The sequence below is a fragment of the Haliotis asinina genome, chromosome 4 (genome assembly GCF_037392515.1).
Source record: "Haliotis asinina isolate JCU_RB_2024 chromosome 4, JCU_Hal_asi_v2, whole genome shotgun sequence".
Lineage (NCBI taxonomy): Eukaryota > Metazoa > Mollusca > Gastropoda > Lepetellida > Haliotidae > Haliotis > Haliotis asinina.
This window is the reverse complement of record NC_090283.1, coordinates 46,296,438-46,440,616: the sequence shown is the minus strand read 5'-3', so window position 1 is coordinate 46,440,616 and position 144,179 is coordinate 46,296,438. Positions and strand designations below refer to the sequence as shown.

Below are 144,179 nucleotides of genomic sequence, written 5' to 3'. Positions count from 1 at the left end.
ACTGTCAATAGGTGAAGTTCGGAATGACCCAAGGCAAAGTCTTAGACCTTGATGGTGGACAGAATCTAATAGTTGCAGGTTGCTTTTGCAGGCTCCACCATATACGATGGAGCCATAATCAAGTTTTGAACGGACCAGTGATCGATATAGTTGTAGGAGGGTAGCTTGATCCCCTCCCCACTTTGAGTTGGAAACAACTTTCAACAGATCGAGTGCTTTCAGGCATTTGGCTTTTAGGGATTTGATATGCGGCAAAAAGGTTAAATGGGAATCGAAAACTAGGCCCAAGAACTTGGCCTCCTTTACAACTTTAATGGGAGTGCCACTTAAATATAGTTCAGGGTCTTTATGCGGTTTATATTTCCTACAAAAGTGTAGACAGTTAGTTTTCGACTTTGAGAATTTGAAACCGTTTTCAAGACACCATTTATTTATTTTATTTAAACACAACTGTAATTGCCGTTCAATAGTATGCATATTTTTACCACAGCAGGAAATATTAAAATCATCCACAAAAAGCGATCCATCAATTGAATCATTTAAAACCTTGGATAAACTATTGATCTTAATGCTAAATAAGGTCACCGACAAAATACTGCCCTGGGGAACACCCTGGTCCTGATTATAATGATCAGACAGGGTTGAACCCACACGGACTTGAAATTGCCTGTCTTTTAAAAATTGTGATATAAAAAGAGGCAAACGGCCTCTCAAACCAAAATCATGCAGATCCTTCAAAATGCCATGCTTCCAGGTGGTATCATAAGCCTTTTCAAGATCAAAGAAAATTGATACAGCATGTTGTTTGTTGACTATAGCATTTTTAACGAAGGATTCTAAACGTACCAGATGATCAATGGTACTATGATTTTTTCTGAAACCACATTGAATATTTGTGATAAGGTTATTGGTTTCAAGATACCAAACAAGTCTATTATTCACCATACGTTCCATGGTTTTGCAAACACAGCTAGTTAACGATATTGGTCTATAATTCGACGGATCTGTATGATCCTTACCAGGTTTTGGTATTGGAACTACAATGGCATTTCTCCATGAAGGAGGAAATTTTCCAGACGTCCATATTTGGTCAAATAGATCCAAAAGTGTCATCAAACATGATTCAGGTAAGTGCTTCAGAAGCTGGTAATGTATATTGTCATCACCTGTTGCAGTGTCATGAGCTTGCTCAAGAGCCGTATGGAGCTCATGTAAAGAAAACACTTCATTGTAATCTTCGCCGTTATGTGAATCGAAATTAAGCTTTATCTTTTCCTGTTGTTTCTGATATCTCTGAAACTCAGGGACATAATTCGCCGACGATGAATTCTTGGCAAGAGTTTCGCCAATTTTATTTGCAATTTCAGATGTGCCAGTAATTAAATTATCCCCATCTTTAAGATGGTGAACAGCAGCTTTTGAACCTTTACCTTTAATTCTTTGAACCATGTTCCATACCTTTGATATTGGTGTACGTGAATTAAGTTTGGACACATAGTTCCTCCAAGATTGCCTTTTATTTTGTTTGAAGGTGCGACGTGCCTTCGCATTGAGTATTTTAAATTTATTCAAGTTGTGGACGGTTGGGTGACGACGGAAATAATTTTCTGCCTTTTTTCTCGCTTTTCTAGCTTGTCTACAATCTGTATTAAACCATGGCTTTTGTACATGTGGAGTCGTAGAGGACTTAGGTATACACTCATCAGCTATTTCATTTAAAATGTCAGCAAAGGTTTGAATGGGATCGGTTATATCACTGAAACAGCCAGGTCGCAGTTTCGATTTACAAATAGTTTGGAATAAAGGCCAGTCAGCCTTCGAAAAGTTCCATCTTGTATGTGATGGAGAAGCAGATGGAGTTAGTTCTGAGAGAATAGTCGGGAAGTGATCACTTCCACAAAGGTCATTATGAACAGACCAATCAAATTCATTCAGTAAAATAGAATCTGCAAGAGACAGATCCAGAGAAGAATAAGTACCACTTGCAGGATGCAGATATGTACTTGAGTCATTATTAAATATGCACAGATCATTACTGGAAATAAAATCTTCAAGTATTTTGCCTTTAGTGCTAGTGTTAGTGCTGCCCCAAAGTGGGTTGTGACCATTGAGATCACCCATAATAACGCATGGCTTCGGGAGTTGATCATAGAGTGATTGAAGATCAGTCTGTTGAAGTGCAGATGAAGGTGGAATATAGAGAGAGCATAATGTAAATGCAACACCGAGAGTAAGTCGTACTGCCACAGCTTGGAGCGAAGTTGTTAGTATAACGGGACTGTGAATAACATCCCTCCGTACAAGTATAGAAGATCCTCCAGTGGCCCTGTCACCTAGAGGGGAAAAACAATGATAGGCTGTAAACTGGCGCAAAGTAAAAATGTCCGTCTGTTTCAGATACGTTTCTTGTAGACAAAAAACCGATGGTGTTAGATCCTGGACTAATAGCTGTAATTCATTAAAATTAGTCCTAAGACCTCTACAATTCCACTGTACGATAGTAGCAGGTTGACTTATCTTTTAGGTGGAATGATGGGGGATCTGCCCCTCACTTTCTTCGAGGGCGACAAGCTATGTGTCCTGGGACAGGAGTTTTCGGACACTTCCATGTCCTCTAGTGAACCGTATTTGTTATATATCTTGATTGGATTTTCTGAACCCTTTTGAGGTCTGCCACTTTTTTTCAATGATTCTGTTCTTGGTTTATGAATACTTTGAACAGTGTTTTTAGAATTGACTTTAGTTCGAGTTGGTTGGACTGAGATAATGAATGTTCCCCGGATGAAGAATCTTGATTAGAAGACTGTGATGGAATGTCTGGCTGGATAACCACGTTATTGCCAGAGTTCTCAGTCTGAGTAGACTGTTCAGGTGTGAGTGGCTGAGGTGTGTTGGTTTTAACCCATGTCAAGTCGGTCTGACAATGTATTGAACAGGTGGGTACTGATAAGGTGTTTACCTTTAGGTTTGTGTCCGAAGATGTCCTGGCAACTGATGCATATGAACCACTTGGTGCTGTTGATTCAACGATCTTTTTGGCATCTACAAAGCTAATATTTTGGGTAAATTTGATTTTAGTAATTTCCATTTGTTTTTTCCAAACTGGGCAAACTTTTGAAAAGGAAGAATGATTTCCTGTACAGTTTGTGCACTTCTTTATGTTACTAGTACAGTCTTCTGTAACATGGCTAGTTTCACTGCAGTGGCCACATGTTATTGGTTTTGTACAGTTGTTAACACCGTGTCCATATTTTTGACATCTAAAACATCTCAAAGGATTTGGGATATAGATGTCAACGGACATATTGCTGTAACCAACCTTGACTGACTTTGGAGGATTCGGTGAAGAGAAAGCAAAGAGGTAGGTATTTGTCTGAATGGTTTCATTGTTTCTGCGGGTAGTAAAACGCTTGACAAATATTACTCCCTGATCTTTCATTTCAGAAGCAATGTCTAACTCAGACATAGCAGCCAACAGTCGATCCCTGTCTCTGATTATACCCTTGCTGGTATTTAGTGTTCTATGGGCAGAGACTATAACAGGAACTCCAACGAACATATCCGTAGATAAAAGGTTGATAGCCTGCTGTTTTCTGCTACATTCAATTAGAATGGATCCTGAACGCAAATGTTTGATGTTTTGTACCTCTCCAGCTATTCCGTTGATACCTTTAGAAACCGCAAAAGGATTAAGTTTTAAGGGAGTCTTATCCGGAGTTTCCATTATCAAAAATCGTGGCCAATGATCAGCAGAAGCACCTTGTCGCTGTTCTCCAACATCATCGAGTGGACGTTTTGTTTTTTTGGGGGGTGTTTGGTATTCCATGTTTAAGACATATTTGTTCATCACCCGAGCTCCCCACCCTCCACGGAGTATCACAAGGACAATGCTAAAAACAAGCGGATCTCCAGCTTGCAGCACCAAGGATACCCAGGTGATATACTCCAGCAGAAAAATTAAGAGATTAATGATTCTACCAGATTGGCCCATGAGCCATCGCCTTCTGGCATAGGACTCTAGGCAAAGTTCACGATAAACATATCAAAGTCAAGTCAAATATTGTTCCAAGAATAAGGGTGCCAAGACCATTAGTTCAACAATTCCAAATAAAAATTCTTTGCTTTTGTATATAATCCATGCACAGGGCTTGGCATGACCAGCCGATTGGTTGAATCGGGCCCATTCAACCACCCGTCTAGGTGAAGTAAGGGCCGAAGTGGTGTGTTGGGCAAATGAAACGCAGTTAAAAGCCCATCTGCCCTCAACCACCAGGATCCCGTCCTCCACCGACACGGGACGCAACCCACGGCAAACAGGTTGCCCAATTTAGTCGCCTCTTACGACAAGCAATGGGGTGCTGTGGACACATTCTGTCCCGGGTCCACACGGGAGAAGAGCACTTAGCGTTACCCAGCACCCACCACGAGGAGGTGGCTCTTCATGGGTGCCATATTCGTTGGAATCTCAAACTCCCCACAAACACGTTCATAAGCGCGTTTATCATAGGGGTTATTCGTCATACTCCACGCTTTATCTTGGGGAAGAGGAGCACTTATTTCCTTCAATATTCGTCTCGTTTGATAATAAATATGAAACAAAATAACCGCCTTACTCAGTTCGTCTATACCGTAGTCTGGTGTCACACCCGACCCTGTCGTCGCACACCACACAGCAAAGTTGAGTTGGTTCTGCCAAAACTGCATTGGGTTTTGATTCCAGTTTACCACCGCCTGCGCGTTATTAATGGACACGATATAGTTTTCAAAGATATTAATAAAGGTTGTTTTAAACCCCGTACCATCTGCATTCACCACGATTTTCAAGTGTGCTAAATCCATATTATAATATATAAATTATATATTATAATATGTACATAACACTTCCAGGAATAACGAGCGGTGAGGCCGTTCAGCTGACGCACGCGATCGATAACACGTCAGGTCAACTCGAAGTCGCACTCTGCGATATCACCTACCTACCGCAATGGACTAACATCAACGCCAGCAACAATAAGCTGTTCGTCAGTGGAACTCGCAGTCAGATAACTGACGGCTACTACAGCGTGTGCTCTCTAAACGACGAGGTCTTCAAACCCCTGGGAGCCGAACTCAAGATGAACGACTCAAACGGTACAGTGGTGTTACTCAACAACGGAAGAAACCCCTTGAGGCTCGGCCGACCATTAGCGAGGATACTCGGTATGTCTCCTGACGAGATAAAACCAACAACAACCGTCACAGGCACGAAGTTACCCGACCTAGTACCGTACCGAGAGCTGTACATTCATCTCGATCAGGTGAGCACAACGTATAACATTCAAGGAGGTCACCCTTCCACTATACTGAGAGCAGTGCCGGTGAAAACTGAGAAATACAACGACGGTAGAACCGAGTCGTTTTCACCACGGCAGTATAAGAGATTAACCCAGGGCAACATACCTGAGCTGACAATATCGGTGTTAGATATAAATCATAATCCTGTAAATATAGGATACCTCAGCTTAACGCTTCATGTAAAATGACCAGCGCACAAGGGCCCGGAGTGAAAAAATGCGTCAATATCGGGATCTCCGACCTTGGAGACACGCGCGGTTTCGACGCTCCCGGAGTAGATGGTAAATCGTACGCCTTGCAACTGAAAAACAACATTTACAAACGCGTTGAAATCCCCTCCGGTGGAACCCTAAGTGATATAGTAGATACCACAAGAGCAACAGTCAACACTAAGTACGCCCTTGTCAACACCGGTAATAATAATTGGATAATATACCCATCGTTCGGGGGTAAACTGTTCGACTTAGACGATGTTGAGAGCACTACCGTCGCCCGAAACAAGCCATATATACTCGTCTTCACCGAAGATGACAAGTGGGTGTTGTTACCCGATAACGACGACTGGTTTCTCAATATTAGACTCGTCTCTCCCTACGTGTTCACGGATAACAAAGACAACCACCTAAACAAAGTCGTGAACAATGGAACCCTGCTCGTGGCTTACGTCCCAACTCAGAGACGTAGCGTAGTCGTCAGCCCAGTCAACACTATAGCAGCCCACATGCTATCGAGTAAACCGGCCATACAAAACGTGAAATTGCAGTTGGTGTCTGAATTCGAAGGCGTGGTCACTATACTAGAGAGTCTACCGGCAAACTCAACACTGATCATCAAAGTCTACCTAGGGGAACCATCGGGGAATGATGTCGAGATCGTGAAGGGGATCAAACTCGGGTGGGGCAAACAACATCAGTATCAAGTTTGCAATGTTTACGTGCGGGTGGGTTCCAACTCCAACACCAGTCTGCAGGGGGTCAACGTGATCGTGGAAAACAAGATATCACTAACCAATATCTTCCTGCCTGCCAACATACACTTCATGGGTATGAAGTTCACCCCTGAACTATTATCAAAAAACCAGTTGGAAATTATATCGTAATAGTATAACAATGGCCAGTCATCGTCCCAACACTACGCTTAACGACCTAGGAGATACGGAGGGATTCGATCAACCTGGTGAGGAAGACGCCTTATATATCCTGCACTTCAAAGACAACGTGTACAGACTGGTGTCGTTATCAGATTTAAAAGAGCCCAAATGGCTGATCAACTTAACACTCACCTCACCTTATATCACATTAGAAGACGAGTGGGGGGCCATCTCTAAGATTAGGAATAACGGTATCTGGCCCGGGGATTTCATTTTTGAGGATAAAGCAACATCCTCGATAAGTCTTCGTGAAGAAAAAAATAGGTTAAGTTCTGGAATAAAAAATAAATTAACATTTAGCAGTAAGTTTTTATCCCAGTGGCATCTTGATAAAATATTCCCCCCCTACACACTCATCATAGAAGTCTTCTTTAACCAGGAAAACACCTCAATAGTACACCAAATTTTACCCGGGGTGTCAATACACTGGTATGACGAACACAGAAACAAATATTGTCGTATTGTTATACAACAGGATACCACGGGTCCTATAAACCACTTAATAAGCCTCAGTGGGTTTTTTATTACAACAGGAAAGTCTATTAGCCTCTCACCTATTACCCTGAGTAATCTAGAACTTGTAGACTTCAAATTCATTGATAGAATATTAACTGAAACCCAATTAAAATATCTTTCAAAATATATATTATAGGATGGGTCTGTACCCAGTCATAGAGGAAGTAGCGAAGACGCTGGAAACCATAGATGGGTTCCGCTTGAGGCAGTTATGTGATGTGAAACGTCAACTAGAACAAGACCGTGACACGCGGAAAGCACTATGTAAGAAGTACAATAGAGCTTTCAAAATCGTGGACGGGGCTGACACTACCCTTATGGCAACCAGCATGGGACTAGGGGCGGCAGGCGTTGGGTTGTTAGCTACCATCGTGGCCGCACCTATAGTGCTAGGTATTGAAATAACAGCTGGGGTGGCAGGGTTGGCAGGGTTGGCGCTTAAGTTAGTATCACGCAGACTTCATCGTAAGGCATTGAAACACGACGAGATCAGGGTTCTGGCTGAAGCAAAGCTGAACACAGTGAGTGAGCGTATTTCCACGGCACTCTCTGACAGTAAGATCTCAGAAGAGGAGTTTCGTTCAATCCTCTCTGAACTCAAAAAATATAACGGAATGAAACAAGATATTCGATCCAAGTCTCGTAAGTCTGCTATCAGCGAGGACGAGAAAAAAAAGTACATAGAACAGGGGATACAAAAAGCCCAGCAAGCCTTTATTATGAACACCAAACAGATCGTAGGCGGTTCACGTTAAACTGTTTCATCGATATAAACATGACATAGGCCGCCAACTTTTTATAGTGTGAGGTATCTATACCAGCCGGGGGAACACGAGGGTGATAACCGTAAGCGGGCCACCGATCCTATATGGTCAGTCAAAACTTACAACATAGATAAAGTGGATATGAAAGCCGACGAACCTAACTTATACTACTTGAGGGATGGGCCGGGTAGGGGTTTTGTAAGAGAAGAATTATTGATCGTACCGTACGGCACAGTGTTACCTCCAACACACGTTAAGTAGTAGGGGTAATAGTAGCAAGAGCTAATGGCCCAACCAAAGCCTTATTTAGTAAATAAGGCTTTGTAGAGACATTTCTTGAAAGTGGTCCAGAACTGTCATTCCCTATACTACTCCCCGACTCAACAAGTGGTAGAACAGGCGAAAGCAAAGTTGAAGAGAGAAAGGCAAAGGTTCATCCAGCCAGGGGAAACTACCACAGAAGCAGTGTCAAGAAAGAAAATGAAAATAGATTTTTAAATAGAGACAAAAGGGTAAATGTGTCATTTGTAATAGGACTGTCGCCATGTGAACATGTATTCCTGTCCCGTATGCTCCAAACAATATGTTTGGGCTCATGACTTGTCCCGCCATATTCGAACAAAACATTCTGGAGAGGATCTCAAGCAGCAGCAGCAGCAGCAGCAGCAGCAGCCAGCGCCGTCGCCGCAATTGCCACCACCACAATTACCACCACCACCACCACCACCGTCGCCGCAATTACCACCACCAGTGGACCCACATTCATCGGAAAGTAATACCCAGGAAGAATTTAGACTCTTACACCCGTTTACCATGATTGTTTCTGGTCCAACCTCCTGTGGAAAAACCTACTTGGTGAAGCAGCTTCTAGAAAGATTGAACATTAAACCTTATCCCGAACGTATTTTATGGCTCTACAAACGTTGGCAGCCCTTGTATAATATCATTCAAAGTCGTGTTTATCCCTACATTGAATTTCATCAAGGCATTCCTACTGACCTGGAAAGGGATGAGTTTCTGAACCCTCATGTTGTGAATGTCGTTGTGCTTGACGATTTAATGTCCACAGCGAGTAAAGATCCACGCATTACCGATCTGTTTACGGAAGGAAGTCATCATCGTAACCTCTCAGTCATTGCCTTGAACCAAAACTTGTATTACAGTAAGGATCCCACACAATGAAGAAATTGTCATTATCTGCTTCTGTTCAATAATCCTATTGATACACAACTCATCATGACTTTGGCGAGGCAAATGTATCCGGGTAACACCGGCCATTTCATGGACCAGTTTCAAAGGGCTACCCAGAAGCCTTATGGACACTTGCTGGTTGATCTAAAACCCCAAACACCTCCCCATTTGCGACTTTGTCCTAATGCGTTCAGTTTAAAAGGAAACCTCCAAGCTAGGACGATTCAGTCAGACTTCGACGTTCATCGTGAGCAGACGTGTGAAGAACCGCTCTCAGTCATGCCATCTTGTGATGACTGCGGACTCATGTTTCAAGATCCTTCTGATTTGCAAAAACACAGGCGAAACTGGTGTCCCAAAAAGTCCCAAGTCGGCCCTCCTGGAATACCCCAACTTAAAAGGAAATGGGAGGATGATGTGAAGAGACCACGTCCTCTGTCAGAATGTGACTATTGTGGTCAAGTGTTTAGCAGTAACCATAACTTACAACGACATTTACACGACAAGCAATGTCCTGAAATGGAACAGGATGATTATGATGATGATGAATCATTAAGCAATGTCAACAACAGGAAAAGTAAGATGGCTGATCTCGAAGAGCAAGGTATCCGGCAAATGTATTCACGTACGCGTGAGCTGAATAGAGATGTACTGGATGAGAAACGTCAGCTGTACATGAAGAGGGGTTTTAGTGAGGACGTGATCCAAACCAGACTGAAAAAAATAACCTGGATCGCGTTTAAGGAGACGTATGCTCGCTTTATTACTTATATGTATCATATGCAGTGGGGTCCAAAGACACAAGGATTATTAACAGAAGTAAAAGATAGCAATAATATGTATGATGATGTGTTTTCCAAATTGTACAAATACAAGGCTTGGGTGGAAGGGTTGACTGATGATGATGATGATGATACAGACACCCTGTCTGAGACAGAGAGCGAAGGACAGGGGGATGAGGAAGGACACTGACATGTACAGTAGACTATTGGGCGTGCTCCTATCCCATAGTTTTACTCATTTGAAAACGGAGCTAATAAACCATGAAATCTATATATCTTGTGTGTTTCTTAACGTATTGCTCTAATACAATATTATATTTGAAGGTTAGAATGAATGAATGAATCCATGCATGTTTGTCACAAGAGGCGATTCATGGGATTATTGACATGGCTGAGAGTTTCCAGTTCGATGCTCATACTGTTGGATTGTCTGTTTCAGACAAAAACTGCAATAAACTCACACACTTACACAATACCAATGTGAACCCTATGTTCTCAACCTCCTCATACAACCTCATCCTATAACCAGTCATAAAAGTTAAAACTTAACGTCATTACTGTTTCAGCTCATTTTTGCTCTGTCATGATCTATAAATATTATATTCATTCACTTAAAATATTGCATCATTTAGACATGTGAGCAACTGTTTGGGATAGGTAGCCGTTTTGGTTATGTGCCCGTTTGAAAGGGGCGTGTGCGCACGGGTTTGACACAGAACCGGTTTTTAGGCTGAGACACGTGTGTACCTAAAACCGCACGAAAATGTTTTTGTTTGACTGTTCTTTGTCTACCTACCCTGAGAGTGAGAGGGCAGAGACATGGGTTGTGTGATGGGTTACTCTGCGGCTTCATGGATTATACAAGTGTATGGAATTTGTGTGATATGCATTATTTGATGTGTTGGTTGTATTATGAGTCATGTTTATAAGGATTCAGACATGGTTAAAAATACTTATTTATTGTTTTCAACAACTATTTTAATGTAACTGGAATAACAAGAAATCTTAACATTCAATATGGCAGCCTGGGACACAATAGTGATATACATTCATCCAGATATTGTAAGCATGTTGTTGTCATTGTTTTGAATGCAAACGTTGAACATAGTACACAGAACGAATGTAAAAGTAATAGTAAAGAGCATAATTCTCGCATAAATAGTGTATATCATGTACATTTGTATGACGCACCGAAGTGTATTCACATCACTGTGTTGGATTGATATAACACATGTGGCTCATTCTACAAGGATTCTAATATTCTATATGCATAGCGATTCTACAGGGATTCCAATAAACAGTATTCTGTCGATCAGACTTACGGGTGGGTAAATGATTCATTCATTGTTGGAGTACAGTCATACCTAGTCTGTTTCTTCACATGAATGGGTTACTTGTCCCAACCCCTCCAAACATCTAGACATGCTGGATATATTCTCAATATTGGATCTATCCATTCATGGACATACCTGGATATTTCATGGAACTATTCTAAGTGACACTGTGCTGCTGGATACAATGCATATATGTATTCATGGAAACGTGTGGGTACAATGGATGTATGTGTGGATCTGTTCATGGACATATCTGTGTTGAGGAATTTCTTACGGATGCCACGAGGTAAGTTGTTCTTCCTTAGATGTTGTTTGCACCAATGTGTGGAGGAATATCATGTTCTAAATACAGGCACACCAAGCGGTGGCACTAAAGATCACAATGCAGGCCTGAGACAATAACTGAAGGTCTAAAAATAAACACACCGGGTGTTCACACAATAGATCTCCATATACAATAGAGAGGAGTGACTCATGGTCTAAAAATACACACACCAGGTGTTCACACAATAGATCTCCCTATACAATAGAGAGGAGTGACTCATTTTCTAAAAATACACACACCAGGTGTCCAGGTGTTGATGACGTCATGAATCCAATATGGCGAATAATTTCTTCAAGTAGCAGCCTTACAACACCTTTGCCTGTGTTAAGTGACCTATGAGGAGATACTGATACTGGAATGCCGACAAATGTGGGCAATGCACCTGAATGTAAACGTCAGATATTTCTAACGTCACCGGCAATTTCTTGTATGCCCTTCTGTATCGCGAAAGGGTTCAACTTTAGTCTGCTGTTATCTTGAGTCTCAGTCACGACAAAACGTGGCCAGTAATCAATGGAAGTGGACAGTTCTTGGTCGTTATCATCTGGATCATTGTCAAGCGGACGCTTTTTCTTTGTAATGGGGATGATTTGAGAAGCCATGGTTATGGTTGAATAGTTCATAATCCGAGCTCCCCGCCCGCCACCGAGTATCACAAGAACAATGCTAAAGACAAGCGGGTCTCCGACTTGCGGCACCAAGGATACTCAAATGATATACCCCAGCACAAAAATTAACAGATTAATGATTCCACCAGATTGGCCCATGAGCCAGCGCCTTCCGGCATGCGACTCTAGGAAATAATAAACAGTAACTTTTTCCAAATTCTGTTTCACAATTCGCCAAGGCTGAAAAATATCAACCTATAATTCCCAACTTTTTGTGCAACACTACAGAGTTGTAGCACAGGGCTTGGCGTGACCAGCCGATTGACAGAATCGAGCTGATTCTACCACCTGCCAAGGTGAAGGGCCGAAGTGGTGTGTTGAGCAAATGGAACATTGTTCAGACTCCCGTTGACCTCAACCACCAGACTACCGTCTTCCACGGACACGGGACGCAACCCACGGCAAACTGGTTGCCCAACTCGGTCGCCTCTTACGACCACCAATGGGGTGCTGTGGACACATACTGTCCAGGGTCAACACGGGATCAGTACGCAGAGACACACAGCAGTCCATAATCACATTTGGGAACCATTTGACAGTGAAATATTCTGTTTACAATTTCACAACTTCAATGGGATGAGCATATAAAATAATGGGCAAAAGAGAGTTATCACTGTTAAAGAAAGTGTGAAAGATTAATGCAACGACACAAGGCGATCGGTATAGCCAATATGGTGGGTTCCAAACGCCACTGGTATAATCCGTCGACTGTACGTAGTCAGGCCACCATCAGCAAATTCATAAACTGATTCCAGCAGATGGGCCAGACCCAAGACCGTCCATGATCAAGATCAAGAGATATTTTTTCAGCACGACAACCAAAGGACTCACACGGCTAGAATTGTTCAAGAATATGTGCATAACGAAGAATTGTCTTGGCCGGCGCGTGACATGAATGACAATGAACATCTCTGAGATCATCTTGACCATCACCTGAGACTGTGTGTACCCTCTCCAGTGAAACGACAGGAACTTAGACTGACACTCTTTGACTTATGGAACATCATCAGTTGACGACGTCAATGAGGAGACGTGTGTATTCCCTGACTTATTATGTGACTATTCATGTACTCTTTGAATGAACTGTGTAGGTTTTAATTTGGCAACGTTGTCTTTTTCTAAATGAATTGCGGCAAATGCAAGCCCAGCATTAAAATAAATATTCAGTCAAATTGTGGGGAAATAACAGCGCGATAAAATACTGGTAGATGCTGACATATTGAAATATATGAAACAAGCAGAAAAAGGAAAATAAACTATATGATACTTAGATTAAAGTACATACTAATCTCAAACTTTCGATTTGAGAATTAAGCTTGTCTGTAAGATTTGTATGCCTTTCAATGTGCTTCTCGTCTGAATCGATTTTCGTCTTTAGTTCTTCCATGTCCTGCAACATATGATATGACATACTGTATATTTCACTCATGTAATTTTATCATCTTGTTCATTCAAATATTCACATATGTGAAAAAAACGAAACGTCTAATGGGATGGATGATATTAGCCATGACCCTTGAGAAGCATTACTTCATGACGTCTCCAGTGCAGTAGACTGTTTGCCTGTTATCTAAGTCCAAACTTCGCACTCAAATACATGTATATTCCATCAGTATAGAGGCTGTTAGTAAATAATCGAGTGAGCATCTACATGTGTGATATGATAGCCTGTGTCCACCAATTTAGTGTGCGTGACCACTCGATCCCGTTAGTAGCCTCTTACGACAAGCATGGATAGCTGAAGACCTTCACGATCTTCACGGCTCTGATTATCGAACTATGCAAAGGTCAGCAGGCCTGAACACTTTAAGAGCAAGTTGTAAGCATGAGAATATTAATGATGTACAGCAACTTCCTTTACTTACCATTTTATGTTTCATTTCCACGTCTGCCATAAAGTCATCATCAGTCTGAATCCTCTGTCTGAAACAGCACAAAATGATTTAGAGGCTAGACAGTGGAACATTGTTTCTGTGCATGATAGAGATGCTACATGTTCAAGGGGCCTGATTTCTAATTATTGATTCATGATGAAAGGTCGTGACATTCTGCAACATAAGACACAAAACATTAAGAAATTTGAGACATGAAATAACTAAATTACCAGCAATGATATCCGATTTTCCGTCCATATCCACCGTCAAAATTGCACCGAATTCTGATACATATGCTTTCAGGTTTGACAAGCTATTGGTGTTGAAGACAGCTGTGTGTGCTACATATGTCTGAGTCATAGTAGTGTCCAGGCAGGTCTGAGTCATCTCTCCAGCATATCTCTCCACGCCCAGGATGTCTGACTTTGAGGCAAAGAGTAGGACATCGTTGATGTAGTCTAAAACCCTTGTGCAGGTCTTCTTGTCTTCTTCTCAGGCGGTGAAAAGAGCATGTTGTGCTGCCTTTGTCTCCTTCGTATGATTTTCTAGATCTATGATCAAGTTGAGATCTCAAAGATTGGAAAACGTGACTAATATTTTCTTTCAAAGAAACGTGCGTTTTGTCAGTGGCTTCGGTGCTTTATCTGATGCTCTGCATGTATGACTGGTGGCGAGTCTGTAACGTTGTTAGTTCATTCTTATGATATTCCAGTTGTTTTGTTACAGTGTCAGCAGCCACATCAACCTTCTCAACGTCGTGGTCAGCATGGTCTTCAATTCTGCATCTCGCACAGATTAATTTTTTGCAACATTTATCAAACAGATTAAGGGAGCCGTATTTATGGATACTGCAAAATTTCGGGACACTCAGTTTCAAGTCAGCAAAGTTTTGGGCTACATGGCTTCTGGTAACTTTGACGTTGCTGTGCATGTTCTGGCAGTTTTCACAGAGGAACTCTTCACAGTCCTGACACAAACACACGGCTTGGTTGCCGTCATCTTCGTGTGTACAGAGAAGTTCTGTGGGTTGATGTTTGACTGTCAAGTGGAATATTTCCATCTGTCTTACTGCATCCATCTGGAGGGGTGTGTCTGTGAGGTTGACCTCCCTCTGACATGTGGAGCATGATATCACACCGCCAGCTGCAGATGTCACACATGTCTCACACACGGCGTGTAGACAGGGCATTAGGTAGGGGGCGGAGGCCTTCAGGGTAAACCGCTCCTAGCAGACAGAGCACTTGGGGAAGTCGTTCATTCTGGTAGACAAGAAACATACAAAGTCCAACACATTGTAATGTGAACATTACCCACGGCAGTTCACGACCAAATAAGCACAAACCTCTCACAACTAACATTCTGACTGTCACGGAAATATATTGAAAGGTGAAAGAATAGTAAATGTAGAGATAGTATGAGGAAATCCGGTATATACAGTTTAATACGAGGTTTAATAGGAAGACTAACATCGGAAACCAGTGACTACACCATAATCAGGACTTCCGTGTCAGAATACAATGTTCAAAATATATTTTTGAAAAACGACTGTAAATCACTGAAATGCCATTAGAATAAGTTTAAGTGTAAGTCAATAATTGTTGTTTGATGTGACAAATAACTGTAATGTGTTGTTTAAGAGCATTTAGGTGGTGTCAGAATTCTGTACGACATATACATGTATACTGACGCTTTGCACTTATTTGTTACTGTAAGTCACCATGGTCCCTCGTATGGTGATCTACCTTCAGTTGTTGGCGATCCATAGCCTATTTTTATAATGTGTTGTCCATTATAGCTAAAATGTTTTAGATTTAATTACCAGTTTTACATGTATATCTGTGATAATCTGGTATTTTTACTGTCCTTCAGGCAGGATTTTACATTCTCAATTTATTAATTTTAATATTGATATAAATTAAATTGTTCTCATCACAATATGGCTGCAATATTGCCGATGTGACGCTGAATATTAACTCACTCACTCACCTACTAGCACTTATCTGTACACATTTTATAAGAATACTATGGGTAGGCTGTTCTAAACTGACAATCACTGCTAAGCTGGTGTCAGTTAAAGATATTATGTGTAATCAGTATCGGCGAATATGTCGTTGCACAAAACATACAAACCTATCGTAAACGAACGGGTAAAGTATTTGTCATTTTAATACTCTCTGTGAAATATCGACGTAGCGTTAAACAAGGCATTCCTTTCAAAGTCGCGCTGACATTATCCCCGACGACCAAGTGTCTCATATCCACACCATAACAGCAGCTAAAGGAGTCACGGCCATTGTGAATGAAACCCGTCCTATTTCTAAAGCGAAAGTAGGAATTGTGCAATGATTTAACTCGTATTTCAAGAATGAAAGTATAGCTGACATTTCGGGAATCCTGGTACTATAGTGACAAACACACGCAGTGTCTGACCCTTACTGTGGAACAGTTAACTCTGTACAGGTTGACAAAGTAAGAGACGAAACACAACACACCAACCTGGATTGGCAAATCCCTCCACTGTTGACACGTACGTCACTTCCGGAAGACGACGACCAAATCTGGTCTCATAAGTGATGACCTGATATGTGATATGTGTATTTATTTTAGCTGTAACAGCTCTTTTTCTTACCAACGAAGTATGCCTCAAACATATCAGTCACTGGTTCATCCTTTACACTATCGCTTGTTTATTTATGTAAGTTTGCAGGTAGCAAAATTCCAACGTTATGACGGCCGTCTGAACACCAGTCCAGACCGCACAGACCAGTGGTTTAAGTCATGAGCTTCAATCTGCGCCATTTTCATGACAATCGCACAAAATGCACACAACACAAGACAATATATACAGAATCCAAAACCCACATAATCAGGGGGTAACGGTGGTTTGTTTTCAGGGCATAGAGAAACCAATGGTTGACACATACTATCGTATGCCAGTTGCAGAGATAGATACGTATGTTGTTGATCACTTCATTGTCTGGTCGGAACTCAATTGTTTTCATACAGCCGCCATGACTGACTCACTCATGAAGAGAAGCAAAAATCAATGAAACATTTGTAGCATTTCCGTATTGTCTGATTAGCTCTAGGCAACTGAAATGTGTCTGACGTAAAAAGCTAGCTATTTTAACCAATATCATGGGAGACAATTCAATTTCTCGCTAACCTTCTATCAAACTGTTTACTGTACTGTTGTTCACAGACACTGACACTCGGACTCTCCCCCTCAGTGTATTGTTCACATACACATACTCTCTCTCTCTCTCTCTCACATACATACAATAGTCTTTAGTATTACACGTTGCAGCTGCTTTCAGAGGACTGTAGTACCTGCTTGAATGACTCTGATAAGGGTGTTCAGTGAAGCTTCACTATTGTTCACCAGACCTCCTCCATTCAGCTTTCTTATAATCTTGAATAATGATATGGACTCTTATATAACACAAACCTCAACAACGCAGGGACATGGAGCATTTGTTCTTTTAATGTTCGGCTAAATTCCCCAATGCTCGACAGGACGGATGCGGGCAGGCAGGCAGCAGAAGTACCGTAAATCCCTGTGGGTATGGTGATCTACCTTCAGTTGCTGGCCATCTGTAGCCTGATTTTATACTGTATCTTATTTTTCATAACATGCCGGTTTTAACCCAAACCAGTGATAGTATGGTGTATTATTTTTCTCTGACAGGTTTTTATGGTATGGTTTTATATAGTTCTCATGTATAGATTGTTCTCATCACGGCATTGAGTCAGGAAATACAACTTGAACATCTGGGATGTTACTGCCAAAAACACTCACAAAATAGAAACAAAGTGATTCTGAAAAAAAAACACACAAAAAAACAAAACAAAACAAAAACAAAACAAAACAAAACAAAACAGCCCCCCTGAAACAGCATGCTTAAAACAGGCACAATATTCTAAATAACAAACAGTCGAATAAGTGACATAAACAGATGTCCAGTATGTTCACAGGAAAGAGGCAATTCTAATTTTCTAAACATTATTTTTATCATTTGGGTGATTACATCTCCATTCCAGACAATCGGCAGTGTATCACCAAGTTGTGTTACACCTATGTATGTACTGCCTGTTGTTATCTCCCCGGCATGTAATGCGGGTGATATAGTCGACGTCTCGTTTGTCCGTCCGTCTGTAATCATTTTGTTTCCGGAGCATTACTCACAAACCGTTCCAATATCCTTAGACCAAAATTGATAGATATAGTAATCTGAAATTATATGACTGTGCCTTTTGCTACTTACATATGTCTGGCATTTTTATTTTATTTTGTTTTTGTTCTTGTTTTTCCATGGAACGTTTTAGTCTTGGTCTAATGGCGGAAATGGGCTTCGTTTAAAGGTCACATGCAACGTAAAGCACAACTTTGCAGATTCTGGTACCTTTCGGTATGCACTTACCGAAACAAATCATAAAAAATGCCAATTCAACCTATAAAGTTGAAAAAAACGCGATGAAAAAAAAGCCCGCGAAATCGGAGTTCAAACGTTTCACTAAATTCCCCCCAGCGCTGGGGGGAAAACTGGTTTCAACAGCTGTGCTGCGCTGCGTCCATAACGCATGCGCAGTGAATAGGTTCGCGGGACTTGAAACAGTATGCATGCCCAGCGTCAGAGGTCGTGAGCAGTAGTAGTATAGGGAATGGGGGTTTTAAAACACTTTCAAGAAAAGTCTCTACAAAGCCTTATTTACTAAATAAGGCTTTGGTTGGGCCCTTAGCTCTTGCTACTATTACCCCTACTACTTAACGTGTGTTGGAGGTAACACTGTGCCGTACGGTACAATCAATAATTCTTCTCTTACAAACCCCCTACCCGGCCCATCCCTCAAGTAGTACAAGTTAGGTTCGTCGGCTTTCATATCCACTTTATCTATGTTGTAAGTTTTGACTGACCATATAGGATCGGTGGCCCGCTTACGGCTATCACCCTCGTGTTCCCCCGGCTGGTATAGATACCTCACTAGAGCCCTATCTGGTATCTGTTTCTCCTTCCCACGCAATGGAGCGGCCGACTCTGCAACTATTGATTTTAGTTTGATAGCGTCTGCCGGTTTCTTACCGGTGAGACGGGTGACTTCATGGTTGATTGCCGACACCACCTTGGGTAACCTCGTGACCCATTCAGTCGATCGTTTTCCAGCGGTGACCATCTCCCTAGCATACTGATGGCCGAACAAGCGCTCAGCCAAAGTCCTATTAAATCTCTCAACTATGGCTTGGCTGCGATGGGCTCCGGCCGTGCCACGCCTGACCTTTGTATCGTGTTTGGCTAGCAGTTGTGACACGGCACCCATGAACTCCCGTCCGGGGTCAACTTGCAGCTCTGTTGGCCACGTCAGCGGACTGCGTTTGTATATGCGTTCGAATCCTCTGGCTACCTGGGCCGAATCTTTCGTGGTCAAGGGTTCGGCTTCCTTGTAACGACTGGCTACGTCCACTACGGTTAAGGTATACTTGTACCTCTTGTCGTGGGGTAGGAACAGTAGGTCTGCCTGGTGAACGCTATTAGGTATGTTAATACCGAACTCCTTCTAGGCACGTAGCGTGGTGCCGGCAAATAGATCTGCCACAGGGCTTGTTTTTCAAGCCACGCTTTGGCTTCCTCCTCAGCTATTTTAGCTAGCTTATCTACTGCGCTAGCTCCTTTCCAGTACCCACGCGGGCTGTAGTAAATAGCCTCAAATTTTTTCATGTCCATACGCGTATGTGTTTATCCCATCAATAGCTATCCAACGTTTCGTGTCCATAGGCGACAGGGACGTCTTGTTTATAGTCAGTCCGTATATCTTATGTCCATCACTTCTAAGTGTGTTCATTTTATGCCTAAAGGTACGGGTCTTGAACAGGGCTTCCTTGAATCTGGCGTGTTTGATGTGTTGTTTCACCACATACTTCTTAACCCCCTTAGCCTTCCGGATCTCACTATTGTCGGCTTTCAGTATGGAGTACATCTTAGGTCTCAAACCTATGTACTCGGCTATGGGCGTGCCAGCACACTCGTCCTTCATCTTACCTAGGACCTTTTTATTTACCGTACTGTGTATGGCATGGGTCTTAGGGTAGTCGCTGGTGTCGTATAAATCGAGGTGTTTTTTCATGTCCTCGTACACGTCCTCGGTTCGAATCTCCATCAGCAGGGAATCCGTGTCAGTGTACAGCACTTCACACCTGTCGCCGTACTGTTTCTTGAGCTCGTTGTAGTAAAAGTCGTACATCAGGTGTTTGGATAAATCGAGGATGCTCATCCCCACGTAAACAGGCCGGTTGAATTTTATATGGCTTTTCTTCATGTGTAGGGCAACCAGGTTGTCTGTGAATATCTTACTACGGTTGAATGCCGGACTGGCTATCAATCTCCTGAGCTTGTCTTCCTCACTCGACCGAACCAGCTTCACGGTCACGCGTTTCCTCAGGTTCTCCATAGTCTTACCAAACACCGAGTTGTTCATGAGCTTGTAGAGATTTTTCTCAAAATCACTGGTGGCTTTTTTTCGTAGGTCTGTGTTCATTCTGATGTAGGGCTCCATCCATGGGCTCTGGTCGAACATGAGCACCCTGTGTATTTTGGTCAGCCTCATATCCAACGACAGGTACAGCTGTAGGTTGCGATAGTGAACGATGTACTTGGTCTTATTCATTAAGTTAGGCACGAGTTTTTCAACGTCTGTCACACGCCCACCTAACAAGTTATGTTGGTACTCAGACATCCAGTCTGGGTTAACCCTCATACGTTCGGGGGCCAGGGGGTAGCTGTTGTGCGATGTGTGTAATTCCTTGGTATACTCTAAGTCAACCTCGAGGATATACCCTTTGTTCGAATCTGGTGCAACCCCCATAACATCAACGTGGGGTACCCATTCGAATCCCCCTGTAGGTAGATACTGGCTCATGGCCCAGCCGTACAGGTTGTTTGCGTCGAGGTAGAGAATGTGATTGGTTGGCTTGTTAGGATCGTAACCTTTCACGTATTGATTATTTGCTTTCGCGTATCGTTTGGATGCCATGGAAATCCCACCTCGCAAGCCTTTCTCAATGAATAGGTGCATGTCGTAATCTGTGAGCAATTCCAAATTAACTCCGGTCTTTTTAAGCAAGGCGTCCCACGACAGACCTGGGCTGGTGTAATACCATGCGGGGTCGAGTTTATACTGCTTGAAACACGTCCGCCTAAACGTCTCAAACACGTCGGCTAACAGCAGTACATCTGTCCTCAAGTACAGGTCGTGATAATCACCCAGGTTCTTACAACCCAGTTTATTCCATACGTTAGTCGCGTGCGAGTAATCATCTCGTGAGACGGACGCCTCATTCAGCTTGCTATAAAAGCAGTCAATAGGGGGTAGTCTGGTCTCGGTGAACTTGACCCAACTGTCCATGTACTCATAGGGGTACACACCCTTCCTCATAAGCAGGGGTCTAGTCTCGGCGTCTGTGTATCGATCGGTGATAGGGAAGGTATTGTTGGCCTTAACCAGACTGTCGAGTGACGACAGGAGGAACTGAAACGAGTCAATGAACCTAAGTCCGTTTAAGCTGAAGGAGATGTATCTCTCCATGTTGTTGGGGATGCACGTTATATTACCATCGATTTTCGCGATGGCCTGCATGATCAAGTGTGAGTCGTACCCTCTCAAGTTGTGAAAGACAACGGGGATGTTTATTGTCTTAGGGTTGATTTTAAGCTTGAGGTTGCAACACGCTGTGAGCGGCGCCTCTATACTTACCAGTTATGTGGCAGTGATCTCTCACCGAATCACCGTTAAGTGGTGAGTCACACACGTGACAGTTAGTGCTACTAGCGTGAGCTAGCCTGTCGACTCGGGTCATACGCATGGGAGCGATTCTATACAATGTATTCCTAATAATTTTTTCTTCCTCCTGCAAACACATTAGAAACCTTTCAGCCGCGTCAGGGCCCCTATACACTACCGGAGCTTTCGTTTCCCCGTCACAACGGACGACAATGTATCCAAACCCACAGGCTTTATGCTCTTGTGTTTTGTGGGTAAAGCTACCACTGGGAACCTCGCCGGCGGCACCACTGGGGGATTCCCCCACCACCAAGGCTTTGAAGTCGGCGTATATGATATAAGGCACAGACATTGGGTTCTTGTGGTTACCGAATTTTAGGATATTATCACCTTACTTAGGCATGTCGACTCGTATGGCCGTCTGCCCCACACCTTGGCAATCCTCCCGGTGGGATTCTAATAAATCAGCTCGTGTGAAGCCATGTAGGCATCGTTCACAGAAGTGGGTCTTTTCTCTGTGTGCCGATTGGTCATACAACAGCCTGCTAAAGTGTTTTATCCATGTGTAGTGATACTTGTCACCTCGCTGGATCATGAATATATTGATAACTTGGCGATCCTTCACCGGGCTGACCCTGTGTACTATTGTTGTGTTACCTTCGTGCCCAAAGACATTTATAGCCAGATTATTCTGTTTTTCTACTTTAGTGATCTGGGATATGGGGGTGGGTTCATCTATACCATCCCAGTTGAGCCCATCATCCTGAGGATAATTAGAAGACCTGTTCGGATTAGTGTCAGCTGGAAATAAGGCTGACCTGATAGCTAACCTCAGGCAATCGTTTCCTCTATTCTTAACGTTTACTATGGCATGTTTGTTCCTATAGTAGGGGGGCAAGGCTAGGTATGATCCACCTCTGAACGGCACGTAGTTAGCTATGTATAGATAGACATTATCGATTTTATCTACAGCCCACCCGGACCCCAAGTGTGTGTAGCGTTCTAGGTATTCTCGTATCTGCTGAAAACTGGTATCGATTGATGCGTCAATGGTCTCTGTATGTGTGACGACCTCTTGTTTACCTCGGAAGTAAGGCTGAACATACTCATCCTGCTTATCGAGCGACATTTTCACTGTGATCTGAAACTTGATACTTCCTAGATTATTTAGTTCCTGGTTGACCTTATCAGCTATCAGAGGCTTGATATCTGTAATGTCTATGTTTCTATCAACATGCATGCGCCAACCTCTCCAATAGTTGCCTACAGCGCGCTCAGTGCGCACGAACTGTAGGTCAATAGCTCTATTATGTCGTAATAATTCTACAAGCTGTGGTTTTCTCATACGGGAATACCCGCCTAAACCCAAATCGTGTGCCTCGGCTTTCAGTTGTTTTACAGTGGGAGGTTTTGCTACGGGGGTATGTGATAACAATTCGACTAACCCGGCTCTTCCCAGGTTTGAATAACCCGTGTATCCAAGCTGTTTTGCTTGAGCTTTTAATTGTTTTACCGTAGGAGGGGCTTCTAAACCTAGTAATCTCAACAATGCTGACTTCCGCATTCGAGAATACCCGATCACACCTCTCTGTTTTGCGACCCGCTTAAGCTCGCGTACAGTAGTCATAGTGTTTATACCTAACATAATCAATGTCTAATTGGAGTCTATCTTGAGCAGTCGCCTACGTTCTTTTATGTAGCCCTTTTTATTCTCGTAGATGAGTTGATGTCTGACTACGTTCGCTCCGTGAGCTTTACATAGACAGTAGTGCCCTTTAACCCCGATACCACACACAGAACACGTGTAGTTAGGACTTCCCATATGGAAACAACAGAACCTAGTCCTGCATTTCCTACCACAGGCCTCGGTCTTCCCCATAAGTATGTATTCGCATCGGTATGGAGCGGGTCTCATGTTTACTTATATGGGTATTTAATTTAATTGCTTCGCAACCAACGCAGTAGCTGCTATACCCAACACTATGAAGCCCAGTTCACGATTCATTTGTCCCTTGGATGGTGTGTAGTACTGAGCGAGTGTGGGTTTATTGAGCGGTTCCAATCGTTTACCAGTTAGTAGGTAGTATTCTTTCATTGCTTCATCGACATCGTTGAATGTTTGAACGGCATGGTTTTCACGCTGGAGTTGTTCGTTAATAAAATCGATCCTCTGGAGGCGTTTTTTAGCGTACTCGGCCTGTGCCTTTTGTAAGTTCTCAGTAGCGAGATCGTGCCGCTTCCTTTCTTCCTGTATTTCAGCCGCGTGGTCATCTCGTAGTTTCGAGAAGAGGAAATTACTCCCGGAAAATGCCAGGGCATTCACTAACGCCCCACCGACCATCATAGCTATCGTGGCCATCCTACATTTATTTCATTATATTTTCAGGTATTATCCCTTGTTTTACTAGGATGTCTTTTGTGGCCATTGCCATACCAAGGTTCATTATGAGCATACCCATATCCTGCAGGTTGAAATCTAGCTTGATAGTTGGTTGTTTAAGCACCATTTTAGTCAACCGAGCGTACCCTACGGCTAGACTGGCGACCACTGTGGCGTGGTATGCGTCGTTGACGAACGTTTTCCCCTCAGACATTATGTATATATAAAAATATTTAAATTATAACATGATATGCGGGTCGACAGTGGGGGTTACCTCACTGTGGGAGGGTACCCCCACGTAAAACCATGTTATAACCACGGCAGTGCCTACAGCCAACAACAGTCGGGGGTTGATAATTTTATGTTGGTTACACCACCGTTTTTTACCGGCAGCTACCCTCTTAGGATTCTTCTGCCTGGTTACTGTTTCCCTGGTCTCCACCGTCACCTCGGGAGGGGTTTCCCTCACTGGTTCCTGTGAAGGGGTCACTTCCGTCACCTCGGGAGCAGCATCCATCTATACTATTATTATTATTTTTTCTCTCAAATTGACAATGATTTGCCGTGATAATCGCCGCCGTCACTGGAGCCAACAAGATGCCATATTTGTGGTACAGCTCGCAGCTGATAGAGCTCACGGCTGTTCGATAAAAGGGTCTTTCTCGAGGTCCTCCCACAGGTAAAGTCGGCGCTCTGGTGGAATGGGAAGGAAGTATGACACAATACCGGTGTATATCTGGGTCATAGCCGATCCTATTGTCTTTGTCATTTCTGCTCCGAGCCGGGACTCGTATCTAGCGTACAGCTTATCGATTTCTTCGGCTGACATTTTGTGAATTTTATCCGGAGTGTAGTCTCCAAAGTAATGTTTGGCTTTGCCACCAACAGCCAACGCCACCAGTTTCTCTCGCTTATCATCAGTGGGGGAACCCTCCACCAACAATTGTTCGAGCAATTCCTCACACTCCATCTTATAATATAACAAGTAAGATTTAGTTTTAACTATATAATACCCGATGCAGACAAAACACAGAGAAATGAAGGTTAAGTTGCACACAACAAACACTTCAAATATCATAGCTATACTTAGCATTTGCTTAGCTTTAGCTTAGCTTTGCTTAGCTTTGCTTAGCTTTGCTTAGCTTTAGCACACCCTATATGCTACTGGTTGGTCGGTCTTGAGCACGAGCTTAGCGTGTTTAGTTTCAGCGAGCTGTTTCTTCACCCGTTCCCGTTCTAATTTGCTCATCACATCGTTCTCTCTCAAACACTCCTCGAACGAATCCCTGTCCTTGCAGTGAAATAAGGCCCCCCATCGCGTCTGCTCCCTGAGGTCTTTCAACACCGAGTTGAACTTCTGCGTTAGCACCCAGACGCTGTGATTTGCATGCCGGCCGGAGAAGGCCAGGTACGATAGCATGTCTCTCTTTTTTGTTATCTCGCGATTAGCGCTGCAGTCGTCCAGTATAAACAGCGTCGGTTCCCCTTTAAATTTCTCGTGAAGAGCTTTCAACCAGTCCTGCAGGCGTGTTCCAGGGTCGATTTTGTGTACGTCCGGGTCCGTCATCACCCAAGGTCGCGCGTACGTTTTATTCATGCTCAGAGTAGGGCACATGATAACGATGTTATCGAACACATCCTTGTAGTAACCCTCCAACATATCCAACACAAAAACGGTCTTCCCACAGCCAGTCTGCCCGCACACTATGGCGCAGTGTGGGTCAGTGGGGAGGTGGGGCAGTGGGGGGTACCCCCCATCAGTAGATGGCTTGCACGAATCTCCCATTGTCTATATTAAGTTGCGCGTCCATAATAACGTACAGATATAATTTCAACTTACCAGCGGGTTGAGCCTTCTTAGTAATCTGGATGGTTATCCCTTCGCTGCCGTTATCTATACGGCGCCCGCTACCGTGCAGTTTATCATCATCCGTGGATCGCATGTCCAACCATAGGGCGTACTTGGTGGTCAGGTATTCACCGATCTGCACGGAGCCGAGGTCCAGGTCCTTTGTTATATAATGTGTGGTCCCCCCCCACTGCCCTGGTAGCTTTTTTATCTCATCCCACTGCTGGTGTGGTCTCATACCATGACTGAACAGCTGGTTGGGCACGCCCTCGATGGTCACTTCCACCTTTTCAATCTCGGGGTTGAAAAACTTCTCGCTGTCCCTCCGGAATGGCTCGTAATCCTCCACGGGGACGACCAGGATACCTTTCATCGATCGCGCCGGCACGTTCAGGTTGATATTCCACACAGTGTCGCTCTTATCTCGCACGACTGATCTATGCCTCAGTACGTGATCGTACAGGATAGCCATCTTCCCAGAGTACTGGCTTCGAACCTGCCTGGCCAGCTCCGGGCTAGTGACCATGTCGAACTCCAGAGAGATGTTGTCTATGGCATAACTGGCCTCATCACCGTTCGGCGTACGCACTACTTTGCTATAGTCGTTAAACGTGAGCTCGTATTCGAGCCTATCACCCAGCGCGGCCTGGTAAAACGGCGCGTGTCCCGTGAGCAACTCGAAGTCGAGCGGCACGCAGAATCGATTCCCGTATGCTCGAGCGATGACCTTTTCACCGTCCGATAGCTTGTCTAGCTGGTCTGGCGTGAAGGCATACCCTATGCGCGACCGGGTTGATTTGCTGATACCCTGGTACACATCATTGACTCGTTCTCCCTCGCTTTTCCAGAGATCCCCGTAGCAGTGAAACACGTCGCTGTCGTCGATGCTCAGCACCTCATTACCGCTGATCTTGACGGTCGTTTTCTTGATGATAGCTCGACCCACGTTCCGCACTAGCTCGCGTTTGTCGTTGTCGGAGGTCAACGTGATATCGAACGCCAGTCAAACAGTGCCTGGTACAATGAGGTCATTCTCACCAAGGTTTGGAAATCTAACCAGCAGAGTTTGATTCTGGTCTATCTTGCTGGGATTGTTGGTGATGGTCACCGACTGGCGCACGGCTCTGGCTCCTAATGGCTCTCTCAATCTTCTGAAAGGATCTAATTTTCTGCCGTACATTGTTATATATAAATGAAATATATTTTTAATACTAAATAATGGCTGAAGACATACCTATGGATGATATGTGGTGCGATAGTGCCCAGGAATTCGATGATGACCAGGAGACCTCATTCTCGCACGGTGACTCACTCATGGAGGGCGCCGTCGACGATTATTACAACGCAGTTGAAAATAAATCCAAACTCAAGCCGTTGGGAAGGGAATATTCCAGGTTTACCCTCGATAGCAATGGCACACTGCGTTTGAAGACTCACCCGGAGATCGATCTCGTGAATAAACGCACGAGAGAACCGCTTGCCTTATCAACATTGGGCAGTAAACATGGGAGTAACTTTGTCCGCAATGAACTAGGCTTCATAGATTACGGTGGCGCGCGACCTAAGCAGTATCCTCCGAAGGTCCGTCAAGGTCTGGAAGACATCAGGGACGCCAAATCAGTTCAAAACATGACTTATGATATTGAAAAGGTGTTGGACGACTACAAGAACAAGCCCTTCCCGGGTTTCGAACTTACCTTTCGGGAACTGAAGGGGTTGGACCTGTTGATGCAAACCATTCGTGGACAGATCGCGAAAAGCACGGCCAAAATGAGTGAGATAGACGACCACATCGCCTATGAAAAGGCCAAACTCGGTGAAACTGAGGACGAGTCTATGAAAGCCACCATCGAGGAACGAATACGTAATTTGGAAGATGAAAGGCAGGTCTGGTTGGAGACAGCGTCCGGCCACAAAGAAAAGCTTCGATCCCAGGTCAACCGTGTGCGGGAAACCATCAATCAAGTCCTCTACCGAGACACCACGTTAGCAGACAGGATTCGGATATTGTTCCGGGAGCAAGGGATCACCATCGCCAGCATTCTGACTGCATTGGGTTTCATCATATCAACCTTGGTGGTGTCACTGACAGGGGGTACCCCTGTGGGACCTGCCGGCGGCGGAACCCCAAGTGGCGGTGGTGTTAAAGACTGGATAAAAAAACTCGGGGAAGGCCTAGCTAAACTGGCTGGTAAAGCCGCCGAAGCCCTTCCCGGCATCCTGGGTAGCATCGTCTCGTGGTTGTTGGGCGCTCTGGCTAAAACTGCCATGTGGCTCAGTCAAAACCTGTGGGCAGCCATCGTCGCCGTGGCGGGTCTGGTGTACGTAGCGGCTAAGAAATTTTTAACCAAATAAGTCCCAAAGCTACCCCACCAACCACCAGGGCCGTTTTACTATCAATATGATTGGAGGCCTGAATATGGGGGGCCACCTCCTGTGGTGTAGGTTGAACTTTAGACTCCGGGGGTGGCGCCACTATACCCGTTTCACGTGGTGGGATGTGTGGGATATAGGGGGTGTTAATATCGGGGTTGATACCCAACTTTTGATCCGCCGTGGCTATGACTATTTTGTTGTTATAACCCACCACTTTTTTTACTCTCAGTTGCATATCACTCGGAGCCATGTACAGCCCCACGGCGAACACGTAGTTGACTTTCGATCTGGCGTATTCTAACACGTTTTGGTAGCGTTCGATGGCCCGCGGGAGATCAACTGGAGAATTGATAGCATCCTCAACGTTGACAACGAACTGTTTCTGAGCGTCGTAAGCAGTTCCCTTACCGAGGATGTTGGAACGCGTCATCGACTGCGCACCCAACAGCGCCCACACGTACATTCGAATCGAGTCGTTCAACCTGACTACCCCGGCATTAGTAAACCCTTTCGACGTGTCCAGCATGAACATTTTCCACCCGTCTGCGGTTGACTGCTCCACTTTCTGGACTGTGAAAGCAACACCACCTTTAAAGTTCATACGATCATCCCTCCATTCATTACTCGACAAAGCAAAGTCCTGGCGTAGTATATCTCGTTTCAGTAAATCATCACTGACTTCTTTCACTGGTCGCCCCCCATCATAAGGAATACCCAACCCATGGTTCTGGCCCAGCAAACGCCAATCCGTCTTCGGGTTTATTTCGAATTCATTGCAAATACGTTCGTAGGCCCGTCTATCGTACGGGTTGTTTGTTGCGTCCCACGCTTTGTCCTGTGGGAGGGGGGCGCTGATCTCTTTAAGGATACGTCTGACCTGGTAGTACACGTGGAACTTGAACACAGACTGACTCAGCGGTCCACGCCGAGTGTCGGTCAATGTCACACCACACCCCGTTGTAGCGCACCACACGGCAAAGTTGAATTGATTCTGCCAGAACTGCATAGGGTTGTTGAACCAAGCGTGGACTGCCTTGACGTTAGTCACCGAAAGCTTATACTTATCGAACACATCTAAAAGCTGGGCATTGAAATACAACCCAGGAGCAACCACGATCTTCATGGGGGAGAAATCTACGTCCAGTTTAGGGTAAAACATTTGAAACTCTTATATAATGAGTATATATACTCTAACATGTACATAACACTTCCAGGAATAACGAGCGGTGAGGTCGTTCAGCTGACGCACGCGATCGATAACACGTCAGGCCAACTCGAAGTCGCACTCTGCGATATCACCTACCTACCGCAATGGACTAACATCAACGCCAGCAACAATAAGCTGTTCGTCAGTGGAACTCGCAGCCAGATAACTGACGGCTACTACAGCGTGTGCTCTCTAAACGACGAGGTCTTCAAACCCCTGGGAGCCGAACTCAAGATGAACGACTCAAACGGTACAGTGGTGTTAATCAACAACGGAAGAAACCCCTTGAGGCTCGGCCGACCATTAGCGAGGATACTCGGTATGTCTCCTGACGAGATAAAACCAACAACAACCGTCACAGGCACGAAGTTACCCGATCTAGTACCGTACCGAGAGCTGTACATTCATCTCGGTCAGGTGAGCACAACGTACAACATTCAAGGAGGTCACCCTTCCACTATACTGAGAGCAGTGCCGGTGAAAACTGAGAAATACAACGACGGTAGAACCGAGTCGTTTTCACCACGGCAGTATAAGAGATTAACCCAGGGCAACATACCTGAGCTGATAATATCGGTGTTAGATATAAATCATAATCCTGTAAATATAGGATACCTCAGCTTAACGCTTCATGTAAAATGACCAGCGCACAAGGACCCGGAGTGAAAAAATGCGTCAATATCGGGATCTCCGACCTCGGAGACATGCGCGGTTTCGACGCTCCCGGAGTAGATGGTAAATCGTACGCATTGCAACTGAAAAACAACATTTACAAACGCGTTGAAGTCCCCTCCGGTGGAACCCTAAGTGATATAGTAGATACCACAAGAGCAACAGTCAACACTAAGTACGCCCTTGTCAACACCGGTAATAACTGGATAATATACCCATCGTTCGGGGGTAAACTGTTCGACTTAGACGATGTTGAGAGCACTACCGTCGCCCGAAACAAGCCATATATGCTCATCTTCACCGAAGATGACAAGTGGGTGTTGTTACCCGATAACGACTGGTTTCTCAATATTAGGCTCGGCTCCCCCTACGTATTCACGGATAACAAAGACAAACACCTAAACAAAGTCGTGAACAATGGAACCCTGCTCGTGGCTTACGTCCCAACTCAGAGACGTAGCATAGTCGTCAGCCCACTCGACACTATGGCAGCCCACATGCTATCGAGTAAACCGGCCATACAAAACGTGACATTACAGTTGGTGTCTGAATTCGAAGGCGTGGCCAGTATACTAGAGAGTCTACCGGCAAACTCAACACTGATCATCAAAGTCTACCTAGGGGAACCATCGGGGAATAATATCGAGATCGTGAAGGGGATCAAACTCGGGTGGGGGAAACGACACCAGTATCAAGTTTGCAACGTTTACGTGCGGGTGGGTGTCGGCTCCAACACCAGTCTGCAGGGGGTCAACGTGATCGTGGAAAACAAGATATCACTAACCAAGATCTTCCTGCCTGACAACATACACTTCATGGGTATGAAGTTCACCCCTGAATTATTATCAGAAAACCAGTTGGAAATTATATCGTAATAGTATAATAATGACCAGTCATCATCCCAACACTACGCTTAACGACCTAGGAGATACGGAGGGATTCGATCAGCCTGGTGAGGAAGACACCTTATATATCCTGCACTTCAAAGACAACGTGTACAGACGGGTGTCGTTATCAGATTTTAAAGAGCCCAAATGGCTGATCAACTTAACACTCGCCTCACCTTATATCACAATAGACGTAGATACGGGGGGATATATCTCTAAGATTAGGAACAACGGTATCTTGGTCGTGGATTTCATTCCGGAGAAGGAATTAGTATACATAGAATCTATTGGTCACGAAAAAAAGGGGTTAAGGGCTTGGCCAAACAATAAATTAATATTTAGCAATAATACTTATGGCATAGGTTTTGATATATTCCCCCCTTTCACACTCATCATAGAAGTCTTCTTTTATTTAAACAATGAAAACACCTCAAGAGTACACCAAATTTTACCCGGGGTGTCAATACACTGGTATGACGAACACATAGACCAATATTGTCGCATTGTTATACAACGGGATACCATGGGTCCTATAAACCGCTTAATAAGCCTCAGTGGGGTTTTTATTACAACAGGAAATTCTATTAGACTCTCACCTATTGCCCTGAGTAGTAATCTAGAACTTGTAGACTTCAAATACATTGATAGACTATTAACTGAAACCCAATTAAAATATCTTTCAAGATATATATTATAGGATGGGCCTGTACCCAGGCGTAGATGAAGTAGCGAAGACGCTGGAAACTGTAGATGGGTTCCGCTTGAGGCAGTTATGTGACGTGAAACGCCAACTAGAACAAGACCGTGACACGCGGAAAGCACTATATAAAAAGTACCATAGAGCTTTCAATATCTTGGACGGGGCTGACACTACCCTTATGACAACCAGCATGGGACTAGGGGCGGCAGGTGTTGGATTGTTAGCTACCATCGTGGCTACACCTATAGTGCTAGGTATTGAAATAACAGCTGGGGTGGCAGGGGTGTTAGGGTTGGCACTTAAGTTGATATCACGCAGACTGAATCGCAAGGCATTGAAACACGACGAGATCAGGGTTCTGGCCGAAGCAAAGCTGAACACAGTGAGTGGGCGTATTTCCACGGCACTCTCTGATAGTAAGATCTCAGAAGAGGAGTTTCGTTCAATCCTCTCTGAACTCACAAAATATAACGGAATGAAACAAGATATTCGGTCCAAGTCTCGTAAGTCTGCTATCAGCGAAGACGAGAAAAAAAAGTACATAGAACAAGGGATACAAAAAGCCCAGCAAGCCTTTATTACGAACACCAAAGAGATCATAGGCGGTTCACGTTAAACTGTTTCATCGATATAAACGTGACATAGGTCGGGTAAGAGAAGAATTATTGATCGTACCGTACGGCACAGTGTTACCTCCAACACACGTTAAGTAGTAGGGGTAATAGTAGCAAGAGCTAAGGACCCAACCAAAGCCTTATTTAGTAAATAAGGCTTTGTAGAGACTTTTCTTGAAAGTGTTTTAAAACCCCCATTCCCTATACTACTGCAGTAGTCTAATCTTGGTTGTGTACACAAACAAGTAAATAGTCTACTCGTTACGTAAAAAAACTTGTTGATTGTGGTAAGCACAGAGAAAGCTCAGTGTCTGGTTTATTCACACCTCTATGTCTGCCTGCCTGTCTGCTAAAGACAACATGCAGTACACAGCTTCAATCATTGACCACGACACCAGTATCAAGTTTGCAACGTTTACGTGCGGGTGGGTGTCGGCTCCAACACCAGTCTGCAGGGGGTCAACGTGATCGTGGAAAACAAGATATCACTAACCAAGATCTTCCTGCCTGACAACATACACTTCATGGGTATGAAGTTCACCCCTGAATTATTATCAGAAAACCAGTTGGAAATTATATCGTAATAGTATAATAATGACCAGTCATCATCCCAACACTACGCTTAACGACCTAGGAGATACGGAGGGATTCGATCAGCCTGGTGAGGAAGACACCTTATATATCCTGCACTTCAAAGACAACGTGTACAGACGGGTGTCGTTATCAGATTTTAAAGAGCCCAAATGGCTGATCAACTTAACACTCGCCTCACCTTATATCACAATAGACGTAGATACGGGGGGATATATCTCTAAGATTAGGAACAACGGTATCTTGGTCGTGGATTTCATTCTGGAGAAGGAATTAGTATACATAGAATCTATTGGTCACGAAAAAAAGGGGTTAAGGGCTTGGCCAAACAATAAATTAATATTTAGCAATAATACTTATGGCATAGGTTTTGATATATTCCCCCCTTTCACACTCATCATAGAAGTCTTCTTTTATTTAAACAATGAAAACACCTCAAGAGTACACCAAATTTTACCCGGGGTGTCAATACACTGGTATGACGAACACATAGACCAATATTGTCGCATTGTTATACAACGGGATACCATGGGTCCTATAAACCGCTTAATAAGCCTCAGTGGGGTTTTTATTACAACAGGAAATTCTATTAGACTCTCACCTATTGCCCTGAGTAGTAATCTAGAACTTGTAGACTTCAAATACATTGATAGACTATTAACTGAAACCCAATTAAAATATCTTTCAAGATATATATTATAGGATGGGCCTGTACCCAGGCGTAGATGAAGTAGCGAAGACGCTGGAAACTGTAGATGGGTTCCGCTTGAGGCAGTTATGTGACGTGAAACGCCAACTAGAACAAGACCGTGACACGCGGAAAGCACTATATAAAAAATACCATAGAGCTTTCAATATCTTGGACGGGGCTGACACTACCCTTATGACAACCAGCATGGGACTAGGGGCGGCAGGTGTTGGATTGTTAGCTACCATCGTGGCTACACCTATAGTGCTAGGTATTGAAATAACAGCTGGGGTGGCAGGGGTGTTAGGGTTGGCACTTAAGTTGATATCACGCAGACTGCATCGTAAGGCATTGAAACACGACGAGATCAGGGTTCTGGCCGAAGCAAAGCTGAACACAGTGAGTGGGCGTATTTCCACGGCACTCTCTGATAGTAAGATCTCAGAAGAGGAGTTTCGTTCAATCCTCTCTGAACTCACAAAATATAACGGAATGAAACAAGATATTCGGTCCAAGTCTCGTAAGTCTGCTATCAGCGAAGACGAGAAAAAAAAGTACATAGAACAAGGGATACAAAAAGCCCAGCAAGCCTTTATTACGAACACCAAAGAGATCATAGGCGGTTCACGTTAAACTGTTTCATCGATATAAACGTGACATAGGTCGGGTAAGAGAAGAATTATTGATCGTACCGTACGGCACAGTGTTACCTCCAACACACGTTAAGTAGTAGGGGTAATAGTAGCAAGAGCTAAGGACCCAACCAAAGCCTTATTTAGTAAATAAGGCTTTGTAGAGACTTTTCTTGAAAGTGTTTTAAAACCCCCATTCCCTATACTACTGCAGTAGTCTAATCTTGGTTGTGTACACAAACAAGTAAATAGTCTACTCGTTACGTAAAAAAACTTGTTGATTGTGGTAAGCACAGAGAAAGCTCAGTGTCTGGTTTATTCACACCTCTATGTCTGCCTGCCTGTCTGCTAAAGACAACATGCAGTACACAGCTTCAATCATTGACCACGACACCAGTATCAAGTTTGCAACGTTTACGTGCGGGTGGGTGTCGGCTCCAACACCAGTCTGCAGGGGGTCAACGTGATCGTGGAAAACAAGATATCACTAACCAAGATCTTCCTGCCTGACAACATACACTTCATGGGTATGAAGTTCACCCCTGAATTATTATCAGAAAACCAGTTGGAAATTATATCGTAATAGTATAATAATGACCAGTCATCATCCCAACACTACGCTTAACGACCTAGGAGATACGGAGGGATTCGATCAGCCTGGTGAGGAAGACACCTTATATATCCTGCACTTCAAAGACAACGTGTACAGACGGGTGTCGTTATCAGATTTTAAAGAGCCCAAATGGCTGATCAACTTAACACTCGCCTCACCTTATATCACAATAGACGTAGATACGGGGGGATATATCTCTAAGATTAGGAACAACGGTATCTTGGTCGTGGATTTCATTCCGGAGAAGGAATTAGTATACATAGAATCTATTGGTCACGAAAAAAAGGGGTTAAGGGCTTGGCCAAACAATAAATTAATATTTAGCAATAATACTTATGGCATAGGTTTTGATATATTCCCCCCTTTCACACTCATCATAGAAGTCTTCTTTTATTTAAACAATGAAAACACCTCAAGAGTACACCAAATTTTACCCGGGGTGTCAATACACTGGTATGACGAACACATAGACCAATATTGTCGCATTGTTATACAACGGGATACCATGGGTCCTATAAACCGCTTAATAAGCCTCAGTGGGGTTTTTATTACAACAGGAAATTCTATTAGACTCTCACCTATTGCCCTGAGTAGTAATCTAGAACTTGTAGACTTCAAATACATTGATAGACTATTAACTGAAACCCAATTAAAATATCTTTCAAGATATATATTATAGGATGGGCCTGTACCCAGGCGTAGATGAAGTAGCGAAGACGCTGGAAACTGTAGATGGGTTCCGCTTGAGGCAGTTATGTGACGTGAAACGCCAACTAGAACAAGACCGTGACACGCGGAAAGCACTATATAAAAAATACCATAGAGCTTTCAATATCTTGGACGGGGCTGACACTACCCTTATGACAACCAGCATGGGACTAGGGGCGGCAGGTGTTGGATTGTTAGCTACCATCGTGGCTACACCTATAGTGCTAGGTATTGAAATAACAGCTGGGGTGGCAGGGGTGTTAGGGTTGGCACTTAAGTTGATATCACGCAGACTGCATCGTAAGGCATTGAAACACGACGAGATCAGGGTTCTGGCCGAAGCAAAGCTGAACACAGTGAGTGGGCGTATTTCCACGGCACTCTCTGATAGTAAGATCTCAGAAGAGGAGTTTCGTTCAATCCTCTCTGAACTCACAAAATATAACGGAATGAAACAAGATATTCGGTCCAAGTCTCGTAAGTCTGCTATCAGCGAAGACGAGAAAAAAAAGTACATAGAACAAGGGATACAAAAAGCCCAGCAAGCCTTTATTACGAACACCAAAGAGATCATAGGCGGTTCACGTTAAACTGTTTCATCGATATAAACGTGACATAGGTCGGGTAAGAGAAGAATTATTGATCGTACCGTACGGCACAGTGTTACCTCCAACACACGTTAAGTAGTAGGGGTAATAGTAGCAAGAGCTAAGGACCCAACCAAAGCCTTATTTAGTAAATAAGGCTTTGTAGAGACTTTTCTTGAAAGTGTTTTAAAACCCCCATTCCCTATACTACTGCAGTAGTCTAATCTTGGTTGTGTACACAAACAAGTAAATAGTCTACTCGTTACGTAAAAAAACTTGTTGATTGTGGTAAGCACAGAGAAAGCTCAGTGTCTGGTTTATTCACACCTCTATGTCTGCCTGCCTGTCTGCTAAAGACAACATGCAGTACACAGCTTCAATCATTGACCACGTGTAATTTGAACTTAACACCTATGAGAGTATACGACATAGAGAAAATAAGTTGATTTATGACTCGTGCACCCGAGTCCCGTCTCTGCCACATTATGTAATTAGGCACGTGTGATACACATGACATGTTTTCATGTCTGTGGGTTGCAAACAAACTACATTCACTTTTTTCGGATGACTGGATCTCACGGAAACTGGTGCAAACTCTTGTCAGTTTCAAGTCCTGCTTTGTACTTGGACGAATGACAGATTCCAGCCACGCAGTAGTTTACCATCTCTACTGTTTTGATTGGATCGAGCGCAAATTCGGAGAACATGTATTTTCCAAACCCAACATCTCTATATACATTCTTCATGGATAACGACTTGTTTTAGTGTGTATGATTTTGTTTGACAACAGCATATGAATCCATACTGAAACGACGCATCAAGTACACAAAAAGAAGTTGTTATCCATAAAGAATCTTACTTTCTTGTGACTCGCTATACTTCTAAAATGCCCATCAAACAGATCATCTGTCTGTACACACAATGAAAGCAGATCAGCAAATGAAACAGCCAATCAGAATCCGTCGTTACACTTGAGTGCACATCCAGGTGCTAAGACTGGGTTCGGTCTCCCGAGGGCTTCGTTTCGGGGGAAGTAAGCCCAAGTACAAAATATAACACTTTTGAATCGCGATTGTACGCTTATAATTTTGTTTATTTGTTTTTTTAAAAGCAGCAATGTATATTATGTGTCATGAATAAGTGATAAATGTGTTTTAATTATGTTTGATTTTTTGGTTGCATGTGACCTTTAAAGAGCAGAAGTCAAAATCCCTTCAATATTTTTCTATAAAACTTGGTAGATACACCAGTCAGAACCTAAAGTGGTTCCTGTGGTTAAAGTGGTTATTTTTTCCGGTTTCAATAAAAACAATTCGATCTTAGTCTTAAAAAGGAGGGATGGGCTTCGTTTCCGGAACACAACTCGTAAACAGATCTTTCAACCGATCTTGGCAGATATATGAGACAGATCTTGAAGTGGTGCCTCTAGCTGTTTACAGATGTATGGCAATATTTTTCATGACTCCCATGGGACGATTCAAACTTAAATTTAAAAAAAACCCAAAACATCAAGTAACTGTCAGATTATTTCTCCTTTCAAATAGGGGGGGGGGGGGAGGGTGAGGAAATATGCCATCTTTTGATGACTGTTGTTTGAGTGAGTGAGTGAGTGAGTTATCATTTAACGTCACGTCGGCAATATTGCAGCCATATTGTGACGAGAATATACGTGACATAAAAAGGAATATATAGGCATATTATGAAGAACCTGTCGACGAGAGACAGTAAAAAACCACTAGACTATCACAGTTAGTATTTAAAACTAGCGTAGAAACTTAAAAGCTAATATTATCACTATTTGGACAGTACAATATAAAACAGGCCATAGATCGCCAACAACCGAAGGTGAATCACCATACTAGGGACCATGGGGACTTACAGTACCTCAGCTACCTGCATGGTCCCTAGTTGGATTTACACCATCCCCTCAGCTGCTGGCGACTGTATGCAAGATTAGCCACAATTTAAAATTACACATATTCTACGACTAAAAAAGTGGAAGATTAAATCTGACTGTTTCTGTGGACTTACATACCCTCTCAGGAGGACAATAATTTTACGGTACTTCAACCCCCTTCGAGGATACAGCCGCTAACAATCGCAGTTGCTAATTCAACTTCCAATCATAAAATATTTATCTATTTACAAGTCATGTAACAGGTCTAATTCTTTTAAAAACGCAATGATAAAACGATAACTAACGTTACTAAAAAGATCCTTCATAGTTCTTGATTTAAAAAAGTTATCCCTTGTGATGGAATATTCCACACAGTCAAGCAAGACATGCTTGACTGTGATTCTTTCATCACAAGGGATACAAAACGGAAGATCTTCACCTTTAAGCAAATATTCATGTGTATATCGTGTGTGACCAATACGACATCGTCGCATGATGACCTCTTCAAATCTTGACTGACAACCCAAGTAGGTGTATCCAATATACGGCTTTATTTCATGTAATTTGTTGATACCTACTTGGGTGTCCCACGTCTTCTGCATCAGATCATGGATGTAAGACCTAATGATTGCTTTATAATCAGTGTATGGAATAAGAAGTGCTGTCACAGATTTGTTGAGTGCTGCTTTTGCAGCAAGGTCAGCCAGTGTGTTCCCAGAAATGCCAACGTGGTTGGGTAACCAACAGAAGACAATGTCGTACTGGCCAGTAGCAAGATCATTATACAATTCAATGATTTCAATTAAAAGTGGATGTTTACAAGAAATATTTTTAATCGCCTGAAGGCAAGAAAGAGAGTCTGAATAGATTATATATTGTTTATGTTTAGGGTGTCTTTGAATATATTTGACAGCCGTTAATATGGCTTTTGCTTCTGCAGTAAAAATAGAACTGTTATCTCGAATTCTAGAAGATATTGTTCTGGATCCAATGACAGTGGCACAAGCTACTGCACCACCGTCCTTGGAACCATATGTAAATAAGGGTTTGTAATGACTGTATTTACTTTTTAATTGATCATATTCTTGTTTATATTGTAGTTCATTAGTTTCGGATTTTTTAAAAGAAGTTAATGTTAGGTCTACTTGTGGTCTAACTAACTGCCAAGGAGGAGAAGAAAGTATACGGGAGGGAGCCGTAATCAAGTTTCGAACGGATCAATGATCAATAAAGTTGTAGGAGGGTAGCTTGGTCTCCTCCCCACTTACAGTTAGAAATGACTTTCAACAAGTCAAGTGCCTTCAGGCATTTAGTCTTAAGGGATTTGATATGGGGAAGAAACGTTAAATGTGAGTCAAAAATCAATCCCAAGAACTTGGTCTCAACAACTTTAATAGCAGTGCCATTTAGAAACAGTTCAGGGTCTTTATCTGGTTTATATCGTCTACAGAAGTGTATACAATTAGTTTTCGATTTAGAAAATTTGAAACCATTCTCAAGACACCATTTATTAATTTTATTTAAGCATAAGTGCAGTTGCCTCTCAATAGTACGCATATTTTTACCACGACAGGAAATATTAAAATCATCCACAAAAAGTGATCCGTCAATCGAATCATTTAAAACTTTGGATAAACTGTTGATTTTAATGCTAAATAAAGTAACAGACAAAACACTCCCTTGTGGAACACCCTGGTCCTGATTATAATGTTCAGACAGGGTAGAACCCACGCGGACTTGAAATTGCCGGTCTTGTAAAAACTGTGATATAAAAAGAGGTAAACGGCCTCTCAAACCAAAATCATGTAAATCCTGTAAAATACCATGCTTCCAGGTCGTATCATAAGCTTTCTCAAGATCAAAGAAAATTGATACAGCATGCTGTTTATTAACTATAGCATTTTTAGCAAAGGATTCTAAACGTACCAAGTGACCAATGGTACTACGATTTTTCCTGAAACCACATTGAATATTTGTTATAATGTTATTGGTTTCAAGATACCAAGTTAATCTATTATTCACCATACGTTCCATGGTTTTACAGACACAACTCGTTAGAGATATTGGTCTGTAATTAGACGGATCAGTATGATCCCGGCCAGGCTTTGAAATAGGGACAACAATGGCATTACGCCATGAAGTTGGGAAATTCCCCGACGTCCATATTTGATAAAAAATTCCTAAAAGGACTTCTAAACATGATTCGGGCAAATGCTTTAGGAGCTGATAGTGAATATTATCGGTTCCTGTAGCTGTATCATGAGCTTGCTCAAGGGCAGTATGGAGCTCATGCAACGAAAATGATTCGTTATAGTCTTCACCATTGTCTGAGTTAAAATTGATTCTTTTCTTTTCCTCTTGTTTCTGATACTTTTGGAACTCAGGGACATAATTTGATGAAGATGAATGTTTGGCTAAAGTTGCGCCAAGTTTATTTGCTATGTCAGTTTTATCAGTTAATATGGTATCCCCGTCCTTCAGATGATGCACAGTAGATTTGGAACCCTTGCCCTTTATTCTTTGGACCATATTCCACACCTTTGACATTGGTGTGCGTGAATTTATTTTGGAAACATAATTTCGCCAAGACTGACGTTTACCTTGTTTAAAAGCACGTCTAGCCTTTGCGTTAGTAATTTTGACTTTGTCTAGATTATGAACGGTAGGATGTTTGCGAAAATATTTTTCGGCTTTCTTCCTACATTTTCTGGCCTGTTTACACTCGTCAGTAAACCAGGGATGATAGGAATTGATTTCCTATTTAATTTTTTCCTTTCTGTTTTTGACTGTCAGTCTGTTTATCATACGATTGTGATTTGGGCTCAGGCTGTCTCTCAGTCTGTGATCCAGATGTAGATTGAGTTACTGGGGAAGATGGTTTTGCAACTGAGGATAAGGTAATGGGTTTTGCAGACTTAACCCATGTCAAGTCTGTCTGACAACTTACAGGAGATGTCATAACAGCGTGAGTGACGGCAGCAGAGTAGGTCTTATTTAATGGAGGTGTGGTTTCAGCTGTCAACAGTTTTTTTTGCGTCAAAGTATGAAATATTCCTTTCACATTTAAGTTTCATTATTTTGGACTCCTTTTGCCAAACAGGACAAGATTTTGATGTAGCAGCATGAGATCCAGAACAGTTTGCGCATTTGAACTCATTGTTGCAGTCTGTATTATCTTTGTTCACCACAACGATATGATGACATACAGCCGAACCACGACAAGAACTAACCCCATGACCGAACTTCTGTCATTTAAAGCAGCGAAGTGGGCTGGGGTGGGGACATACATGTCCACTCCAATATTGAAATACCCTGCTTTGATTGAAGGTGGTAAGGATGCACAAGCAAACGTCAAGAGATATGTATTGGTATTGACACTGATTCCTTCTTTCTTGACGGTGAACCGTTTTACAGCTGTGACTCCCTGATCATGAAGTTCAGTTACTGTGTCTTGTTCTGACATGTCAGACAGGCAGCAAGCCTTGTCCAGAACAATGCCCCGGCAGGAATTTAATGTTCTGTGCACGGACACAGCAACCTCAATATTGGCAAATGTTTTGATAGATAAAAGATTTAGAGATTGCTGTCTCCATGCACGTTCCACCAGAAGTGAACCACTACGAAGACGGGTGACATTGCGAACCTCTCCACAAATACCTGAAACAGCCTTAGAAATGGCAAAGGGGTTTAATTTAATAGGAAGATTGTCTGTTGCCTCAATCACTAAGAAACGTGTCCAGTAATCAGCATTGGAAGAAACACTTCTTGTTGATTCATCAATATTTTCAATTCGTTGCTTTTTTTCATTTCGCCAAGAACCAGATGATTGGGGATCCATGATTGAAGGAAACAATTCAGCATCCCTACTCCCCACCCACCATGGAGTGTCAACAAGGACGATGTCAAATAGCATCGGATCTCCAAGATGCCGACACCAGGGATACAGGGGTGCTATACTCCGGCAACTAAGACACAAATAGCAACATTTGTATACAAAATAAATTGCCAGGGTGGTTCTGCCCGTGACAAATGATTGGACACATATTGAACTTGGAGGTCAACATTGCCAGATTGGCCCATGAGCCACCGCCTTCTGGCATAGGACACTAGGCATTAAATGTGTTAATAGTTTGGAAATGAAAACTCGAAATGGCCAAGACCCAATAAGTAGTTGAGTGTCGGCGAGCTCTTGGCGTTACCCAGCACCCACCACGAGGAGGTGGCTCGCCACGGGTGCCGACTGTTGTTTGAAGTAAGCTTCTGCAAATAAACGTAAATACATTGAACCATACCAAAGTGAACAGCCACTGACATGCTGGACGTGCTTTTAGGGTATATAATATCGACACAGCTCTTCTCAATAGACACAAACAAGGTGTTTACGCCTGAAACAATGGGAATGGACAAAACCACTCGGTCAGAAGGTTGTGACCAGGCTCCTAAGGTATTCAGTGGCCACAGCAGACTCCTTGAGTCATAGAACGCCTCAGTTCTAAGTCCTGTCTAGACTGGTTGTAGCTAGGTAGGCCTTGTATATAGTTATGCCTATGTAATTGTACTTATGATGTCTTGGACCTGTTGATTAAAATCTTCGTCATTGGAACAAGATTGTGACTCCTGTTGTGCCGGCCTGAATATGGGACTCTTGCGAACACTCAAGGTTGCTCTGTTATAAGAAGGGGTGCTTGCTTGCGTGTTTGGTTCCGTGACCCAATTGATTCAATTCTGACGTGGCAAACACAGGAACGATACTGGATTGACACCCTTCAGTGTTTGTGGAACGTCCGGAAGTGATTGGTTAGTAACCCGCATAATGTATTTACTTGAGTCTGGACAAAATGGTGGAAAGTTTTGCAAGGTGTAGCGTTATAGAAAACAGGACAGTTAGCCAACGTAAGGCAACAGGGATGCAAGGCATAACCAACACTATTCAACCATTCGAGGGGGAACAACGAAAATTTAAGGAATGGATAAGTTCAATTGAAAAATATGCAGTTTGGCAGGAACGGAGCAAAATGATATAAAGCTAGTAGCATACAAAGCCAGCAAAGGGACAGTAAGCAATTTTATCCATAGATATATCAGTGATCACCCACGAGTCACATGGGATGAATTGAAATTGGAATTAACAAACTGATTCCCGAAATTACGGATCCACAACATGCCTTTATGTTGTTACAGACTTTAAAACAAAAGTCAGGCAAAAGCGTCCAAATGTTTGGAGAGAGGCTCTTAAATTTGGCAGAGGATGCATATGCTGGCCTGGGGAGGGATGGACATCAGGGTCCAGCCATCGAAAGGCAACTTGTAGGATTTTTTATAGATGAGCTCACCCATGATTATCTAAAAATGAAGGTATTACGGGATTCGCAGTCTGGCCAATGCTGTGGCAGCAGTCAAACAGGAACAAAACATTAGGGCTAGGTTTGATTTAAGATCAAAGAAATCAGTAGACACGCCCCAAGAGAGAAACATTGAACCCATGGAAATAGACCACTTTAGGCCCCGCAGCAAGTGTTATATATGCAAAAAGGAGGGGCATGCGGCATGTAACTGTCAGTCGCGACATGTTTCAGGACAAATTTCTCCCAGGGAATCATCCCAAATTAAGAATCTGTTGGTTTTGCAATAAACAAGGCCATTTAAAGAGAAACGTGTGTCATCTTCCACACTGTGAGGCTAATGAGGGAAATGCAGATTGTTCAGGATGACCCAATTCATGTACAGTTAAAATAGGAAAACACAAATTTAGGTGTCTAGTGGATTCTGGTGCAGAAGTGTCTATTATACATAGGAGAGTCTATGATTTAATTAAGGATAAATACAAAATGGACAGAAAGAAAATAGCCTTAGAGGGTGTAAATGGAAATTCTTTTGAAGTAGCAGGTAAAGTTAATATTGATTTTTCTCTCAGAGGTACTACTTTAAAGCACACCTTCATAGTAGTTAATAATGTTAACAGAAATATGATGCTGGGACATGACTGGCTGACTGAAGCAGGGGTGCGTGTATACTTTGACCTGGGAAGTATAAGAGTTGGACGGACGTACATACCATTAGAGGAAGACATTCACGTGCCGTCTGTTGTTCGATTGGCGGCCAGTCAGGATTACTAGTAAGCAATTCAGTTATCAGGTTGGGTAAACAGAGAGATTTACCTATCATGGTGGTAAATACTACGAACCGTTCCTATCGATTACGAAGAGGTTGTATCTTAGGAGGATTCTCAGATAGCCCATTTACCAACCTTGTGACAGTCCCTGAGGCACGGGATGCAGTCAAGATGACATCAGATTAACCAAATCAGCCTGGAGAGCTGAGGGAGGATATTAGCAACATAATTGCAGCAAGTGACACAGATCTTGGACACACAGATACGGTGACCATGAAGATAGACACAGGTAATCACACCTCCATCAAGCAAAGACCTTATCGGACTCCTTTGAATAAATGCAAGGCTGTTAACAAGGCAATTGATGAAATGCTGGACACCAAGATTATTCAGCATTATTCAAGATCGCCTTGGAATTTTCCAATAGTAGTTGTATACAAAAAAGATGGTTCCAAAAGATTTTGTGTTGATTTTAGAGCATTAAATAAGATTACCCGTCCCATCTTGACGCCTCTGCAGCTTATCAATGATATCCTTACGCAACTGGGACATGCGCAATATTTTACGACCTTGGATTTGAAGTCAGGATATTGGCAGGTTGGTATGGATAAAGATGAAAAAGAGAAAACAGCTTTTGTTTGTTACAGAAGCCTTTTTGAATTTTCAGTAATGCCCTTTGCTTTATGTAATGCACCATCTGTGTTCATGGAATTGATGAACCAAGTATTGGAAGGTACAGATGCATTTGCGCTTTATTATCTTGACAACATTCTAATACTTTCAAGATCAAAGGATGACCATTTCAATCATATTCAGGCAGTATTTGAACGTTTAAGACATTGTGAAGTTGACAAAGAAATTTGTTCAGTTCCTCTGGACAAAGGAATGTCAACAAGCCTTTGAATTTCTCAAGGATAGTCTGACCAAGGTTGGAGATCCAGTATATTACAAAGTCACCAGCGGAAGAGCAAATTACAGAATAAGTGACATCCATACTACAGGGTCATTGATCAAATGTCATCTGTCACCTATATGATTTGTAATCAGTTGGATGGCATCACCACCAAGGCTCATGCAGAACATTTGCTAGTAGCAAACCTGGATCAGTGGGACATTGTAAAGGACAAAGATGGAAGACCAAAACGGAGAACCTATTATGCTGTTCCTCCTTCCTCCCAGTCAAGCAATGATGAAGAAGAAAGTGACATCAACGATGGCTCTGCATCCTGTATCATAAAGCGTTATCGACATGTCAGGCCTGACTCTGATAGTGAGGATGATATCCCCCTGGCTGAACTTGCCAAATGATTAAGACACAGATATGCTGACACAGATAGTGTCTCTGACAGCCCTGACTCTGACCAGATGGAGACATGGACTGCTAGTCCCCCTGTGGACATGGAGGTAGATACCGTATCTCAGATAAGCAAACCTAATGAAAGCACTGTTGGAAGCGGTGGCGAAATTACTGTAGGGCCTCACAATAATTTCTGAATAGGTGTAAATATGTAAATACCATTGATATATCAGTACAAACTTAATCTAATTTATGTGTACCATGAAGACTTAGTGTTGTTTGATAATGGTGTACCATGAAGTGTTGTTTGATAATGGTTATTTTAGTTATTTATATTTTTTATAGGGATAATGAGTGTGTGTTTCACGGTAGTCTTGTTGCTAGGTATAACCAGTGGCACTTTAGTTTCTGAAAATGTCTTATTTCAGAAGGTAAATGAAATCTCTACCATGTGGTCAAAGTGGCTCATGACTTTTATCATTGACCTCAGTCCATACACTTCATTCATAGATAAGTGTAGACAAGATATCAATCAGGTGGCACTGGTCGTTCAGACACTAGTTAACTCTTGTCATCAAAAGCATCGCATAGGTATCAAGAGTATGTTTACAAAACTAGATAAAGAAATAAAAAGATTAAACCATACTTTGGAAGATCTTGAAGATCAGTTTGTGCAATATCATCATCTAGTCAGAACCAAAAGATCTCTATTACCATTTATTAGTGATGCCTTAAGTTTCTTATTTGGGACTGTTTCTCGATCAGACTTAACGTCAATTAAAGCTACTATCAAGAATTTGGCAAAGGGACAATGAACTTTGGTCCATGTAGTACAGGAAGGTCTAAGTATCATTAATGTGTCCAGGGTGTCCAGGTTGTTCACGACGTGTCTCAGCAGTTAAATAACCGTATTGATAATCTTGAGTGGGCAACCACCTCCTATCTTAGAGTGGAGTTATCTATTGAAGAAATCAGACAGGCTCTGCAAATATTAATGGCTTATTGTGAACATATTCAGTTCTCACCTATCTCCAACAGTAATTAAGCCTGGAGAACTGATTAATCTTCTGAAAGATATCAAAATGCACATACCTCCTAAGTTTAATTTGGCAGAAGATCCTGTAAAGGATTTATGGAATTTCTATCAAACCTTGACATGTTCAACTGTGTTGCATGCTAACAAAACTTTGATAGTTACCTCACTGCCCCTTCTTGATTTGGATAGAAGCTTCGAAATTTATATAGTTCATAATTTACCATTGCCAGTTGTTTCGGACAAAATCTCGAAATGACATAGAAAACATGGTAGCACAATATCAGTTAGAATCAACCATGACTGATATTGATGTTAAGATCAGTTACGCTTGATAGCCCTGTTTATGAAAAATCCTGATAAGATTAGGGATCTGTGTAAATCGGAAGTATACTCACAAACCATATTACCCAGAGCCAATTATATCGAGAATGGGCGATGGTTTATAACCACAATGGATTATCTAGATTTCACTGTTGTCTGTAGTTCAAGTATAATCAGACCTCATACGATTACTATCAAGCCTCCACTAGGTTTCATTCGGCTAAATGCCACCTGTTCGGCATCCAGTTATTATCTTACCCTTCTCCCCTATTATCACAATGAAAGTAGATCTTATATCAGCGATCGTTGGTTAGAATTGCCTGATACTCCAAACATGTCGGACATTTTACTTTGGCAACCATTTCATGCAAAACTTCGAAGTGTAAGTAATCTCAAAATCCCTAAACATTTGAGTACAATGAAGTCTTTCCCTATGGCTCAGCTCGTTGATGAGTTATCTGAGATAGATCCTGGGAACGTGGATTTTGGAATGGGGAATTGGAAATTAATTTTGTCTCTTGTGGGTATAGTAATTGTGGTCATAATAATATCAGTAGTTATTGTTAGGTAATATAAGCCCTGGTTTTCCAGAAAGTTCAGACTCAAAAAACACTCTCAGGTTGCTTCGGGCCAAGAGAGTGTCACCCATGCGGATTCCGTGGAGAGAGAGCGGGTAGCCTTTGCACTACTCATGCATGGAGGAGGCACTGGAGAGACAGGAGGGAATGATACTCCCTCTACGATTAGGCTGCTGTATCCAAGCCTGGATGCTGCACAATCAAGACAGCATTCTGGAGATGTGACTGGCGCTAAGGCATTGGAGAGGACTGGATGCAGTGGACAAGCCATCGTGGGTCTCCCTACATTGACAAGCACAACGCAAAGTCGGAATGCATCGGAGCACACATTCATGCGTGGATCCTTCAATGTGACAATGAACACCCAAGAGATATTCTAGTGACAATAACATTTGTGTGTGTTGCTCATCACTGTGACACCACACTGGATTGCAGAACGGTTTTTAATGACATTAATAACTTTGTGTATTCATCTTTTCCCTACGCATTGATAATTTTGTGAATTTTTGTGATGCGATTATCCTATTTAGATTATTCTGTTGAATAATGTTGTCAAGAAAAGGGCGAATGTAACATAGTCATGTTTACGTTAGAAGTGTGATAGCTTGGCCACTGAATACATGGGTGATACGGTCTATCTGCTGGGCTGATAAGACCAACGGTCAACCAGCATCTACACAAATATCTGGTCATGATGCTGATACTGTTATACTGGTTATCTACATGTACGGCCGATAAGATCAAAAGGTCACGGGTGGCTGTCACAAACATCTTGTTGTGATACCCAGACGGCTACAACGGTGCCGATAAACTCCTCAACCCAGGGTTGAACCTGGCACGTGCTCAACTGTTAACTCGGTCCATCTAATAAGGTATCGACACAGCTCCTCTCAATAGACACAAACAAGGTGTTTACGTCTGAAACAGTACGAATGGACAAAACCACTCAGTCAGAAGGTTGTGACCAGGGTCCTAAGAAATGCAGCATAAATACACCAGGTATTCAGTGGCCAAAGCAGACTTGTCTCGGTGACTTCTTGAGTCATAGAACGCCTCAGTTCTAAGTCCTATCTAACTGGTTGTAGCTAGGTAGATCTTGTATAAAATTATGCCTTTGTAATTGTACTTATGATGTCTTGGTCCTGTTGATTAAAATCTTCGTCATTGGAACAAGCTTGTGACTCCTGTTGTGCCGGCCTGAATATGGGACTCTGGTTGCTCTGTTGCACTTGTTGTTGGATATGGCGTTGTTAGTGTCAGTAAAGCCGTTGGTGGAGCTGGTTCTGATTGTGTTTCTGGTGTTGTTGCGACTTTCAGTGGCAGTGGTAGTGAGCTTGTTGTAGCTTTAGTTGACGCTGATGGGGATGATCCCATCCTGGTGTTGGTATTTGTGAAAGCAGTAGCGTTCCTGTTAGAGGTAGTGTTGGTGTTGGTTCTGGCCACGATTTCTCGAAACAAACTTAATTGTGAGTTTTGAGTTAAGTTCTAGTTTTTACTCAAATCTGAGAAAACACATTTCACAGAATGATCTGAAATCGGTATAATAGTAGACAATTTGAGTTTGGTGGATAGAGATTACTTAAATTGTTTGGGCTTTTATATTTTACAAAATGCAGTTAGTTAAGCTCAATTTGAGTTTTGATTAAAAAGTTTGTTCCGAGAATTCAAAGCCTGGTTGTTTAGTCACTAACAGATCTTGCACCCTGAACAAACATGTTGTTAGGTGAACATTGGCACATCTCATTTCTAGGTCAATCGTCTTGTAGCTGGAGGTCTTATAGCAGAAATATCTCGAAATCACAAATTACAGTTCAACGGCGGTTTGGTCTTTTTATTTTTATTTTTATTTTATGAAAGTAGGCCTAGAAATGAATAATTCTTGGGTGAGATACATAGGTTTAACACTCAATCAACGGATCTCACGAAGCTTCTGAGGTACTGCTACCTTATTTCCATAGGAGTCCAACTTATTTCTTTGAGGACTATAAAGAAGCTGTCAACATTGCAAACAAGATATAATTAACAGATTATTACCCCACTACTAGTTAGTCCTTGGATATAAACAAATGGATCTTTTACAGTGGTTTTTATTTCCACAGGAGTCCAGATTATTGCTTTGATGTCTATAAAGAAGCTGTCAACATTATCCATTATTTTCTGCTGAAAAGAAAAATAGCATTGTGCTTCGAAGCATTTATAGTTTCAAATGGGTTCGACTCAATAAATGCAGAAGACCTTTTCTTGTATCTTCCACTGTGAAGTGGAACCAACGTTTTGAAACTTCAGTAGTGATTGATTCAGTAGTATCCGTAAAATATGTTCACAATTGACCGGTATATAACATAAGTATGCATGTGGTTTCACTTGTAGTTGCAAAACAATGCTGCAGTTTTTGCACTTTGTCACCCGCTACGTTTATAACTGGAGTGATGTACTTTCTCATGCATTAGTAACGGCATGATTCGAAAATATAATCACCCTTGCAATGTGTGATTGTCTCACTTTCAGTGTAGCGAGATTTTTATAGAAATATGGAATTTCAACAGGAAAGCGTCTTGACAATCATCGCTTTCTTCTCCTCCGTCATGCTGATGTCGCTGCCCACTACAAGTCGCATGCCGACAGTGAGGAGCTCTGTGTTATACACCCCGAAGGTGGGCCACTGTGGTTTACTACAGTTTACATTGTCCAACGTCGACACGACTACCTTCTCCTCCACGTCAATGAAGATAATCTTCCTCCTGGCGCCATCATAGACAACACCGTAATGTAGTGTGTGTGATAACCCTGCTGTGTTAGGGAGAGTGTCAGGCAGACACTGTACATACTTCCCCTCCTTCCATATCTCCCTGCATATCCCGCCGTGTGTAGAACAGTGGGAGACGTTCATACAGTAGGAGTAAGGACGTCTACCCATCACATGACTCACGTCCTTTTGCTCCTCCCTGCATACTCCAATCTCCAGGATAAGACAGTTGTCTGAAAGTGGTTTGTGGATATTGACTTTGTTCTCTACTTCCCAGTACTGGGGACAGCCGTCCTTGGGGAGGGGGTCAGTGCTGCGTGTGCCCTTGTACTTCTTCAGTCTTCCCTCTCCTGCAGGTCTGGTGTCCGACTTCTTGTTGACCAGATTTCCTTCTGTGTTGATGTGGACATAGTCGAGATTGGCTCTGTCTTCGTCATACTTTAGAGTTATACCTACAACATATGAGTGAGTGAGTGAGTGAGTTAATATTTAACGTCACGTCGGCAATATTGCAGCCATATCGTGACGAGAACGTATGTGACATTAAAAACCAAATATATGAGCATATTATGAAGAACCTGTCTACGAAGGACAGGAAAACCCCTAGATTATCACAGTTAGTATTCAAAACTAGCGTTGAAACTTAAAAAATAATAGTATCACTATTTGGACAGTACAATATTAAAACAGGCCATAAATCGCCAACAACCGAAGGTAGATCACCATACTAGGCACCATGGGGACTTACAGTGCCTTTGCTACCTGCATGGTCCCTAGCTGTATTTACACCATCCCCTCGGCTGATGGCGACTGTATGCAAAATTAGCGACAATTTAAAATGACACATATTCTACGACTAAAAAAATTGGAAGATTAAACATGAGTTCAACTGTTTTGGGACTTACGTACACTCTCAGGAGGACAATACTTTTACGGCACGGCCCCCTTCGAGGATACAGCCACTAACAATCTCAGTTGCTAATTCAACTTCCAATCATAAAATATTTATCTATTTACAAGTTATGTAACAGGTCTAATTCTTTTAAAAACGCAATGACTAAATGAGCACTAACATTACTAAAAAGATCATTCATAGTTCTTGATCTGAAATACTTATCCCTTGTGATGGAATATTCCATACAGTCAAGCAAGACATGCTTGACTGTGATTCTTTCATCGCAAGGGATACAAAAAGGAGGATCCTCACCTTTAAGCAAATATTCATATGTAAATCTAGTGTGGCCAATACGACATCGTCGCATAATGACCTCTTCAAATCTTGACTGACAACCCAAGTAGGTGTATCCAATATACGGCTTTATTTCATGTAATTTGTTGATACCTACTTGGGTGTCCCACCTCTTCTGCATCAGATCATGGATGTAAGACCTAATGATTGCTTTATAATCAGTGTATGGAATAAGAAGTGGTGTCACAGATTTGTTGAGTGCTGCTTTTGCAGCAAGGTCAGCCAGTGTGTTCCAAAATGCCAACGTGACTGGGTAACCAACAGAAGACGATATCGTATTGGCCAGTAGCAAGATCATTATACAATTCAATGATTTCAATTAAAAGTGGATGTTTACAAGAAATATTTTTAATCGCCTGAAGGCAAGAAAGAGAGTCTGAATAGATTATATATTGTTTATGTATAGGGTGTCTTTGAATATATTTGACAGCCGTTAATATGGCGTTTGCTTCTGCAGTAAAAATAGAACTGTTATCTCGAATTCTAGAAGATATTGTTCTGGATCCAATGACAGTGGCACAAGCTACTGCACCACCGCCCTTGGAACCATATGTAAATAAGGGTTTGTAATTGCTGTATTTACTTCTTAATTCATTATATTCTTGCTTATATTGTAATTCATTAGTTTCGGATTTTTTTAAAGAAGTTAACTGTCAAGGAGTTAAGTTAAGAACTAACTGCCAAGGAGGAGAAGAAAGAAGACGGGAGGGAGCTATGTTTTCCAGCTTAATGCCGGCCAAAGAAAGAAATGGTTTAATTCTGTGTCCGAGAGGTGGAACAAGAGAAGACTTCTTGTCGTACAAATCCTGATAAAGTGGATTGAACACACATTTATATGCAGGGTTAGATTCATTAGAGGATAATTTAGTAATGTACTGTAAGGATTATTTTATACGACGTTGTGTAAGAGATGCCTCAATGTAAAGGCTGTCAACGGGTAAAGTTCGGAAAGATCAAAGTCAAAGTCTTAAACCTTGGTGATGGACACAATCAAGAAGTTTAAGGTTGCTTTTACAGGCTCCACCGTATATGATGGAGCCGTAATCAAGTTTCGAACGGATCAATGATCGATAAAGTTGTAGGAGGGTAGCTTGGTCTCCTCCCCACTTACAATTAGAAATGATTTTCAACAAGTCAAGTGCCTTCAGTCATTTAGTCTTAAGGGATTTGATATGGGGAAGAAACGTTAAATGTGAGTCAAAAATCAATCCCAAGAACTTGGCCTCTTTAACAACTTTAATAGCAGTGCCATTTAGAAACAGTTCAGGGTCTTTAGGTGGTTTATATCGTCTACAGAAGTGTATACAATTAGTTTTTGATTTAGAAAATTTGAAACCGTTCTCAAGACACCATTTGTTAATTTTATGTAAGCATAAGTGCAGTTGCCTCTCAATAGTACGCATATTTTTACCACGACAGGAAATATTAAAATCATCTACAAAAAGTGATCCGCCAATCGAATCATTTAAAACTTTGGATAAACTGTTGATTTTAATGCTAAATAAAGTAACAGACAAAATACTCCTTTGTGGAACACCTTGGTCCTGATTATAATGTTCAGACAGGGTAGAACCCACGCGGACTTGAAATTGCCGGTCTTGTAAAAACTGTGATATAAAAAGAGGTAAACGGCCTCTCAAACCAAAATCATGTAAATCCTGTAAAATACCATGCTTCCAGGTCGTATCATAAGCTTTCTCAAGATCAAAGAAAATTGATACAGCATGCTGTGTATTAACTATAGCATTTTTAGCAAAGGATTCTAAACGTACAAAGTGATCAGTGGTACTACGATTTTTCCTGAAACCACATTGAATATTTGTTATAATGTTATTGGTTTCAAGATACCAAGTTAATCTATTATTCACCATACGTTCCATGGTTTTACAGACACAACTCGTTAGAGATATTGGTCTGTAATTAGATGGATCAGTATGATCCCGGCCAGGCTTTGAAATAGGGACAACAATGGCATTACGCCATGAAGTTGGGAAATTCCCCGACGTCCATATTTGATAAAAAATTCCTAAAAGGACTTCTAAACATGATTCGGGCAAATGCTTTAGGAGTTGATAGTGAATATTATCGGTTCCTGTAGCTGTATCATGAGCTTGCTCAAGGGCAGTATGGAGCTCATGCAACGAAAATAATTCGTTATAGTCTTCACCATTGTCTGAGTTAAAATTGATTCTTTTCTTTTCCTCTTGTTTCTGATACTTTTGGAACTCAGGGACATAATTTGATGAAGATGAATGTTTGGCTAAAGTTGCGCCAAGTTTATTTGCTATGTCAGTTTTATTAGTTAATATGGTATCCCCGTCCTTCAGATGATGCATAGTAGATTTGGACCATATGCCACACCTTTGACATTGGTGTGCGTGAATTTATTTTGGAAACATAATTTCGCCAAGACTGACGTTTACTTTGTTTAAAAGCACGTCTAGCCGTTGCGTTAGTAATTTTGACTTGAACGGTGTTGATTATGAACTGTAGGATGTTTGCGAAAATATTTTTCGGCTTTCTTCCTACATTTTCTGGCCTGTTTACACTCGTCAGTAAACCATGGTTTACGAATATGTGGAATTGCAGAGGACTTAGGAATTGTTTTGTCTGCAATGGCATTTAGTATATCTGAAAAAGACTGTATTGGATCTTCACTGTTCTTAAAAAGATCATGCTTCAAGTGTTCAGCACACAGTATCTGATATAATGACCAATCAGCCCTAGCAAAGTTCCGTCAAATTCATTGTATAAGTTGGAATCAGCTAGTGGTAAATCCAGGGAAGAGTATTTTCCCGTAGCTGGATGTAAATAAGTAGCTGAGTCATCATTGAAAATACACAAATTATTATCGGAAATGAATTCCTCAAGGATTTTGCCTTTATTATTAGTATGGTCACTTCCCCATAATGGATTGTGTCCGTTGAGGTCCCCAATAATAATAATACATGGTTTGGGGAGCTGATCATACAGACTTTGAAGATCTGATTGACAAATATTGGAAGATGGAGGGATATACAAACTGCACAAAGTCAAAGCAATGTGTAAAGTCAGGCGAACAGCAACTGCTTGAAGGTTTGTTTTTAGAGTAACAGGGCTATGTATTACGCTTTGATGAACGAGAATAGAAGCGCCTCCAGTAGCCCGATCTCGCGGAGGAGAAAAAGAATGATAAGCGCTGTACTGTCTCAAATTCAAAGTATCTGTATTTTTAAGATATGTCTCTTGGAGACATAGTGTAGATGGCTGAAAGTCCTGTATCAGCAATTGTACCTCGTTGAAATTAGTTTTTAGTCCTCTACAATTCCATTGCAATAGATTGGACTGGTCCATGGTGGCTCAATTGGTGATCTTCCACGCGAATGTGTGGAGGGTAAATTCCTCCTGCTGTCCTGTGAGGATAGAGTGATATCCATCTCCAGAGGCCCAAAAGAGTTTTCTACAGGAACTTCTGAAGATGAAGGGATGATGGGAATTGATTTTCTATTTAATTTTTTTCCTTTCTGTTTTTGACTGTCGGTCTGTTTGTCAGACGATTGTGATTTGGGCTCAGGCTGTCTCTCAGTCTGTGATCCAGATGTAGATTGAGTTACTGGGGAAGATGGTTTTGCAACTGAGGATAAGGTAATGGGTTTTGCAGACTTAACCCATGTCAAGTCTGTCTGACAACTTACAGGAGATGTCATAACAGCGTGAGTGACGGCAGCAGAGTAGGTCTTATTTAATGGAGGTGTGGTTTCAGCTGTCAACAGTCTTTTTGCGTCAAAGTATGAAATATTCCTTTTACATTTAAGTTTCATTATTTTGGACTCCTCATGCCAAACAGGACAAGATTTTGATGTAGCAGCATGAGATCCAGAACAGTTTGCGCATTTGAACTCATTGTTGCAGTCTGTATTATCATGTTGTTCACCACAACGATGACATACAGCCGAACCACGACAAGAACTAACCCCATGACCGAACTTCTGACATTTAAAGCAGCGAAGCGGGCTGGGGTGGGGACATACACGTCCACTCCAATATTGAAATACCCTGCTTTGATTGAAGGTGGTAAGGATGCACGAGCAAACGTCAAGAGATATGTATTGGTATTGACACTGATTCCTTCTTTCTTGACGGTGAACCGTTTTACAGCTGTGACTCCCTGATCATGAAGTTCAGTTACTATGTCTTGTTCTGACATGTCAGACAGGCAGCAAGCCCTGTCCCGAACAATGCCGCGGAATTTAATGTTCTGTGCACGGACACAGCAACCTCAATATTGGCAAATGTTTTGATAGATAAAAGATTTAGAGATCGGTGTCTCCGTGCACATTCCACCAGAGGTGAGCCACTACGAAGACGGGTGACATTGCGAACCTCTCCACAAATACCTGAAACAGCCTTAGAAATGGCAAAGGGGTTTAATTTAATAGGAAGATTGTCTGTTGCCTCAATCACTAAGAAACGTGCCCAGTAATCAGCATTGGAAGAATCACTTCTTGTTGATTCATCAATATTTTCAATTCGTCGCTTTTTTTCATTTCGCCAAGAACCAGATGATTGGGGATCCATGATTGAAGGAAAAAATTCAGCAACCCTACTCCCCACCCACCATAGAGAGTCAACAAGGACGATGTCAAATAGCATCGGATCTCCAAGATGCCGACACCAGGGATACAGGGATGCTATACTCCGGCAACTATGACACAAATAGCCAGGGTGGTTCTGCCCGTGACAAATGATTGGACACATATTGAACTTGGAGGTCAACATTGCCAGATTGGCCCATGAGCCACCGCCTTCTGGCATAGGACTCTAGGCATTAAATATGTTAATATTTTGGAAGTAGTGAAGTAGTTGAGTGTGCAAAAAACTTTTACTATACACAGGGCATGGCGTGACCAGCCGATTGATAGAACCGGACCAGTTCTACCACCCGTCTAGGTGAAGTCAGGGGCAAAGTGGTGTGTTAGGCAACAGGAACACGGCTTCAAGCTCCTATAGCCCTCAACCACCAGGATCCCTTCCTCCGCCGACACAGGGCTGCAACCCACGCCAAACGGGTTGGTGGACCAAATATCCCCCCGGGTCCACTACGGGAGTGTCGGCGAGCTCTTGGCGTTACCCAGCACCCACCACGAGGAAGTGGCTCGCCACAGGTGCCTACAACATATGAACGTGATTACCCATGAGTAAAATATGAATAGGTTCTCACTACAGTGGAATTTCATTGCTCGGGATTTACAGCTTAGTAAATTGTATTTGTATTCAAAAGGTGTAATACAATCACAATATAGCCATAAAATCCACAGAGTACGACTTTTTGATCTTTGTTTTGACTTACAGTGAATTACCTAACAAACCATTACTACGGGTATAGCGTGGAAGTCAACAGGAATATTCACACAACTTATATGGTTTTATTTACAATACACATTGTAAATTGATAGGTAAAATAAACACCGAGAGAGTGGATTTATGGACCCAGGTACAGTACATTAGTGTCTTATAACAGAAACGCAGACGGCGCGGTATAACGGGGATTGTGTAGATTGCATATCAATTTGAAGATAACTGAGATTTGAGTGAGCATAGCTGATTTAGGTACCCATATACACCGAACCCCAAAGCTGCGGGTGGTAACAATGCAGGAAATCGAACCGGGTCTGTGATGTGACGACAAGACTCCACCACCGTCCCTTGTCCATGCAGTTGTAAAATCATAAGACAATTCCCACTCCTGGTCACAGTGATACATCTTAAAACTATGTATGGCATGTTTCTGGTAAAAAGGGATTCTTATCAGATCGCCAAGATAAATATTTTTTTTATAACTTTTAAATATTATTGATTAAGTAGATGTTGATGAGGCACCCGTGGCGAGCCACCTCCTCGTGGTGGGTGCTGGGTAACGCCAAGAGATCGCCGGCACCCCCGTTGTGGACCCGGTGGGATATTTGGTCCACCAACCTGTTTGCCGTGGGTTGCGGCCCTGTGTCGGTGGAGGACGGGAGTGTGGGGGGTTGAGGGCACTGGGGGCCTGTGACCGCGTTCCCTTTGCTCAACACACCCCTTTGATCCTTACTTCACCTAGACGTGAGGTTGAATGGGCCCGGTTCAACCAACTGACTGGTCACGCTAAGCCCTGTACATGTAAATTTTGCTGCATAGATTTTTATAAACCATTTTGTCTTTTGTCAACTGTCATGGTTTTGTGATGATATGTCTATTTTGTGACTGAATAGCTCAAATTTCGTATCTTGCCTTGATTCCTATGTCCAGAAGGCAGTGGCTCATGGGCCAATCTGGTGGAATAATTACTTGCTGATTATTCTGCTTGAGTATATCATCCGAGTATCCTTGGTGCTGCAGGCTGGTAATCCGCCTGCTCTTAGCATTGTCCTTGTGATACTCCGTGGGGGGTGGGGAGCTCGGATGACGAATTCATATATACTTACCATGGAATACCTAACCCCAAACAAAAAAACGAAATGCCAACTCGATAATGATGACGATGAACAGCGACCCTCCAAATCTATTGATTACTGGCCTCTTTTTCTGATCCTTGAGACTCTTGATAATACCCCTTTAAAGCTGAATCCAGTTGCGATATCTAAGGGTATCCATGGAATAGCAGGAGACATTAAAGATGTGAAACACTTGCGTTTAGGATGTTTATTACTTGAATGTAATAGAAAACAGCAAGCAACTAACCTATTGAAACGTTTGATGGAGTTCCGGTTGAGGTCTCTGCACATAGAACACTAACACCAGTAAAGGTATTGTACGAGACCAAGATCGTCTATTTGCAGATATGACCGAGATTGACATTGCATCGGAAATGAAGGATCAAGGTGTGATGTATGTCAAAAGATTTTCCACTCGAAAAAACAATGAAAGTGTTTCACCTAACACATACCTGTTTTCTTTTTCTGAGCCAAATCCACCCAAATCAATCAGGGCAGGTTACTACAGCGTTAATGTTGATGTATGCATCCCCAATCCTCTGAGATATTTCAAATGCCAGAAGTTTGGACATGGTGTGAACACTTGCACATTGTCTGTTACATGTGCTCACTGTGCTGAGAATACTCAGTAACAGAAGATTGTGAAAGTAGCTCCAAAAATGTGCCAACTGCAATGGAAATCATTCAGCATTTTCTAAGGATTGTCACATGCTTGTCAAACAAACTTGACGTGGATAAACACAGACATTTCTAAAAACCTTTCTCCTGAGGAATCTACACAGACAGCAGATTGACTTCCTGATCACCAGAACTTTTCTCAGCAACAATCTCCCGTTTCTCAACTTCGATTACAACCAGGGAAAAATGAGAAACAGGCAGGTACAACAAAGATCAAATCAAGATCAGACACTTCAAGACCAAATCGAGCTCCTAAAGGGTCAGACAAGATCAAATTATTTAATAAGTTTGGGTCACTAGAAGATATGGATGTGTCTGATAACATCCATCCTCGGGCACATAGCTTGTCACCCTCTAAAAAGGTGCGGGGTAGATCCCCAATCAACCCACCATAGTTTCTTCCAAAAGTATAATACAGTGGAATTGTAGAGGAATAAGGACTAACTAAAAGTGATTCATGGTTCAACTTCTTTATTATACAAGGTCACAACGTTTCGAGACAGATTCTAGTCTCTTCTGTAGGTGAGGTGAGGATAAAACTAAAGGGTTGTGGTATATATACCATTCTTCTCCATCGACATCAACAATCCATAGCCACCAGTGTTTACCGTAACCCAACACATACGGATCAGTACATTCATCACCAGTCCAACCATCATCCCCAGATCAAGAAAGGCATAGTAGCTACCCTGGCACGAAGAGCAAAAGCATTCTGCAGTCCTGACCAGCCTCCACAGCGAATTAAAACACCTGAAATCAACCTTCCAAGACCTTAACGAGTACCCACCCCATCTAGTCAGCAACACCATCAGCAAGACCCTGAAAGAAACTCCCAAGTCAACTAAACCAGAACCTTCCCCCATCAGAATTAACATACCATACCATGGCCAGATAAGTCATCGCATCAGCCGTCTCATCAAGAAAACAACAGGAAAAGACGTCACCTTCCGTAGCGACACCAACCGCTACTATCAGCTAATGGACGCGGGCCAACAACACCTAAATGCAACAATCCAGCAGGATACATCTACCAGATCCAATGTAGTTGTAAAGAGACATATATTGGTGAAACTGGTCGACCAATGACTATCAGGTTAATAGAGCACAAAACATCAGTTCAAAATTTGGATCAGAAGTCTGCCGTATGTGAACACATCATGCACAACCCCAATCACAAGATTGTTTGGGACAACACCAGGACATTAGTTAGGAACGCCACTGACTTAAAAAAACGGAAGCTCCTAGAAGCCATTGCAATCAAGCGGAACAAGCCCTCAATCAACAGACACGGAGGTGTTCACTTAACCAATGTATGGAACCACCTTATCCTCAGTGACTAATCTTTATCCAAACATCTTTACCTGTAACTCGTTAACCTAATCAACACAAGCCTGCACACCAATCAGTTGAAGCCTGTACATAAGTTGAAGCCTGTACATCAGTCAATCGAAGCCTGAAGGTATTCTATAAATATAGCAAAATTCAAGCTATATCTATGAAGTTGAAGTTATTTGTGAAAGCCCTAATCAAGAGTGACCGAACTTCAGTGACTATGCTGGGACACATTAATATACAGTGTTGTGAGATCTTTAAACTGAATTGAAATATGTCTTGTCAATCCCACTGGCATTCGCCAAATGTACCTATCTAGTAGTTTTAAGTGTACCAACCCAGGTTAGCATGTTTCGTTTCAATAGTGTGGTCTCCATTTTTAGTAATTTGCCCGTCCCCGCTTTTCTTCGTCCGAGGTTTTATATGGTATTCTCCTATTTGTCAGACCAGAAATAATCTACAACAGGGATAGGTCACTCGCTTGTTTTCTTTACCATTTGTACTAATTAGTATGCGCCTCTTCATGCTCCAATGCACACAGTGATCTGGTTCGTGTCCATCGCAACTTCGGCTGCGTTTAACAGTACTTCAGCCACTTTACTGTATCAGTCGAAATCTTACAATGAATGAATGAATGAATGAATGAATGAAGAGCAAGAAGTATATGTAAATGAATGAAAGAAATAATAAAAGAAAGAAGTACATATGTGAATGAATGAAAGAATAAATGATACACCACGGCCATCCCTTCCAAGACATGTTAAAGAACGCAAAACTATCGTTAGATCACATGTGTTAACATCAGCATGTTATTGTCTCCCTGGTCAGACATAACAATTGTCAGACTGGTTAAAACGACAAACTATCTGGTTGACTGCACAGCTGCCTGTTGACGTAGTATACCCACACCACCTACTTTTCCTGCGTAAACTTCATCTACATCACCATCCTTTAAGTTTACATGCAACATAAAACAACTTTGCAGATTGTGATACCTTTAGGTATGCACTTACCGAAACAGATCATGAAAAGTGTCAATTTAGTCTATAAAGTTGAAAAAAACGCGATGAAAAAAAGCCCGCGAAATCGGAGTTCAAACGATTTACTAAACTCCCCCCAGCGCTGGGGGGGGGGGGGGGGGACTGGTTTCAACAGCTGTGTTGCGCTGCGCCCTTAAGGCATGCGCAGTGAATAGGTTGGCGGAGCTTGAAACAGTATGCATGCTCGGAGTATGAGGTCGTGAGCAGTAGTCTAGTCTTGGTTGTGTATACAAACAAGTATTACGTAAATAATCTACTCGTTACATAAAAAAAACTTGTTGATTGTAGTAAGCAGCCTCTGTCACAGAGAAAGCTCAATGTCTGGTTTATTGACACCTGTATGTCATTGACCACATGCAATTTGAACTTAACACCTATCAGACTATACAACATGAAGAAAATAAGTTGATTTATGACTCGTGCACCCGAGTCCAGTCTCTGCCACATTATGTAATTAGGCACGTGTGGTACTTTTATACATGACATGTTTTTATGTCTGTGGGTTGCAAACAAACTATAGCCATTTTTTCGGATGACTGGATTTGACGGAAACTGGTGCAAACTCTTTCAAGTCCTGCTTTGCACTTGGACGAATGACACTATCCAGTCACGCAGTAGTTCAACATCTCTGCTGAGATGATTTTTGATTTGATCGAACTCAGATTCAGAGAACGTGTATTTACACAACCCAACATCTCTATATACATTTTCTAGGGATAACAACTTATTCTTGTGTAAATGATTTTGTTTGACAACGGTTTATGAATCCATGCTGAAATGATGCATCAAGTACAATAAAAGAAGTTGTTATCCCTAAAGAATCTTACCTTCTTGTGACTAGCCATACCTATAAAAGGCCCATCAAACAGATCCTCTTTCTGTACACTCAATGAGCCCTCAGCGTATAAGCAAATGAATCAGCCAATCGGAAGTCGTCGTTACCCTTGAGTGCACAGCCACCCGCTATCACTGGGTTCGGTCTCCCGAGGGCTTCGTTTTGAGGGAAGTAAGCTCAAGTACAAAATAGTGCACTTTTGAATCGCGATTGTACGCTTATAATGTTGTTTATTTGTTTTTTTTAACAAGCAGCGATGTATATTAGATGTCATGAATAAGCGATAATTGTGTTTTAATTATGTTTGATTTTTTTATTGCATGTGACCTTTAATATATTGAGCAGAGAGCGCAGAAGGCCGTATAGCTGAAACCACTGAACCATGGCGTTTCTCTGCTCCCATGTTCCCAAGTCTGGGTGTTCTTTTCTACCTCTTCCATTAATCTGTGAAACATCAACGCTCAACGCATGCAACTTTTTACTAAAATGCGATGTTATACATATCATAAGAGTATTTTTACGTATTATTCAGTTGATAAATTATCATTTTATGATACACATATGTACAATATTTTGCTTTGATTCTGTAACTACCCACATTATGACATTGAGACCATTCTCATTTATCGAGTAAAATACGATTGTATAGTTTTGAGTTTGAATCTTGGCATATTTTACCGGTTTGCCACTTTAGCACTCTATCCTTTTTAATGGGGCATGCATATTTTGGTGGTTTTTAGTATTCCATCTATTTGTTTAGATTTATTGATTTATTTGTTTTTGTTTTGTTTTGTTTTTTACTGCTAGTGGCCCTGCTAGTCTGCATTGATAACTGTAAATTTATCCTGACGTTTGACGAGGGGAACATGAAGTGTTGTTATCATGTATGTTATAAAATTATATTATTGGTATGGAGTGGCATTGATATGCATGTTTATGCTTGCCAATCCAGTCACGATTACTTGAGGAGATTAGTTTAAACTATAGATTAAAGTATCCATACTATTAATGTGTAATCTTTATATTGGGCTATGAGGAATACGTAATATAATCAAGATTGATTTTGCGTTTACTTTTTTATTTTTTAAATAACTTTCACTACTTTTGCTGCGGTCGAAAAGATTTACTTTGGCATTAGTGATTGTGGTCTCTAAGTATTTTTTGAAATTATGTTGTTGAGACAGCTGGAACTGTTGATCTGCAGTCTTTCAAAATTCATTTTCACGAGACACATTCTCCCTTTTCACGATACTCAAAATGAACATATAACCGTTTACACAAAGGTGTCTTCCCGTAAAATAAGTAGGACGAAACGTGAAGTATAGCAGCGCATTTACCATAACTGAAGTTGTTAAAATGATAATGAAAACTGTCATTTCCAACATTCACCTTGCAAGCAATTTTATCAGGAAACTAAATAACTCATTACTAATGGAATGAGTGAACTGAAAGTCCATTTTATACACATTTTACCTTTTTTTTGAGAAAACCCGTGTCTAATCCCTTAAAACAACACCGTTGTCCCTACACCAAACGATTTTGACCTTGACCCAAAACAAAGATTTAACTTACAGGACTACCCCGTGGAGTGAGTGGATTTCCATTTTTTCATCATACTGACTTTTATCTCAGTTTGTTGAGTATCTCAGCATAACTCGCAAAGACAATGAAAACTGAGCGGAACGATGACGCTTTCTGTTTCTCCGCCTTCACTTAGGTAATTTCCGCAAAGCGCCTACGACAATTTGCGCCGAAAATGTCGTGTCTCGTCCGCTGGTCTTGTTTATTGGAATAAAACAGCTGCCACTTTCAAGTGTATTTTACTTGTCATATACACAATTCATCCATGGATCACATTAGGTCATTAGGTGACACCAGCTTTGAAATGAACAGGTGTTCGTGAGTGTGTATGGATGAAAAAGACTGATTGCGCAAGACGCGCAGCCAAATATCTCACATTCAAAGGAAATCTCGAATTGATTGTTTTAGAAGGCGTCGAGCTGACCAGTTGGTTTTGGTGTTATAAACCTCCTATGCAAGAATTTTGTCAAGCATACCTGCTTTGTCCTTTTGCAAGACTTGCACATATTAGTCTTTGAAAGACATAGACATTTATGTGCATGTGCTCTGGAAAACCTTGTCCGGCACTATATTCCTTCCAATTTAGTTATAGTGTGCATGCTGTATTTCAATTTTGCAAAGCACATTTGCATTCTCAAAGAATCTGGTTCGTTTAGCAAGCAAAATATTGCCTTGATTAACACTTCACCAGCTCTATACAATATCACAGAATACACAAAACCGGACAAATTATAGCATTGTGATTAGGGGTATATGGGGTTATAGGAGTCCCTTTTTATCCACCGAGCCAAGTCCTACACGCCATAGTGGGGTGTGGATTCGGGGGAGGGGGTAACGGAGGAGATGACCAAGCCAAGGAAAACACAAGTACTCAATACGCTATCATGGTTTTCCTTATTGCTTGAAGATGGACCTTGGAGGAGGAGGTCAAGGTCGAGTCACGACAAGTCAAGTGTTTAAGTGCTCCGACTAAAATTCCATTTTATCACAGAAAATTTAAAGCAAACCACATAGAACATAGTCGAAGTGGCCAAACTAGCATTGGAGGACCTCCAGAGAAAATGGGGATGCATTTGGAGCAGTGGCGGGTGAGAATTGGACTGTTTTTTTGCGACCAGGGCAGGGAAATCAGCTATGACAGACTGCAGCCATTATCGCAGGCCTGTCCCAGTCGGGTTGCTCATTAGGCTGACATTTCTGTGCTGCATATTGATTGTAATTTGTGGCTCAGTCGAACAAATCCCTGGCCCAGATCTTAGATCGTCTGACCAAACGACAAAGAAAGGTTCTACACAAAGTAAATTACCTTACAACAGCGAAAAGGGAGGTAACTCGACAGAACCTAGCTTAGCTGACATAATGGGAACTCTCCAACGACTGGAGTTAAAATTCGACAAATCGCTTGAAAACATCCGGCGTGAAGTCGGCATTGCTACGAGGAAACTCAGGATCTGAGGGCAGTGCGAAAGGAAAATATGGTACTTAAGGAAAAGGTGGCTAGAGTGCAGTTTACCGGGCGCGCGACCCGGGACTGCTGAGCGCTCGCTAATGAGCGCGCTATAGTGATAGCGCGCTGTAGAGCTACTGAACTGTCTCACTTTACCGCGCTGATGTATCCTTAGGGTTAGGGACCCCCCCCTTCTAGATCCTTAGGGTTAGGGACCCCACTTCTAGATCCTTAGGGTTAGGGACCCCCGCTTCTAGATCCTTAGGGTTAGGGACCCCCCCTTCTAGATCCTTAGGGTTAGGGACACCCCCCTTCTAGATCCTTAGGGTTAGGGACCCCCCTTCGAAAAGGTTAGCAAGCTTGCAGATTCATCTAAAAGAAATAATGTCATTATAATGGGACTAAAAGAAGACGAAAGGGAATTGTGGACAGATACGCAAGTCAAAGTAAGGAACTTCTTAGAGCAGGAGCTTAAGATAGAAAACGCCACAAGTGACGACGAACTGCCGATCGAAAGTGCACGCAGGTTGGGTAAAAAGAACAGTAGTGGTAAGCCCAGGCCAATATGTGTTGAGTTTTTGAGGTTCAAACATAAACAACAGGCGCTTAGTGAATACAGGAAGAAAAAGCGTGAGGATGGTGAACAAACAATCATCTTGAAGGAAGACTACAGTGAACTGGTACGGAATAAACGCAAACTGCTGTATCCCTATCTGGAGAATGCTCGCCTTCATTATGACGAATCAGTGAAAATGTTTATGCGTTATGACACCACAGTGATTGCCGACAGAATCTTCACGTATGACATGGAAACAGGAATATGTGCCAAAGATGGGAAAGCCCTACCTGAATGGATGGAAGAATAGGGGTGTGGTCAAGGCCAGAGTACATGTACTTTTAACTTTGGAAGTTTAAAGATATTCTCATGGAATGTTCGTGGTTTGAAAAAGTTTGTAAATAGTGACATTGTAGATATGTTGACGAAATATGACATCATTGGGCTGTATGAAACTTTTAGTAAGACAGACACTGAATTCTCAGATTTGTTACCTGGATATGTGCACCACGGTCTGGCGAGACTGTATTCAGGCTCAGGCAGAGTAGCTGGAGGCTTATGTGTCTACATTCGGAAGACCTTTGCACCCATGCTCAGGCGGTTATGCATAGGCTGCACAAATGGCATATTTTTATTGGTCGATGATCATTCACGCATATTTGACGTGAAAACAGTGCTGTGCTTTAACTATATTCCTCCAGAAAACTCGACTTTCTATAAAACTGTAGATGAGGTAAATGGGATTGAGATTCTGAGGAGCCAACTGGAGTCTATTAAGGCTGAATATGGTGACAATACTCAGATCGCTGTAATAGGTGATCTAAATGCTAGAGTTGGACATGAGCAGGACTTTATAATAGATGATGACATTACTTATATAGATGCTGAGTATGAAACTGACTGGTTTGATATTAGAAGGGTATCGAAGGACAATGTGGTGAACTCTTTTGGTAGGTCACTCACCATAGCCTCACAGGTGTCTTCATACAGCACTGGTCAACAACTCAGATCATGGAACAGACTCACCTGGAAACCTCACTTGAGCCAGTCCTACATTGACTCCATTGGTAGTGAATTAAGTAAAGTGCATGAGGCATTTGTGAATAATCTCGAAAATAATGACACTGATGCTGCTGTTAATAATTTGTGCAGTGTTATCTGTGAGTGCGCTATTACATGTGGTATGAAACCAGGCACAAGGGGTGAGAGAAAGTCACTTAGACAGCCCCCATGGTGGGATCAGGAATGTGAGATTCTCAAAAGTGGGAAAAATAAGTGTTTAGACAAGTTTAGAATATCTGGTTCTGACATTGATTTAGATAATTATACACTTTCTAGAAACATGTTTAAGAATGCATGCAAAGGAAAGAAGGATAGATATAACAATGTGGACAAAGCGGATGTGATGGAAGTGTTTAGAAAGGGAGGTGTGACTACACAGGACGTGTGGAAATACATTAAACGTTATAACAGACAAGGAAAGTCGGGCAGTGAATCAATCACACCTGATGAGTGGTATGAACATTTTTCAGCTTTACTCAACAGCAATAATTTTGAAACTGACACAGACTTTAGTGATTATGTACATAAATTTGTCAGTGATTATGAGCATGATGAGGAGCACTCAGACTTTAGTGCTAATACTGAAAGTGTTCGAGAGTTAGACAAAACTGTGACTGTTGAGGAAATCTGTTCAGTGATTTATAATCTGCCAAATGGAAAGGCCCCGGGTCCCGATGGAATTTTGAATGAACATTTGAAAGCTGTTTGTCATGTACTTATGCCATGTATCCACATGTTGTTTAATAAGATACTAGATGTTGGTGTGTACCCATCACAATGGGCAGAAGCAATAATATTCCCTATCCATAAGAAGGGAGAAAAAGCAGAACCGAATAATTATAGGGGAATCTCCTTGGTGTCGGTTATAGGAAAAGCCTTTACCAAAATATTGAATAACAGACTTGTTAACTGGTGTGAGAATGAAGCGAAGCTGTATGAGGAACAAGCTGGCTACAGACATGGTTATAGCACTGTTGACAATATATTTATTCTGCAATCACTCATTCAGAAATATTTGTCTAAGTCAAGAGGACGCTGCTATTGTTTATTCATAGACTTTTCAAAGGCTTTCGATAGCGTTCAGCATCACCTCATGAAATATGTTTTATTACAGCGAGGTGTGAAAGGTAAATGTTTCACAGTTATCTCATCTATGTACAGCCAGCTTAAGTCATGTGTGGTCGTTAATAAGTTTTCACTGTCTGAGTACTTTGATTGCACGGTGGGCACCAGGCAGGGGTGTATGATTAGCCCCCTTTTATTCACTCTTTTTATGAATGAGCTAGTAGATACTTATAGACTTGATGACTGCAAGGGTATATTTGTAAATGAGCAGGCAGATAACATCACTTTGTTAATGTTTGCAGATGACATTGCCAGTGTTGGAGACTCCGTTAGAAGACTGCAGCATCAAATAGACACCCTAAGTAGATTTTGTAGTCAATATGGGATGAAGGTAAATTTGGATAAGACCAAGGTTATGGTGTTTAGAAGGGGTGATGTAGTGACAACAAAGGAACAGTGGTACTATAATGGTTCGCCATTAAAACAGTGTCAGCTTATAAGTATCTTGGTGTGGTCTTTACCCCTAAACTCTCATGGGGCTTAGCAAGGAATACCCTAGCACAACAAGGAGAAAAGGCACTTTATGTCTTGTTTGGCTTTTTAAAAAGGGCAAGGATTAACATTAAAGAATCTCTGTTTTTATTTGACAGGATGGTTTCTCCAATCTGGGGTTTTGAAAGCATAAAGGCGATAGAAAATGTTCAATGTAAGTTTCTCAGGAAACTTCTCTATGTTAACTCTAACACTCCAGCAGCAGCCTTGTATGGGGAGCTGGGAAGGTATCCATTACATGTCACCACTATGTTCAACTCCATTAAATACTGGCTTAAGATCTTGTATATGCCCAGCAACAGATATCCTAAGGCTTGTTACTTGATGTTGCATCAGTTGGATGAGGCTGGAAGACCCACATGGGCCTCAAGAATTAAACATCTATTGAATATGTTAGGTTTTGGAGTTGTATGGTTGCAGCAAGGTGTTGGAGATTCCTATCTTTTCCTTAGAAATGTGAAAGAAAGGCTGCAGGATTGTTGGAGGCAAACATGGGCACTGTCTGTGAGTGAAACCAGTAAACTCACAAATTACTCTCTCATTAAATCGCTGTTAGAGCCTGAAAGGTATTTGTATGATATTAAAAGTAGAAGTTTACGAATTGCTCTTAGCAGATTTAGATGTGGTAATCACAAACTAGCAGTTGAGACAGGGCGATGGGGAGGAATTTCGAGAGAAGAGAGAGTTTGTAAATATTGTTATGATAATCTGAATGTTATGGTCGTTGAGGACGAAGTTCACTTTATAACTTCATGTCACTTGTATAATAATTTGAGAAATAAGTTTTTGCCAAGCATTAGCACAAGTAGCCTTTGCAGTGTTGACAAATTTGTAAAAGTAATGAAAGATAGCTCTGTGTGTGAACATTTATCCTTGTACATCATGAAATGTCTCCTGAAAAGACAAGCCTATCTCAGTGTGTAAAGACAAAATTATTTAAAGGGAATTTATGAGCGCTTCATTTACTATCATCAGATCTCAATGATCACTGTAAACTGTACTGCCAATATGGTTTGATCTGTATTACTTGATGCCATAACCATATACTAGGAGCACTCCACTCGCTTTCATTGTATATATTATTGTTAATGTTTGACTTGAATGTTTAATGATGGATATGTATTTTTGGAAAAAATGCTTAATGTTGTTGAGGATGAAGCTCACCTTATAATTCTATGTTACTTACATAAATAAATAAGTTTTTGCCAAGCATTAGCATAAGTAGTAATCTTCACAAATTTTGTGAAAGTAATGAGAGACAGCTCTGTGTGTGAACATTTTTTTTTGTATATTATGAAATGTCTCCTGAAAAGACAAGCTTATTGCAGTGTGTAAAGACAAAATTATTTAAAGGGAGTTTATGGGCGCTTTATTCACTATCATCACAATTTCTATGATCACTGTATACTGCACTGCCAATATGGTTTGATCTGTATTACTTGATGGCGTAACCATATACTATGAGCACTTCACTCGCTATCATTGTATATATTATTGATAATGTTCGACTTGACTATTTATTGATGGATATGTATTTTGGAAAAATGCTTATGTGTGAATCACATGTACTCTGGGCTGGAGGCCTATAATACTGTAATAAAAATCTTGAATCTTGAATCTTGAATCTTGAAGATGGACCTTTTCTCACTGTGGTTTATGATGACTTCGGTGAAGGGAAAAAAGACCTTATTCACTGTGAAAACCAGAAAATAGTTGAATCCGTCTACGATTTTATTATAAAACACAGAGCTTGATTTTTAATTTCTTAACAGGAAACTAATGAGCTTGTCAAAAACCTTCTTACAAATGTTCAGTATTTCTACAAAGAGCTAGTGAGACACAACAAACCGTCTCTCTATTTTTCATGTTTACGTATATGATAGTTGTATTTGATGTAATGATGTGTATGCATATGCTATTATATGATGTTCATATGGATGACGACACATGCTTCATTTACATTTTGTATTATATGTTGTATGGGTGAGGTACTGTAAAACTGTTCACCAGTCCCAATCACAGTTACAAAACATACAAAAATACAACAACGTGGAGATGTGTGGAGAAAATAGAGACATATTGAGAACAGCAATGTCATAACTGAACAGAAATCATTCCCTCTATTGGTGAAGGCCGTGTGGGATTAGTTAAACAAAGAAATCTAGTCGACCATGCCTCCTAATCCTCTTACTCCTTAAACAAACAACTTGCCTGGGCTGTTTAAAATTGAATTGAAAATTTTGTAAATTCGATGTTTCGGGCATTACGTAAGGAGGTAATCAGGCGTCAACACTATGGCGTTCGACGCTCCGGACATGAAGGAAAACAAAATACGTTATACAGTACAGTAATGTGGTCACTATGAGCTAGGTAGACAGTTTGATAAGCACAGCTCATTACGGAAATCTCCTGTCTTTGAAGCTTGTCGCTGAGACACTGAAGCCTTCTGTCAAGTTCTGTATTGTTACTGTGTTACAATATGCAGTTTACATTGCTCACAGACCCTCGATTCACGATGATGCCAACTTTCTCGACTACTGTTCGTGCGACGACTATCATTCAGGAATTGGTTCCACAGCTCATTCTTTCACCGATGTCTTTGTGTATGTGTTTTAGCTCGTAAATTAGAGTAGAGACGAGTCTTCTGCTATTCTCGGGCACAAGTTCTCCATGGCAGTCAAACGCCTTTTCGACAGTCCTGTTGTGTATTTGATCAGGGAGCCTATATAGAGAGGGGAGGTGAAACTCCTCGAAAAACCGCTGAACGTATGTCTCGCTTTGTCACGTGACCAGTGGAGACAATATGGCGGCAGCTTAGTATTTAAGATTGAGCTCGGTTCAACAGCTGATTACATTCGCTGAGTGTTGTGACAACTCGGAACCCACACGTAGAAGGTAAGTCACCTGTTCTGTTACTTCAGTTCTAGTCACATATTTGTAATTAGTGTCAGTATAAGAAAATATGTTTGTAGTAAAGTTTCAAGTCGGCATCTTGTAACTCTCTGGCTTCAATTATCGGTACACAGCGAAGACAGACTGAGTTTCGTCAATAAAAGCTTCTTTCACACATTCCTTTATGTTTTAGCAGGGAAATATACCTTTAGTTGAGAGGTGTCTGCAAGCAATAGTGATAGTTTTGTGACTTAAAAACATGTTGGGGTTTAATTGGGGTGTGTGAAAAATGTGGCAGATCGCCGATCTGATCTGATGCGCCATTGAAATACTATACGCCGTTGTTTGAAGTGTGTATAGATATTGCTCAAAACCGTCTTTCACATACACCTTTAATTTTTATGAGGGGAATTTACCATCAGGCGAAAGGTGTTTGCAGGTAATAGTGATAGTTTCATAATCTAAAATAAATTGTTAGGACGTACTTGAGGTGTGTGAAATATGTGCCATCTCGCCGATCTGATCCGACCCGCCATTGAAATATTCCACGGCGTTGTTTGAGTGCTTTTGTTTCAGCTTCAAAAACTTCATTCACATACACCTTTAATTTCCTTTAGGGGAACATACCATCTGGTGAAAGGTGTTTGGAAGTAATAGTGCTAATTTTATAATTTATAAAAAATCGGTAGGGTGTTTTTGAGGTGTTGAAAAATGTGCCATCTCGCGAATCTGTTCTGATCCGCCATTGAAATAGTATAACTTTGAGTGTTTCTAGTTATTGCTCCAAAACCTCTTTCACGTGCACCTTAAATGTTTATGAGGGGAATATACTATGACCCGAAATGTGTTTGCAGGTAATATTTATAATTTGATAATCTAAACATATTGTTAGGATGTATTTGAGGTGTGTGAAAAACGTGTCATCTCGCTGATCTGTTCTGATCCGCCATTGAAATACTACACACCATTTTTTGAGTGTTTCTAGTTATTGCTCAAAAAACTTCTTTCACACACACCTTTAATTTCTGTTAGGGAAACGTTCCATCTGGTGAGAGGTGTTTGGAAGTAATAGTGATGATTTTATAAATTAAAAAAATAATTGGAAGGGTGTATACATTCACAAGTATTTCATGTGTGTGAAAAATATTACATATCGTTGATCTGATCTGATCACTCATTACTACAAGCCAATGTTTGAATGTGTTAAGTCGTCCTAAAATTCATTTCTTTCAAATACACCTCTAAGTATTGAGGGGAATATTCTATCTGGTGAAAGTGTGAGGTATGACATATCTGATCTGTTCTAATCTGCCATGGATGCATTTGATGCTTGAATGTTTTAGTTCTGAAACTATTGTTGATATTTGACAAAACTGCAAAGGACTTTTTAACGCTTTGTGATGGTTTTAAACTTTCTGTTTTTCTAGGGGGAGTGACTGTGTCAGTTGACATTCTGTCAGTATCCATGCAATTGCGCACATGCAGGAAGACATCTGGTGATCTTCATTAACTGCCCTCTTAAAAAAAATAATTTCGAATTTGCCACGACCATCCATTTGTCCATTATAGACTGAGTGTCCTGTAAGAATGAGAGTGACTGAATCTACAACTCATTGACATGTGCTTAACTTTCCAAACTGTATTCCTGAAGGAAAAAGAAATAAAAATGTGTTCCTCCCTCGTCACATTTTTTCTATCAAAAATTAAAAATCAAAGTCTTACTCGTCACTTTTCAAGAGAATGTGCCTGAGAAACATATTTTTATGCAGCCTAAGCATTCCACACAAACAGAAAGCCACTGAAACATAATGAGACATTTTAATTGTGTAACAGATCATTTCAAATACATATAATAACAGTGTTTGCAGTTCTTTAGTTTGCCATTTGGCCATCAGGGCTTGCTGCCACTTGCAGTCTTTAAAGTCTGCATGCCCATTTTCTTGAAATCAAACCAATAAAAACAAAATAGTCTTATTGTAGAGAGTTTCACAGTCCCTACAAAATCCATTAGTGAAGTGTATGGAGCACAGAGAAGTATACATTAGTTATAGACTGCTGACATTCCTACGCGGGACTGAATATATAATACCATGAAGTGAAACTGGAAGGATCAGGGATAATTCCTGAACATTAATACAAATTATGGGCAAGATGCTAGTTGAAAAGAAATGAGATCTAATTGACAGAAGACCACAAGGGCATGCAGATAACTGAAACTGTTGGCCTGATACATTAACAACCGACGCGGGACCTCTGGGCTGGCGATCGTTTCGAACGCTGTATCAAAATTGTCACATAAACAGAGAGTCTTTGAACAAGGCAATGTGTAAATACATTCTCAAGTCCTCTCATTAATCCACACATGCATCATTCGGCGACAGGAAGTGTAACCAGCTTGTTGTGACAACATTCAGAGTAGCCTACTCTAAATTACCGAGTATTACTCCGGGAGATGCCGATAGTTTCCGACAATAAACTGGTTGAAATACTGTTAAGCGCAGCCGATTTGCGCTGAGAACAAACCAAGTCGACGTGTGCAGTGGAGCATGACGAGGCACACGTTAATTAGTACAAATGGTAAGGAAACCAAGCGAGTGACCAATCCCTGTTATAGAATATCCCTGATTTGATAAAACATTCAACAGTCCGGGTGTGGACCAAAAGAGGATACCACCATTCTCATCGGTGGATGAAATGGGATGAAGAAACCCCGCATACTCCTCATTACACTGGTACACCGCATTTACCATAACGAATGTTTAAATGTCACTTTATGTAAATAGAGCATCAAAACAAGCTGAAATCATGTGTTATATTAACATGGTACTAACTATAGTCGATTCGAACCGCTGCTTTACAGTTCACTGACTGCCGTGGATGCATGCTTTTCCCACGTGGCGGGGTAAAACTTAATGATCTATTCTCCCTCGCAAGGTCATGTGAACCAATCAGAAATGGACATTCTTAAATGGGGTAGGAGAAATGTACCCTGTACGTTCTTATGAACCTTGAACTTTCAGGTACATTTCATCAGTTGTGTACAAACACTTTAGACTTAAATATGTATTGATGCAGGGGCTCCATATATGTTCTTGTTTACGTCCCGCTCGTCAAACGTCAAAAGTAAATTTACAGGTATCAGAGCAGACTCACTCGCTGGGCCACTAGCAGTATAAAACCCAAACAAAGCAAACACAAATAAGCAATTGATTTAAACAAATAGATGGAATACCCAAAACCACCAAAATATGCACGCCCCATTTAAAAAGATATAGTGCTAAAGTGGCAAACCGGTAAAATATGCCAAGATTCAAACTCAAAACTATACAATCGTATTTTACTCGATAAATGAGAATGGTCTCAATGTCATAATGTGGTTAGTTACAGAATCAAAGCGAAATATTTTACATGTTTATGTACGATTTCTTTTAGCAAAGCCAGAAGAATCCCCGACAAACACGGCCGCTTCTCAATATGTGGGTTTGTGAGAGTTAGGGTGCTCCCTACAAGGCTCACTCCCATTAGTTAACAGGGTGTCCTCCCATTTTATGTATTTTTTACTCGATAGGTAGGGAACTGTCATGATACTCATAAACACACTTTCATTACAACCTCCAAGACATTAAAAAAAACTAAGAAAATGTAAGTGGAAGTCCAGATTCTTGTACTTGTTACAAATTAGCGGAATTAAGTCAAAATGAGTTGAATTTTGTGCCATGATACTTATAAATATATCCTCATTCATTTACAACTTTCAAAACACAGGAAAAGATGTATTTTAAGTAAAAGTATATATTCTGGCATATTTTGTAAAAATCGCCCTGAATTCGCAAATTAAGTCAAAATCAATTGAATTGTGTGCCATGATACTTATAATGACACATTCATTCATTTACATTCTGTGAAACATTAGAAAAGATATATTTGGAGTGAAAAGGAAATATTCTCGCTCATGGACCAAATGGTTTTCGCTCATGGGCGAGATGTTTTTGAAAATCGGTCTCAATTAGCAGAATTAAGTGAAAATGAGTTGGATTTTGTCCTCATTCATTTACAACCTCCAAAACACAGGAAAAGATGTATTTTGAGTGAAGGCAAATATTCTCGCTCATGGGCCAAAATGTCTTTCTGCCATGGGCGAGAGTTTTTAAAATTGCTCTCATTTAGAGGAATTAAGTCAAAATGAGTTGAAATTTCTGTCATGATACTCATAGATGTACTTTCATTGATTTACATCCTCCAAAACATTGGAAAAGATGTATTCAGGATAAAAGGAAATAATCTCGCCCATGGGCCAAAATGTTTTTCGCCCATGGGCGAGACTTTTTAAAAGATCACTCTAAATTAGCCGAATTAAGTCAAAATAAGCTTAATTTCGTGTCACGACACTAATAAATACACGTTCATTTATTTAAAAACCACAAAGCATGGAAAAAACATATATTTTCAATGAAAGTAATTATTCTCGTCCATGGGACAATATGTAAACCCATGAGCGAGATTTTTAAAAATCACTGTCAGCTAGCAGAGTCAAGTCACAACAAGCTGAAATTTGTGTCATGATACTTATTAACATTTTTTCATTCATTTACAACCTCCAAAACATGTATTATGGACGACATTAAACACTCTCGCCCATGGGCCTGCCCATTGGCCACTGTTCGCGAGCGAGTTTAAATTTTGAGTTTTCGAAAACATTTTTTATCATTTTTTTATCCTTAGCACATATACGTAACAGCTGCATGTTTAATTTTGTCCAATATCTTGTGAGAGAATGGCCACAGTGCTGAGAGTTTCTGGACTTTTGTGAGTCCAGAATTAAATTGTGACGTGTTCTTATGTTTATACAATGATGATTCAAGCACTTATCTGCACCCTGCAACCGGCACCTACTCTTCTCTGCATCTATCTCTTGCAGACTCTTCTCTACTTAATGAGTTTGATTGGTCAGTGCACAATGATCTCTGTGGAAGTGACCATTTCCCTACTATATTAAAATCTATAACTCCATCTGATGTGCCTCCATCATCAAGGCGGAATTTTAAAAGGCTAACTGGGCTTTATATGACACACTGTGTTCTGAAAAACTTAAACCTGAACGTTTTATTGACGTTCCTGGTGCTATTAAATCTTTTTCTGAGGAACTGAATTCCATAGCTGATGAGTGTATACCAAAATCCTCTGCAGTTCCACATATTCGAACCACGGTTCAGCGAAAAGCGCAAACAAACTAGGAAGGCGAGGAAAAAAGCAGAACATTATTTCCGTCGCCATGCTATGGTGCATAATTTAAATAAATTTAAAATTTTAAATGCTAAAGCACGGTGTACTTTTAAACAGAACAAACGCCAATCTTGGCAAAATTATCTATCCAAAATAAATTCTCGGACACCCATGCCCAAGTTCTGGAACATGGTCCAGAAAATTAAAGGTAAAGGTACTAAATCTACAGTCCATCATCTTAAACATGGAGATCAATTACTTACTGATAAATCAGATATTGCGAATAAACTGGGCGAAACTCTTGTTAAACATTCCTCCTCTTTTAATTATATACCTAAATTTCAGCAATATCAAAAACAACAAGAAAAGAAAACCATTAATTTCAATTTTGATAACGGGGAAGATTATAATGAAACGTTTTCTATACGTGAACTCCACACTGCCCTTGATGAAGCTCATGACACTGCTACAGGAGCTGATAACATACATTATCAATTCCTGAAGCATTTACCAGAATCCTGCTAAGAAACTCTCCTAAACAGTTTTGATGATATTTGGGCATCCGGTAACTTTCCGCCCTCATGGCGTGACGCCATAGTGGTACCAATACCTAAACCTGGACGTGATCATAAGGATCCATCTAATTATCGTCCGATTTCACTAACTAGCTGTGTTTGCAAGACCATGGAACGCATGATGAATAATCGACTTGTTTGGTACTTGGAAACAAATAACCTCATAACAGATATACAATGTAGTTTCCGTAATAAAAGAAGTACTGTTGATCACCTCTTGCGATTGGAATCATTTGTTAAGAACGCACTAATTAACAAACAACACGCTGTGTCTATCTTTTTTATCTTGAAAAAACATGTGACACTACTTGGAAATATGGCATTTTAAGAGATTTACATGACTTCGGGTTGCGAGGTCGTTTGCCTGAATTTATTGAAAAGTTTTTAAATAACAGACAATTCCAGGTCCGTGTGGGTTCTACCCTGTCTGATCATGACAATCAGGATCAGGGTGTTCCCCAAGGCAGTATTTTGTCTGTCACTCTTTTTACCATCAAGATCAACAGTTTATCTAAAGTTTTAATTGATTCAATTGATGGATCGTTATTTGTGGATGATTTTAATATTTCTTGTGGTAAAAATATGCATACCATTGAACGGCAATTGCAGTTGTGTTGAAACAAGATAAATAAATGGTGTCTTCGAAATGGCTTTAAATTTTCTGAATCAAAAAGTAACTGCATACATTTTTGTCGTAAATACAAACCACATAAAGACCCTGAACTGTCTCTAGATGGCACGCCAATTAAACTTGTGAAGGAGGCCAAGTTCTTGGGTCTAATCTTTGATTCACACTTAACGTTTTTACCACATATTAAATCACTTAAAACTAAATGTCTGAACGCACTTGACTTATTGAAAGTGGTGTCAAATTCAAAATGGGGAGGGGATCAAACTACCCTTCTCAATCTATATCGATCACTAGTACGTTCTAAACTTGATTATGGCTCTACCGTATATGGTGGAACCTGCAAAAGAAACCTAAAACATCTTGATTCTGTCCACCACCAAGGTTTAAGAGTTTGTCTTGGGTCTTTCCGAACTTCACCTAATGACGTAAATTTGAGGCCAAACCATCTCTTGCACAACGCCGTATCAAATTAACTTCACAATATATCACAAACTATACTCTAACGAATCTAACCCTGCATTTAACTGTGTCTTCAATCCTCTGTATGAGGATTTGTATAGCAAAAAGTCTTCTCTTGTTCCACCTCTTGGGCTCAGAATAAAGCCGTTTATTGCTGCTGCTGTTATTGAGTTGGAAAATATAGCTCCTTTCCGTCTTCTTTCCTCTCCCCCTTGGCAGTTGGTTAGACCACAGGTTGACCTAACATTAACGACATTTAAAAAATCAGAAATGAATGAATTACAGTATAAACAAGAATATAATCAATTAATACATAAATATAGCAATTATAAACCCTTATTTACAGATGGCTCCAAGGATGGTGGCGCAGTGGCCTGTGTCACTGTCATTGGATCCAGAACAATATCTTCTAGATTACCTGACAATAGTGCTATTTTTACAGCTGAAGCTAACGCCATATTAACAGCTCTTAAATATATTCAAAGACACCCTAAACGTAAACAATATATAATCTATTCCGACTCTCTTTCTTGCCTTCAGGCTATTAAAAATTTGTCTTGTAAACATCCACTTTTAATAGAAATTATTGAATAATGATCTTGCTACTGGCCAATACGACATCGTCTTCTGTTGGTTACCCAGCCACGTAGGCATTTCTGGTAACACACTGGCTGACCTTGCTGCTAAAGCAGCACTTAACAAATTATTGAACTGTATAATACTCTTGCTACTGGCCAGTACGACATCGTCTTTTGTTGGTTACCCAGTCACGTAGGCATTTCTGGCAATGTGATGGCCGATCTTGCTGCAAAAGCAGCACTCAACCAATCTGTGACGCCACTTCTTATTCCATATTCAGATTACAAAGCCTGCATTAGAACGTATATCCGGGATCTGATGCAGAAGAAGTGGGACACTCAAGTAGGTATCAATAAATTACATGAAATAAAACCGTATATTGATTACACCTACTTGGGTTGTCAGTCCAGATTTGAGGAGGTCATCATGCGACGATGCCGTATTGGCCACACAAGATATACACATAAATATTTGCTTAAAGGTGATGATCCTCCGTTTTGTATCCCTTGTGATGGAGGAATCACAGTCAAGCATATCCTGAGTGAGTGAGTTAGTATTTAACGTCACATCGGCAATATTGCAGCCATATCGTGACGAGAACGATTAAGTACAGAAATACAAATGAATCAATAACACACACGTTGTAAAAACCTGTCAACCGACAGTAAAACTAATTAGATATACATCAAATGTTTTGGGACTTAAGTACCCTCTCAGGAGGACAATTATTTTACAGTATTTCAACCCCCGTTGAGGGTACAGCAACTAACGATTTGAGTTACTAATTTGATCTACCAATCATAAAATATTTATGTATTTACAATTCATTCAACAAATCTAATTCCTTTAAAAATGCAATAATTAAACGAGGACTAACATTGCTAAAAAGATCCTTCATAGTTTGTGAATTAAAATACTCAGATGGAATACTCAACACAGTCAAGCAGAATATGCTTGACTGTGATTCTTTCATCACAAGGGATGCAGAACGGAGGATCCTCACCTTCATGATTATATCTCTTATGGCCAGTACGACGTTGCCGCAAAATGACCTCTTCAAATCTGGACTGACAACCTAAGTGGGTATGCCCAATATAAGGTTTTATTGCATGTAATTTATTTACACCCACTTGGGTGTCCCACTTCTTTTGCATCAGATCACGGATATACGATCTAATTGTAGCTTTATAATCAGAGTATGGAATAAGAAATGATGTCACAGACTTGTTGAGCGCTGCCTTGACAGCAAGATCAGCCATTGCGTTACCAGAAATGCCTACGTGGCTTGGTAACGAACAAACGATGTCGTATTGGCCAGTAGCAAGATTATTATACAATTCGATAATTTCTATTGAAAGTGGGTGTTTACAAGACATATTCTTAATAGCCTGAAGGCAAGAAAGGGAATCTGAAAATATCATATATTGTTTATATTAAGGTGTCTTTGAATATATTTAAGAGCTGTTAATATGGCGTTTGCTTCTGGAGTAAATATAGAGCTGTTATCTGGTATTCTAGTAGACATTGTTCTGGATCCAATGACAGTGGCACAAGCTACTGCGCCACCGTTCCTGGACCCATCTCTAAATAAGGATTTATAATTGCTGTATTTACGTTTTAAGTGACTATATTCTTGCTTATATTGTAAGTCATTAGTTTCTGATTTTTTAAACTTTGTTAGTGTTAGGTCAACTTGTGGCCGCACCAGTTGCCAAGGAGGAGAAGAGTGAGTGAGTGAGTTAATATTTAACGTCACATCTACAATATATCTCAGCCATATCGTGACGAGAACATTTAACAAAGAAAAGGACAGTATGTATATTATAGAATCTGTCGGCGAAGGACGGTAAAGCAACTAGGATATCACAATTCGAATTAAAACTAGCGTGGAAAGTTAAAACTAATATCACTATTCGGACTATACAACATAAAATCAGGCTATAGATTGCCAACACCTGAAGGTAGATCACCATACTAGGGACCATGGGGACTTACATTACCTTTGCTACCTGCATGGACCCTAGTTGGATTTTACATCGTCCCCTCAGCCGTTAGCAATTTAGTCCCATCTAGCCAAAAATTAAAAATACACATATGCTAAGACTGAAAACAGTGGAAGTCTAAACGTACATGAAATTGTTTTTACATTGAAATATTTATCCCTTATGATGGAGAATTCAACACAGTCAAGCAGTATATGCTTGACCGTGGTTCTCTCATCACGAGGGATGCAAAACGGAGGATCCTCACCTTTCAATAGGTATGAATGAGTGTATCTAGTATGGCCAATACGACATCACTGCATGATGACCTCTTCAAATCTGGACTGACAACCCAAGCATGAATAACCAATATATGGTTTTATTGCATGTAATTTATTGATGCCTACTTGGGTGTTCCACTTCTTCTGCATCAGATCACGGATATAAGATCTAATGTTAGATTTATAATCACTGTATGGAATAAGAAGTGGTGTCACAGATTTGGTGAGCGCTGCCTGAGCAGCAAGATCGGCCATTGTGTTACCAGAAATGCCTACATGGATTGGTACCCAACATAAGACGATGTCGCATTGGCCAGTAGCAAGATCATTATACAATTCAATAATATCAATTAAAAGTGGATGTTTACAAGAAATATGTTTAATAGCCTGAAGACAAGAAAGAGAGTCGGAAAATATTATATACTGTTTATGTTTAGGATGTCTTTGAATATATTTAAGAGCCGTTAGTATGGCATTAGCTTCAGCTGTAAAAATAGAGCTGTTGTCAGGTAGTCTAGAAGATATTGTTCTGGATCCAATGACAGTGGCACAAGCCAATGCACCACCGTCCTAGGAGCCATCTGTAAACAAAGATTTATAATTGCTATATTTATGTTTTAATTGATTATATTCTTGTTTGTATTGTAATTCATTCATTTCTGACTTTTTAAATGTCGTTAATGTTAGGTCAACTTGTGGCGTAACCAATTGCCAAGGAGCAGAAGAAAGAAGACGGGAAGGAGCTATATTTTCCAGCTCAATACTAGAAGCAGCAATAAATGGCTTAATTCTGAGCCCAAGAGGCGGAACAAGGGAAGACTTTTTGTTATACAAATCCTCATAAAGAGCATTGAAGAGACAATTAAATGCAGGATTAGACTCATTTAAAGCTAATTTTGTAATGTACTGTAAAGATAGTTTTATACGGCAATGGTTGAGAGAAGGCTCATCAGCCTCGACGTACAGACTGTCGATAGGAGAAGTTCTAAAACAACCGAGACAAAGTCTTAGGTCTTGGTGGTGCACAGGATCAAGTAGTTTTGGGTTGCTTTGACAAGCTCCACCATATACGATGGAGCCGTAATCAAGTTTCGATCGCACGAGTGATCTATATAAGTGAAGAAGGGTAGTTTGATCCCCTCCCCATTGTGAATTAGAAACAAACTTTAATAAATCTAGAGCCTTCAAGCATTTGGATTTTAGGGATTTAATATGCGTCAAAAAGGTCAAATGTGAATCAAAAATAAGTCCCAAGAACTTAGCCGCCTTGACAACTTTGATAGGGGTACCACTTAGAAATAGTTCTCGGTCTTTATGCGGTTTATATTTACGGCAGAAGTGTACACAATTGGTTTTTGATTTAGGAAATTTGAAGCCATTTTCAAGACACCATTTATCTATTTTGTTTAAACACACCTGCAGTTGCCGTTCAATGGTATGCATATTTTTACCACGGCAAGAAATATTAATATCATCCACAAATAACGATCCATCAAAAAAAAGAGTGACAGACAAAATACTGCCTTGAGGAACACCCTGATCCTGACTGTAATGATCAGACAGGGTAGAACGTACACGGACCTGGAATAGTCTGTCATTTAAAAAGTTGGCTATGAATTCAGGCAAACGACCTCGCAAACCGAAGTCATGTAAATCCCTTAAAATGCCATATTTCCATGTTGTATCATATGCCTTCTCAAGATAAAAAAAGACAGATACAGCGTGTTGTTTACTGATCAGTGCGTTTGTAACGAATGATTCTAAACGCACTAAGTGATCGACTGTACTTCTGTTTTTACGGAAACCACATTGTATATCTGTAATGAGGTTATTTGTTTCCAAGTACCAGACAAGTCGAGTATTTATCATGCGTCCCATGGTCTTGCAAACACAGCTAGTTAATGAAATCGGATGATAATTGGATGGTTCCGTATGATCACGTCCAGGTTTAGGTATTGGTACTACTATGGCGTCACGGCATGAAGAAGAAAATTTACCTGAAGTCCAAATATCATCAAAAATATATAAGAGCGTATCTAAACAGGATTCTGGTAAGGGCTTCAGGAGTTGATAATGTATATCAGCTCCTGTAGCAGTGTCATGAGCTTGATCAAGAGCAGTATGGAGTTCATGAATAGAAAACGTTTCATTATAATCTTCCCCATTATCTGAGCTGAAATTAATAGTTTTCTTTCCTTGTTGTTTTTGATACTGCTGGAATTTAGGTAAATAGTTAGAAGAACAAGAGTGTTTAGCAAGGGTTTCGCCCAGTTTATTTGCGATATCTGATTTATCAGTAAGTAACTGATCTCCATGTTTAAGATGATGGACAGTAGATTTAGTACCTTTACCTTTCAGTTTTTGGACCATGTTCCAGACCTTGGGCATGGGTGTCCGAGAATGTATTTTAGATACATAATTTTGCCAAGATTGGCGTTTGTTCTGTTTAAAAGTACACTGTGCTTTAGCATTTAAAATTTTAAATTTATTTAAATTATGCACCATAGGATAGCGACGGAAATAATGTTCTGCCTTTTTTCCTTGCCTTCCTAGCTTGTTTGCACTCATCGTTGAACCATGGTTTTCGAATATGTGGAGCTGCAGAGGAATTTGGTATACACTCATCAGCTATAGAGTTCAATTCATCAGAAAAGCATTTAACAGCATCAGGAACGTCAATAAAAAGTTTTTCAGCACACAGTTTTTCATATAAAGCCCACTTAGCCTTTTTAAAATTCCGCCTTGATGATGGAGGAACATCAGTTGGAGTTACAGATTCTGGTACAGTAGGAAAATGGTCACTTCCACAGAGGTCATCGTGGACTGACCATTCAAATTCATTTAGTAGTTCTGAATTTGTGAGTGACAAGCCAAGAGCAGAATAAGTCCCTGTACCAGGGTGTAAATATGTGTTGGGACCATCATTATAAATACATAAATCATTGTCAGAACAAAAGTCCTCCAACAATTTACCTTTAGTGTTTGTAGTTTCACTAGCCCAGAGTGGGTTGTGCCCATTTAAGTCTCCCATTATAATACAGGGCTTCGGGAGCTGATCATATAGAGCTTGAAGATCACTTTTGGCAAACGTCGAAGACGGTGAAATATAAAGAGAGCTTAGTGTAAACACTACATGTAAAGTAATTCTCACAGCAACAGCCTGCATGGTAGTATTAAGTGAAACAGGGCTTTGAATAACTTTTTGTCTGACTACAATGGATGATCCGCCAGTGGCCCTATCACCCGGAGGTGAAAAACAATGATATGCATTATAATGACGAAGGTCAAATGTATCTGTTTGTTTTAAATATGTCTCCTAGAGACATATCGCTGAAGGTGTAAAATCTTGGACTAATAGCTGTAATTCATGTAAGTTAGTCCTCACTCCTCTGCAGTTCCACTGTACAATATTATTGGAATAAACTTTCTTTTTGGGGGATTTATTGGGGATCTACCCCGCACTCTTTTGGAGGGCGACAAGCTATGTGCCCTTGTTTGGATGTTTTAGGAAACATCCATATCTTCTAAGGATCCGAACTTATTAAAAAGTTGGATTTTGTTACCAGACCCCTTTGAGGCTCTTCCACTTTTACCCTTTTGTGAAGATTCACATCTAGATTTAAGCTTGTTTTTTTCAGTTTCTTTCACATTGGATTGAGACGTCCGTTTTGCATTTGTCTGAGATAATTTCTCCTGTGTACAAGGTACATCCTGAACACCCATGGGCTCCGGAAGTACGTCAGCAGTTTGAGTGGATGATTCAGGTAGCAAAGTCTGAGGAGTGTCAGTATTAATCCATGTTAAGTTTGTTTGACAGCAAACAGAAGACTTGATTACATTCACAGTCGGCGAAGGTGATGTTCTGGTAACAGAAGCATAAGTTTCTGTTAAGTCTGATCTTTGGACAAGTTTTTGTGCATCTGCAAAGCTAATGTTTTGAGTATATTTGATTTTGTTGATTTCCATGTTCCGTTTCCAAACTGGACAGTCTTTTGAGAAAGGCGAGTGACTTCCGGCGCAGTTAACGCATTTCTTAAAGTTGTTGGTACAATGTTCTGTTGTATATGTCTGCTCACCACAGTGAGCACACGTGACAATGTACAACTGTTCACTCCATGTCCAAATTTTTGGCACTTAAAACACCTTAATGGGCTAGGAACATAGGTATCAACAGCGATGTTACAGTATCCAGCTTTCACAGATTTTGGAGCAGTTGGCGAGGAAAAAGACAAATATGTGTTTGTTGGAACAGTTTCTTTATTTTTCCGGGTTGTAAACCTTTTGACATGCATGACACCTTGATCTTTCATCTCTGTCCCAATATCTAATTCCGTCATGTCCGCGAACAAATGATCACGATCTCGAATTATGCCTTTGCTAGTGTTGAGCGTCCTGTGAGCTGAGACTGATACAGGAATTCCTACCAACATTTCAGTTGTCATCAGGTTTGTAGCTTGCTGTCGTTTACTACATTCAAAGAGAAGAGCTCCTGAACGCAAGCGTCTAACATTTTTTATATCACCCGCAATGCCTCGAATAGCCTTCGATACTGCAAACGGGTTCAACTTCAGTGGTGTCTTATCATGGGTCTCGATCACTATAAAGCGTGGCCAGTAGTCAATTGATTGGGTCGGTCTGTGTTCATTATCATCTTCATCAGGGTCTAGTGGACGTTTTGCTTTTTTAATGGGGGTTTCGTAAGCCATAGTTGGTTTTAAATGGTTCATCATCCGAGCTCCCAACCCACCAAGGAGTATCACAAGGACGATGCTAAAGCAAGCGGGCCTCCAGCTTGCAGCGCCAAGGATACTCGGATGATATACTCCAGTAGAAAAATCAAAAGATTAATATTTCCACCAGATTGGCCCATGAGCCACCGCCTTCTGGGCATACGACTCTAGGCAAAAACATATATAAAATGATGAATTTCAAATTACAATCTCCAAAGAGCCAAGCATGAAAAATGAAACTACCAGTTTCATAAATTTTGAGCATGAAATAGTTGTAGCTCAGGGCTTGGCGTGACCAGCCGATTTATAGAACTGGGCCAGTTCTACCACCCGTCTAGGTGAAGTAAGGGCCAAAGTGGTGTGTTGAGCAATAAGAACACTGGTCCTGCTCCCATTGCCCTCAACCACCAGGATCCCCTCCTCCACCGACACAGGGCCGCAACCCACGGCAAACGGGTTGGTGGACCAAATATCCCCCCGGGTCCACTACGGGGATGTCGGCGAGCTCTAAGCGTTACCCAGCACCCACCACGAGGAGGTGGCTCGCCACGGGTGCCAGGAGGAGAAGAAAAAAGCCGGGAAGGAGAAATATTCTCCAGCTGAATGCCGGCAGCAGAAATCAATTGTTGGATTCTTATCCCAAGAGGTGGAACAAGTGAACATTTTTTATTATACAAATCCTCATAAAGAGGATTACAAACGCAGTTATGGGCAGGGTTGGTTTCATTAGAATATAACTTTGTGATATATTGTAAAGACAATTTGATACGGCGAAGTTTTAAAGATGGCTCATCGGCCTCAACATGGAGACTGTCAATGGGAGATGTTCTGAAAGACCCAAGACAAAGTCTGAGGCCTTGGTGGCGTACAGAATCTAAAAGCTTTAGGCTGCTTTTGCAGGCTCCACCATACACGATGGAGCCATAATCAAGTTTCGACCGGATGAGTGATTTGTATAAATGAAAGAGGGTAATGTGATCCCTTCCCCACTTTGAACTGGACACGACTTTTAATAGATCTAATGCCTTCAGACATTTAGTCTTCAGATACTTAATATGTGGTAGAAAGGTCAAATTTTTGTCAAAAATCAGTCCCAGAAACTTGGCTTCCTTTACAACGTAAATTGGAAAGCCATACAAGAACAGTTCGGTATCTTTGTGAGGTTTACATTTCCGACTGAAATGTATACATTTGGTCTTTATCTGTGAAAATTCTGAAGTGACCGTTTATGAATTTTTTTAAACACATCTGTAATTGTCTCTCAATCGTATGCATATTTTTACCACGACATGAAACGTTAAAATCATCCACAAATAATGAGCCATCTATTGAGTGATTTAAAACTTTTGAGAAACTATTTATTTTTATACTGAATAAAGTAACATAAAATACTGCCTTGAGGAACCTCCTGATCCTGATTATAATAGTCAAACAAGGTTGATCCAACACGAACTTGAAACTGTCTGTCTCTTAAAAACTGGGATATAAAATGTGGTAAAGGGCCTCTCAAACCAAATTCATGTAAATCTCTTAAAATACCATGTTTCCATGTGGTATCATAGGCTTTCTCCAGGCCAAAAAATATTGAAACAGCATATTAGTTATTGACTATGGAATCTTTAAGAAACGATTCTAGTCGAACCAAATGGTCAATAGTGCTTCTATTTTTGCGAAAACCACATTGGGTGTTAGTAATAAGGTTATTAGATTCAAGAAACCATACTAATCTATTATTGACCATGCGTTCCATGGTCTTGCAAACGCAACTAGTTAGTGAAATAGGTCTATAGTTCGATGGATCTGTATGGTCACGACCAGGCTTAGGTATTGGTACAACAATGGCATGAGGCCACAAAGGAGGAAAGTGCCCTGTTGTCCAAATATGATAAAAAATGTTCACAAGTGTTTCAAGACATACAGTAGGTAAATGTTTCAGGAGCTGGTAGTGGATATTATCAGCGCCTATTGCGGTATCATGAGCCTGCACTAAGGCAGTTTTCAGCTCGTGTAGTGAAAATACTTCGTTATAGTCTCCGCCATTATCAGAACGAAAGTTCAGTTTTTACTTTTCTTGATGATTTTTATATTTGTGAAACGTTGGATTATAATTGCATGAAGACGAATGTGCAGCTAACGTTTTACCCAACTTGCTTGCAATGGCAATTTTATCAGTTAATACATTTGGTCCATCATTAAGATGATAAACACTAATATTTCTAACTTTGCCCTTGATTCTCTGTATCATATTCCGCACCTTTGTCATTTGTGTACGTGAATTAATCTTTCATACAAAGGTCTTCCAAGACTGACGTTTACTTTGTTTAATAGTACGTCGAGCCTTTGCAAAAGTATTTCTCTGCCTTCTTCCTACACTTTCTAGCTTGTTTAAATCGTCAGTAAACCATGGTTTACGAATATGTGGTTTAGCAGAAGCCTTAGGAATAGTTTCATCGGCGATATTCTTCATTTTTTCAGAGAACAACTGAATCGGATCTGGGGCATTGAGAAAAGAGTCAGATTGTAAGTTGTCAGCACACAGTGTCCGGAATAATGGCCAGTTAGCTTTATCAAAATTCCACCTTGTTGCAGGGGGATCATCATTCGGATTTATAGCTGAAAGTATTGTGGGAAAGTGGTCACTTCCACAAAGATCGTCGTGGACTGACCATTCGAATTCGCTATATATGTTTGGATCTGTTAGCGACATTGTCGATCGAGTGCAGAATAGGTTCCGAAACCAGGGTGTAAATATGTGACAGATCCATCATTAAATATGCACAAATTATTATTTGCAATGAAATCTTCAAGAATCTTTCCTTTATTGTTGGCATTGGCACTTCCCCACAAAGGGTTATGGCCATTAACATCACCCATGATTATGCATGGTTTAGGAAGCTGATCGAATAGATCCTGAAGATCGGACTGCTGAAGAGCCGAAGAAGGAGAGATGTAACAAAGGTTATCTGTAAAGTAAGCCAGACCGCAACAGCCTGAAGGTTACTTTGAAGGGGAACTGAGCTATGGATTACACCATGTCTCACAAGAATAGAAGCACCACCAGTGGCTTTATCACCTTCAGGTGAGAATGAATGAAATGAATTATACTGGCGCAATTCAAATCTATCAGTAGTTTTCAGATAAGTCTCTTGTAAACTAAACGCCGATGGTGTATAGTCTTGTAATAATAATTGTAGGTCGTTAAAATTGTTCCTAAGGCCTCTGCAATTCCATTGTACTAATGTCATAAAAATATCTAGGGAGGTTCAACTGGAGGCCGTGCGTGTTTGGTAGCGCCGCTCCTGCACCCTGTTTGTGAAGGAGTGATCTCCATGTCAAGCGCTTCAAACTGATTTTGAACCGTCAGTGATGGTGTCAAAGGTGAAGACTCTTCTAAATGTTGAAGAGCTCTGGTCTTTTTCCTCATTTGTTTCTTTTCTTTGCTAGAAATATGATCAACGCCTTTTGTTGCCTGTGTTGAATTCATGGCTTCTGGGTGAGATTCTGTCTGGGACGATGATATCACTCTTGTGATATTGGAGGATTGTCATCCAAGGTTATCTGAGTTGCATTCACCCAAGATATTACAGTCTGACAGGATGTTGAAACTGATTTCTTACCAGATGTTGGAGCAGACGAAGAAACAGTAGCTGAACATGTTTGACCAGTAGAAGACTTAGATGGAGTATTTACTATTTATTTTGCCTCAAAGTAAGAGATGTTATTTGTGTATGTGATATTTAGAACTTGGCTTTCATATTCAAACTTTGGGCAAGATTTAGACGAAGCAAGATGTTCACCACTACAGTTGGCGCACTTGATGGTATCAGTGCAGTCAGTACTCTCATGAGGCCCACTGCAACGTGAGCATACAGACTGGCGTGTGCAAGATCTTGCACCATGTCCAAACTTAAAGGCATTTGTAACAGCGGAGTGGATTCGGTACATAAACTTCACTCCGATATTACAGTATCCTGCTTTAATAGATTTAGGGAGTACTGTAATACAAAAAATCAAAAGGTAGGTGTTAGTTTGGATCACATTTGTTTCCTGATGAAACGCTTCACAGAAGTACTTGGTCTTTTAACTCGGCCACAATTCCTTCTTCCGACATGTCTGACAAACAATGAGACCTGACTCTAACAATGCCTCTACAAGTATTCAGTGTCTTATGAACGGAGACAACAACCTGTTTGTTAACAAAATGCTGCAAGCCCAGCAGTTTGACAGATTGTTGTCGTATACATTCTACCAAGAGGGAACCATTTCTGAGGCGAGTGACATTCTTTACCTCTCCGCAGACACCCTCGATGGCCTTGGAAACATCAAAAGGGTTTATATTAAGCGGACTCCCATCATCAGTGGCAATAACCAAAACCCTTGGCCAAGAATCATTCACTAAAGGGGATACCTATTCGGATGACGAAGAAAGATGTCTCCGCTTATACGTCTTTGATGAACCAGAATGCATATTTTGAGCCATGGTATTAGAATATTATTTGACAACCCTGCTCCCCACCCGGCATCGGGTGTCAACATGGACGATGCTGCAGCGGAAACCAGACTGCAACACCAGGGCTACAGGGATGTTATACTCCATAAATAAGGACATAAATAGCTAAGAAATCTAAAAGATCAAATGCCAGGCTGGTTCGCCCATAACATAAGTCCTCAGAAACTCAGAATTTAGAGGTCCATACCACCAGATTGGCCCATGAGCCACCGCCCTCTGGCATTAGACTCTAGGCAATTAAATGTAACAAAGATTTGTGTATTGAATTTGATAATCAGAAGAACCAATTCCCAATATGTTGAATGTGCAAAAAGTGTGCTATAAACAAGGATTGGCATGACCAGCCGATTGGTTGAACCAGGCCCATTCTACCACCCGTCTAGGTGAAGTTAGGGCCAAAGTGGTGTGTTGAGCAATAGGAACACGGTTGCAGGCCCCTATTGCTCTCAACCACCAGGATCCCTTCCTCCACCGACACAGGGCCGCAACCCACGGCAAACGGGTTGGTGGACAAAATATCCCCCCGGGTCCACAACGGGGGCGTCGGCGAGCTCTTGGCGTTACCCAGCACCCACCACGAGGAGGTGGCTCGCCACGGGTGCCCAAGCATATCCTGCTTGACTGTGTTGAGTATTTCATCACAAGGGATCAGTATTTTAATTCACGAGCTCTGAAGGATCTTTTTAATAGCACAAGCTCTCATTTAGTCATTGCATTTTTAAAAGAATTGTAAATAGATAAATATTTTATTATAGGAAGTTTAAATTCATAACTGGTTGTATCCTCAAACGGGGTTGAAGTACTGTAAAACTATTGTCCCCCTGAAAGGGTACGTAAGTCCACAAACATTCAAAGTAAATTCAAACTTTCCACGTTTTTAATCGTAGCATAAGTGTCTTGTTATTTGCATGGCTAGATATTCCAAATTGCTGACGGCTGAGGGGATGATGTAAATACAGCTAGGGTCAGTTAGCAATCTATAGCCCATTTTTATCTTGTATTGTCCTCTATAGAGAAATTGTTTTAGGCATAGCTACTAGTTTTATATTCTCATCCATGATATTCTAGTTGTTTTACTGTCCCCCGTTGACAGGTTTCATAATAGACATATATTTCATTTAAGTGTATCTCGTCACGATATGGCTGAGATATTGCCGATGTGACGTGAAATATTAACTCACTCACTCAGATGTTGATGAAATAAAAGATCACCCACTACATTGTCAAAACTCATTACAAGGGTGAAAACATTTTTCTTAATCATGGGTACAGCCTACTAATCAGGCATGTAACCAACCACAAAAGTGTTATTTTAACAGGTCTGCGTGTTGTGAGGATACCCTATGTACGTTCCGCCGGACCCTAAATATAAGCCATTGTCTAATTGGTTAAATCCGTTTGGATTTAGCACAGTTGCCGTGAGTGGTATTGTCTGTTTGCACCGAAAACCATAACAGGTGTTGTTTTAAAGTGTCTGCATTGTGGGAGGTATGCGTTATGGGAGGATACATGCCCAGGGAACCTCAGACTGCGGCTGGTGAGTGACGACGTTGTACTTTGTTTTCTTTATTGAGTTGATCATGTATAAAACTTCCAAATTAATTTATGATCCAAAACTGTGTTCCACAGGCGATATCGGTTGTGTGACATCAAGTGATATCTCCTATAGGAGATATTGTTTTGACAGTAGATTTTGCACAATACTATGTTAACACCAGGTCACCGGCGTGCAGAGTGTACGCTTTAACCATTAGGCTTCCCTACCGTTCTTGTGTAACCAAATGAAATGGTGCAGCTTGATATCGAAATCACTGTAATCCTTAACATCTGTCACCGGACAAAGTCATACTTGGTTGGCATTGGTAAAATGTGTAGCCAGAATGTGCCAAAGATGATCTGGAATATTTAATGTAATGTTATGTTTGACATACACTTGATGCTTAGCGCATAAGTTCCAGTATTTTTGTCAGGTTGAGTCGAGGTCACGTTTACAGAGTCAGGCACAAAATTGGCAGGACACGAAAACAGCGATCTAAACCACCAAACTATCACTGTTTCACACAAATGCAAGTAGGACAAATGTTCCTTGGATTACGTACCGTGTATAGATTGGCAGGGTTGCAACAACCGAAAACTACGAATACATTAAGCCATTTACAATGTCGTCAGTTGTATATGAGTCCATTCTATGAAGTCGGTATCTTAAAATAAGCAAACTCTACTATGATTTTGCTTGTGAAACTTGGATCTACCACACTCACATCCTTTCCTTGAAAACGATTGTGTCTATGCCTGTCTATTACCTCACTGAGACCAAATCAAGATAGAGTGACAGAGTAAACTAATGTTACGGTCGTTTGTATGATACGCAGCAGATGCCTACGATGATTAAGTTCCAACTTTGTTTTTAAAGATCGCATCGGTATCAATACATACGGCAACAGTCTGTTAGTAGTTGAGTTTGAGTCAGACAATCCTTTGACTGATACCTTGATCGTCGAGCGATGCAACTAGGAAGGAATAACATGCATCAGCAAAGGCAGCATGCCTTCATCATGCCCATGAATGGACATTTGAAACAGCCATTTTGTTTTAGTATTCTTTTAAAATTACTTGCACGTACAGGTTTGAACATCAAAATATGTAAATGGTACAGTAAAACATAACTTTACTCACACTTCAACATGGAAGATCTGTCTACAGCTCTTAACCTCAGCATATGAACATCAAATTCCCTGGCCACACCTGCAACACCAGTTTGCACGTCACCACATGTGTGATGAGACATTGGCCTTTTGATATTGTTACGAGTATGTATTTCCTGTATAGTTGTGTTTTTAATTAAGTAATAATTATTTTTGGGCCACAACATTTAGTGTTTTGAATATTAAATATGACGGGTCACATTTCGTTTTAATAGCTGGTCAAGACTTTGAGCATTCTGGTGTTCCGAAAATTTATCTGCTCGTATTTTTCTATGTGTCTACTTCCGGGAGACTTATTCTAGGGCATTCTACAGTGTTGAAGATGTTCGTTTGTGCCCGAACCTTCGGGAAATGACTTAGTAAATATATGTAAAGGCTGGTTGCCGTGCGGAGGGTGACACACACTCATTCATTTTTGCTGGAGTTACATCACTGCCACGCTTGAAAACCCGTCAACGTCTGACCTACATTATGTGCTGTCACACCGATCACTGTGTTGACATTCTGCATAGTTGATTACCTCTCGTACTGAGACTTTGGCGAGTTTGATATATTATATTCTGTGACCCATTCACTTAGATTTTGTCTCCCTTTGTATTTGTAATCGGCATTGTTATATTTTGTCTCCCTTTGTATTTGTAATCGGCATTGTTATAGTGACTTTGTATACCTTGCTCTTGTTGCATAATAATACCGAATTTGAACGTAAACGACTTGTCTTTGTTCTGTTTTGCTGGTTCAAAGGGGATTTCTTAAATTGTTGTCACGGTAAATTCTTAACCGTAACAATATACTTGAATATTATGAGGCCGTGAGGTCACGTTTTTTAACCACTGGCACAGACAAAAGGGTATTGGAGTCTCACATTAAGTCTTCTCATTAACAGAAAGAAAACACTAATTTACCAAGCAAGAAATCCATTGTTTTGGCGTCCCTCTTCATGATGGCTTCTTTCACATCAATGACCTGAAAATACAACATACATATCATGTCGTGAGAAATATCTTGTCGTTGTCTGTGTTTAATAATAACAGTATTAGTTTTAAAAACAATACATTTTTGTGTGCATTAAAGAATGCAGTTATGAACGGTTACAGAACCGTGACTTGAATAAGATTCGTGACAGTGACAGTAATCACATTTCGGAACCATTTGTCAGTGAAATATTCTGTTTACAATCTAACAACTTGGGATAAGTATATACAATACTGGGCAAACGAGATTTGTAAAAAAATAATGCAAGTGCAACACAAGGCGATCGGTATAACCAATGTGGGGTTTTCACAACGCCACTGGTACGAACCATCGACTGTAGCCAGGCCACCATCAGGAAATTGATAAACTGATTCCAGCAGAAGTGACAGATCCAAGACCGTTCATGATCACGATCAAGTGATATTTTTCAGAACGACAACAAAAGGACTTGCAGAGACAGAATTTTCCACAATACGTGCATAATGAGGTATTGCCTTGGCCAGCGTGTCACATGAACCCCTATGAACATCTCTGAGATCATCTTGTCCGTCACCTGAGGCAGTGTGTACCCTCTCCAGTAAATCGACAGGAACTAAGACTGACACTCTTTGAGGCACCCGTGGCGAGCCACCTCCTCGTGGTGGGTGCTGGGTAACGCCAAGAGCTCGCCGACATCCCCGTAGTGGACCCGGGGGGATATTTGGTCCACCAACCCGTTTGCCGTGGGTTGCGGCCCTGTGTCGGTGGAGGAGGGGATCCTGGTGGTTGAGGGCATGGGAGCAGGACCAGTGTTCCTATTGCTCAACACACCACTTTGGTCCTGACTTCACCTAGACGGGTGGTAGGATGGGCCCGGTTCAACCAATCGGCTGGTCATGCCCAGCGCCGTGCATAGTGGGTATTATTGCACATATTTGATATGTTATTTCAGCTTGACTTTTAGAAACTCCAATTATTTCAAGATATTATATTGCCTAGATTCCTATGCCAGCAGGCGGTGGCTCATGGGCCAATCTAGTAATGTTGACCGCTATATGTTTTTAAGTTATTGTTATGGGCAGAACCAGCCTGACAATACACTTAATAAACGAATATAGCTATTCATGTCATATTTGCTGGAGTATAGCATCCCTGTATCCCTGGTGTCTGCATTCTGGAGACCCGATGCAATTAGATGCCGTCCTTCTTGACACTCCATGGTGGGTGGGGAGCAGGGTTGTCAAATCTCTTTGATATAATCATGGCTCGCAATCATTCTGGTTTTACTCGAAATGAAAAAGAAGACGTTGGACGCCGAGATATTGTCGTCTGATGATGATGTTTCTCTTGCAACAAATTCTAACTCTTGGGAACGAAGAAAGCTGTCGAAGGTATTTGTGGAGAGGTGATGAATGTTTCACGTCTCCGAGGCGGCTCCCTTTTAATTGAGTGTGCGCGGAGACAGCAAAGCTATCAACCTTTTGAAATGTTCCACATTTGCAAACACTGAAGTTGCAGTCTCTGAGCACAGAACTCTAAATTCTAGTCGAGGGATCATTCGCGACAGAGCTCTTTGTCTGGCGGAAATAACAGAGGAAGAAATCTTGAAAGAATTTGGTCTGAACAGCATGTCACCTCAGTGAAACGTTTCATGAGAAGAGATGGTGCGTCTTCTATTCCAACAAATACCTATTTCTTCACATTTTCACTAGCTGATATACCTAAATCCATTAAAGCTGGCTATTTCAACAACGGAGTGGATGTGTATGTACCCAATCCACTCCGGTGTTACAATTGTCAGAAATTTGGACATGGTTCTAAATTCTGCAATCGTCCTTCTGCGTGCTCTCCATGTGGAGGTAATCATGAAAACACTGGTTGTATGGCTGCACTAAACTGTGTAAATTGCAAGGGTGCACATGACGCTTCTTCAAAATCTTGTCCTTCGTGGATCCATGAAAAAGATATTTTGACAGTAAAATGTCAAAACAACATTTCCTTTCAGGAAGCTAAAAAAGTTGTTGCAAGCCGTTCGCCTCCATCACCACAAACGTATGCTGCAGTTGTCTACCGCTCAGCTTCTACTAGATCCGTAGAATGTCAAACTGACTTGACATGGACAAACTCGGAACACCCTCAGCCTGTTTCTAAATCATCAAAAAGTCAAACAACGTCGACAGATAGTCAACAACATGACATCCCTCCAGCATCTCAGTGTGCCCCAACTACTGAACCATCAGGTACAACAAAATCAACAAATGAAGTGCCCAATCCTCACAAGAAGAAACAACAGAGGAAAATCAAAACTAAAGATTGCCACTCCTACTGAAACACCGGTAGACTTACATAACTTTTTTTACCCTCTCGAGATGGATATCACCCCACCCTGTGAACGTCCTGGTAGTACTAACTACTCCTCGCGTTCACGTGAACGATCACCTATAGATCCCCCATGAGCCATTCGAATCTTCTTCAGTGGAACTGCAGAGGACTTAAACATAACTCACATGAACTGCAGCTATTAACTCAGGATATAAATCCATCAGCAATTTGTTTGCAAGAAACCTACCTTAAACATACCGATAAATTTGACTTCAGACGCTATAATTCCTTTCATTCTTATTCTCCCCGGGTGATAAAGCTACTGGTGGAGCTTCTGTTTTGGTACGACAGGGCGTCATCCATAGTCCTGTTCCCCTTAACACAAACTTGCAAGCAATAGCCGTTCGTATTACCTTGCAGATTACCTATACACTTTGTTCCTTGTACCTTCCTCCTTCTTTAAATCTTCAAAAGCTTGAACTTCAACAATTATGCGATCAGCTCCCTAAGCCCTTTATCGTCATGGGTCATCTAAATGGACACATTCCTTTATGGGGAAGTTCAACCATGAATCAAAAAGGAAAAGTGATTGAAGATTTCATATTTGATAATGACCTGTGCATCTTTAATGATGATTCTGAAACCTACCTGCACCCTCCTACAGGTACATATTCATGTTTACATCTGTCTCTTACAGATTCAACATTATTGAGTGAATTCACATGGTCAGTCCATGATGATCTATGTGGAAGTGACCATTTTCCGACTATTTTGAAACCTGTGTCCCCATCTGATATCCGTCCAACGTCACGGTGGAATTTTAAAAAAGCTGACTGGCAATTGTATGCCACTCTTTGTGCTGACAAATTGAAACCCAAGCTGTTCTTGGGCAATCCTGATCCCATAAAATGTTTCTCGAATGAAATGAATATAATTGCTGATAAATGTATCCCTAAGTCCTCTGCTGTTCCTCACATACGAAAACCATGGTTTGATGATCACTGCAAACAAGCAAGGAAGGCACATAAAAAGACTGAGCACTATTTCCGTCGCCATCCTATGATCCATAATCTCAATAAATTTAAGATTTTAAATGCAAAAGCTCGGGGTACTTTTAAGCAAAGTAAACGTCAATCTTGGAGAAATTATGTATCAAAAATCAATTCATGTACGCCCATGTCCAAGGTATGGAATATGGTCCAAGAGATCAACCTGGCATCCACCACCTTAAGACGGAAAATGAAGTATTAACAGCTCCTTTAGATATTGCTAATAAATTAGGTGAAGTTTTGGCTAAGCACTCTTCCTCCTCTAACTATGTACGTAAATTTAAAAAATATCAACAACAAGAAGAAAGGAAACCTATTCATTTCAACACGGATAATGGGGAAGACTATAATGAGTTATTTTCTATTCACGAACTTCATGAAACTCTTGACCAAGCTCACGATACTGCTACAGGAGCTGATAACATACATTATCAACTCCTCAAACACTTGCCAGACCTCCTCGTGGTGGGTGCTGGGTAACGCCAAGAGCTCGCCGACACCCCCGTAGTGGACCCGGGGGGATATTTGGTCCACCAACCCGTTTGCCGTGGGTTGCGGCCCTGTGTCGGTGGAGGAGGGGATCCTGGTGGTTGAGGGCAATGGGAGCAAGACCAGTGTTCCTATTGCTCAACACACCACTTCGGCCCTGACTTCACCTAGACGGGAGGTTGAATGGGCCCGGTTCAACCAATCGGCTGGTCACGCCAAGCCCTGAGCATTACTGTATGTAATGTTACACAAAGTTTTGAGAATCGTAAGATGGATATTATTAGGTCTTGGCCGATTTTTGGATCTTCTGAATTTCAAATTTTACTAATTCATATTTTTGCCTAGAGTCGTATGCCCAGAAGGCGGTGGCTCATGGGCCAATCTGGTGGAATTATTAATGTTTTAATTCTTCTGCTGGAGTATATCATCCGAGTATCCTTGGTGCTGTAAGCTGGAGGCCCGCTTACTTTAGCATTGTCCTTGTGATACTCCGTGGTGGGTGGGGAGCTCGGATGATGAACCATTTAAACTAACCATGGCTTATGAGAGCCCAACAAAAAAAACAAAACGTCCACTTGATATTGACCCTGTTGATACTGACCATAGACCGTCTGCATCGATTGAGTATTGGCCGCGTTTCATTGTTATTGAGACTCCTGACAAGACACCATTAAAGTTGAACCCCTTTGCTGTATCCAAGGGTATTCAAGGTATTGCTGGAGATGTGAAGAACATAAGACGCTTACGTTCAGGTGCCCTGTTAGTAGAGTGCGGAAAAAAGCAACAAGCAACTAATTTGCTGAACATCAAATCTTTCGTGGGTATTCCGGTCACGGTTTCTGCACACAAAACCTTGAATTCAAGCAAAGGTATCGTTAGAGATCGAGACCGATTGTTTGATGATATGTCGGAACTTGATATAGGATCTGAAATGAAGGATCAAGGTGTACTCTTCGTCAAGCGCTTTTCAACTCGGAGAAACAGTGAAACCATCAAAACGAACACCTATCTGTTTACTTTTTCATGTCCTAATGCTCCCAAATCAGTGAAGGCAGGCTACTGTAACATTCCAGTTGATACCTACATCCCCAACCCGCTCAGGTGTTTTAAATGCCAGAAATATGGACACGGCGTAAATACTTGCACATTGTCTGTTGTGTGTGCTCACTGTGGTGAGAAGACACACACAACAGAAGATTGTGACAGTGACTATAAAAAATGTACCAATTGCTCAGGCGACCATTCGTCATTTTCTAAACAGTGTCCTATTTGGAAAGAGCAAATGGAGATCAATAAAATAAAATTTACACAAAATATCTCTTTTTCTGAGGCCAAAAAACTGGTAAAGAGATCTGAACTTTCGGAAAGTTATGCTACAGTAACAAAAATATCATCGGGGTGTAGCTCTAAAACAACATCAACCACAGGGTGCCAAACTACCTTGACTTGGGTCAATTGTGATTCTCCACAGACTTTGTGCACTGCTATATCATCACAGACTGAGGAATCACTTCCTAGTACCTCAAAGTCTTCTTCTGATCACAAATCATCATCTCAGTCACACTCAAAGTCTCAATCGACAGCTAATAGTCAACACACTGTGAAAAGTAAACCGAAGCCAAAGCCTGATGCTTCAAAACAGCAAAGTGGCAGAGCTCCTAAAGGGTCACAGAACAAAATTCAACTGTTTAATAAATACGGGTCTCTTGAAGACATGGACGTTTCTGAAAACGTCCATTCTAGGGCACATAGCTTGTCGCCCTCCAAAAGACTGCGGGGTAGATCCCCAATAAATCCCCCTAAAAGATAGTTTATTCCAATAATATTATACAGTGGAACTGCAGAGGATTGAGGACTAATTTACATGAATTACAGCTATTAGTCCAAGATTTTACACCTTCAGCGATATGTCTCCAAGAGACATACTTAAAACAAACAGATACATTTGACCTTCGTCATTTTAATGCATATCATTCTTTTTCACCTCCGGGTGATAGAGCCACTGGCGGGTCATCCGTTCTAGTCAGACAAAACGTTATTCAAAGCCCTGTTTCACTAAATACTAATATGCAGGCTGTTGCTGTGAGAATTACTTTACATGTAGCGTTTACGCTATGCTCACTCTATATTTCGCCTTCTTCGACATTTGCCAAAATTGATCTTCAAGCCCTGTATGACCAACTCCCGAAGCCCTGTATTATAATGGGAGATTTAAATGGGCACAACCCACTCTGGGGTAGTGTAACTACAAACACTAAAGGTAAGTTGTTGGAGGACTTTTGTTCTGACAATGATTTATGTATTTATAATGATGGTTCCAGCACATATTTACACCCTGGTACAGGGACCTATTCTGCTCTTGACTTGTCATTGACAAATTCAGAACTACTGAATGAATTCGAATGGTCAGTCCACGATGATCTCTGTGGAAGTGACCATTTTCCTACTATATTAAAAGCTGTAACTCCATCTGATGTTCCTCCATCATCAAGACGAAATTTTAAAAAGGCTAACTGGGCTTTATATGAAACACTGTGTGCTGAAAAACTTAAACCTGAACGTTTTATTGACGTTCCCGATGCTATTAAATGCTTTTCTGATGAACTGATTTACATAGCTGATGAGTGTATACCTAAGTCCTCTCCAGTTCAACACATAAGAAAACCATGGTTCAACGATGAGTGCAAACAAGCTAGGAAGGCAAGGAAAAAAGCAGAACATTATTTCCGTCGCCATCCTATGGTGCATAATTTAAATAAATTTATAATTTTAAATGCTAAAGCACGGCGTACTTTTAAACAGAACAAACGCCAATCTTGGCAAAATTATGTATCCAAAATAAATTCTCGGACACCAATGTCCAAGGTATGGAACATGGTCCAAAAAGTTAAAGGCAAAGGTACTAAATCTAGTGTCCATCATCTGAAACATGGAGATCAATTGCTTACTGATAAATCAGATATCGCAAATAAACTGGGCGAAACCCTCGCTAAACACTCTTCCTCTTCTAATTATTTACCTAAATTCCAACAGTATTAAAAACAACAAGAAAAGAAAACTATTAATTTCAATTCTGATAATGGTGAACATTATAATGAAACTTTTTTTATTCATGAACTCCATACTGCTCTTGATCAAGCTTTTTTAACATACATTATCAACTCCTGAAGCACTTACCAGAATCCTGCCTAGAAACTTTTCTTATTATTTTTTATGATATTTGGACATCTGGTAACTTTCCTCCGTCATGGCGTGACGCCATAGTAGTACCAATACCTAAACCTGGACGTGATCATACGGATCCATCCAATTATCGACCGATTTCACTAACTAGCTGTGTTTGCAAGACCATGGAACGCATGATAAATAATCGACTTGTTTGGTACTTGGAAACCAATAACCTTATCGCAGACATACAATGTGGTTTCCGAAAAACAGAAGTACAGTCGATCACTTAGTGCATTTAGAATCATTTGTGAAGAACGCGCTGATTAATAAACAACATGCTGTGTCTATCTTTTTTGATCTTGAGAAGGCATATGACACAACCTGGAAATATGGGATTTTGAGAGATTTACATGATTTCGGTTTGCGAGATCGTTTGCCTGAGTTCATAGCCAAATTTTTAAACAACAGACAATTTCAAGTCCGAGTGGGTTCTACCCTGTCTGATCATTACAGTCAGGATCAGGGTGTTCCACAAGGCAGTATTTTGTCAGTCACACTTTTTAGTATAAAGATAAACAGTTTATCAAAAGTTTTAAACGATTCAATTGATGGATCGTTATTTGTGGATGATTTTAATATTTCTTGTCGTGGGAAAAATATGCATACTATTGAACGGCAACTGCAGCTGTGTTTGAACAAAATAGATAAATGGTGTCTTGAAAACGGCTTTAAATTTTCTAAATCGAAAACTAACTGTATACATTTTTGTCGTAAATACAAACCGCATAAAGACCCTGAACTATCTCTAGATGCTACTCCCATTAAAGTTGTCAAGGAGGCCAAATTCTTGGGCCTAATATTTGACTCACACCTAACGTTTCTGCCCCGTATTAAATCTCTGAAAACTAAGTGCCTGAAAGCACTTGATTTGTTGAAAGTGGTGTCAAATTCTAAATGGGGAGGGGATCAAGCAACCCTCTTACATCTGTATCGATCACTCATACGTTCGAAACTTGATTATGGCTCCATCGTATATGGTGGAGCCTGCAAAAGCAACCTTACACTTCTTGATTCTGTCCACCATCAAGGCTTAAGACTTTGTCTTGGGTCTTTCAGAACTTCACCTATTGACAGTCTCTACGTTGAGGCCGATGAACCATCTCTTACTCAACGTCGTATAAAATTGTCATTACAATACATTACTAAATTATATTCTAATGAATCTAACCCTGCCTATAACTGTGTCTTCAATCCGCTTTATGAGGATTTGTATGACAAAAAGTCTTCTCTTGTTCCACCTCTTGGGCACAGAATTAAACCATTTATTTCTTCTGCCGGTATAGACCTGGAAAGTATATCGCCTTCCCGTCTTCTTTCTTCCCCTCCTTGGCAATTGGTTAGGCCACAAGTTGACCTAACATTAACGACATTTAAAAAATCAGAAACGAATGAATTACAGTATAAACAAGAATATAATCAATTAAAACATAAATACAGCAATTATAAATCCTTATTTACAGATGGGTCCAAGGACGGTGGCGCAGTTGCTTGTGCTACTGTCATTGGACCCAGAACAATATCTTCTAGATTACCAGACAATAGTTCTATTTTTACGGCAGAAGCTAACGCCATATTAACAGCTCTTAAATATATTCAAAGACACCCTAAACGTAAGCAGTATATGATATATTCCGACTCTCTTTCTTGTCTTCAGGCTATTAAAAATATTTCTTGTAAACATCCGCTTCTAATTGAAATTATTGAATTGTATAATACTCTTGCTACTGGCCAATACGACATCGTCTTTTGTTGGTTACCTAGTCACGTAGGCATTTCTGGTAACACAATGGCCGATCTTGCTGCTAAGGCAGCACTCAACAAATCTGTGACACCACTTCTTATTCCATACTCTGATTGTAAAGCTATAATAAGATCTTATATCCGTGATCTGATGCAGAAGAAGTGGGACACCCAGGTAGGTATCAATAAATTACATGAAATAAAACCTTATATCGGTTATACTTACTTGGGTTGTCAGTCCAGATTTGAAGAGGTCATTATGCGACGATGTCGCATTGGCCATACGAGGTATATTATAGTATCTATAATAGTATCTATTAAAAGGTGAAGATCCTCCGTTTTGTATCCCTTGTGATGAAAGAATGAAAGCATGTCCTGCTTGACTGTGTTGAATATTCCATCACAAGGGATAAATATTTTTATTCAAAAACTTTGAAGGATCTTTTTAATAAAGTTAGTTCTCATTTAATTATTGCATTTTTAAAAGAATTAGATTTGCTAAATGAATTGTAAATATATAAATATTTTATGCTTGGAATTTCAAATTAGGAACTTAGAGTGTTAGTGGCTGTATCCTCGAGGGGGGTTAAAGCACTGTAAAATTATGTCCTCCTGAGAGGGTACGTAAGTCCCAAAACATTTGAAGTCAAATTTGATCTTCCTGTTTTTTAGTCGTAGTATTTCTGTCATTTTAATTTGTGGCTAATCTTGCATACAATCACCAGCAGCTGAGAGGATGGTGTAAATCCAGCTAGGGACCATGCAGGTAGCAGAAGTACTGTAAGTCCCCATGGCCCCTAGTATGGTGATCTACTTTCAGTTGTTGGTGATCTATATAGCCTGTTTTTATATTGTGTTGTCTGAATAGGGATATTAGTTTTAACTTTTCACGCTAGTTTTATTTCTCATTGTGATATTCTAGTTGTTTTACTGTCCTTCGTCGACAGGTTTTTATCATGTGCATAGATTCCATTTTTAAGAATGCTCTCGTCACAATATGGCTGCAATACTGCCGATGTGACGTTAAATATCAACTCACTCACTCACTCACTTGCCAGAATCCTGTTTAGAGACACTTTTAAACATCTTCGATACTATTTGGACATCTGGTGAATTTCCTTCTTGATGGCGTGAGGCTATAATTGTTCCAATTCCTAAACCCGGACGTGATCATACCGATCCTTCAAATTATCGACCAATTTCACTCACTAACTTTGTTTCCAAGACCATGGAACGCATGATCAATAATCGATTAGTTTGGCACTTGGAGGTATCCAAGGCATTGCTGGCGAAGTAAAGGACATTTGAAGATTACGTTCTGGTGCGCTGTGGATTGAGTGTGGCAGAAAGCAACAGTCAACCAACCTTTTGAATATCGACACTTTTGTTGGTACTCCGGTTACTGTCACGGCCCACAAAACACTCAACACAAGTAAGGGAATAGTGCGAGATCGTGATCGATTGCTGGCAGACATGTCTGACCTAGATATCGTTTCCGAGATGAGAGATCAGGGTGTACTATATGTCAAACGCTTCTCAACCCGTAAAAACAACACAACCATAAAAACCAACACATGTCTGTTTTCCTTCTCATCGCCTACTGCTCCAAAGTCACTTAAGGCAGGGTAATGTAATCTCAATGTTGATACATACATTCCAAATCCGTTGAGGTGCTTCAAGTGCCAAAAATTCGGTCATGGTGTAAACACGTGCACATTGTCTGTTGCGTGTGCTCATTGTAGTGAAAAAACACACACAACAGAAGATTGTGACAGCCATGTTAAAAAGTGCACAAACTGCGCAGGGGATCACCCATCTTTCTCTAAAGAATGTCCTGTGTGGAAACAACAAATGGCCATTAACAGAATAAAGTTTACACAAAACATCAGTTTTGCAGATGCAAAGAAAATGGTCCAGAGCTCAGTACAAACGGAAGGCTTTGCTTCCGTTGCCAGACCAAACCCAGACGCAACATCCACAATAATGAAATTATTTTAACTCCCCAATAAATCCCCCCAAAAGATAGGTTATCAGAATAACATTATTCAGTGGAATTGCAGAGGACTAAGGACTAATTTTAATGAATTGCAGCTTTTAATCCAGGATTTTACACCGTCAGCAATGTGTCTACAGGAAACATATTTAAAACACACTGATACTCTTGATCTCCGTCATTTCAATGCTTACCATTATTTTTCACCTCCAGGTGATAGGGCAAGTGGAGGATCATCAATCTTGGTACGGCAAAATGTTATACATAGTTCAATAGCGCTTAAAACAAATCTCCAAGCTGTAGCTGTGCGACTTACATTACAAGTTGCATTTACGCTTTGTTCATTGTATATTCCACCTTCATCCACTGTCCAGTTAACTGATCTACAAGCTCTTTACAATGAACTTCCTAAACCCTGTATAATCATGGGCGATTTCAATGGCCATAACCCACTCTGGGGTGGTACTACTGCGAACACCAAAGGTAAATTACTTGAGGATTTTCTTTCAAATAATGATCTCTGTATTTACAATGACGGGTCACATACATATTTACATCCTGGCACAGGGACATATTCAGCTCTTGATTTATCAGTTACTGACTCTAATCTCTTAAATGAATTTGAATGGTCGGTTCACGATGACTTGTGTGGGAGCGACCATTTCCCTACAATACTAAAACCTGTGAGCACCTCTGATGTACCTCCATCATCACGATGGAATTTTAAAAAGGCCAACTGGGCTCTATATGAATCTCTCTGTACTGGTAAACTTAATCCCGAACGTGTTATTACTGCTCCTGATGCTATTAAATGTTTTTCTGATGTACTCATTGACATTGCTGATGGGTGTATCCCAAAGTCTTCTGCAGTTCCACATATTCGAAAACCATGGTTCAACGATGAAGGCAAACAGGCTAGAAAGGCAAGGAAAAAAGCAGAACATTATTTCCGTCGCCACCCTATGGTGCATAATTTAAACAGATTTAAAATTTTAAATGCTAAAGCACGGCATACCTTTAAACAGAATAAACGCCAATCGTGGAAAAATTATGTATCTAAAATAAATTCTCGGACACCAATGTCCAAGGTATGGAACATGGTCCAGAAAATTAACGGTAAAGGTACTAAATCTACTGTCCATCGTCTTAAACATGGAGATCAATTGCTTACTGATAAATCAGATATTGCTAATAAACTGGGTGAAACCCTTGCTAAACACTCTTCCTCTTCAAATTATGTACCTAAATTTCAGCAATATCAAAAACAACAAGAAAAGAAAACTATTAATTTCAATTCTGATAATGGGGAAGATTATAATGAAACGTTTTCTATTCATGAACTCCATACTGCTCTTGATCAAGCTCATGACACTGCTACAGGAGCTGATAACATACATTATCAACTCCTGAAGCACTTACCAGAATCCTGCCTAGAAACGCTTCTCAATATTTTTGATGATATTTGGACATCGGGTAACTTTCCTCCGTCATGGCGTGACGCCATAGTAGTACCAATACCTAAACCTGGACGTGATCATACGGATCCGTCCAATTATCGACCTATTTCACTAACTAGCTGTGTGTGCAAGACCATGGAACCCATGATAAATAATCGACTTCGACCAAGGACTTCTTCTCCTTGGCAGTTGGTTAGGCCCCAAGTGGACCTAACACTGACCACATTTAAAAAATCAGAAACTAATGAATTACAGCATAAACAAGAATATAATGAATTGAAACATAAATATAGCAGTTATAAATCCTTATTTACAGATGGGTCCAAGGACGGTGGCGCAGTAGCTTGTGCCACTGTCATTGGATCCAGAACAATATCTTCTAGATTACCAGACAACAGTTCTATTTTTACCGCTGAGGCTAACGCCATATTAACAGCTCTTAAATATATTCAAAGACGCCATAAACATAAACAATATATAATCTATTCCGACTCTCTTTCTTGCCTTCAGGCGATTAAAATTTTTTCTTGTAAACATCCACTTTTAACTGAAATTATTGAATTATATACACCTGGAAATTAATCAAGCAACACCCCAATTTTTTCTATTGGAGCAACTTTGAAGTGTTCTGACAATCAAAATATGCCGGGTTGATATAGTTTGACACTTTTTTATTCAACAGACGATCTCTGACAAACAACTTAAAGGGAAAAAGTATCAAGACTTTGCTTTATTGCAACGAAATCCAAATTCTTAAAACTGTCTTAAATTCATGAAAAAATGGACACAATTTACTATTCATCCACAGACGTTGTTGTCAGGTGTATTAACACAAATGTCACATGGAAAGAAAGAACAGTCATCTGAGAGTCTGCACACCGACTTTCATCAATATCTAGTGTGTCCTCCCTGCGCACGCACCACCGATTCCAGACGCCTCCTCATTCCTTGGATGAGTCTCCGGATCTGATTCTGGGGGATCCTGTTCCACTCCTCATGCAGGGCAGCCGTCAATTCGTTGAGATTATGGACTGGTGGGTCTCTCTGCCTCACACGACGGCCAATAAAGTCCCACAAATGTTCAATGGGGTTGAGGTCAGGGCTCATGGCAGGCCATGGAATTCTGTCAATTGCATTTTGCCGCAAAAAATCATTTACAGCATGCGCCCTGTGAGGTCTAGCATTGTCGTCCATAAATATGGGTCTCGTTGCCAGAGGATGGTTCTCAAAATGAGGTACCACAGCCCTGTCAAGAACCTCCTGTTGGTAACGAACACCGTTAAGGTTGCCACGGATGGTAATGATATCCAACTTGCAGTTCATGGAAATGCACCCCCATACCATAACGGAACCTCCCCCAAAGGCCACAGTCTCCTGGATGTTCCGTGGAGCCATTGCTGTGTTCCTCTGCCTCCAGACCCGAGTACGACCGTCCACCATGTGCAGCAAGAACCGGCTCTCATCTGAGAAATGGACCTTCCTCCAAGAGGCAATGTTCCAGTGCAAACGGTCATTACACCAGGCCAGTCGGGCTGCCTTATGGGCTGGAGACAGTCTGGGTCGCTTGATTGGCCTCCTTGCCCGGTATCCTGCAGCTTTCAGACGATTCCGAACAGTCCTGTTCGAGATGGGTCTACCTGGAAGCCACTCCTGTCTCAACCGAGAGCTCGAGTCGAAGGACCTGCGCCGTACAAGTCTCAGTAAAGCTCTGTCCTCCCGGACTGTGGTCTTCCTGGGTCTTCCTGGTCTAGGCAGGTCTTTAACTTCATTAGTGGCCCGGTATTTTTTCAAAAGTTTTGAAATTATGGAATGATGTCGTCCGATTTGAGTCCCGATTTGTCTTAGAGACATACCAGCATTCCTCATGCCGATTATTTGCCAACGAGTGGCCTCTGATAATTTCCTACGTGCCATGACATTGAAATGAATGAAAAACCGAATGCAATCGACAACCTGCGCTTGTAAACACCCCAGGGAAAAAGTGCATTTTTCGAAAGTTCAGGTTAAAGCAATGCACGTGCGCTGTGCAAGCTTCACGCGCGTCATATCAACCCATGAAAAGCTCATGCTGTATGTCAATACATCAAAATTGAATAATCAATCATCAAAATTACTTCGTTAAACTTTGTTAAGTTTTTATGTGTCTTTGAATTTGGTGTTGCTTAATTAATTTCCATATGTATATAATGATCTTGCTACTGGCCAGTACGACATCGTCTTTTGTTGGTTACCCAGTCACGTAGGTATTTCTGGGAATGTGATGGCTGATCTTGCTGCCAAGGCAGCACTCAACAAATCTGTGACACCACTTCTTCTTCCATATTCAGATTACAAAGCTTGCATTAGAACGTATATCCGTGATCTGATGCAGAAGAAGTGGGACACTCAAGTAGGTATCAATAAATTACATGAAATAAAACCGTATATTGGCTACACCTACTTGGGTTGTCAGTCCAGATTTGAGGAGGTCATTATGCGACGATGTCGCATTGGCCATACGAGGTATACTCACGAGTATCTATTAAAAGGTGAAGATCCTCCGTTTTGTATCCCTTGTGATGAAAGAATCACAGTCAAGCATGTCCTGCTTGACTGTGTTGAATATTTCATCACAAGGGATAAATATTTTAATTCACGAACTTTGAAGGATCTGTTTAATTCTGTTAGCTCTCATTTAATTATTGCATTTTTAAAAGAATTAGATTTGCTAAATGAATTGTAAATAGAAAAATATTTTATGCTTGGAAGTTTGAATTAGTAACTTAGAGTGTTAGTGGCTGTATCCTCGAGGGGGGTTAAAGCACTGTAAAATTATGTCCTCCTGAGAGGGTACGTAAGTCCCAAAACATTTGAAGTCAAATTTGATCTTCCATTTTGTCTTAGCCGTAGAATATGTGTCATTTTAATTTGTGGCTAATCTTGCATACTTCCACTGTTTTTAATCGTAGTATATGTGTATTTTTAAATTTTGGCTAGATGGGACTAAATTGCTAACGGCTGAGGGGATGATGTAAATCCAGCTAGGGACCATGCAGGTAGCAGAAGTACTGTAAGTCCCCATGGCCCCTAGTATGGTGATCTACCTTCAGTTGTTGGTGATCTATATAGCCTGTTTTTATATTGTGTTGTCTGAATAGGAATATTAGTTTTAACTTTTCACGCTAGTTTTATTTCTTATTGTGATATTCTAGTTGTTTTACTGTCCTTCGTTGACAGGTTTTTATGATATACATAGATTCCCTTTTAAGAATGCTCTCGTCACGATATGGCTGCAATACTGCCGATGTGACGTTAAATGTTAACTCACTCACTGGAAACCAATAATCTTATACCTGATATACAATGTGGTTTTCGTAAAAACAGAGGTACCACTGATCATTTAGTACGTTTAGAATCTTTTGTCAAAAATGCCATCATTAATAAACAACATGCAGTGTCGATCTTTTTCGATCTGGAAAAAGCATACGATACGACGTGGAAATATGGCATTTAAGAGAATTACATGATCTTGGATTAAGGGGCCGTTTGCTTCAATTTATATCAAACTTTTTAAACGAAAGACAATTTCAAGTCCGAGTGGGTTCAACCTTGTCGGACAATTATAATCAGGATCAGGGTGTCCCACAAGGCAGTATTTTGTCTGTCACACTGTTTAGTATTAAGATCAACAGTTTATCCAAGGTTTTAAATGATTTAGTAGATGGATCACTTTTCGTGGATGATTTTAATATTTCTTGTCGTGGTAAGAATATGCACACCATTGAACGACAACTACAGTTATGTTTAAACAAAATAAACAAATGGTGTCTCGAAAAAGGTTTTAAATTTTCTGAGTCAAAAACTAATTGTCTACACTTCTGTAGAAAATATAAGCCACATAAGGACCCAGAACTGTTTCTAAATGGCACTCCCATCAAAGTGGTCAAGGAGGCCAAGTTCTTGCGTATAATTTTTTACTCCCATTTAACCTTTCTTCTGCATATTAAATATTTAAAAAATAAATGCGTGAAGGCGCTGGATATAATAAAAGTTGTTTCCAACTCAAAATGGGGAGGGGACCAAGCTACCCTCCTTCACCTCTACAGATCACTGGTCCGTTCAAAGCTTGATTATGGCTCCATTGTATATAGTGGAGTCTGCAAAAGCGTCTTGATTCTGTCCATCACCAAGGTTTAAGACTTTGTCTAGGGCTTTTTCGAACTTCACCTGTTGAAAGCCTTTACGTTGAGGCCGATGAACCATCTCTTGAGCAGCGCCGTATAAAATTAGCTTAACAATACACTACTAAATTATACTCTAATGAATCTAACCCTGCCTATAACTGTGTTTTCAATCCCCTTTATGAGGATTCATACAACAAGACATCTTCCCTTGTCCCGCCTCTAGGACATAGACTTAAACCATTTCTTTCTTCGGCCGGCATTAAGCTGGAGAACATAGCTCCCTCTCCCGTCTTCTTTCGTCTCCTCCTTGGCAGTTGGTCAGGCCTCAAGTGGACCTAACACTGACCACATTTAAAAAATCAGAAACTAATGAATTACAATACAAACAAGAATATAATCAATTGAAACATAAATATAGCAATTATAAATCCTTATTTACAGATGGGTCCAAGAACGGTGGCGCAGTGGCCTGTGCCACTGTCATTGGATCCCGAACAATATCTTCTAGATTACCAAACAACAATACTAACGGCTCTTAAATATATTCAAAGACACCCTAAACATAAACAATATATAATCTTTTCAGACTCTCGTTCTTGTGTTCAGGCTGTTCAAAATATTTCTTGTAAACATTCACTTTTAATAGAAATTATTGAATTGTATAACACTCTTGCTACTGGCCAATACGACATCGTCTTCTGTTGGTTACCAAGCCACGTGGGCATTTCCGGTAAAGCAATGGCCGATTTTGCTGCCAAGGCAGCACTCAACAAATCTGTAACACCACTTTTTATTCCATACAGTGATTATAAAGCTAACATTAGATCTTATATCCGTGATCTGATGCAAAAGAAGTGGGACACCCAAGTGGGTATAAATAAATTACATGAAATAAAACCGTACATTGGTTACACCTACTTGGGCTGTCAGTCCAGATTTGAAGAGGTCATTATGCGACGATGTCGTATTGGTCACACCAGATATACGCATAAATACCTTTTGAAAGGTGAGGATCCTCCATTTTGCATCCTTTGTGATGAGAGAACCACGGTCAAGCATATCCTGCTTGATTGTGTTGAATTCCCCATCATAAGGGATAAATATTTCAATGTAAAAAGAATGAAGGACCTTTTTAACAGGGTTCTCATTTAATTCTTGGATTTTTAAAAGAAATTGATCTCATCATTGAATTTTGATTATTATGTTCTGTAGATAGTTTTATTTTAATTGATGGTAGTTTAGATTTGTAACTTGAATTGTTAGTGGCTGTACCTTCAAAGGGGATTGAAGTACCGTAAAATTATTGTCCTCCTGAGAGGGTACGTCAGTCCCAAAACATTTCATGTACGTATAGACTTCCACTGTTTTTAATCGTAGTATATGTGTATTTTTAAATTTTGGCTAGATGGGACTAAATTGCTAACGGCTGAGGGGATGATGTAAATCCAGCTAGGGTCCATGCAGGTAGCAAAAGTACTGTAAGTCCCCATGGCCCCTAGTATGGTGATCTACCTTCAGTTGTTGGCAATCTATAGCCTGATTTTATGTTGTGTTGTCAGAATAGTGATATTAGTTTTAACTCTCCGCGCTAGTTTTAATTCACATTGTGATATTCTAGTTGTTTTACTGTCCTTCGCCGACGGATGTTATAATATACATACAGTCCTTTCCTTTGTTAAATGTTCTCGTCAGAATATGGCTGAGACATTGCCGATGTGAAGTTAAATATTAACTCACTCACTCACTGACACTCTTTGACTCATCTAATAGGATTCCAGCTTGCATATGTCGGCAGTTGACGATGTCAGTGAGGAGACGCGTGTATCCCCTGACTTATTATGTGACTATTCAAACATGTACTCTTTGAATGAACTGTGTAGGTTTTAATTTGGCAACGTTGTCTTTTTCTACACAAACTGTGGCAAATGCAAGACCAGCGTTGCAATATTGAGTGAGTGAATTAATATTTAACGTCACATCGGCAATGTTGCAGCCATGCTGTAACCAAAACAATTAATAATATAAATAATAGAGAATGGTAAAACAACTAGACTATCACAGCCAAATATTTAAAACTGGTATTTAAATCTAAAACAATTTATCTGTAGAGGACGATGCAGTATGAAAACGGGCTATAGACCGCCAAAAACTGAAGGTAGATCACCATACCAGGGGACTTACAGAAACTTTGCTACCTGCATGGACCCTAGTTGGCTATACACCATCCCTTCAGCCAGTACCTTTGCTACCTGCATGGATCCTATTTGACTATACACCATCCATTCAGCCGCTGGCGATGGTACGAACGTTTAGCCAAATTGTAGAAGAACAAATATACTACGTTTAAAATCTGGTACGCAAACATTAAACTGTGAAAGTTTTGGGACTTACGTACACTCTTAGGAGGACAATAAATTTTACGATACTTTAACCCCCTTTGAGGATAGCGGCACAAGCCACTGCGCCACCGCCCTTGGACCAATCTTTAAATAAGGATATATAATTGCTATATTTATGTATTAATTGATTATATTCTTGTTTATATTGTAATTCATTAGTGTCTGATTTTTTTAATGACGTTAATGTTAGGTCAACTTGTGGCCTAACCAACTGCAAAAGAGGAGAAGAAAGAAGACGGGGAGGAGATATACTTTGAAGCTCAATGCCGGCCGAAGAAATAAATGGTTTGATTCTGTACCCCAGAACCGGGGCAAGAGAAGACGTATTGTTGTACAAATCCTCATAAAGAGGATTAAAATCACAGACTGGAAATAGGATAAGTAGGAAAACATCCAAGACACAGTCACAGACCATGATGGTGAATTGAGTCAAGTAGTTTCAGGCTGCTTTTGCAGGCTCCACCATATACGATGAAACCATAATCAAGTTTGGAACGGATTAGTGCTCTGTATAATTGAAGGATAGTTTTCTGATCCCCTCCCCACTTCGCTACAGAATTCGCAACAACATTCAGTAAGTCTAGGGTCTTTAGGCATTTATTTCTCAAATGCTTTAAGTGCGGTGAAAAGGTTAAGTGGTGATAAAAAATTACACCTAGGAATTTAGCTTCCTTTACAGCTTGTATAGGTGTGCCATCTAAAACTAACTCTGGGTCTCTGTGAGGTTTGTATTTACCACGACATGAAATTTTAAAATCATCCACAAAAGACATTCTTCAATGGAATCATTTAAAACCTTAGACAGACTATCAATTTTAATGCTGAACAATGGGGCAGATAAAATACTGCCTTGTGGGACACCCTGATCCTGATAATGATCAGACAGGGTGGATCCCACTAGGACTTGCTTGTCAGTTAAAAACTCGGATATGGACTTAGGCAAACGGCCTTGTAATCCAAAATCATGTAAATCTTGCCAAACAAATGCCATATTTCCATGTAGTATCGTATGCCTTTTCAAGGTAAAAAAAAAATAGACACTGCATGTTGGTTATTGATAATTGCATTTTTCACAAATGACTCTAATCGAACTAAATGGTCAATGGTACTGCGAATTTTCCGAAATCCACATTGAATGTTAGTTATTAAATTATTAGATTCCAAGTATGATTTTAGTTATTTACCATGAGTTCCATCGTTTTGCTAACGCAGCTTGTTAATGATATAGGTCTGTAATTCGAAGGATTAGTTTTATGCTCCCGACGTGTTTTTGGTATGGGAACAACAATTGCTTCACGCCATGATGGTGGAAAGTGTCCAGATTTAATCAAATATGAATAGAAGAGTTTCCGAACATGGCTGTGGTAAGTGTTTCAGGAGCTGATCATGGATGTTATCAGAACCTTTAGCAGTATCATGGGCTCGCGCTTACCCAAGGACAGCATGGAGCTAATGAACAGAAAATAATTCGTTGTAATCATTGTGCGAATTGAAATTAATGGTCTTTTCCTGTTGTCTTTGATATTTATATTTTTTTTAAATTGGGGTACAAAATTTGAAGAGGAAGAATGTTTCGCCAAAGTTTCACCAAGTTTGTTAGAAATAATAATAATTTGTCATCGTCTTTAAGATGGTGAATGCTAGATTTAGAACCCTTACCTTTGATGTTCTGGATCATGTTCCATACCTTAGTCATTGGCGTACGTGAATTGATTATCGATACATACATTTTACCAAGATTGGCGTTTGCGTTTACGCTTTAGCATTTAAGATTTTAAATTTGTTGAAATTATGCACCATAGGATGGTGACAGAAATAATTCTCCTCCCTTTTATTTGCCTTCCTAACTTGCTTGCAGTAGTTGTTGAAGCATGGTTTATGGAATCACAGAGACTTCAGAACACACTCATTGGCTATAGTGGTTTGTTCATCGGAAAAGCACTTAACAGGATCAGGAACACCAATAAAATGTTCAGGTTGAAGTTTTTCTCTACATAGTGTTTCGTATAAAGACCAGTTTGCCTTTGTATAATTCCATCGTGATGATGCAGGAACATCAGGAGGGTATACAGGTAGGAAATGGGAAATGATCACTACCACAGAGGTCTTCTGAACTGATCATTCAAATTCATTAAGCAGAGTTGGGGCTGTAAGTGACAAATCAAGTGAAGAGAATGTGCCAGTACCAGGATGTAAATATGTTTTAGAAGTATCATTCAAAATACAAAAAAAAATACTCATCGGCGGACAAAAATGTTTCTAAAATCTTCCCCCTACTGCTGGTGTGCATACTTCCCTATACAGGATTATGTGCGTTTAGATCGCCCATTATAATGCAAGGCTTTGGGTGCTGGTCAAGTGAGCACCAAGTGAAAGCAATGTGCATAGTGATACGGACAGCCACAGATTGAAGAGGTGTATTGAGAGAAACAGGGGAGTGAATTATGCCTTGTTTTACCAGTATTGAATTACCCGTGTGGCCTTAGCCCCCGTAGGTGAAAGGGAAAGAAACGAATCATATTGTCTGATTTTCAGTTGATCTGTACTTTATATATTTCTTTCCTGCAAGCAAAAATACCGATGGTTTCAGATCTTGTGATAATAACTGTAAATCAATGAAATTGTTCCAAAGTCCTCTGCAGGTCCACTGGATTACTCGCTGAAAACCCTTCATGTTTTTTAACAGGTCAACGAGATGATCGCCTACTCCCTTGAGTAGAGACTAGAGGGCTGACCTCCATGTCCAAGGTTCAAATCGATTTTGAACCGAAGCAGGGGCTGAGGGAGAAGAATGCACTTCCAAGTTTTGTATGGCCCTATCCTTTCTTCTCATTTGCTTCTTTTCTGTTTTCGACAATTGCACGGTAGTTTGTCTTGTAACACTTTCTGATGCTGAGTGTTGTGTCAGTTGGACATCTGTTTGTGTTTTGAATACTGTTGTGTCCTTTTCAGAAGTTGACACATTACACCACAGTTGACACGTCTGAATGATTCATTTGTACATTCGGAACCCTCATGAGTGCCACCACAACGGTAGCAAACAGAACTCTTTGCATGACAAAAGATAGCACCATGCCCAGATCTTTGGCATCTGAGTGGATTAGGCACGTATACGTCCACTGCACTGTTGAAATAACCAGCTTTAATAGAGTGAGTGAGTGAGTTTAGTTTTACGCCGCACTCAGCAATATTACAGCTATATGGCGGCGGTCTGTAAATAATCGAGTCTGGACCAGACAATCCAGTGATCAACAAGATGAGCATCGATCTGCGCAATTGGGAACCGATGACATGTGTCAACCAAGTCAGCGAGCCTGACCACCCGATCCCGTTAGTCGCCTCTTACGACAAGCTGAGTCGCCTTTTATGGCAAGCATGGGTTGCTGAAGGCCAGCTTTGATAGACTTTGGAATGGTCGGACAGTTAAATGTAAACATGTAGGTATAAATGTAGGTATTTGTTTGTATCATATTGTTGTCTTTCTTTTTGGTGAACCACTTCACAGATGTAACACCTTGAGTTCCCAGTTCAGCTACAATTTCCTCCTCACTCATAAACGAATGACAATTTGCCCGATCTCGAACTATTCCTCTACTTGAGTTCAATGTTCTGTACACCGACACAACAATCTGTGTATTAACAAACTGCTTAAGACCGAGCTGATTGACAGGTTGCTGCCTCCGAGCACATTCAACTAACAATGAACCATTTCGAAGGCAGGTGACATTTTTCACTTCTCCAGATACCTTCAATACCCTTGGAGACAGAGTTTCAGAAGCAACAACGATAAACCTAGGCCAAGAATCAGCTTATTCAGTCGATATTTCATCATCAGAAGCAACATGTTTGTTAGCTTTTGAAGAACCAGACTGAATGTGGAGGGACATGCTGGGATAAATACATTCGACAACTCTGCTCCCCACCCGTCATCGAGTGGTCAACAAATACAATGTTACAGTGGAAATGAGCCCGTACCACCAGGGTTACAGGGATGTTAGACTCCAGTAAATATAGACATGAATAGCTATGATATCCTGAAGAACATATGCCAGGCTGGTTCTGCCCATGACACATTTCTCAAGAAACATAGTATCAGGGGTCAGTATCACCAGATTGGCATTACCCAGCACCAACCACGAGGAGGTGGCTCGCCACGGGTGAAAGCATTGCAGTAAATATTCAATCAAATTATGAGGAAATATTTCAGTTTGTAATGTAACTATCAGAGGTCTCAACATACGTTTGATTTAAGTGACAACATTCCTATGCCCGGGTAGTTCATATATTTAATAACAGTGCGTTAAAATAATGGTAGATGCTGACATATCAAAATATGTGAAACGTGCAGAAAAAAGGAAATTAAGCTATATGATAATTAGGTGAAAGGACTTACTAATTTCAAGTTTTCAATTCGGGAATTTAGCTTGTCTGTAAGCTTTATGAGGCTTTCAATGTGTTTCTCGTCTGAATCGATTTTCGTCTTTAGTTCTTCCATGTCCTGCAACACATGATATTACATATTGCATATTTTGTTCATTTAATTTTATCACCTAAAATATGTAAAAAGAACCCCGAAACGTCCGATGGGATGAATGATATTAGGCATGACCGTTAAGAAGCATTGCTTCATCACGTCTACAGTGCAATAGACTTTGTTTGCCTGTTATCTAATGCCCAAATCGGCATTATTGCAGTGCGCTGTAAATAATGACTCTTGAATATCCTCGCAATCAAACATATTTCATCTGTCTGGAGGCGGTCAGTAAGTAATCGTGTGTTGATCAGTCAATATAAGCACATGTGTGATATTATGGCGTGTATCCACCGATTTAGTGAGCGTGACCACTCGATCCCGTTAGTAGCCCCTTACGATAAGCATGGATTGCTGAAGACCAATTCTAACCCCGATCTTCACGGGTCTGATCATTGATCTATGCAAAGGTCAGCAGGCCTGAGCAAGTTTTAAGCATGAGAATGATGTACAGCACCTTCCTTCACTTACCATTTTGTGTTTAGTTTCCACATCTACCATAAAATCATCATCAGTCTGAGAAGCCCTGTCTGAAACAGCACAAAAACAGGATTTAGATGGACAGACAATGGAACGTTGTTTCTGTGTATGTTACATGTTCAAGAACAGAAGTCAACAGACTGGATTTCCAATGATTGATTCATGACAAAAGACGAAAAGTCGCGACATTCTGCAAGATAAAACACATAACATTAAGAAACTTTGGACAAGAAATAATTCAATTACCAGCAATCATGTCCGATTTTCCGTCCATATCCATTGTCACAATGGCACCAAATCCTGATACATATGCTTTCAGGTTTGACAAGCTGTTGGTGTTGAAGACAGCTGTGGGTACTACATATGTCTGAGTCATAGCACTGTCCAGGCAGGTCTGAGTCATCTCTCCAGCATATCTCTCCACGCCCAGGATGTCTGACTTTGAGGCAAAGTGTAGGACATTGTTGATGTAGTCTAAAACCCTTGTGCAGGTCTTCTTGTCTTCTTCACAGGCGGTCAAAATAGCATTTTGTGTTGCCTTTGTCTCATTTGTATGATTTTCCAGATCTATAAGAAGTTCCTTTTGTCTTTGATCAAGTTGAGATCTCAAAGATTGGAAAACGTGACTAATATTTTCTTTCAAAGAAACGTGTGTTTTGTCAGTGGATTCAATTCCTCGGGTTATGGTGTGCATGTATGCCTGATAGCGAGTCTGTAACGTAGTTAGTTCATTCTTATGATATTCCAGTTGTTTTGTTACACTATCAGCAGCCACATCAACTTCCTCGACTTCGTGGTCAGCATGATCTTCAATTCTGCATCTCGCACAGATTAATTTCTTGCAGCTTTTATCAAATAGATAAAGGGGGTCGTATTTATGGATGCTGCAAAATTTAGGAATGTTTGAGGCGGTTGGTTTCATGTCAGCGAAGTTTTGGACGACATGACTTCTGGTAAGCTTAACGTTGTTGTGTGTATTCTGGCAGTACTCACAGAGGGCCTCTTCACAATTCTGACACCAGCAAACAGCCTGGTTGCCGTCGTCTTCATTTGTACAGAGAAGCTCTGTGGGGCGATGTTTTATTGTGAGATGGAATATTTCCTTCTGTCTCACAGCATCCTTCTGGAGGGCTGTGTCTGTGAGGTTGACCTCCCTGTGGCATATGGAGCATGATATCACACCGCCAGCTTCAGATGTCACACACATCTCACACACAGTGTGTAGACAGGGCAGTAGGTAGGGGGCGGGTCCCTTCAGGGTAAACTGCTGCTGGCAGAGAGAACACTTGGGGAAGTCGTCCATTCTGGAAGACAAAAAGCATACAATGAAACGTTGTTGATAAATGTTGTGATCCGTATAGATGTTTGTCAAGTCACCTATATTTGCACATAGCTGAACGATTCCACAAGTCCAGTGCATTGTAACCATTACGCAACCATTTCCATATTCATGTGTGTCTTGAGATACAATGCACTACACTTAAATAAAGTTAGGATTCCACTATGTTCCCGGCATCAATGGCCGTTTCTCCGACGTTTTCCTACAAGGTCACGTTCTGTTAAATCCTGTTTAGTCTTCTCACTGTCTATCTGTGATTGTCCGTTCTGATATACCGTCACGTTTTGATTGGTTTCCTCGCGTTTCTGGCGTTTCGATCAAGGTTTTTCCAGCTGATGAAACTCGGATGTCAGCCAGGTTTGGAGCACGCCTGTCCCCATGGTATAAGATAAGGATTCCCAAGCAATAGAAGCCGTTGTATCACGAGAGACAATTGAAAAGATTTTGTGTTTGTATGTGTTTGTATGTTTGCTGGAGGCATATGTCGAGTGCTTATATCGGTAAGAATGCCAGCATCAGCTGCAGATAGTGAATGCCAGAGAACGCAACGTGTCGTATCTCGCCTGTAAACCGTTCCATTCCCAGATGCGTCGTGACAGAACGGACGAATCGGCTACTGTACAACCTAGCTTGGCACAAGAACCTGGACAGAATAAACGGACAGTAAGGCTGAAGAACTGTGACAAAAAGCGAAACAAACAAGGGACAACTTAGCAATGGCCATCGAGTCCTAACTTTACACACAGAATGGAGCAAGCTACAAAGACATATTTTATATCATTGGACAGATCTCGAGGAGATGAACACGAAAAGTCCATGTGTCAGTGTGTTCACGTGTTAACAGGCTCACAAATTGGCTCTGAAAATGCATTTCTGCAGAAATTTTTGGCAGAATTTTTTTCCAATGAATCTTTCCAATGAAATATAGTCTGGTTCATAATTATTGAGAATTTTTCTTCTTACTTTGAGCTATCCTAACACCTCAACTGATTCACTGATACTTAAAACTAAGTAATGGTATAAGGGAGGTAACTCATCTTGGCCTACTGAGTATAGTACAATTAGAGTTACCTCCCCTGAATTTGTAGCAGACGTCATTTTCCTCAGCACTGTCAACAATGTCTGCTGAATATAAAAGAAGGTTGATTTTTGAGTTGTGTAATCAAGGAATTGATGATGTAAATACATTGGCAGAGAGAACAGGAACTCCTCTTTCTACTGTGTATAGGATTAGGAAGAATTTTAAAGAGGGAAAGGATTTGGGGCACCAGAAAGGAGCAGGGAGACCCAGAAAAGTGGACTTCTCAGATCGCGTCCGGCTGGGAATTTTAGCGTCTAAAAAGCAAAGGGCAAGCATCTCCAACATCAGGTATGAAATGATAGAAAGGGGATCAACAGTTGTATCAAAATCTACAGTTAGAAGAAATTTGATTGATCTTGGATGGGAGAAAAAGACTGGAATTCCTTCTCCTCTCATGAAACAAGAACATAAAGACAGGCGTGTTGAGTGGTGTTTGGCACATGAAAACTTTGACTGGGAAAATGTGATTTTTACTGATGAAAGTTCAATATGGGTATATCCCAATAATGTGAAAATATGGACAAAGTCTGCGTCAGCACCGTTGTATCGACGACCTAAATACAGCCCAAAGTTTCATGTATGGGGAGGGATATCCTTATTAGGAACGGCCCCGCTGTGTGTGTTTGAGGGAAATCTGACAAGTCAACGCTACACTAACATATTAGATAATTTTCTCCTTCCAAGTGCACATGTGTTTTATGGAAATGACTGGATTTTGCAGCAAGATAATGATCCTAAACACACCGCAAAACATGCCAAGCAGTGGTTTCAGGGGGAAAATGTGACTGCATTACCATTTCCTGCATATAGTCCTGACTTAAATCCCATTGAGAACATTTGGGGGATGATGAAGGAATGTGTGAATCAAAAGGGGTTGATAAAAATTGAAGACCTGAAGAGAGAAGTGGTCCGATACTGGGACAGCATAACTCACGAGACACTAACCTCTCTGATAGGAAGTATGCCTACCCGTCTTAGACTGTGCCGTGAAGCTCAAGGAGACTTGATAAAATATTAAATTGTTACCTACACAACATGAAAAGGTCAGTTCACTTTCACAATACATTCAATTTTATCTGATTTGTTCTCGTTTAATAATATGAAATGCTTTAGCTATTCTCAATAATTTTGAACCATACTGTAAGTGAGTGAGTGAGTTAACTCATTAAGCCCTGGAGCCGCTCCACTGCCCAACACCTGGCACCCCTCGCTGACTGCCTGATTGCTGCGACGGGGCTAATTAGTGCTAATCATGCCTGATTTCCCTGGCAGGTCTCGGATATGACAGGAAACTGTCTAGTCTCACAAACAAGTACTGATTATTTACTTGTGTCGTAAAGATGGAAAAGAGGCCGATGTGAACACATATATTACAGCATTTCATGTAATTTATTGTCCCTTATACCCCTTTGCCAGTGTGTGTTGTATTTTTATCAACACCTACGCGGTCTTTGTACGTACGAGATGAACAAATATACAAATTCCTCCTGTCTCTCTCATCGTATTGACTGAATTATAATATATTATTTATAATAGAGTTTAAAAAGAGGGGGGTACTTGCATTATAATCGTCTACATTTTTTGCCAATACATTGCTCATGCTTACTGACTATTTCAAGGAAAGTATCAAGAGGTGTGTAAGAACATTAGAGCATATAGAAATTTATAGTTTGTCACTTTGTTCATCTTAACTTAACACTGTAAACATACATCACCATTCATACACATACATACTGCATGATACATTTATCATTACTCGATGCTAAAACAAAGCTTCCCGTCATGTGATGGGATAAAACATCACGAATGTAACGCATTATATCTCACTTACTCATTATATTGGCTGATGCTGTGACCAAAATCGTATCGTGAGAACCTGTCACATAGGAAGGGCAAGGTGATGGGGCGTGGCCTAAATTTCTGAAGGGCACGTTTGGTCACTCAGATTGGATACATTGATTTTTTATTGTATTGTTGACCAGTGGATACGTTGTGTTTTGGTTGTATATTCTAACTATCATGTAACAATTTGTGTATTGTCTGATATCGTATCGCTATCAAGGTTCACCAGACTGCACCCATGTGTGCATATACAGTACAGAGAATGAAGCGTACGTAGCACCATCAAGTGGGTTGTCCGACAAAATAACAACACATGTTTATTTTATGCTTGTCCCGGGGCAGTCCGTTCAATAAGGGAGTAGGGGCGTGGCTACGTATAAATTTTACCGGAGACTGTTGTTTCAAGACCAGTAGTAGCGCTAAATAATCTTATTACTGTAGTCTGAATGGTGATACGCAAGGATATCAATACCATGACTAATATGCTATCCTGCTTTTACTGATGATGGATCAACGGAATTAGTTGCTACATGTGATAATTACAGAGAGGTGTCAAGAAACTTTCAATAGCACATAAAGTAAGGGATTATGTAAGTGTGCCTTTCTTCACACATGTTTGGAATCTTTGTATGTAAGACATACTTAAACCAAATGATGTTCAAAACATCTATGTCAATGGCAGTAAAGACGAATTTACGCACATGCCTAATAATCTATGAAAGAAGCGTTTTCGCTGATACATTGCTAGTGTTTACTGAATATTTTAAGGAAAGTACTAATAAGCTAGTCTGTGACGTACATATAACAGATTCACAGTTTGTCGCTTTGGTTCATCTAGATTTAACGCAGAAAATACACGTTATCGCACGAACATACATGTATGCATATTGTATAATGCTATTCCTTGCACATACATAAGACAAAGGGTCATGGGGTGGGCGTCATCAAAGTTCCCGAATAGGTCGTTTTGTATCTTAACTGTACAATATACTCCCTGATTTGTTATCTATGACCAATCGTATCATGAGATACCTGTCACACTGGAAATGACAGGTCATGGGGCGTGGGCTAAATTTCTGAAGAGTACGTTCGGTCACTAGACAGCTTGGATACAGATTGACTATTGGTTAGATCGTTGACCAATCGATATGCTAGATTTTGGCTTTATCAACTCTAGTTATCATGAAAGGTTTGTGTATCGTGAACATATGTAATTGTAAGGATGCCTGGAATGTACACGTAGAACTAACAAGCACTTTGACGAGTTTATTTTTCTTTGAAGCGCTCAAAGCGCTACAATGCGATTACCCCGGATAACCCAATCCAACTATTGAGTAGAGATGGTATTTATTTGCATATACTTTTTGCGCACACTACTTGTACATCAAACATAATGGTTCGCTGAACATTTCAATTTAATCTGCACATTGTTACGAATAAATACCATAATTCAAGTACATGTATTATAGAATTTAAAAAAGTAACACGATACTGATTTATTGTGATGTATACACTTGAATCTCCCCAAATATTTATGAAGATGGACATACTCATATTTGTTTTGCAAGTAAACGAGGTTCAGAAGATTGACAATGGGCTTGACTCCACAAAACAGGTTGTCCAATGATGTAACAGCGCATTAGTTTGTTTTACACTTGTCACGGGACAAAAGTTTACCTGGACATGCATTCGGCCAGAGGCTGTTATTTTGAGGTTGAAAGAGGTGTTCACATATCTCATTTAGTGTTTTCTGATTGAATGATTATACGCATCAATTCCGTAACTGATATATTATCCTCCTTTTATTGAAGATGGATCTGATACAAGTGATCATTACACAGGATAAGATAATTACAGAGATCAAATGCAAACGTTTCTTACACAATGCTTATGTAAATTGCATTGAAAAGTCACATTTCAAACAAGCATGAAACAGCTTGAACAAAATACCCCAGTTACCTTTGTATGGTTTATGTGTACTATATATGTATATTATGAGTAGATGCAAGAGTTATCACTTCATATTCGATTATGTATTATTGTCAACTTTAAAAATCAATAGTCGCAAATGAATTAGGTCTAAATTAGTAACTTGGTTTATTTCAAATCTACACGAACCTGAGTGTAATACAGCAGTGCTATTTATGTCTACGATTCATTATATGGACTATTACAACGAATGAATGAATGATTTAATTTAGAAGAAGGTTTTGTAACCTTGTCACCATTAATTCAATCAATGTGCAAACATAGTATCTTAGTATTCACTCCCAATGACGAGTAACAAACACGTACCTCCTGTAACAACATCTCATAATCCCTTTTCTCGCAGACGTGTTCATTTGAATGTATAAGCCCCCGACATTGCAAGCAGTTGTTATCAAAACACATTAATAGTTCTTCTGATTAACACAGAAAGTAACCCCTCTCATACGAAAAGCTAATCTTTGATCGTTACTGCTAAACTGATTGAAATTTTATAATAGGTACAGTACGAATTTAAATTGTAAAACCCCAATACGCGGCTCTCGCTGAATGAGAGGTGCTTTTCGTAACCCCCAATATGCGGCTCTCGCTGAATAAGAGGTGCTTTTTATTCCCCCCCAATAAGCGACTCTCGCTGTGAGAAGCTAATTAATTTGCCGCATATACGCGGCTCTCGGCCTTAATGAGTTAACATTTAACGTCACATCGGCAGTATCTCAGCCATATCGTGACGAGAACATTTAATTCTGAAATGAAATATATGCCTATTATAAAACCTGTCAACGAAGGACAGTAAAACAACTAGAATATCACAGAGTAGAATATAAAACTAGTAACTATACCTAAAACAATTTATCTATAGAGGACAACACAATATAAAAATGGGCTATTGATTGCTAACAACTGAAGGTAGATCACCATACTAGGGACCATGGGGACTTACAGTACCTTTGCTACCGGCATGGACCCTAGCTGGATTTACATCATCCCCTCAGCCATCAGCAATTCGGGAAATCTAGCCATTCAGTAAAAAGACACTTATTCTACAATTAAAAACATGGAAAGTTTGAATTTACTTTGAATGTTTGTGGACTTTCGTACCCTCTCAGGAGGACAATAGTTTTACGGTACTTCAACCCCCTTTGAGGATACAGCCACTAACAAGTACAGTTACCAATTTAAACTTCCGATAATAAAAAAATTATCTATTTACAATTCATTTAATAAATCTAATTCTTTTAAAAATGCAATAATTAAATGAGAACTGATATTAGTAAAAAGGTCCTTCATACTACATGATTTAAAATAGGTATCCCTTGTGATGAAATATTCCACGCAGTCAGGCAAGACATGCTTGACCGTGATTCTTTCATCACAAGGGATACAAAATGGAGGATCCTCACCTTTCAAAAGGTATTTATGCGTAAATCTGGTGTGACCAATACGACATCGTCGCATAATGACCTCTTCAAATCTGGACTGACAGCCCAAGTAGGTGTAACCAATATACGGTTTTATTTCATGTAATTCATTTATACCTACTTGGGTGTCCCACTTCTTTTGCATCAGATCACGAATATAAGTTCTAATGTTCGTTTTGTAATCTGAGTATGGAATAAGAAGTGGTGTTACAGATTTGTTGAGTGCTGCCTTGGCAGCAAAATCGGCCATTGTGTTCCCTGAAATGCCTACATGGCTGGGTAACCAACAGAAGACGATGTCGTATTGGCCAGTAGCAAGATTATTATACAATTCAATAATGTCAATTAAAAGTGGATGTTTACATGATAAATTTGTAATCGCCTGAAGACAAGAAAGAGAGTCTGAATAGATTATATATTGTTTACGTTTAGGGTGCCTTTGAATATATTTAAGAGCTGTTAATATGTCGTTAGCTTCTGCTGTAAAAATAGAACTGTTATCTGGTAATCTAGAATATATTGTTCTGGATCCAATGACAGTAGCACAGGCAACTGCGCCACCGTCCTTGGACCCATCTGTAAATAAGGATTTATAATTGTTATATTTATGTTTCAATTGATTATATTCTTGTTTATACTGTAATTCATTCGTTTCTGATTTTTTAAATGTAGTTAATGTTAGGTCAAACTTTGGTCTAGCCAACTGCCAAGGGGGAGAGGAAAGAAGACGGAAGGGAGCTATACTGTCCAGCTCAATACCAGCAGCAGCAATAAACGGCTTTATTCTGAGCCCAAGAGGTGGAACAAGAGAAGACGTTTTGCTATATAAATCCTCATACAGAGGATTGAAGACACAGTTATATGCGGGGTTAGATTCGTTAGAGTATAGTTTTGTGATATATTGTAAAGATAATTTGATACGGCGTTGTGCAAGAGATGCTTCATCGGCCTCAACGTAAAGACTGTCAATAGGTGAAGTTCTGAAGGACCCAAGACAAAGTCTTAGACCTTGGTGATGGACAGAATCAAGAAGTTTAAGATTGCTTTTGCAGGCTCCACCATAGACGATGGAGCCATAATCAAGTTTAGAACAAACGAGTGATCGATATAGATGGAGAAGGGTAGATTGATCCCCTCCCCATTTTGAATTTGAAACAACTTTCAACAAGTCAAGTGCTTTCAGGCATTTAGTTTTAAGTGATTTAATATGTGGTAAAAAAGTTAAATGGGAATCAAAGACTAGACCCAAAAATGTGGCTTGCTTGACAACTATAATGGACGTCCCATCTAGAGACAGTTCAGGGTTTTTATGTGGTCTATATTTACCTAAAAAATGTATGCAGTTAGTTTTTGATTTAGAAAATTTAAAGCCTTTTTCAAGACACCATTTATTAATCTTGTTTAAACACAACTGCAATTGCCGTTCAATGGTATGCATATTTTTACCACAAGAAATATTAAAATCATCCACAAATAACGATCCATCAATTGAATCAATTAAAACTTTAGATAAACTGTTGATCTTGATGCTAAAAAGAGTGACAGACAACATACTGCCTTGTGGAACACCCTGATCATGATTGTAATGATCAGACAGGGTAGAACCCACGCGGACCTGGAATTGTGAGTTATTTAAAAAATTACCTATAAATTCAGACAAACAACCTCGCAACCCGAAGTCATGTAAATCTCGCAAAATACCATATTTCCAGGTTGTGTCATATGCTTTCTCAAGATCAAAAAAGACAGACACAGCATGTTGTTTATTAATGAGTGCGTTTTTCACAAATGATTCTAAACGCACTAAGTGATCGACAGTACTTCTGTTTTTTCCGGAAACCACATTGTATATCTGTTATAAGGTTATTTGTTTCCAAGTACCAAACAAGTCGATTATTTATCATACGTTCCATGGTCTTGCAAACACAGCTAGTTAATGAAATCGGAGGATAATTAGATGGATCCGTATGATCACGTCCAGGTTTAGGTATTGGTACTACTATGGCATCACGGCATGAAGAAGGAAATTTCCCGGAAGTCCAAATATCATCAAATATTGATAAGAGCGTCTCTAAACAGGATTCCGGTAAGTGCTTCAGGAGTTGATAATGTATGTTATCAGCTCCAGTAGCAGTGTCATGTGCTTCATCAAGAGCAGTATGGAGTTCATGAATAGAAAATAGTTCATTATAATCTTCCCCATTTTCTGAATTAAAATTAATAGTTTTCTTTTCTTGTTGTTTTTTATATTGTTGGAATTTAGGCACGTAATTAGAAGAGGAAGAAGGTGTAGCCAGAGTTTCACCCAGTTTATTTGCGATATCTGACTCCTCGGTAAGTAATTGATCTCCATGTTTAAGATGATGGACAGTAGATTTAGTACCTTTACCTTTAATTTTCTGGACCATGTTCCATACCTTGGACATTGGTGTCCGAGAATTTATTTTAGATACATAATTTTTCCACGATTGGCGTTTATTCTGTTTAAAGGTACGCCATGGCTTAGCATTTAAAATTTTAAATCTATTTAAATTATGCACCATAGGGTGGCGACGGAAATAATGTTCTGCTTTTTTCCTTGCCTTTCTAGCCTGTTTGCATTCATTGTTGAACCATGGTTTTCGAATATGTGGAACTGCAGAAGACTTTGGGATACACTCATCATCAATGTCAATGAGTACATCTGAAAAACCACTTAATAGCATCAGGAGCAGTAATAAAACGTTCGGGATTAAGTTTGCCAGTACAGAGAGATTCATATAGAGCCCAGCCTTACATCAGAGGGGCTCACAGGTTTTAGTATTGTAGGGAAATGGTCGCTCCCACACAAGTCATCGTGAACCGACCATTCAAATTCATTTAAGAGATTAGAGTCAGTAACTGATAAATCAAGAGCTGAATATGTTCCTGTGCCAGGATGTAAATATGTATGTGACCCGTCATTGTAAATACAGAGATCATTATTTGAAAGAAAATCCTCAAGTAATTTACTTTTGGTGTTCGTAGTAGTACCACCCCAGAGTGGATTATGGCCATTGAAATCGCCAATGATCATACAGGGTTTAGGAAGTTCATTGTAAAGAGCTTGTAGATCAGTTAACTGGACAGTGGATGAAGGTGGAATATACAATGAACAAAGCGTAAATGCAACTTGTAATGTAAGTCTCACAGCTACAGCTTGGAGATTTGTTTTAAGCGCTATTGAACTATGTATAACATTTTGCCGTACCAAGATTGATGATCCTCCACTTGCCCTATCACCTGGAGGTGAAAAATAATGGTAAGCATTGAAATGAGGGAGGTCAAGAGTATCAGTGTGTTTTAAATATGTTTCCTGTAGACACATTGCTGACGGTGTAAAATCCTGGATTAAAAGCTGCAATTCATTAAAATTAGTCCTTAGTCCTCTGCAATTCCACTGAATAATATTATTCTGATAACCTATCTTTTGGGGGGATTTATTGGGGAGTTACCCCGCACTTCTTTGGTGGGCGACAGGCTGTGTGCCCTAGAGCGGACGTTTTCAGACACGTCCATGTCTTCGAGTGATCCATATTTGTTGAAAATTTGGATTTTATTCTCTGAACCGTTTGGGGCTCTGCCACCTAGCTTTTTCAAAGAATCTGGCTTCTTAGGTTTTATTTTACTGGGTTGAGACCTTGTTGATGACTGAGAAGATATGTTATGATCAGGGGATGTTGCTGATTGAATCTGAGATGTACCAGGAAGTGATTCTGCAGTTTGAGTACATATGGCAGGTGACAAAGGTTGAGGGGAATCCGTGTTCACCCAAGTCAAGTTTGTCTGACAGCTTGCAGATAATTTCATTATTGTGGATGTTGCGTCTGGGTTTGGTCTGGCAACGGAAGCATAGCTTTCCGTTTGTACTGAGCTCTGGGCCATTTTCTTTGCATCTGCAAAACTGATGTTTTGTGTAAACTTTATTCTGTTAATGGCCATTTGTTGTTTCCACACAGGACATTCTTTAGAGAAAGATGGGTGATCCCCTGCGCAGTTTGTGCACTTTTTAACATGGCTGTCACAATCTTCTGTTGTGTGTGTTTTTTCATTACAGTGAGCACACACAACAGACAATGTGCACGTATTTACACCATGACCGAATTTTTGGCACTTGAAGCACCTCAACGGATTTGGAATGTATGTATCAACATTGAGATTACATTACCCTGCCTTAAGTGACTTTGGAGCAGTAGGCGATGAGAAGGAAAACAGATATGTGTTGGTTTTTATGGTTGTGTTGTTTTTACGGGTTGAGAAGCGTTTGACATATAGTACACCCTGATCTCTCATCTCGGAAACGATATCTAGGTCAGACATGTCTGCCAGCAATCGATCACGATCTCGCACTATTCCCTTACTGGTGTTGAGTGTTTTGTGGGCCATGACAGTAACCGGAGTACCAACAAAAGTGTCGATATTCAAAAGGTTGGTTGACTGTTGCTTTCTGGCACACTCAATCAACAGTGCACCAGAACGTAATCTTCGAATGTTCTTTACTTCGCCAGCAATGCCTTGGATACCTTTAGACACTGCAAATGGGTTCAGCTTAAAAGGTGTGTTATCTTTGGTCTCAATGACAAGAAAACGTGGCCAGTAATCAATTTGTTTGGACGGTCTGAGGTCGTCAACGGGATCATTTTCGAGAGGACGTTTGCTCTTCTTAGTGGGGGTTTCTTAAGCCATGGTTAGTTATGTAGATTTCATCATCCGAGCTCCCCACCCACCACGGAGTATCACAGGGACGATGCTAGAGCAAGCGGGCCTCCAGCTTGCAGCACCAAGGATACCCGGATGATATACTCCAGCAGAAGAATTATTTATAAGTACTCCACCAGATTGGCCAATGAGCCACCGCTTTCTGGGCATGAGACTCTAGGCAAAGTTCAAACCAACATAATTCAACATCAAACATGTTTTAGACAATAAAGCCAAGACTAAACGCAATCAAAATTAATTCCAAATCATACTTGTGCAATGATAAATAAATTTATAATCTATGCACAGGGCTTGGCATGACCAGCCGATTGGTTGAACCGGGCCCATTCAACCTCTCATCTAGGTAAAGTAAGGGTCGGAGGGATGTGTTGAGCAAAGGGAACGCGGTCACAGGCCCCCAGTGCCCTCAACCCCCAGATTCCCGTCCTCCACCGACACAGGACCGCAACTCACGGTAAACGGGTTGGTGGACCAAATATCCCCCCGGATCCACACGGAGGGTTGGTGAGCACTTAGCGTTACCCAGCACCCACCACGAGGAGGTGGCTCGCCACGAGTGCCTTCCAATGAAATAAAATATTCTTTTGTTACAGTGAAGAATTTACCGTGACAACAATTTAAGATATCCACTGTGAACCAGCAAAACAGAACAAAGACAAGTCGTTGTCGTTCAAATTCTGTATTATTATGCAACGAGAGCAAGATATACAAAGTCACAAATCAACAATGCAGATTGCAGGTACAATTCAAGAGAGACAAAATCTAAGTCAATGGGTTACAAAATACAATATAGCAAACTCACCAAAGTCTTGGTGTGAGAGAGAATCAACTATGACAGAATGTCAACACAGCGATGGGTGCGACAGCAGATAATGTAGATTCAGGCGTTGACAGGATTTCAAACGTTGGCAGTAATGTGAATGAGTGTGAGTGTCGCCCTCCACACGGCAACAAGCCTTTTTATGTGTTTACTAAGTCATTTCCCGAAAGTTCGGGCACAAACGAACATCGTCCACACTGTAGAATGGTCTCGAAACAGTATCCCGGAAGTGAACACATAGAAAACTAGGAGCAGATAAATTCCGGAAAACCAGAATTCTAAAAGTGTTGACCAGCTATTAAAACGAAATGTGACCCATCATAATTAATATTCAAAACACTAAATGTTGTGACCCAAAAATTATCATTACTGAATTAAAAACAAAAATATACAGAATATACACACTCGTAACACTTTGTAGCTTGCTCCCATCTGTATGTGTGGCACCCGTGGCGAGCCACCTCCTCGTGGTGGGTGCTGGGTAACGCTAAGTGCTCGCCAACCCCCCGTTGTGGACCCGGGGGCATATTTGGTCCACCAACCCGTTTGCCGTGGGTTGCGGCCCTGTGTCGGTGGAGAAGGGGATCCTGGTGGTTGAGGGCAAAGGTTCTATCAATCGGCTGGTCACGCCAGGCCCTGTGCATGGGGATTTTGTTTGCACATTTTCATTATACTGTTGGGTCTTGGGTCTTGTTCAAAGTCAGATTTTATTTCTCTGCATCGAGGAAATTGCCTAGAGTCCTATGCCTCAAGGCGGTGGCTCATGGGCCAATCTGGTGATGTTGACCGCTGAATTCTATATGTCTTTGGATTATTGTTATGGGCCGAACCAGCCTGACAACTAATCTTTTGGACAAATATAGCTATTCATGTCATATTTACTGGAGTATACCACCCCTGTATCCTTGGTGTTAGCATCCTGGAGATCCGGTGCAAATTGATACCGTCCTTGTTGACACTCCATGGTGGGTGGGGAGCAGGGGTGCTGAATTCGTATGTTATACCATGTCTCAATACAATTCACCTGGTTCCTACAAAGCAACTAAACGCAGACATGTAGATATGCTCTCGTCTGATGAGGAGGTAGCTCCAGATATTTCTGATTCTTGGCCACAGTTTATCACAATTGCATCAGTTGACGGAAGTCCTTTAAAACTTAACCCGTTTGCTATCTCACTGGGCATTAGAGGTGTCTGTGGAGATGTTAAGAATGTCACACGACTACGGACTGGTGCCTTACTAGTGGAGTGTTTGAGGAAACAACAATCAGTCAATCTGTTGGGTTTACAACAATTTGTTAATACTCCCGTTGTTGTTTCAGTGCACAAGACACTGAACACGAGCAGAGGCATTGTGAGAGATGTTGCTCGCTGTCTTTCTGATATGAGCGAGGAGGAAATTGCAATTGAATTAAAATCTCAAGGAGTCACACATGTAAAACGTTTTTCCAGAAAAGTACAAGATGGTGTCTTTGTTAAAACCAACACCTATCTTTTCACCTTTTCTCAACCTGTAATACCTAAATCACTAAAGGCTGGATATTTCAACATCGGGGTGGAGGTTTATGTACCAAATCCACTCCGATGTTTTAAGTGTCAAAAGTTTGGTCATGGTGCTAAGTTCTGCCGTAGCAAGATGGTAGTATGCTGCCGTTGCTCTGGAGCCCATGATAGCTCTGAGTGCACAAATGACCTCAAATGTGCTAACTGCAATGGTGATCACATGGCGTCTTCTAAATCCTGTCCATCGTTTGAATTTGAAGCCCAAATCTTAAGAATTAAGCACACAAACAACATAACCTACCAAGAAGCAAAAAAAACTAGTACCATCTCCTGCTCAAACATATGTCAAAACATATTCCACAGCAATTGCATCCTCCACTCGAGTTTGTAAGACAGTCTCCGTGTCATGTCAGACCGACATCTCCTGGGTCAAGGATGACCAGACTGTACTGCACCAACCCTCTGACATGTCTCAGAAAAGTAATATGAAATCAACCACTTCACAAACAGACAATCCTACTCGTGATGTACCATCTCACTCCATGGAAAGTACACATACCGATGATGCAACTCTAACTAGAAAAGAGAAAAAGAAAGTACAGAAAAGACGAAAGGCGCTCACTAACGTGGAGACGCCCACTCAAGTTCTTGCATCTGTTGAGGTTCATAACTCGTATGAACCTCTGGAGATAGACGTTCCTCCTTCACAACCAATTCATAGGAGTGAACACTCCTCCCAATCACGATCTCCAGTTAAGCCTCCATGAACACTTCCAATACTATTATTCAATGGAATTGTAGGGGACTGAAGAACAATTTTAATGATATACATTTACTTATACAAGATTTTAAGCCATCAGCATTTTGTTTACAAGAAACATTTTTTAAAGAAAACGATCACATCGATAAACGACAGTATACTCCATATCACTGCTTTTCTCCTCCTGGGCCTAAAGCAACTGCAGGTTCTTCAATATTAGTGAGACAGGGCACCATTCACAGTCCTGTTCCTCTAAATACCCATCTTCAAGCCGTTGCTGTCCGTGTAACGATGCACATTGTTTTTACATTGTGCTCTCTCTATCTTCCTCCTTCCTTTTCTGTGCAGCCTGTCGATCTGCAGGCACTTTATGACCAACTTCCTAAGCCCTGTATCATCATGGGCGATATGAATGGACACAATCCCTTGTGGGGAGGTACACATACAAACAGCAAAGGTAACATACTAGAACATTTTATTTCTGCCAACAATATCTGTCTCTTTAATGATGATTCCAACACTTATTTACATCCTGGTACAGGAACATATTCTTCTCTTGACTTATCAATTACTGACTCTACTCTGCTGGGTGAGTTTGAATGGTCAGTCCATGACGACTTGTGTGGAAGTGACCATTTTCCAACTATTCTTAAAGCTATATGTCCATCTGGCGTCCCTCCCTTGTCACGAAGGAACTGTACCAAAGCTGACTGGCTTTTGTTTGAATCACTTTCATCCAACAGATTGAAGCCTGAACTGTTTATGTGTGTTCCTGACCCCGTCCAACTCTTTTCTGACGAACTGAACAAAATAGCCGATGACTGCATTCCAAAGTCCTCTACGATTCCACACATACGAAAACCATGGTTCAACAACGACTGCAAACAGGCTAGGAAGGCACGGAAAAAGGCTGAGCATTATTTCCGTCGCCACCCTATGGTCCATAATTTGAACAAATTCAAAATATTAAATGCAAAAGCACGACGTATCTTCAAACAAAATAAACGTCAATCTTGGCGAAACTATGTGTCGAAAATCAATTCGCGTACGCCGATATCAAAAGTATGGAACATGATCCAGAGAATCAAGGGCAAGGGCTCACAATCTAGCATTAAACATCTTAAAGACGGAGACCAAATATTGACTAGTAAATCTGACATTGCAAATAAACTTGGAGAAACTTTGGCCAGACACTCTTCCTCGTCGAATTATGTACCTCGGTTTCAAAAGTATAAAAGCCAACAAGAAAGGACCCCTATCAATTTCACTTCAGATAATGGGGAAGATTACAATGAAGTATTTTCGATCCATGAGCTTCGTACTGCTCTTGACCAGGCTCATGATACTGCTACAGGAGCTGATAACGTGCATTATCAACTCCTGAAGCACTTACCAGAATCATGTTTAGAAACGCTCTTAAACATTTTTGATGAAAGTCTGGAAACTTTCCCTCGTCTTGGCGAGATGCTATAATTGTTCCCATTCCCAAACCTGGACGTGATCATACTGATCCTTCCAATTATAGGCCAATTTCACTAACTAGCTGCGTTTGTAAGACCATGGAGCGCATGATAAATAATCGACTTGTTTGGTACATGGAAACCAATAACCTAATAACTGATATACAATGTGGTTTCCGTAAAAACAGAAGTACTATCGATCATTTGGTGCGTTTGGAGTCTTTTGTTAAGAATGCCATAATTCATAAACAACACGCAGTGTCAATCTTTTTCGATTTAGAAAAAGCATATGACACAACATGGAAACATGGGATTTTAAAAGATTTACATGATTTTGGATTACGAGGCCGTTTGCCTCAGTTTATATCAAACTTTTTAAATGACAGACAGTTTCAAGTTCGAGTGGGTTCTACCCTGTCTGACCATTATAGTCAGGATCAGGGTGTTCCGCAGGGTAGTATATTGTCTGTCACATTGTTTAGTATTAAGATCAATAGTTTATCCAAGGTTTTAAACGATTCAGTTGATGGATCACTTTTTGTGGATGATTTTAATATTTCTTGTCGTGGGAAAAATATGCATACCATTGAACGGCAACTGCAGTTATGTTTAAACAAAATAAATAAATGGTGTTTAGAAAATGGCTTTAAATTTTCAAAGTCCAAAACTAACTTCATACATTTTTGCTGCAAATACAAACCGCATAAGGACCCTGAACTGTATTTAAACAATACACTTATCAAAGTTGTAAAGGAGGCCAAGTTTCTGGGTCTTATTTTCGACTCCCACTTGACGTTTTTGCCGCATATTAAATCACTTAAGGCCAACTGTCTGAAGGCACTAGATTTGTTAAAAGTTGTTTCAAATTCTAAATGGGGAGGAGATCAAACTAACCTGCTTAACTTATATAGATTACTTATCCGTTCGAAACTAGATTACGGATCCATCATAAATGGTGGAGCTTGTGAAAGCAACTTAACACTCCTAGACTCTATCCACCACCAAGGTCTAAGACTTTGTCTTGGGTCCTTTAGAACTTCTCCCGTTGACAGTCTCTATGTTGAGGCTGATGAACCATCTCTTGAGCAGCGCCGTATAAAGTTAGCTTTACAGTACATTACTAAATTATACTCTAATGAATCTAACCCTGCCTATAACTGTGTTTTCAATCCCCTTTATGAGGATTTATACAACAAAAAGACTTCTCTTGTCCCGCCCCTAGGACATAGAATTAAACCATTTCTTTCTTCGGCCGGCATTGAGCTGGAAAACATAGCTCCATCCCGTCTTCTTTCTTCTCCTCCTTGGCAGTTGGTTAGATCTCAAGTCGACCTAACATTAACTTCATTTAAAAAATCAGAAACTAATGAATTACAATATAAACAAGAATAAAATCAATTAAAAATTAAATATAGCAATTACAAACCCTTATTTACAGATGGTTCCAAAGACTGTGGTGCAGTAGCCTGTGCCACTGTCATTGGATCGAGAACAATATCTTCTCGAATTCCATATAACAGTTCTATTTTTACTGCAGAAGCAAACGCCATATTAACAGCTCTCAAATATATTCAAAGACACTGTTGCCTTCTTGCACATTCAACTAGAAGAGAACCAGACCGGAGACGTGTAACATTTTTAACAGTTCCACAAATGCCTTCAATAGATTTTGAAATAACGAAAGGATTAACTTTGAGGGGTGTACCATCACTTCCATCGACAACAAGAAATCGTGGCCATGAATCAATACTATTTATGCATTCTTCATCAGAAGATGTTGCAGCATCACTATCAATGTGCCTTCTTTTAGTTTTTGATCTGGAACCAGTAGGTAGTTGGGTAGCCATAGTGAAAAATATATTCGACACCCTTGCTCCCCACCCACCATGGAGTGTCAACATGGACGGAATTGCAGCGGAAGCCAACTACAAAACCAGGGCTACAAGGACGCTATACTCCAGCAAGAAGGACGCAGGTAGCTGTAATAGTCAAACAGAGTAAAAGGTCAGGCTGGTCCGGCCCTAGACAATTACCTGATGACAAACAGAACCCGGAGGTCATTAATGCCAGATTGGCCCATGAGCCACCGCCTTCTGGCATAGGACTGTGATATAGTAATAGTTTCATGGTTTCCATAGTAACCACATGAAATATCAATATGAACACTCACGTATAATTATCCATGCTCAGGGCATGGCGTGACCAGCCGATTGATAGAATCGGGCCGATTCTACCACCCGTCTAGGTGAAGTAAGGGCCGAAGTGGTGTGTTGAGCAAAAAGGAAGAATGTTCGCAAATGCAGTTGTGTCTAAACAAGATAAATAAATGGTGTTTGGAAAACGGCTTTAAATTTTCTAAGTCTAAAACTAACTGTATACATTTCTGCCGTAAATACAAACCACATAAGGACCCTGAACTGTATCTAAACGGCACACCTATTAAAGTTGTAAAGGAGGCCAAGTTTCTGGGTCTTATATTTGACTCCCACTTGACGTTCTTGCCGCATATTAAATCCCTTAAAGTTAAATGTTTGAAGGCACGTGACCTGTTAAAAGTTGTTTCCAATTCAAAATTGGGAGGCGATCAAACCACCCTACTTCACTTATACAGATCACTCATTCGCTCCAAACTTGACTATGGTTCCATTGTATATGGCGGAGCCTGTAAAAGCAGCCTGAAAATGTTAGATTCTATCCATCATCAAGGTCTAAGATTATGTCTTGGATCTTTTAGAACTTCTCCCATTGACAGTCTCTATGTCGAGGCAGATGAGCCATCTCTCACTCAGCGACGTATCAAATTATCTTTACAATATGCTACAAAACTATACTCTAACAAATCTAACCCTGCATTTAATTGTGTCTTTAACCCTCTTTATGAGGATGTATATAACAAAAAGTCTTCTCTTATTCCACCTCTAGGGGGGCACCCGTGGCGAGCCACCTCCTCGTGGTGGGTGCTGGGTAACGCCAAGAGTTCGCCGACACCCCTGTAGTGGACCCGGGGGGATATTTGGTCCACCAACCCGTTTGCCGTGGGTTGCGGCCCTGTGTCGGCGGAGGAAGGGATCCTGGTGGTTGAGGGCAATAGGAGCTTGCAACCGTGTTCCTGTTGCTCAATACACCACTTTGGCCCTTACTTCGCCTAGACGGGTGGTCGAATGGGCCCGGTTCGACCAATCGGCTGGTCATGCCAAGCCCTGTGCATGGGGTATAATTATATTTATCAATGCACATACACCATTTGGAACTGTTGTAAATTTGGACTTGGCTTTATAATCTAAAACATTTTTGAATTTGAAATATGTTGCTCTGTATTTTGCCTAGAGTCCTATGCCAGAAGGCAATGGCTCATGGGCCAGTCTGGTAGAATTATTAATCTTTTAATTCTTCTGCTGGAGTATATCATCCGGGTATCCTTGGTGCTGCAAGCTGGAGGCCCGCTTGCTTTAGCATTGTCCTTGTGATACTCCGTGGTGGGTGGGGAGCTCGGATGATGAACCATATTACCTTAACCATGGCCTACGAAATACCACTTAAAAAAACAAAACGTCCACTTGATATTGACCCTGTTGATACTGACCTGAGACCATCTGCATCGATTGAATATTGGCCACGATTCATTGTGATTGAGACACCTGACAAGACACCGTTAAAACTGAACCCCTTTGCTGTGTCCAAGGGTATTCAGGGTATTGCAGGGGAGGTGAAAAACATTAGACGCTTGCGTTCGGGTGCCCTGCTAGTTGAATGCGGGAAAAAACAACAAGCAACGAACCTCATGAACATAAAATCTTTCGTGGGCATTCCGGTCACGGTCTCTGCTCACAAGACCTTGAATACAAGTAAAGGTATTGTGAGAGATCGTGATCGATTGTTGGATGATATGTCGAAACTTGATATAGGATCTGAAATGAAGGCTCAAGGTGTGCTCTATGTCAAGCGCTTTTCAACGCGGAGAAACAACGAAACCATCAAAACGAATACGTACCTGTTTACTTTTTCATCTCCAAATGCACCCAAATCAGTGAAGGCAGGCTACTGTAACATTCCAGTTGATACGTACATCCCCAACCCGCTCAGGTGTTTTAAATGCCAGAAATATGGACACGGTGTGAATACTTGCACATTGTCTGTTGTGTGTGCTCACTGCGGTGAGAAGACACACACAACAGAAGATTGTGACAGTGATTATAAAAAATGCACCAATTGCTCAGGCGACCATTCGTCCTTTTCTAAACAGTGTCCTATTTGGAAAGAGCAAATGGAGATCAATAAAATAAAATTTACACAAAATATCTCCTTTTCTGAGGCCAAAAAACTGGTAAAGAGATCTTAACTTTCAGAAAGTTATGCTACAGTAGCAAAAACATCATTGGGGTCTAGTTCTAAAACAACGTCAACCACAGGCTGTCAAACTACCTTGACTTGGGTCAATTGCGACTCTCCACAACATTTGTGCACTGCTATATCATCACAGACTGAGGAATCACTTCCTAATACCTCAAAGACTTCGTCTGATCATAAATCAGCATCTCAGTCACACTCAAAGTCTCAATCTACAGCTGAGAGTCAACAAACGGTGAAAAGTAAACCAAAGCCAAAGCCTGATGCTTCAAAACAACAAAGTGGCAGAGCTCCTAAAGGATCACAAAATAAAATTCAATTGTACAATAAATATGGGTCTCTTGAAGAAATGGACGTTTCTGAAAATGTCCATTCTAGGGCACATAGCTTGTCGCCCTCCAAAAGAGTGCGGGGTAGATCCCCAATAAATCCCCCTAAAAGATAGTTTATTCCAATAATATTGTACAGTGGAACTGCAGAGGATTGAGGACTAATTTACATGAATTACAGCTATTAGTCCAAGATTTTACACCTTCAGCGATATGTCTCCAAGAGACATATTTAAAACAAACAGATACATTTAATTTTCGTCAGTTTAACACATATCATTGTTTTGCACCTCCGGGTGATCGGGCCACTGGCGGATCATCCATTCTAGTCAAACAAAACGATATTCAAAGCCCTGTTTCACTTAATACTAATATGCAGGCTGTTGCAGTGAGAATTACGTTACATGTAGCGTTTACGCTATGCTCTCTTTATATTTCTCCGTCTTCGACGTTTGCTAAAACTGATCTTCAAGCTCTATATGATCAGCTCCCGAAGCCCTGTATTATAATGGGAGATTTAAATGGGCACAACCCACTCTGGGGTAGTATAACTACTAACACTAAAGGGAAATTGTTGGAGGACTTTTGTTCTGACAATGATTTGTGTATTTATAATGATAGTTCCAGCACATATTTACATCCTGGTACAGGGACCTATTCTGCTCTTGACTTGTCTCTGACAACTTCCGAACTACTAAATGAATTCGAATGGTCAGTCCACCATGACCTCTGTGGAAGTGACCATTTTCCTACTATGTTAAAAGCTGTAACTCCATCTGATGTTCCTCCGTCATCAAGACGAAATTTTAAAAAGGCTAACTGGGCTTTATATGAAACACTGTGTGCTGAAAAACTTAAACCTGAACGTTTTATTGACGTTCCCGATGCTATTAAATGCTTTTCGGATGAACTGAATTCCATAGCTGATGAGTGTATACCAAAGTCCTCTGTAGTTCCACATATACGAAAACCACGGTTCAACGATGAGTGCAAACAAGCTAGGAAGGCAAGGAAAAAAGCAGAACATTATTTCCGTCGCCATCCTATGGTGCATAATTTAAATAAATTTAAAATTTTAAATGCTAAAGCACGGCGTACTTTTAAACAGAACAAACGCCAATCTTGGCAAAATTATGTATCTAAAATAAATTCTCGGACACCCATGTCCAAGGTATGGAACATGGTCCAGAAAATCAAAGGTAAAGGTACTAAATCTACTGTCCATCATCTTAAAGATGGAGATCAATTACTTACTGATAAATCAGATATCGCAAATAAATTGGGCGAAACACTCGCTAAACACTCTTCCTCTTCTAATTATTTACCTAAATTTCAGCAATATCAAAAACAACAAGAAAAGAAAACTATTAATTTCAATTCTGATAATGGGGAAGATTATAATGAAATGTTTTCTATTCATGAACTCCATACTGCTCTTGATCAGGCTCATGCCACTGCCACTGGACATACATTACATTATCAACTCCTGAAGCACTTGCCAGAATCCTGCCTAGAAACTCTCCTAAATATTTTTGATGATATTTGGACATCGGGTAACTTTCCTCCGTCATGGCGTGACGCCATAGTAGTACCAATACCTAAACCTGGACGTGATCATACGGATCCATCCAATTATCGTCCGATTTCATTAACAAGCTGTGTTTGCAAGACCATGGAACGCATGATAAATAATCGACTTGTTTGGTACTTGGAAACTAATAACCTTATCACAAATATACAATGTGGTTTCCGCAAAAACAGAAGTACTGTCGATCACTTAGTGCGTTTAGAATCATTTGTAAAAAACGCACTGATTAACAAACAACACGCTGTGTCTATCTTTTTTGATCTTGAAAAAGCATATGACACTACTTGGAAATATGGCATTTTACGAGATTTACATGACTTCGGGTTGCGAGGTCGTTTGCCTGAATTTATTGCCAAGTTTTTAAATAACAGACAATTCCAGGTCCGCGTGGGCTCTACCCTGTCTGATCATTACAATCAGGATCAGGGTGTTCCACAAGGCAGTATTTTGCCAGTCACTCTTTTTAGCATCAAGATCAACAGTTTATCTAAAGTTTTAAACGATTCAATTGATGGATCTTTATTTGTGGATGATTTTAATATTTCTTGTCATGGTAAAAATATGCATACCATTGAACGGCAATTGCAGTTGTGTTTAAACAGGATTAATAAATGGTGGCTTGAAAATGGCTTTAAATTTTCTAAATCGAAAACTAACTGCATACATTTTTGTCGAAAATACAAACCACATAAAGACCCTGAACTGTCTCTAGATGGGACGACCATTAAAGTTGTGAAGGAAGCCAAATTCTTGGGTCTAATCTTTGATTCACACTTAACGTTTTTACCACATATTAAATCACTTAGAAGTAAATGCCTGAAGGCTCTTGACTTGTTGAAAGTGGTTTCAAATTCAAAATGGGGAGGGGATCAAGCTACCTTTCTCCATTTATATCGATCACTCGTTCGTTCTAAACTTGATTATGGCTCCATTGTCTATGGTGGAGCCTGCAAAAGCAGTCTTTAACTTCTTGATCCTGTCTATCACCAAGGTCTAAGACTTTGTCTTGGGTCCTTCAGAACTTCACCTATTGACAGTCTTTACGTTGAGGCCGATGAACCATTTCTTGCACAACGCCGTATCAAATTATCTTTACAATATATCATAAAACTATACTCTAACGAATCTAACCCTGCATATAACTGTGTCTTCAATCCCCTTTATGAGGATTTGTATAGCAAAACGTCTTCTCTTGTTCCACCTCTTGGGCTCAGAATAAAGCCGTTTATTGCTGCTGCTGGTATTGAGCTGAACAATATAGCTCCTTCCCGTCTTCTTTCCTCTCCCCCATGGCAGTTGGTTAGGCCACAGGTTGACCTAACATTAACTACATTTAAAAAATCAGAAACTAATGAATTACAATACAAACAAGAATATAATCAATTGAAACATACATATAACAATTACAAATCCTTATTTACAGATGGGTCCAAGGACGGTGGCGCTGTGGCTTGTGCCACTGTCATTGGATCCAGAACAATATCTTCTAGATTACCAGATAATAGTTCTATTTTTACAGCAGAAGCTAACGCCATGTTAACAGCTCTTAAATATATTCAAAGACACCCTAAACGTAAACAGTATATAATATATTCCGACTCTCTTTCTTGTCTTCAGGCAATTGAAAATTTATCATGTAGACATCCACTTTTAATTGACATTATTGAATTGTATAATAATCTTGCTACTGGCCAATACGACATCGTCTTCTGTTGGTTACCCAGCCACGTAGGCATTTCTGGTAACACAATGGCCGATCTTGCTGCCAAGGCAGCACTAGACAAATCTGTGACACCACTTCTTATTCCATACTCTGATTGCAAAGCTAGCATTAGAACCTACATCCGTGATCTGATGCAGAAGAAGTGGGACACCCAAGTGGGTATAAATAAATTACATGAAATAAAACCGTATATTGGTTACACCTACTTGGGATGTCAGTCCAGATTTGAAGAGGTTATTTTAAGACGATGTCGTATTGGCCACACACGATATACTCATGCATACCTATTGAAAGGTGAGGATCCTCCGTTTTGCATCCCTTGTGATGAGAGGGTCACAGTCAGGCATATCCTGCTTGACTGTGTTGAATTCTCCATCACAAGGGATAAGTATTATACAGTTAAAACAATTAAGGATCTTTTTACCAGTGTTGGGTCTCATTTAATTATTGGCTTTTTAAAAGAAATTGATTTTTTGGTTGAATTTTGAAAACCTTTCGTGTAAATAGATGTATTTTATTTATTGGAAGTTTGGATTAGTAACTTGAATTGTTGGTGGCTGTACCCTCAAAGGGGGTTGAAGTATTGTAAAAATATTGTCCTCCTGAGAGGGTATGTAAGTCCAAAAGCATTCACAGTCAATTTAGACTTTCCATTGTTCTTAATCGTAGTATTTGTGTATTTTTAACTTTTGGCTAAGTGTGTCTAAATTGCTAACAGTTGAGGGGATGATGTAAATCCAACTAGGGCCCATGCAGGTAGCAAAGGCACTGTAAGTCCCCATGGTCCCTAGTATGGTGATCTACCTTCGGTTGTTGGCAATCTATAGCCTGATTTTATATTGTATTGTCCGAATAGTGATATTAGTTTTAACTTTCCACACTAGTTTTAATTCAAACTGTGATATTCTAGTTGTTTTACTGTCCTTCGTTGACTGGGTCTTATACTATACATATATTGCATTTCAGAATTAAATCTTCTCGTCACGATATGGCTGAGACATTGCCGATGTGACGTTAAATATTAACTCGCTCACTCACTCACTCAATCACTAGCACTTATTTGTACACTTTTTATAAGTATACTTATGGGTAGGCTGTTCTAAACTAACAATCACTGCAAAGCAGGTGTCTGTGAAAGATATTACGTATGAATATGTCGTTACACATAGCATACACGAACGCGTAGAGTATTTGACATTTAACTGTCAGCGAAATAGCGACGTAGCGTTAAGCAATGCATTCCTTTCGCATTGACATTATCCCCGATGAACAAGTGTCTCATATCCACACCATATCAGCAGCAAAGGGAGTCACAGCCATTGTGAGTGAAGCCCGTCCTATTTCTATAGCGAAATTGGAGGAATTTCTGCAATGATTTAACTCGTATTTCTCGGTTATATAGTGCAAAAATGAAAGTGTAGCTGACATTTCGGGAATCCTGGTACTATAGTGACCCTTAATATCGAACAGTTAACTGTGTACAGGTTGACAAAGTGAGAGACGAAACACAAGACACCAACCTGGACTGGCAACTCCCTCCACTGTTAACACGTACGTCACTTCCGGATGACGATGGCCAAACCTGATATCATAAGTGTTGATCTGATATGTGTTTATATTTATTTTAGCTGTAACATCTTTTGTTATCAACGAAATATACCTCAAACGTATCAGTTTCTAGTTCATCGTTTACACTATCGCTTGTTTATTTATGTAAGTTTGCAGATAGCAAAAGTCCAACATTATGACGGTTGTCGGAACACCAGTCTAGACCGGGCACACCAGTGATGGAAGTCATGAGATTGAATCTGCGCCATTAGC

At 40.6% G+C, this 144,179-nt stretch overlaps 1 protein-coding gene and 1 pseudogene across 1 annotated transcript; both read right to left on the bottom strand.

The window, feature by feature from the left end:
* Positions 1 to 14,089: 14,089 nt before the first annotated feature.
* LOC137280968 (transcription intermediary factor 1-beta-like) lies at positions 14,090 to 15,196 on the bottom strand (annotated as a pseudogene).
* Positions 15,197 to 49,284: 34,088 nt separating this feature from the next.
* LOC137281594 (uncharacterized) lies at positions 49,285 to 143,920 on the bottom strand. The gene is made up of 7 exons (XM_067812928.1): positions 143,879 to 143,920; positions 117,670 to 118,727; positions 117,415 to 117,473; positions 116,806 to 116,910; positions 93,524 to 93,584; positions 92,590 to 92,658; positions 49,285 to 50,654 (listed from the first exon to the last, which is right to left on the bottom strand). The coding sequence occupies exons 2-7, from the start codon at positions 118,724 to 118,726 to the stop codon at positions 49,996 to 49,998; spliced, it is 2,010 nt and encodes a 669-aa protein (XP_067669029.1). The 5' UTR covers position 118,727; positions 143,879 to 143,920; the 3' UTR covers positions 49,285 to 49,995.
* Between the last annotated feature and the right edge of the window lie 259 nt (positions 143,921 to 144,179).

Excerpts from the sequence above, each read along its gene's own strand:
- LOC137281594 (XM_067812928.1), bottom strand. The coding sequence starts at position 118,726 with ATGGACGACTTCCCCAAGTGTTCTCTCTGCCAGCAGCAGTTTACCCTG. Across the intron at positions 117,474-117,669 it reads AAAATCGGACATGATTGCTG|ACAGGGCTTCTCAGACTGAT; the intron begins GTAATTGAATTA and ends GTGCTGTTTCAG. Across the intron at positions 116,911-117,414 it reads TGGAAACTAAACACAAAATG|GACATGGAAGAACTAAAGAC; the intron begins GTAAGTGAAGGA and ends CATGTGTTGCAG.